We start from the raw sequence: 107,430 nt of genomic DNA, 5'->3' as shown, positions 1-107,430 counted from the left end.
ACAGTCTCTGGTGGGCCTTTTTATGATAGAGATGGTGTTATCCTCCCACTTCAGAGAGGAGGAGATGGTGGTACCGAGAAACTTAAAGTTGCACACCTGCTCCTCCACCTGACCGTCGATGACCAGAGGCGAAAGCTCCATCGCGTCCCTCCTGAAGTCCACAACCATCTCTGGTTTTTTGTGATGGACAGCTGTAGATTGTTGTTGTAACACCAGTTGACCATGATGGAAATTTCGGCTGATTTTCGGTTGGCTGATTGATCACCAGAGGAGATGAGGCCCACAACTGTCGTGTCATCTGCGAACTTGAACATTCTGACAGAGTCCTGGAGATGCAGTCATCTGTATACATAGAGTACAGGAGAGGAGACAGCACACATCCTTGAGGTGCTCCTGTGCTAATACTTTGGGGTTTAGAGCATCTGTTATTCATTTTAACCACCTGAGTTCTAGTCTGCAAGAACTCAAGGACCCAAAGGGCCAAAGATTGATTAACATCTAGAGTAGGCAGTCGAACAATCTAGAAGGCACAATACAGTTGAAAGCAGAGCTCGAATCAACAAACAGAACACGTGCAGAGGTAGCAGGAGCCTCAAGGTGTTGTTTGATGTTATGTAGGCAAAGGGAGACAGCATCATCAAGACCAACCAGCTCTGTATGCGACCTGGTAGGGGTCCAATACAACATTAGACAGGTGGTTACATATCAGCCGCTCAAATACCTTCATAATGGCAGAGGTCAGTGCAACAGGCCTATAATCATTGAAACAGCACACCTTGGATTTCTTAGGTACAGGGATTAGCACTGCAGATTTGAAACATCCAGGAACCTTACAGAGCCTCAGAGACCAGTTACAGTACATTACAGGTCAAAGAGTACAGGTCAAAGAGACCAGTTACAGTACATTACAGGTCAAAGAGTACAGGTCAAAGAGACCAGTTACAGTACATTACAGGTCAAAGAGTACAGGTCAAAGAGACCAGTTACAGTACATTACAGGTCAAAGAGTATAGGTCAAAGAGACCAGTTACAGTACATTATAGACCAAAGAGTATAGGTCAAAGAGACCAGTTACAGTACATTACAGGTCAAAGAGTACAGGTCAAAGAGACCAGTTACAGTACATTACAGGTCAAAGAGACCAGTTACAGTACATTACAGGTCAAAGAGACCAGTTACAGTACATTATAGACCAAAGAGACCAGTTACAGTACATTACAGGTCAAAGAGACCAGTTACAGTACATTACAGGTCAAAGAGTACAGGTCAAAGAGACCAGTTACAGTACATTACAGGTCAAAGAGTACAGGTCAAAGAGACCAGTTACAGTACATTACAGGTCAAAGAGTACAGGTCAAAGAGACCAGTTACAGTACATTACAGGTCAAAGAGACCAGTTACAGTACATTACAGGTCAAAGAGACCAGTTACAGTACATTACAGGTCAAAGAGTACAGGTCAAAGAGACCAGTTACAGTACATTACAGGTCAAAGAGACCAGTTACAGTACATTACAGGTCAAAGAGTACAGGTCAAAGAGACCAGTTACAGTACATTACAGGTCAAAGAGTACAGGTCAAAGAGACCAGTTACAGTACATTACAGGTCAAAGAGTACAGGTCAAAGAGACCAGTTACAGTACATTATAGATCAAAGAGTACAGGTCAAAGAGACCAGTTACAGTACATTATAGACCAAAGAGTACAGGTCAAAGAGACCAGTTACAGTACATTATAGACCAAATAGACCAGTTACAGTACATTACAGGTCAAAGAGACCAGTTACAGTACATTACAGGTCAAAGAGACCAGTTACAGTACATTATAGACCAAAGAGACCAGTTACAGTACATTACAGGTCAAAGAGACCAGTTACAGTACATTATAGACCAAAGAGTACAGGTCAAAGAGACCAGTTACAGTACATTATAGACCAAAGAGACCAGTTACAGTACATTACAGGTCAAAGAGTACAGGTCAAAGAGACCAGTTACAGTACATTACAGGTCAAAGAGTACAGGTCAAAGAGACCAGTTACAGTACATTATAGACCAAAGAGACCAGTTACAGTACATTACAGGTCAAATAGACCAGTTACAGTGCATTATAGACCAAAGAGTACAGGTCAAAGAGACCAGTTATAGTACATTACAGGTCAAAGAGACCAGTTACAGTACATTATAGCCCAAAGAGTACAGGTCAAAGAGACCAGTTACAGTACATTATAGACCAAAGAGTACAGGTCAAAGAGACCAGTTACAGTACATTATAGACCAAAGAGTACAGGTCAAAGAGACCAGTTACAGTACATTATAGCCCAAAGAGACCAGTTGCAGTACATTATAGACCAAAGAGTACAGGTTAAAGAGACCAGTTACAGTACATTATAGCCCAAAGAGACCAGTTACAGTACATTATAGACCAAAGAGTACAGGTCAAAGAGACCAGTTACAGTACATTATAGCCCAAAGAGACCAGTTACAGTACATTATAGACCAAAGAGTACAGGTCAAAGAGACCAGTTACAGTACATTATAGCCCAAAGAGACCAGTTACAGTACATTATAGACCAAAGAGTACAGGTCAAAGAGACCAGTTACAGTAGTTATAATCCTGTTCATTAATTTAATTAATTTCCCCACATATGTCAATTAAATATTAAAAATATAAATAAATATATATATACTGTGCAGTGTACACTGTACAGGGTGCTTCAAAAAAATGTTAACACTTCTGAGATATATTGTCCCATATAATGATGTGTTAACATTTTTTTGAAGCACCCACCCTGTATGTATATCTGTATATATATATATTGTTACGGGTCGCGGACAAGATGTTACTTTGGGCCGAGCGGATGGTCAACCGCGACCGTTACAGGATCCCCGATTGGCCCGACTCCCCCAAACGTTGACCAAATCGCACCACAGGTATTCAATTTGGAAACCTCTAAAGCGACCGAAAGAGAAGGAAGAGAGAAGAAGACAGAGTACGGAGGAATAACAGGATTTATTATACACACAAGCAAAAAGAAGGAGCGATCAAGTTATTTACAAGCAATGGATGGAAGGAGCAGTCACACAGTGAATCGTTAGCTTATCTATGCAGTTTACTTATAAACCCCAGGACAACATTCAAGACAGACGACGTTCACACTTACACGGGGAAAATTGCAGGCAGGTATGGCTTGAGGATGGATGGTTGTTTTGGGAGGCAATGGAGGGTCCAGCGTGGATTGCTGCCTGGCGCGCCCCTTTTCGTGGCCTGCGTCCCCTTAGCTGCAGCGCAGCTGGTCGCACGATGGCTCGCAGGCTCGGTCACACCTGCTCGTTCAGGCGTCTTCCTTCTCCCCAGCAACAACGAGCGACAGCAAGCAAGAGGACGGGGTAAGAGCAAGAGGACGGGGTCAGAGCAAGAGCACGGGGTCAGAGCAAGAGGACGGAGTGCGTCCCGCGGCGGTTTATATTGGTTTCTCACCGAACCTTCGCGCACTTTCTCGGGGGTTCCCGCTCCGCCCTCTCTTAGCCAAACCCCTTGTTCTGGGTTGGATGAGCGGGGCCGACGTACTCCTCCCCCCTATGACGAGGGGGGCGACCCGTCTTCTCTAGCCACTCCCCTTGTTCGTAATGGCCGCAAATGTCGAAAACCGGTCAGCAGCTGCAGGTAATGCGCCGTCACGTTGCACAGCAGTTCAGTACTGCAATAAACGGTTGCTGTCAAAGCTCAAGTGGGGGAATCCCTGGCACTTGAGCTGCCATGGATCATCGGAGGGGCCTACGCTTATTTCGTTTGATGCAATGCAGAGTCAATCTAGTGGGAAACACATATTTAGCCTACATAGAATAAGGAAATAAGCTATTTAAAAAATATATATCGTGGCCTGTCTGTAGGTTCATGGAATTAACTAGGGGGACGTCTTTCGATCTTATTTACTCTACGAGGGCCAGTTAAAACACAGCAAACCAGTTCTCACATTCTTTACACTTTCCAAATTCGTTACAATATACAGACTTGGCATTTAATATGGAATATTTTTTTTGTGGGGGTGAACTTACTTTTCAAGATGACTTAGAACCAAAAGTTCATTGGAATTATGTTGAAATTATTCTAGATTTTGTTAATGTGACCTTTAAAAGAAACAAAAACCACATTTGACATTTGTCAACTGATATCGAACTCAATTCATGGACAGTACTGTGTTAAACTTCTGTACGTTTTCCAGAAGTATCTCTTTATTTTGCACATTAGCCAAAAATTTTTTTAACAAAAACAAAAGTTAAATTATGACTGGGATTACGGACAGTAAAATTACAGTTCAGTACTTCGTGTAACCCCCACGAGCATTCAGGAGAGCACGTACACGTCGAGGCATGCTGTTCATGAGATTTGCCAACGTTTGGACAGGAATCGCTTGCCATGCAGTGACAATGGCCTGCTGCAATTCACGCACAGTGGTCGGCTGCTGGTCCAAGTGGTCGATTTGACGCGTTAATTCTGCCCACAAGTTCTCTATCGGATTCATATCCGGGGACATGGCAGGCCACTCCATATGCTCTACACCACGGTCAGCAAGAAAGTGTTGGATCATGCGAGCATGATGAGGCCATGCATTGTCATCTTGGAAGACAAAGTTTCCTCGAAAGGCTGCACGAGCAAATGGAAGCAATGTTTCTTCCAGAATGGCCCTGTGCTTGAACTGGTTCAGGTTTCCATTCAGAACAACCAGATCAGTTTTGCCGCCTGCATGAAAAGCAGCCCAAACGGTCACCCCACCACCTCCAGCTTTGACTCTTGGCACTATACAATCTTTGTTGTAGGCTTCATGCACTTGTCTGCGCACTCGGACGCGGCCATCTTGACGATAGGCCAGAAATCTAGGCTCGTCACTGAAGATCACGTGATTCCAGTGTCTTGGCTGCCATTGACGGTGCTCTCTGGCCCACTGCAATCGGTGCTGGTGGTGTTGTCTGATCAGGCGTGGGTTTCTCAGGGGACGCCTGGCACGATAGCCTGCTTGAACCAGTCGTTGGTTGAATAGCCTTCTGGATACAGGCACATTTGCCAGTTGCTGCCACTCAGCCCCAAGCCGATTAGCTGACTTGGTACGGCCATTGCGGACTAACCGGTGCAGCTGGCGATCATCCCTCTTTGTGGTTCTGCGGGAACGTCCTGGCCTCGGTATTGGAGTAGGGACACCCCTCTGAGCATTTCGTTTCATGATCTTTGACACCTGACCTTGAGTGATGCCATACTGCCGAGCAATAGCATGCTGTTTCATGCCGTAATTTCGTAAAGCCACCACTCCATGACAAACAGCATTGTCGAGTTGACGGACCATCTCCAGAGGAAGCGGCGATAACCTTTGGAGACGTGCAGCAGTTGTTTTCCACTAATACAGAACGCAACAACCCTTGTATACCCGACTGTGAAGCCAATCATCAAATGCACCTGTCCGTACATTTTGCCACGCCACCTGTGATATAATCCTGTTGTTGACTTCTTGCTGCGACAGACAATCAGTGACATGGTTCTTTTAACAAATAAATCACCAAAGTGTAAAAGAAACTCACTAGATTGATAAAACTGAGTTAAGAAAGTAAACCCAAGTCAAGAAAAAAAAAAATTCCATATTAAATGCCAAGTCTGTATATTGTTACGGTTCGCGGTTAAGGATGTCGGTTTGCCGAGCGGAGGCACCGCGACCTAACAGTTTCCCCGATTCACCCAAACGTTGGCCGTATCGCGCCACAGATATTCAATGTGGAAAACTCTAAAGCAACCGAATGTAATGAGGAAGAAGAAGAAGACGTACTGAGGAATAACAGGTTTTATTAATTATTTCTACAAGCCAAAGCAAAGAGAGCAGTTGGTTATATACAGAAAATGGAAGGAGCAGACATACAGTGAAATCATTAGCTTACCTATACAAGCTTAATTAATAAACCCCAGGACAACGTTAAAGACAGACGGACGATCACACTTACATGGGGAAATGCAGGCAGGAAGGAATGGCTTGGGGATGGGTGGCTTTGAGAGGCAAGGAAGGTTCAGCGGGTACTGGGCACGGTCGGGCCAGAAGGCACCGCCGTCAAGAAGCCGAGCTTTGGTCCCAAACTGCGCGGACGAAGTTCCTTTCTCCGTACTGCTGCCTCGTGCGCTCCTTGCGTTGCCCCGGTCCACTTTTCCTGCAGCGCGGCACGTCTCACGGTGGCTCGGTCACACCTGCTTGTCTCCAGCGCATCTCCTGGACCCAGAACTCATCCCTCCTCTCAGCTCATCTCCTTTTGGGAGCGTCCCGCGGCGGGTTATATAGGCCCCGCCCTTCACCCTTTTCGAACCTTCCCCAAACGTTCTCTCTCCGCCCTCTCAAGCCAAACCCCTCGTTCTGTGTTGGATGAGCGGGGCCGCCTTACTCCTCCCCTCTATGACGAGGTGGAGACCCGCCTTTCTTCTTCGGCGTTACCTCGTGCGTAATGGAGTCAAATGCAGCAAAGTGGACGGCAGCTGAAAATGCAGCAAAGTGCCTAAAGAGCCAATTGCAGCAAAGTGCAAACCTGGCACTTGGGAGCTGCCATGGGGTGTCGGAGGGCCTACTCTTATTTAATTCGGTGCAATGAAGAGTCAAACTAGTGGGAAACACATCCTTAGCCTACACAGAGAATAAGGGACTAACTATTTAAAAGGATATATCGTGTCCTGTGTGAAGGTTTATGGAATTAACTAAGAGGAAGAGCTGCGACCATTCTTTACATTACGAGGGTCAGTTACACACAACAAAACCATACTTTTCACATTCGTTACACTTTCTCAAAATTGTTACACTTCTCAAATCCGTTACACTTCTCAAATCCGTTACAATATATATATATATATATATATATATATATGTGGGGGTTCAGACCCCCCCCCCCCCCCCCCCACCCTTGTGTTCTATTATCGTTTGACCTATTACCAAGTATAAACAAGAAAATGTTCTGTTTTTGATTGATTTCTGTATACTCATAATACTTTCATGTTCTTTGGAAACCTGTTATCCCAGTATTAGGCTAAAGATGTTGCTCAATTACCAAAAATAAATAATTTGTATGTGTTGCTTTGTAAACCTTATCCATTATATTTCCTGTTAAAGAATTAAGTTACTGTGATGGCACGTTCTCTTACTGTCGAAATATTCCTTTGGAAACTTGTTATAAAAGGTTATATGCTTTGTAAATCCAGACCCTGATGATATAATCCCTCTGTGAAGACCAACCTATCTTTCCCAGTCCCCCTTAAAGGACTGCGTTATATCACTTTCATGTTTGACATTTTTACGACTTGCTGAACTCCCCCAAAAATCAGGTTTCTAGAAAGTAGTCAACATGTTGTTTGACCCTTTAATGACCTTGGAGACCACTCTGTCTTTCCTTTGTCTCGAGAGCTAAAACACACCCCAATATTCCCTTTATAAAATGAAAGGCTTGACCGAATTATTTTAGAGCATCATGTTGGAATCCTGGTCCTTGTGGGCCTCAGTTTTAAGCATTTTGCTTTCCACAAGCTTGTGTGTTTGATGAATCAAATAAATATCTCAGTTGTTCCTTCTCTCAATCATGAGTCTTGAGTCCTAAGTCACGGATCCATCAAATGGCGAGCCAGGCAGGAGTCAGCTCGGACAGAGTCGGGACGCGGCTCCAGGCGCGAGTGAGTGGGAAAAAACACCAGCTGGTTTGATCGGTCTGGGTGAGGTGAGCCTTGGGTTTATTTTGTTATAGACTGGGATGTTAGGCTAAATTGGAACTCACTCTGTCGCTCGATGCCGTTTCCCGTTCCCTGCTTCGAGCCTGATCCTCAAACAAAATTTAAGAACGAGCCGTTTTTGGGCTCCAGAACAACTGAGCTGTTTATAGGATTCGTCGGGTAACGTTACGGGACGGGAGTAAGGTGCCCCAGCAGGGGGCACGAGATAAGGAATAAATTGGTTTCGAAAGTAAGGTTAGAAGCGTCATAAGGACGCCGGCAAAAGTAAGGTACGGTTAGCATATATGCGGGAGAGATCTCTGATTAGGCAGCTATATGTAGGAGAGATCTCTCGGGAATAAGGAGTAAGGTTGCATGATTACCTGGCGGTTACCTGGACAGGTAAGATACGGTTAGCACACAGAAAGTTGTGAGGCGGGCGAACCTCTAGGAGTTAGACTAGAAAGCTAGGAGTTAGGGTAGAAAGTTGTGCAGGCGGATGAGCCTCTCGGAAAGTGCAGGCGGTCAAGCCTCTCGATGGCCTGAGGAAGCAGGCAAACTAATTGCAGGTGCAGGATAAGGCGGGAATAAGGAGTAAGGAATAAGATAGATACGCGAGCCAACGCGCGACTAATGCCGCTCGTTGAAGATCAAGACCCGTGGAGGGGTTAGGTATATCAAACCCCTACCCCCCAAGCCCTAAGCTCTGTCCCAGGGCTTCAGGCAACACCCCCTGCGCAGCGAGCCCCCCCTGCCCCCCTTCCCCTGCTTCGCCCTTCTCACCCCTTTCCTCCCCTTGTCCCAAAAATCCCCTTTTCCTCTGAATGAAATGAGACGTATACGAATGAATGGGAATTGCTGCACAAGATGCTCTGAAATTAATGGGTGTGCATGAATCCACGTGTGCTGTAATGTACGCGGTTAGTGTCAAGTTGGTCGGATATAAGGAAACGCATGAAATGCGAGCCGGTTTGACAGTCACGTGGTATGAGGAACATGAACGATTGTGGATTTTGATGACCACTTGATGTGCAACACCACTGTGTGGGCTTCGAATCATTGTGATTGGCCGCTTGCGGTGCGGGAATCCAGACCGGGATTGCCGATTTTGGCATCCATCCGAGGGTCCTGGTGATGTTCGGTAATTGACGTGTGTATTTTTATTTGTTTGGGACGAGAGGCGAACGGATGGTCTGGTGGTTCTTTTATGGTGTGCGAGCGGGCACATTGAAGTGTGTGAGGGGAGATTCAGTCGGCTTGGGGTTGGTGTAGACCTGGGTGTTCGTGAGAGGCCGCTGGTAAGGTGTGCGACAGGTACAGGGTGTGACAGGAGAAGATGCAATCAACGATTACATTGTGTATTAGCGACTCGTGTATTGGTATATCCCTGAGGCAGCTCACCTTTAGGATGATGTTATGTCACGTTTTGATGATGATGATGATGATGTCATGTGCATTTTGGGTCAGAGAGGTCAAGGGTCAGAGATCCTGTTTTTTGCGATGATTACGAGCTAGGGATGAGTTAATGACCAGCTGATTGACAGCTAACTATGTTGACAGCTCAATGTTTTGACAGCGGACTGTTATGACAGCTGTCAAACTCGTTTGAAAAGACTCACATCCCGACGCGAGGTAAACCCCGCCGTGAACGCGAATAGAGCGGCATGCAGGCTGGTTGCCGCGGCAACGGCCCTCGCAGGAAACCGCGAGGCGGGAGTTGGGATTTGTGTGGAAGCACACATTGGGATTTGTGTGGAAGCACGAAAGTGCGCACGAACGAAAAAAACAAACAAACAACAAAAAAAAAACGTCATGACGTCACTGCGTTGAAATTGGTTGCGCCAGGTCGATCGGCGACCTCATAATTGAATTTAAATCGGATTTTTGTCATGTGCATTTGACGTGTGCATTGTCGATTTTAGCGTCTATTCGAGGGTACGAGCCTGTGGGTTTCTGCCGTGCGGCTCCGTGGAGGTGCATGGAAGCTTGGGCATAGAGTCATTGTGCATGGAGACTGGAGCCGAGCGAGCTGCGAGTCACGTGTGCGCTGTATGGGGGGCTCTCGGTTTTGGGCAGTTGTTGTTGTAGTTGTTGTTGGATTGGATGGGAAATAAGAGTAGGGGTTTTGAGTTTGTTGAATTGGGTTCAGAGCATGGGATATGCTCAGAGAGCCTGCGATAACTTGCCTACTCCCAAGAGGAGTGTCGGTGAGCCAGGGAGACGTTCGTGTCAATCTATTGGGTGTTAGTTCAACGAATTGTTATATAAGTTAAATCGGAAAAAGGAACAATATATTGTTGGTTAAAACTGAAATTGTGGACGTAATTTGTGGATAGAAGAATATCGATTTCTGAAATTTGTTATAGTTGTGGTTGACGTTTTAATAGGTGATTCAGGGGACTCGGGAAATAAACAGATTTCCGGTTTTGTGCGGTGTGCTGGACGCCATGTCAGAATGGTGGGCGCCTGCGACATACATGCCATGCAATGTCACAGGAGGAATACGTTATTTAAGATGGATTTATATAAGGGGAATGCTAAATAAACGATGATAGTACGCGAAGTATATAAAATGAGGTGATTGTCGTGGTCGAATGAAGGATTTCAAGACAGAGTAATTAATTTCCGGTGCCAACAGGAAGTCTTGTCCATACAATGAATGATGTATAGGGTGGATGAGGTCTCTCTGAATGAGGTGAATGAGGTTGTCTAGAGCGGATGAAATAGAGAATGGCAGTTGCAAGACCGAGGTACGGATGTGATGCGGAGTGGCGGCTGGAAGATGCATCGATGCATTTGTGTTGATCGATGCGCCGGACATTGGCTTTGCTGGCGAGCGATGCTGGTAAGGTTAAGTTATCAAAATGCATATGGGTCTGGGGGCAGATAATGTGGGACAAGCTGCCTCACGGGCGCTGCAGGGAGAGTATTGGAAATTCAACAAGATTCTGTGTTCAATAATTTGAGCAGAAATGTCGCGTTTTCAACCGAACGCTCATTCGAGGAAGGAGAAATGCGAGGTTTCAACTATCGGTTTGATGTGGTCAGAGTGAATCTGAAGGTCAGAGTGAAGTGACCTGAAGGTCAGGTCTGAGGTCAGAGTGAATTCGCTAGCCTTGAAAGGGCGACAGGCTGAGTCAATCTATTGGGTGTTAGTTCAACGAATTGTTATAGAAGTTAAATCGGAAAAAGGAACAATATATTGTTGGTTAAAACTGAAATTGTGGACGTAATTTGGATAGAAGAATATCGATTTCTGAAATTTGTTATAGTTGTGGTTGACGTTTTAATAGGTGATTCAGGGAACTCGGGAAATAAACAGATTTCCTGTGCCGACCGGAAGCGTCAGTTACAGTATGCTTTGAATGTAATTCAATCGTGCTGTGAGTACAGTGATGAGTTTGATCGAGCTCTGGGGTTATTCACGTTACATGGAGGACATTTGAGAGGGTGCGAGGAGATGCAAGTAGCATGGTCCAAGTCGTGGTATCAAAAGGGTTGGTACCTTCTTGAAGAGGGTGGGTGCCCAAGTGCATTGTGGGTTATCATAACTTGCCGATTTTGGGGCGCGCACCAAATACAATAGAGATCGGGCTGCATGGTGAAGCATGGCACCCCGTGTGGTTCGTGTTCGTCACGTGTGCGTGAGGCTGCAGTTGCGTGGAATGCAGTGAACCTGTCCGATTTTTTGCCTTGTGAGGCTCCAAATATAGGTTGGCATATAAATGCTGTGAATAGGTGATGTCCTTTGTTGGGGCTTGTGATACGCCTCTGTTATCTGTCTGTCTGTCTGTGAGTTACAGTGTGTCTGGAGAGGAGGTCAGTCAGGTAGGATGGGGCCAAGTTATGGAGGGCTTTGTAGGTCAAGAGGAGGATTTTGTACTGGATTCTCTGGGGAATGGGGAGCCAGTGAAAATTATAATGACGGGGGTGATGTGGTCACGGGCCCGGGAATGGGTGAGTAGACGGGCAGCGGAGTTCTGACCGTATTGGATTATTGAGGGTTGGTGATTATTGATGATCATCGAGGGTGAACCATAGAGAAGGCTGTCTTTGTGATCTGTTTGGTGTATTTGTCGAAGGAGAGGGTTTGGTCAAAGATGGTGCCAAGATTCCGGTTGTGAGTGGAGGTGGATACTGGGAAACCGTCGATGTTGGGGGCAAAGTTATGGGTGGAGATGAAAAGCTGGATGTCATCGGTGAAGCAGTGGAATTGGAGACCATGGTGCATTGGTCATGGTGCACAACGGATTAAGTGACCGAGGGGGGATAGGTACAGGATGAAGAGGAGGGGGGCCAAGAACTGAACCTTGAGGGGGAGCGAATTGTGGTGATTAAGCTGTTGTAGATGTTGTCAATTTTGCTTTGGAAGAATGAAAGGAAGGAGATGCAGTTTTCTACTGTGAATGACTGGGTGGTGGTATTCAGGGGGTTGAGGAGTTTGTTCGTAGTTGTATTTGAGGTTGTTTGTTCACGTTGTAGAGTTTGTTTATTTATTTTTTGTTTATTTAGTTTGTTTATTGTAGAGAAGAGTGCTTTTGGGATTCCGGAGCCAGAGTGGATAATTTGAGAGTAGCAGGCGGCGCGGAAGGGGGCATCTTTGTAGTGCTGTAGGTGGTCCTTGTAGGCTTGGGAGTGAACTGATTTGGGTTTTTTATAGGCGCAAGCTGGTCAAGGATGGTGTGATCGATGGTGTCAAAGGCGGCACTGAGGTCGAGGAGGAGGAGGATGAGAATGTTGAGGTTGCCGGTGTCAGAGGAGAGAGAAGGTCATTGGTGATTTTGAGGAGAGCAGTTTCAGTGCTGTGGTTGAGGCGGAATTCGGGTTGGAATGTTTCATACAGGTTATTGGCAGAGAGGTGATGTTTGAGTTGTGGCCACAGAGCGTTCCAAAACTTTTGACAGAAAGGGTAGGTTGGAGATGGGTCTGAAGTTATTTAGGGTGTCAGGATTGAGTCCAGGGTTTTTTCCAGAATGGGGGTGAAGTTTCACGAGGTTTTTGGGAAATCGGTATGTGAAGCTGGATTAAGTTTGAGTGGTTATTACATATGCTCTGGGTCCACGTGGTTAATGTGATGTGACTTAAAAAAAAAAATGAATGGGACTCGCTGTAAACAGTGTAGATGGAAAAAAAAAAGAGATAGACAGGGACAATGGGCTGCTTGGTGAGCCATGGAGATGGATTGGATGTTTTGTTGTTGGTTGTCTGGGAGTTTGGTTGTTGCATTGCCAAAGGTTTCTGTGTGGTGGACACACTTGTTGTCTGTTGTCTTGTGTGACGTGGGTGGAGATGTATGTGGCTGTGTGTGGCTGCCTGGAGTCGGGAAGGCGGCTACAGTGGTTGATATTGGTTGTGGGTTGTCCGGGGTGCTTCGATTTGCATAGGGGGTGAAGATTGGGATATTACATTATTTTGAGTAAATATTGGTATGAGTATTAGTTATGAGTCAGTGATTATTTTAGTAAAGTTACATGTTTCGCTTTGTGGATCTGGGGACAAGCTAGTTTGATGGGACCCTGGAGTCCTCTGTGTGTCTATGTGTTTGTCTGGCTGTTACACTAGACTCTGGGATGTGTTTTCATGAGACGAATTTCAGAATTGATGAAAATTCAGTGAGTATGGTGGACAACGTGAAGTGGCTGGTGTGAAGGAAGTGGTTGGGAAAGATGGACCCCCTTCACGAATACCCGGTAGGGTAGCTTAAAGGTAGGACATATGAGAACTATTTTTATTTTCAATAAATAGACCAGGTTATTTTATTACTTGTTTATTTACAAAAATAAATAAATAACAGGGAGAGGTTAATGGTGGTGTGTTGGTGGAAAAAGTCGTTGTCATCGAAAGTCGAGTTGAAACAATTTGTATGGGATTTATATTGGGATATTGGGATCCATTGCAGACATGCCTTTGTAGACATTGTAGACATGCCATGGACAGCCATTGGGCCAGAGGCTGAAACAACCTTGTAGGGAATTCTTGTAGGGAATTTGGAAAATGCGAGGTGTCCTCACATTCGCAGGTTCGGTGATAAAGAATTTGGAAGAATTTGGAGAGATAAATAAATAAAGAGATAAAGAATTTGGAGGCCACCAAAGGGCGGACACTGACGTTGCTTGAGGCAACGCAAGGGCGGACAGGAAGGGCCGCCAACCAAAGGATAGGACGCACAGTTTGCCAAAATTAGGGCAGGAATAGGGAGATGGGTGAGAATGCCGGCGATAACTCACCAATGTGTGTCCCTGTGTCTGTCTGGTCGCCTAGCAGGCCATGGAGTTATATTTCTGAAGCATGGATTTCAAAGAGGCAGGTGTGTGCCCTGAGAAAAATTTTGATGGGTCTGATGGATTTTTGGATGGATGGGTTTGATGGATTTTGATGGAGTGGGCACTTTTGATGGGTCTTTCTGTGTAGATGTTGTCGCGTGACAGGGCTGCTGTCGTGTGGACTGGGGAACGAGGGCGGCGTAGGTGACGTGAGGGGAATGCCACGCACTGCAACCGTCTTCCCCCCAAGACCGAGGTTGTCGGGGACATGAGTGGGATGTCGATTGCAGTAATGTGGGATGTCGATCACAACCTGACAGTGTTGTTCGTGGTGGAGGTCTTGTGTTACAGTTGGGACGCGTTGCTGGGGATCTGGGTGGCTGGCACCCCGTGTGGTTGGGGGTTGCAGGTTCACAGAAGGAGGTTGGAATCCAGTGTTATGTTCGGAGCACGCAAGGCTGAGCAGGATGGATTGCCATTGGGACGTGTTCTCAAATGATTTTATCAAAATGATGGCTCCTGAGTAAGGGGAGGGAGCAGGGAAAAATATTCACTGTAACAGGTGTTGTTAAACTGTTTGTCTGCATGAGGATGGCAGAGTTGGCCTTCGAGACTCATGTGAGTTGTGTCTGGAGGCAAGGTTCGGGAGGGAGTGTGAAGAAGGAAGGACAAAGGGTTGTAAAAAGTTGATGGTAAGGCAGGGTATAAGGGAAAGTGGTTGTGAAATGCTGTCTTAGTGATAAGGAAGTGTTGGTGGTTGGCCTGCACTGGGAAGAGTGTGACAATGAATGGAAAGTTGTGGCTTTTATTTGACAAAATGGTGCTAGGTTGCCACAACACAGGTTGGGGCTGGTGCAGATGGGATCACGGCTCTGCAGACCAGGTGAGCAGAACTCCACCAGGTACGCTGGAATCACATCAGTTGAATTATTGCTCGGAAAGGAAGGTATTTTCGGAAATTGGTGAAAGTAAAAATAACATTTGAATTTCCAGACATGACGCAGGAAATGCAGCTATAAATAGAGATGAGGTAACTAAATGCCAATTGGTGGGCAGGGGGGCTAGGAATACTAATCAAGGATTTAGTCCTTGCATGTGTGAGCAAATGTTCCACAGGATGAACCCAAATGAACCTCCGGCTGTCGACGTGACTGCGGACCCTGGAACGATGACCCGAACGAGTCACTGAGCAGCAATGATGAGATCTCCGCGTCTGAAGAATGTTCTTCCATTTTATTTTGAAAATGATTTTGATTATACTGAAAAATTGAATTTGGATCCTGATGTGGACTTGCTTTTCACGGACCCAGTCTAGTAATTCTCTTGTCACTTATGTCTCACGAGCTCACAGCAGTTCAACCCTTGCTGTCCCAGCCCTGGATTTTGACTCGGCTCCGGACCCAGATGCATCGCTGGGCCCGCCTGCCAGGAAACCGATTATCCTGGATCCCAACATGTCGCATGCAGACGCAAACGACTACTTAAAGGAAGTTTCTCTCTTTTTCATGGAATGTAAGGCTCTGACTGCTGGTCTTCCAGGCTGCAGGTCTAAGCCACTTGATACTAATGTTGATATGTACTCCCCGGCAGAACGACGGCACATTAACGGCCTCATGAACATGAATATCGACTGAGCGCCAAGATCGACAAGGACTGCGCCTGCAGAAGCTTGGGCGAGCTCCAGCTAGGGAGGGGTCTCGGTTGCACCTTCGAGGCCAAAGGGTGAGCCGGGAGATCCTCTCGGGTGTGGACCCCTGTGGAAGCAGACGATTTCGTTGCGGATCCAACGAGCTATTGGATATTCATATCTCTGTGGCCAGCACACTTAACACACGCACCCACACACACGCGAATCGTCCTGCTGGGTGCTATGCGAGGTGCTTTGGGTGCGGGGCATGCCCACTGGGCCGCATTCGCGTGGTATTTTCATTGACTATCTCCCTACCTTGATTTAATAAAGGCCCTTTTTTTGGCTCGTAGATAGCGTTGTATCTTTGATCCAAGAGGACGGTATGTTTGGGTTCAGACCCCCCCCCCCCCCCACCTCCCCCCTTGTGTTCTATTATCGTTTGACCTATTACCAAGTATAAACAAGAAAATGTTCTGTTTTTGATTGATTTCTGTATACTCATAATACTTTCATGTTCTTTGGAAACCTGTTATCCCAGTATTAGGCTAAAGATGTTGCTCAATTACCAAAAATAACTAATTTGTATGTGTTGCTTTGTAAACCTTATCCATTATATTTCCTGTTAAAGAATTAAGTTACTGTGATGGCATGTTCTCTTACTGTCGAAATATTCCTTTGGAAACTTGTTATAAAAAGTTATATGCTTTGTAAATCCAGACCCTGATGATATAATCCCTCTGTGAAGACCAACCTATCTTTCCCAGTCCCCCTTAAAGGACTGCGTTATATCACTTTCATGTTTGACATTTTTACGACTTGCTGAACTCCCCCAAAAATCAGGTTTCTAGAAAGTAGTCAACATGTTGTTTGACCCTTTAATGACCTTGGAGACCACTCTGTCTTTCCTTTGTCTCGAGAGCTAAAACCACACCCCAATATTCCCTTTATAAAATGAAAGGCTTGACCGAATTATTTTAGAGCATCATGTTGGAATCCTGGTCCTTGTGGGCCTCAGTTTTAAGCATTTTGCTTTCCACAAGCTTGTGTGTTTGATGAATCAAATAAATATCTCAGTTGTTCCTTCTCTCAATCATGAGTCTTGAGTCCTAAGTCACGGATCCATCATATATATATATATATATATATTGAAGTGTGGTGCTGCGCACACACAACCTGCTTGCCAAAGAGGTAGGCTACAACGCGTTTGTTAAAACAAAAGTCTTTATTTCGAAAGCTCGAACTGCAGCACTCTGAATGCGAACGGAAGTGGTACAGCTTTTATAAAGCCAAAACCCTCTTCGGAGGGCGTGGCTCCACAACCGCGCGTGCGTCACTTCCACACAACCAAAAGCCCCACAGGCCCGTGCACGTGGATTATGACCAAACATAAGGTAACCGTCACATGCGAATAAGTTAACCGCGACATGCGAATAAGTTAACCGTGACATGCGAATAAGGTAACCGCTACATGCGCCCCCCCAGAATGCACTCCCACGGTCATGTACATAGTTCGCAGGCGCGCTCGGCAGTGCCGAGAAGGCTCGAGCAGTGCTCGGCCTCGGTACGCTCGAAAAAACGCCGCCGTGGGGTTGAGCCAACCGAGGCGCTGGTCAAGGCCTCGGGGGAGGCTGCCGAGGTTCCTCGCGGGCCTCCCAAGGCTTCAGAGTAGGAGTAGTAGTTGCGCGAGTTGCGAGCAGTAGTGCGCGCGAAGGTAACGAAGCAGCCGTGCCGCCAACGTCAGTGCGCGCGAAGGTAACGAAGCAGCCGTGCCGCCAACGTCAGTGTGCGCGAAGGTAACGAAGCAGCCGTGCCGCCAACGTCAGTGCGCGCGAAGGTAACGAAGCAGCCGTGCTGCCAACTTCAGTGCGCGCGAAGGTAACGAAGCAGCCGTGCCGCCAACGTCAGTGCGCGCGCAAGAGATGAGCAGCAGTGCCACCCACATCTTGTAACTGCGTTCTTTCGGAGGGTCCTGGAGCAGGCTCGCCCCTCTGGTCGTAGAGGAGGAGCCGAGCGCGGTGCGCGAACCACATGGCCGCTCGTCGTTTCCGAAACTCCGGCAGTTCGATCAAAACTGCGTTCGAAACCGCGCCCGCATCCGTTCGGGAGAAGCCGGGGTCACCAGTTCAGGTGGCTTCCCTGGCCAGGGCGCGCTTGCCGTGTTCGTTTGCAGCCCCCGAATCCGTTCGGGGGCATCCGGGGTCACCAGTTTAGGAGTTGCGGAAGGCGAGAAGACGAGGCCATTTCGTAGGGTTCGAAGCTCATTTATTCGTACAGAAATCTCCAGCACACTTCTGGCGAACGGAAGTGGTACAGCTTTTATAAAGCCAAAACCCTCTTCGGAGGGCGTGGCTCCACAACCGCGCGCGCGTCACTTCCACACAACCAAATGCCCCACAGGCCCGTGCACGTGGATTATGACCAAACATAAGGTAACCGTCACATGCAAATAAGTTAACCGCGACATGCGAATAAGTTAACCGCGACATGCGAATAAGGTAACCGCTACAATATCCATTATAATAGAGCAAACGTATATGGTTATGTATCTTTATTTGTTTGTATGTATGTTTATATGCGACCAAAACGTCTTCTTCTTTTTTTTTTTTTTTTTTTTTTTGTATACAAGATCGAGGCTCGTGTAAGAGCTAAAATAAATTAACACCCTCTTAATTACGTTTAGACTGCTGAGGCCCTCAGACCTTTGACGACCCTTTATATTAAGTCCCACAAGACCTTTAAGACCACCAATACCCCTGAAGACCCAAAATACCCTTAAAGACCCAAAATACCCCGAAGACCCAAAATACCCTGAAGACCCAAAACACCCTGAAGACCACAAAGATCCTTAAAGACCTGAAGACCCAAAACATCCTGAAGACCCAAAATACCCCAAAGACCGAAAAGACCCAAAAGACCCAAAAGACCCCGAAGACCCAAAACACCCCAAAGACCCAAAACACCCCGAAGACCCAAACCACCCCAAAGACCCAAAACACCCCAAACCTCCAAAAGACCCAGATGACCCAAAAGACCCCGAAGACCCAAAACACCCTGAAGACTCAAAACACCCTGAAGACCCAAAAGACCCCAAAGACCCAAAACACCCCAAAGACCCAAAACACCCCAAAGACCCAAAACACCCCAAAGACCCAAAACACCCCAAACCCCAAAATGACCCCGAAGAGCCAAAAGACCCCGAAGAGCCAAAACACCCCGAAGACCCAAAACACCCCAAACACCCCAAAGTCCCAAAACACCCCAAAGACCCAAAACACCCAAAACACCAAAAACACCCCAAAGACCCAAAACACCCCAAACCCCAAAAAGACCCCGATGACCCAAAACACCCCAAATACCCAAAACACCCCAAACCCCCAAAACACCCCAAATCCCCAAAACACCCCGAAGACCCAAAACACCCCGAAGACCCAAAACACCCCAAAGACCCAAAACACCCTCGTATATATTGTTGCGAATATGGAATTTGGCCTCCATATCCGCTTGTAAATATTCCCCTATTTTCTCCAATACTCCCCAACTTTCCCCAATCCCCCATTCCCTAGTCCCATTGCATGTAAATAACAATCAGTAGAGCCGACCTTCCCCTTATTCCCCCATTAAATGTCGTGCCCAGGTCCACCGCACCACACGTAGACAACTTTCGGACATCTTCCTAGTTATTCTTATTCTATGTCAGTTAAGGCCTCGTCTCCATTAATTATGACTCTTCGTTGCACCAGAATGTGATTATATGGCATCAGTAGTGAGTTTAGGACCTTTCCCATACCTCCTTCCATCTTCTTCCCCAACAATTACAACAACAACAGAGGAGATGGCGGCGGAGCGGGGGAGGATGCGTCCTCACACCGGCTCGATTAGCTCCAGACCATGCGCTCCACGGGGTTACCACGAAGGGGCTCCTTGTCAGCTCCTCGTCAAGGGCGGAGCCTGGTAAACCCCCCGCACGCACCCAATGAGAAGCAACGTGCCGATTCCACGAGGCGGAGCTAACGAGCCGAGGGCGTGTCACTCCCCGCCGGATATACGCGGCCACGCGCCGGATGTGACGAGAGATGCGCACCCAGCTTGGAGAAGGAAAGCCACCTGCGAGCGCTGAGTCAGATGCGCCCCCAGCTTGAGCAGACAAGACGCCATCCGAGCGCTGCGACCTCCCCGCATCTCTGGACCGGACCGAGTCGATTCTGACCTTTGAGCCCAGGTGCACCTGGAGCCATCGCTACCCGCCTGTCCTTTCCATCAATCCCCGTGTGAGTCAGCTTTGTCCCGTTTATCTGTCGTCTGTTGGGAATAATATAAGATTGTGTCTAAGTGCTTGTCTTTCTATGCTGTCCCTCTTGTAGTTGTAATCTAACCTTCCGCCTTAATATAACCTCCTCCGGAGGTCTTGAGAACTGAACCCCTGGTGTCGTATTGTGTTATTGTAATCCAGCCGGGTGTCTTCTTTTTCTTATTGAGCCAGCATCGCGCGACTTCGTCAACGTCGAGCATAGTCGGGTAATTTGTGCGGACACGACGGCCATTCCGCTCGGCCCACTTTAACATCAAAGTCGTGTCTGTAACAATTGGTTGTCAGGAGTTGGATTCGAACCTGGGACTAAATTTATTTAGCCCAAATTTTGGACACCAATTGTGTTAGTACGGTAACAATTGGTGTCGAGGAGTGAGATTCGGACCCGGGACTAAATTAGTTAGGCCCAAATTTTGGGAGGGAAAATCGGTTCGGAGCGCGTACTGCGCTCGACAAAATCGAGCCGGAGCGCGGTCCCGTGGTTACTGCGCTCGCCGAAATTATAACGAAAAAAAAAAAAATTTGGATTTGTTTTACGAAACTCGAATTTTGCAAGTCGCGCTATGGCGGATCAAGACGGCTGGGGTCCGGTAGCGGAGAGTGAAGCAGGGTCGGTCCAGGACCAAAATGAGGGACATGAGGGACATGAGGAGAGCGAAACAGCGGGGGTAGCAGGCACGCAAAATGGCGCCTCGCAAGAGCGCGCGGTAGCCGAGCCCGCTGTATCAACGGGCTTTAACATGCAGCCGATTGACATACAGGCCCTCATTGCGCAGCTACAGGCAGCTGTACAGATGAGTATGGGGAGCCAAATTGAGCGATTGGGTGAGCGATTGGAGGGCCAACTGGGGGTAATGAGGGACGAAGCGAGGGCTCAGAGTGAGCAAATGGGGGTAATGAGGGACGAAGCGAGGGGTACCAGTGAGGGGTTAGACAATAATTTTGAGGAGTTAGACAAGAAATTTGGGAAGATAGACAATAATTTTGAGGGGTTAGACAACGGGATAAAAGAAGTGAAAAATGGGTTAATGGGGGTAGAAAATAGAATGGCTGCCCAGGAGAATCAGATAGAGGGAGTGAAAAATGGGTTAGAGGGGTTAGAAAACAGTATGGAAGGCAAATTGAGGGACATGAGGGACCAAGCGGAAAGGGAAGTTAAACAAATGGAGCAGCAGATAGAGGGGGTCAGAATGGGGGTAGAAACCAAACTGGATGCTCACAGGGAGGAAATGGAGCAGATGAGGGTGGCATCTGGGCAGGAGATGCAAGTGATGGGAGAGGAGATCAGAAGAGGAGTGAGTGAGGAGGTCGGAGGAGTGCGCGAGGAGGTGAGGCACTGTGAGGAGCACATGGAAAAGGAGGTGAGAAAGGGGACTGTAAAGTTACAAGGGGGCATAGAGGACCTGACGCAGGAGGTGGAGCAGCTGACGGTGGGACAGACGGAGTTAGTGGAGCAGGTTCAAAGGAACACTGCGGTATTAGGAGGTTTAAAGGCGACACAGAAAGAACTAAAAGATGACTTGGTAGCGACGAAGAGGGAATGTCAGATGGTACGTGAGGGACTGACAACGAGGTTGGACGAGGTGATAGAGGTAATGGAGACGAAGGACCGGCAGGTGAGGACGCACATGGAAACGGTCAAGGTAGCCTTGGAGGACGAGCTTGAGGAGACGTACCGGGGAATAAAAGAGGTGAGGCACAAATTAGAAGAAGTGGAAGAAGGGGTGAGCGAAATTAAGAAGCGACGGAGAGGGGATAACAAAGAGATAAAAGAGGAGATAAAAGAATTGGTCCAAAGTCTGTGTTTGGATCGTGATGTGCTCGTTAACCGGATGAGGGATTCGCAGGTGATGGAGGAGAAGCGAAGAGGAAGAGGACCCGGTGTAAGTGGTGACCAATATGGTCGTGCGTATGATGCGCCAGGTGATTTAAGAGGCTTGGGGGTCGAGATAGACCCGGGTGTTCGTGAGAGGCCGTTGGTGAAGTGTGCGACAGGTCTGGTGTGCGAAAATGGAGGTGTGCAAGAAAGTCCGACTCTGGGGTGTGTGAGGAAAAAGTGCGTGCCAAGGAGTGAGTGTGCTGGCGAGAGTGAGTCGGTCGTAGCGTGTGTGCGAGGGAGCACGTGGAAGCGCGGTGTGGTGAGTGTTGCAGAGGGTGTGACGGGAGAGTGTGCGCAGGAGTGTGCGCGAGAAAGGTGTGTGACGGACAGGTGCATGAGGAAAGAGTGCGCTGTCAGAAGTAAGGAAGAGTGTCCACCTGTGGTGAGTGTTACAGAGGGTGTAACGGGAGAGTGTGCGCGAGAAAGGTGTGTGACGGACAGGTGCATGAGGAAAGAGTGCGCTGTCAGAAGTAAGGAAGAGTGTCCACCTGTGGTGAGTGTTACAGAGGGTGTAACGGGAGAGTGTGCGCGAGAAAGGTGTGTGACGGACAGGTGCATGAGGAAAGAGTGCGCTGTCAGAAGTAAGGAAGAGTGTCCACCTGTGGTGAGTGTTACAGAGGGTGTAACGGGAGAGTGTGCGCGAGAAAGGTGTGTGACGGACAGGTGCATGGGGAAAGAGTGTGCTGTCAAGAGTAAGGGTGAGTGCGTTGCCAAGAATGGAGGTGAGAGTAGTGAGAGTGACATGGAGCGTGAGTTAGTTGTGACAGGTGAGAGAGGATGTACACCTGGGATGGAAGGATGCACACCTGGAATGGTAGAGCGTGAGTGGGAATGCACGCTGGAGTTGGTGGTGAGGCACGTGGTTGGGTGTGTGAATGAGGGCACACCTGTGATTGTCACAGAGGAGGTGACCGAGGAGGGGGCGCGAAGAGGTGTTTTGGTGAGGTGTGCGACCAACGAATGTGTGCCAAAGTGTTCGGTGGTCAGGTGTGTGACCAAGGCTGTGAGTGGAATGGGTGTACCGAGGTGTGTAAGGAAAGGTACGAGGGGCATGGAAACGGCTGGATGTGTGAGCAAGGAACGGGCTGCGGGGTGTAAGCGTCCAGGTGAAGCATCGACGTTAGATGGGGTAGAGTTGAGAACGACTTATAGCCGAATCGGGCCCTCGGTGCGTGCTGGGCCTCGCTTTGAACGGCCGCGTCCGTGCTCCACTAGGGGGAGCGGGCAGCCCGATAGGAAGGGTCGTTATGGCGACCACGTTTTGTTGAGACGTGCCGGCAGGTCGAGATCGGGACATTGGATGGCTCCGCGCCGAGGTGATGCGTGGGATCTCGGCCCGGGTAAGCCCCCGTCCCTGCACCGAGTGCCGGACGCATTCAGCCGCTGGCACAAAACAACCAGCATCCATTGCTTGGCTTTACGAAGCCGGGCTTTGGACAGGGATTGGCGCACCGAGAGGTATTAGTGAGTCGACTGGGTGATGAGGTTAGTGTTTTGGACCCAAAATTAGAGAAAAACAAAATTTGATGATTGGCAAGGGATTGGCAGTAGTGATTGGCAGATGATGGGCAGTGATTGGCAAATTTTTAATTTGTTGAAATTTGATGTGCAAAATTGGTAGTGAGAGACCCCCGATGTGGTGGGATGGCATCCCTGCCACCCTTCCCATGGGGGGGCAAAGGAGCAATAGTTTATGGGGTGTATGGCAGTGAAAACTAGCCCGGGTGGGTTAGGTTATATTGATAGGGCCCTAGAAGATGACATTAGGTGACGTTAAGATTAGTTAGTGACTGATACCTGTAGTGGGGACGCAGGTAGATTAGTATGGATGATAATGACGAGGGAGCGCAATAGTTTAAAGGGACGACTGGGAAGCGCAAGTTTCAGAAGGGAGTAGTTAGCTGAGATGATGCCGTGTTTGTGAGAATTGAACAGGTGTGATTGCACAGGTGTGCAACTGGACAGGTGTGTGGAGCAGTGTATGAGTAGTGAGTGTTGTGGATCAGCGCGAATGCGCTTGGGGAGAGAAGGGTGCAGGTGGCACCAGGTGGGAGAGCACAGGTGTGCAAGTACAGGTGTGTGGAGAGAGTTGGAGTAAGTGGTACGGAGTGGTGTGCATGGTGCGAAGGTGTGGATGGGGGAAGAGTGGACCCCTTTCACGAGTACCCGGGGCGGGTAGTGTAAGTGTTAGGTAGAGGGTACAGGTAAATTGTGGTTGGATATTGGCATCTGTGGTGCGGTTGCAGAATGGTGTTGTGGATGGGTGCATTAGTGTTGTGGAAATGGCTGGGCGTGTAGCCTGTTAGTGTGTGTAGTTGGTTGAGCACTCCACCACTGTGAGGATGTCGGCCAGGTGAGGCCGCAGGTGGGCTCTGGGAGCCGGTAGAGTTGTGGATGGGGCCCGAGGATCCGGAGGATGGACCCGGGTAGCCCAGTGCCAGAGAGGGCACCGAGTGGGGAGAGAGCCAGAGGGCCTTCCCCAGGTAGTTAGGTTAGGGTAAGGAGCAGGTAAGCTCGGAGGCAACTGCAGTGGTGGAGGTGTGCAGGTGGGTAGACCCACTGGGAGAGGTACACGCCGCAGCCCAGAAATTGTGCGAGGGCACCGGGAGATGAATCGGGGGAGTGAGACCCCAAATTGAAAAGCACCACAGTTTGGCCAATGGGAATTGGTTTTTAGAACCCATAGTGTAAGAGGGCCAATGGTTTGGCCGGAGAAAGACCCCGGGTAGTGTAAAGTTGTTAAAGTCATTTAGGAAATAGTTAGGATTGATGAACCTGTCGCACCATACGCAGCCACTTACCTGTGGTGATGATGATGACTCCACACCTGTGTTTTCTTTGTTTGTGCAGGAAATGAGATTGCTGTGGATTTGTGAGACGCATCACGACGTGGATGAGACATTGGGGTGGTTCCATCTCTCCCTCCCTAGGAGGGACTGATGATGAATTGGTAATGGCAAATTTTGATGTTGAGTTGAAAATGGCAAATTTTGATGAGAGTTGAAAATGGCAAATTTGATTGGTTAGGAGGGAGAGAAGACGAATTTGGTATATGGGAGGAACGGGGAAGACAGTAGGGATGTTTGTGATTTGTAAAGTAGATGTTTATGGGTAGTGTTGTGTTTTGTGGATACAGTAAGGGGTAAGGGAGGGGCCATGTAGGTTACCTGGTGGGGGGGGGGGCGTACGATAGGAACGTACCTGTCTCACCTGGTTCCCATGTGCCCCCAGTGTGCATTACCTTATATTGCGTGCACTTTTGCGCCCTTACCACCTTACTCACTTGGTTCTTCTTTTGTCTCCCACCTCCGAGGATCTGGCTTTGGGGTAGAGAGAGAGGAGAGAGAGGTGCTGGCTGCGCAGTTGTGGGCCTGCACTTTCGCTGTTTGCTGCCGGGATCGATACACCATATGGACCGCAATGTTTGTGGCCATCCACAATGGACCGCAGTTCGTTTGCGGCCAAGCACCACCCGGGGATGGACCTATGGATCAACGTGGCACCTATGCCATACAGGTGAACCACTAATAGTTAACACCACCAAGTGCACCACAAGAAGAGCAAGAGACACCTGCAGGGTTAGGGGTTGTCGAATTTATTTTTATTCCAATGAACAATGGTGACTGCACCGATTGGTGGTGGGGTGGTGCTTTTGATGCTCGGGAAGGGTGCTCTGCACATTATTAAAGGCCGTCGGCCACAGAGCACTCGTGGGTTGGTGTATCGATGTTGGCAAGCGCGCTCTCTCTATGCATAACATCTGCATGTGTTCCTCCAAAAACAGGTCCTGGATCGTAGTGTAAATAGCAGCGTAGTCTTGTAAATAATGCTCCCTACCGGCTGTATGTTTAGTTTGCGAATTCTTTCCGGATTCGGTTATCCTGTGGGTGTGTTTCTGTGAGGAGAAGGGTGCAACGTCGCAGGGGGACATATTTACTCATTTGTGAATATCTGTAAAACTGTCGCACTCAGGGTAGAGTTAATAGTAGAGGGAACTACATTGCGTGCCACACTAAAGTAGGTAAAAATTTATCGGGTCGGGACGCCCCGAGGGTAGAGAAGGGTGCAATGTTGCGAATATGGAATTTGGCCTCCATATCCGCTTGTAAATATTCCCCTATTTTCTCCAATACTCCCCAACTTTCCCCAATCCCCCATTCCCTAGTCCCATTGCATGTAAATAACAATCAGTAGAGCCGACCTTCCCCTTATTCCCCCATTAAATGTCGTGCCCAGGTCCACCGCACCACACGTAGACAACTTTCGGACATCTTCCTAGTTATTCTTATTCTATGTCAGTTAAGGCCTCGTCTCCATTAATTATGACTCTTCGTTGCACCAGAATGTGATTATATGGCATCAGTAGTGAGTTTAGGACCTTTCCCATACCTCCTTCCATCTTCTTCCCCAACAATTACAACAACAACAGAGGAGATGGCGGCGGAGCGGGGGAGGATGCGTCCTCACACCGGCTCGATTAGCTCCAGACCATGCGCTCCACGGGGTTACCACGAAGGGGCTCCTTGTCAGCTCCTCGTCAAGGGCGGAGCCTGGTAAACCCCCCGCACGCACCCAATGAGAAGCAACGTGCCGATTCCACGAGGCGGAGCTAACGAGCCGAGGGCGTGTCACTCCCCGCCGGATATACGCGGCCACGCGCCGGATGTGACGAGAGATGCGCACCCAGCTTGGAGAAGGAAAGCCACCTGCGAGCGCTGAGTCAGATGCGCCCCCAGCTTGAGCAGACAAGACGCCATCCGAGCGCTGCGACCTCCCCGCATCTCTGGACCGGACCGAGTCGATTCTGACCTTTGAGCCCAGGTGCACCTGGAGCCATCGCTACCCGCCTGTCCTTTCCATCAATCCCCGTGTGAGTCAGCTTTGTCCCGTTTATCTGTCGTCTGTTGGGAATAATATAAGATTGTGTCTAAGTGCTTGTCTTTCTATGCTGTCCCTCTTGTAGTTGTAATCTAACCTTCCGCCTTAATATAACCTCCTCCGGAGGTCTTGAGAACTGAACCCCTGGTGTCGTATTGTGTTATTGTAATCCAGCCGGGTGTCTTCTTTTTCTTATTGAGCCAGCATCGCGCGACTTCGTCAACGTCGAGCATAGTCGGGTAATTTGTGCGGACACGACGGCCATTCCGCTCGGCCCACTTTAACATCAAAGTCGTGTCTGTAACAATATAAAAAAATATATAAATATTTATAGTATATTATAAGAAATAGAATGATTTTGGAATTTCACAATGCTCTCTGTATACCAGGGGTCGGCAAGTAAGTTTGGCCTCGGGCCAATTTTTTTCTAAGCCACTAGGTGGCGGGCCAGAACATAATTAATGGCTAATTTAAGAAATTGATTGATAAAAAAATTTAACTGGAACCTGCAGTTACAGACCGCCTTATAAGACACGCATGTGTGGGTGATGCAAAGATTGGATTTCCATATTGTAAATAATAAATGTGTATCATTTTAATTTTGAGGACTGACTGCTTCTCTGTTACGCACGACACATCATCACCTGGACTGACCATTTAGCGGAGCCAGCTTATTCTAATAATTGTTTGGCATACTTTTACCCTCAGTATTATTCACTGTAAAATGTGAGTGTTAGGGTTCATTTGTTCACTCTCAGAATTAAATTAACACTCGGATTTTACTGTGTTCATTGGCCTCAGTGACCCCGCTCCTCCCACACGTACAATGCAGCATTATTATTGTTTTGATTGTTTGTGCGCTGATGGTACGCTATTACGTTGTCTGCAGCCAACTTGAGTGTGAAGTTAGTTAAACATTTAACCTGGTAGCTAGCAAAATAAAAATGTGTCACGACTTCTGTCTGATCGCTTTTATATGTGTTCGTTGTTCTGTCTGGTGAGGTGTGTGTGTGAGTGTGGTGTGACCACGTGTGTTTGTTTATGTTTCTGTCACCATGTGCGTCTTGGCTCCGCCTAACTCTGTTTCTCCTGTCATTGCAGGTTGGCTACTCCCACATTCCTTTCAATCTCCCCCGTGCAATTCCTTTCAATCTTCCTCGTGCATTCCATGTCCAATCACAGGTCTGTCTCTCATTACCTTCGCAAAAGCGGAAGGTTATGTTTTGATCGCTGTGTATTTATTTGTATGTCTGTGTGTGTGTGTGTGTGTATGTTATTCGCATAACTCAAAAAGTATTCAACCGAATTGCATGAAATTTGGTGGGATGATTGGTTATTATACGGGACACATTTGATTAGATTTTGGGAGCAATCGGGTCAAAGGTCAAGGTCAAGGTCACGAAAAGGTCAAAATCGTATTTTTACCATAGCGCGGTCAATTTTTATCCAATTGGCATGCAACTAATGCCAAAATGTTCAGAATTCAATGCCCGATCTTGTGATATACGACATGACCCAGTGAAGACATTACCCTTGTTAGCGGTTGGGGGTCAAAGGTCAGGGGGGTCACGACCTTGCAAAATGTGCGTTTTTTGTCATAACTCGGTCAATTCTTATCCGATTTGCATGAAATCAGCACCAAACTGTTCACTGTTCTGTTCCCTACACTCCCATGCCAAGTACAGAACAGTAGCTGCGGCGAAGGTATGCGCTCTACCGAGTGCCCGTTCTAGTTTGTTAATTGTTTGGTCTCAGCTATTTATGCGCCCTCATTCTGTCTGTTCCTTGCCAGATCGTGCCTGTGTTTCTACCGAGCCGTTCCAGCGTTTTTCCCCGTATTGATTCTCCTGTTGATAACCCGTACCTGTTTTCCGACTACGTTTCTGCTTGCTCTGCTACATTACCTGTGCCCGTGTTTGACCCTGTTTGTCCCTGGATTACGTTTTCTTGCCGCCTGGATTTCCGAACTCTGCCTGTCTCTGGATTAATCTATTGCCTACTGATTTGGACCCCGTTTGCTGGCGATAGAACTTTTACTGTGCCCCGGCTCTGAGTTTTGGATTACGGATTTACATTTACTGCTGTGATTTTCTGTTTGTTTATTGATTTATTGACTTCCTTGAATTTTTCCTGACAAAATGTCGTTATCCAAAAGTCTAAAGAGGAAAGTTGACAGTGAAAACAGGACATTCAAAGAAGAATGGAAAGAGAGCTATGCGTTCATCCTACCTAGTTTCGTCAACGCTAAGCCGTTGTGTCTTATCTGCAACGAAGTTGTCGCTGCTTGCTCGGAATATAACATTAAACGGCACCACGAGACGAAGCATGGCACCTTCAAAGTGGCTTTTCCGCTCCAATCAGAGGCACGAAAGCGCAAAATTGATGCACTGACAGCAAGCTATGCGCACAGCAGCAGGATACTAGTGCGAGGCCTCACATCCCAACAGAAAGTGACAAGGGCGTCTTGGGTGCTCGCACGGCACAACAGGCCGTTCACTGATGCAGAGGTTTTCAAGGAGGTTATGGTGACAGTTTTGGAGGAACTGACAACCGACAAGTCGATGGATGGTATCATTGCCTCAGTGAAACAAGTGCCCCTCTCTGCGAGGTCCGCTACCCGCCGCATAGAGGCACTGTCGGATGCTGTGCAGGGAGTTATTACCGAGGGTCTCAGTCAGGCCAATTACTTTTCCCGAGCCATTGACGAGAGCACTGACAACACAGATGTAGCCCAGTTGTGCGTCTATGTTAGATATTTTGATGGAAAAGTGTTCAGGGAAGAGCTGCTGTCTCTTATCCCATTAGAAGGGCACACCACTGGGGACATTATATTTACTAAGCTGGAAGAGTTGTTTAGGCTTCATTCATTGTCATTTGAGAAGATTAACCTAATAATGACAGATGGGGCTCCTGCTATGGTGGGAAAGCGCAGAGGTCTGGTGAGCAGGTTGAAGGAGCTCGCCCCCCAAATGCATGGGCTGCATTGCCTCATCCACCAGTGTCCTTTGTGCCAGACTCAGTGGTGAGCTAAAGGAAGTTATGGATAAAGTGATGCATGTCATTAATTTTGTCAGGGGTACATCAAGCACCCAGCATCGCCTTTTCCGACAACTTGTGGCTGAGTCAGAAGAGCCACCCACGATGACCTGCTGCTACATAATTACGTGCACTGGTTGAGCGAAGTTAAAGCGTTGGACCGCTTCTGTGCGCTACTGGATGAGGTCAAGGCGTTCCTTAGATTGAGCAAGATTAGGGCAGCTGTAAAGTATCTCGACAAACTGCGATCAATTGTCGTACGCGTTTATTCACTCTGCCAATCAAGGCCCGATTCACAGCAGCGCCATCCGAGCTCTGGCGTAGGGATACAACCCGGTCCCGGTGTAGGGATACAACGGTGAACATTTGCACTGCATACATGACATCCTCCCCTTTAAGTCCAAAATTACCAAGAGCAATATACGTGCTAGATTTCCAGAATTGACATTTCAAAAGCAACATTTCCAAAACATGTGAAAATATGTGTGCAAACGGTTATGAGAATAATGAAAATACGTGAAAATAGAACATGTGTCAACGTGAAAAAAAAACATCTTCAAAGATTCAACCGGTCGGGTGCTTTTCTCTCACGCATTGAGCGTCGCGGTGTACCAGTGGATACAGAGTCCGAGGTGATTCCTTTGGGTCGCGGTGTACCAGTGGATACAGAGTCCGAGGTGATTCCTTTGGTCTCCACGAAGGGTGTAGCGTTTGCAGAGGTTTTCGGGGCATCCGAGCTGGCTGGAGCGGCCACGACGATCTCCGGCAGTGGCGGGTCGAACTGTTGTCCTGACTGTGACGATGCTACAGGCTCCATCGACTCACAGTGACGGTAGGTTATGTGGTCCTGATGTCGACGAATTTTGCGGCCGTCCTGCAGGCGAATCACACTGGACAGTGGACCTGGCTTCTCGATGATGTCTCCCGGTAGCCACGTCGCACCTGCACCAAAATTTCGGGCAAACACTGGATCTCCAATGTTGATACATCGACTGTTGGACGTCTTATCGTGCACCAACTTTTGATTAAGCTGGCTCTGATAAACATTTGATGATATGTCTGGTTTGAGATTGTCAAGTGTCGATCTCAAGTGTCGTTTCATCAATAACTCAGACGGAGCTGCTCCGGTTGTTGATTGTGGCGTGATGCGGTATTTGAACAGGAGACGAGACAGCTTTGTTTCCAGGGTTCCCTCCTGAAGTTTCTGCAATCCGGATTTGATGATTCCCACGGATCGTTCGGCCAAGCCATTTGAAGCCTGGTGATGTGGGCTGACAAACTTATGTTTGATGCCGTTCCGACGTGTGAACTTGGCAAACTCGGTACTGGAAAAACACGAACCGTTATCACTCACGATCATCCTGGGCAGACCATGAGTGGCGAAACAGCGTCTGAGTCTTTCGATGACAATGGCTGACGTAGTACCACGCGTCACATAGGCATCAATCCATTTTGTGTGCGCGTCCGTAATTATTAGAATCATGCTGCCGTTAATAGGCCCGGCATAATCGAGATGTAGGCGATGCCACGGTTCGCTGGGCCATTCCCAGGGATGCAGTGGCGCTTTCGCAGGTGTATTCCGGGTGCTCTGGCAGGGGTAACAATGTCGAACATGATGTTCGATATCAGCATCAAGATTCGGCCACCACACATAGTTTCTGGCGAGTGACTTCATCTTCACAATCCCGGGGTGACAGTCATGGATTTCATCCATGACCCTGGAACGCAGATTTTTCGGGATCACGACACGACATCCCCAGAGTAGGCAACCATTTTCCACGCTGAGTTCGTTTTTACGTGCTTTAAAAGCCGCAAAATCTGGGTCACCCTCAGGTAGCAAATGCCATCCAAGCTGTACAGCCTGGACAGTTCTGGACAGAACGGGGTCTCGTCGAGTATGAGTGCGGATCTGGCCAGAATCGACAGCACAATCTTCCAGATGATCCATCAGTGCGATAATGGATCCTGGTGTAGGGGAATCATCAACGGATTCTGGAAGGGGTAACCGACTCATGGCATCTGCATTTGTGATAGACGAACCGGGCTTATAACATATGGTGTAGTCATAAGCAGCGAGAAACAGGGACCAGCGGATGATCCTGGGTGGTAGTGTGTCAGATGTCGCCTTAGTTGGACCAAACAGACTGATCAGCGGCTTGTGATCAGTGCGAATCGTGAAATGATGTCCAAGAAGGTACTGGCGAAATTTGCCAACGCCGAAAACGATTCCCAATCCTTCCTTGTCAAGTTGGGAATAGTTTTTCTCTGCCGGGGTCAACGTTCTGGATGCAAATGCAACCGGTCTTTCTGTACCATCAGGCATCACGTGCGATAATACACTCCCCACTCCATACCGACAGGCATCGCATGTCAGCACAAGATCCTTCTCTGGATCAAAATGAACGAGAACATTGGACGATTTGAGCAGATCCTTAGAGGTCTGGAATGCTGATTGTTCACTAGACCCCCAGCTCCAGGAGACTCCTTTCCTCAAAAGCCGATAAAGGGGGCCCAAAACGTCGGTCACATTCGGGATGTAACGACCATAGAACTGAAGCAAACCGAGGTATGACTTCAATTCGGTCACATCTCGTGGAGAAGGAGCATCCTTGATAGCTCGGACTTTCTCATCTGTCGGGTGTAGACCCTCGGCATCAATCGTATGACCCAGGTACGTGACTGATGGCACCATAAACTTGCACTTGTCTCGACGCAAACGTAGGCCGGAGTCCGAAATCTTCTTCAGAACTCTCTCCAGGTTCTGTAGATGTTCCGCGTCCGTACGACCAGTAACCAGAATATCATCCTGGTAACAAACGACGTTGCATTCGGCGGCAAACAAACTGTCCATGACACGCTGATAAATTCCAGGTGCAGATTTCACTCCAAAACTAAGTCGGTGGTACCTATACAACCCACGATGCGTGTTGATGGTAAGATACTGTTTCGAATTCTCGTCCAAGCAGAGCTGTAGATAGGCGGATTTGAGATCGAGTTTCGTAAAAGTCTTGCCTCCCGTGAGACGAGCATAGAGGTCTTCGATCCTCGGGATTGGATATTTATCCAATGAAGAACACCTGTTCACGGTCATTTTATAATCTCCACATATGCGGATGGACTGGTCCGATTTTATGACTGGAACGATGGGCGCCGCCCATTCGGCATACTGGATTTGCTCGATGATCCCCAGATTTTCAAGATGATCCAGTTCCTTGTCAATCCGCTCACGCAGGGCGAAAGGGACTGGGCGAGCCCTGCAAAATATAGGATTGGCATCCCGGTCAACCCTGAGTTTAGCCGTATGTCCTTTCAAGGTTCCAAGCTCATCCTTGAAGACATCCGGGTACGTATCCAGCACATTTTTGAGTGTGTATGCTGCGGTAGGAGAAACATTGGCTGCCCGGAGTTGATGAATGCTTTCCCACTTCAGTCGAATTATGCTCAACCAGTTCCTGCCGAGTAAGGAAGGGCCCTTTCCAGGAATGACGATCAGGGGTAGGTGAAACTCACGGTTATCGTAGCCCACCGTGACATCACATGTACCGCAGGGAACAATCTTCTCACCTGTATAGGTGGAGAGTCCATAGGTAGTAGGTTTCAGATGGGGTCGGTCAGCATCACTCCACAGGTTTGTGAAAACAGCATGGCTGATGAGCGAGACGGCCGCACCAGTGTCGACCTCCATTTGCAATGGTCGATTGTTGACGACAACATTGGCAAGAAGAGGGTCCCGCCTATGGTGAGAATCAATATGAAGCAGGTCATACGATTCTGAGTTGTCGGAAACAGAGCTCACCTGGTCAAGCTCGGGTTCCTCCGAACCGATAAACTGATGAATCTTGTCAGCAGCTTTTCCTTTTCCCGATTTGCGAGTGATGCAAGCTGGAGCAATATGGCCAGTTTTCGAACAGAAATGGCAGGTGGCATCTTTGAACCGACACGTCTCCGGAGGGTGCTTTCCGTTGCACCGAAAACAGTTGTTGTGGGTTTGAGACTGCACTGGCTTCTGACGAGGAGCCTTGTTCCAACGTTGTGGCTGAACATGATCCAACCGATTCACAGCAGGGCTGGTACCAGATGAGCGAGTGGCACCGATGCTTGTAGCGTTGCGTTCAGCACTTTCCATGGAAATTGCGGTGTCTCTGGCATTTTGGAACGTCAGTCTTCTCTCAGCAAGCAGGCGTCTACGAGTGCGGTCATCGGACATGCCAACCACCAGCAAATCACGAAGCATGTCATCAATCGTGTCCCCAAACTCACACAGATGTGACAGTTTTTTGAGGTGTGCAATGAAGTCTGCGATCGACTGACCTTGCTGCTGTCTGCACATGTAAAAATTAAACCGACACAGGATGACTGAAGGAGATGGGTTGCAATGTTCCTTCAAAGCGGCCTTGAGCTCTGCATACGTGAGCTCCTGGATTGTCCGAGGCCGAATCAGGTTTTTAACGAGTGTGAACGTCTCACCTCCGCAAACGGACAGGAAGACGGCCTTCATCAGGCCTTCGGTCGCGATGCCGTTCGCCTCGAAGTAGAAAGACAACCGCTCAGAATACGTGTCAAAATCCCCCTCATGAGGGTCGAATTCATCGATATGGCCGAAAGATGTCATGGTCTAGATGTTTACCTTCGTCGCCATGTAAAGTATCTCGACAAACTGCGATCAATTGTCGTACGCGTTTATTCACTCTGCCAATCAAGGCCCGATTCACAGCAGCGCCATCCGAGCTCTGGCGTAGGGATACAACCCGGTCCCGGTGTAGGGATACAACGGTGAACATTTGCACTGCATACATGACTTGTTGTCGCTGTGCCCGTGACATTGACATTACCTGTGCATTACCTGTGCAAATGCATGACATTACCTGTGCCCGTGTTTGACCCTGTTTGTCCCTGGATTACGTTTTCTTGCCGCCTGGATTTCCGAACTCTGCCTGTCTCTGGATTAATCTATTGCCTACTGATTTGGACCCCGTTTGCTGGCGATAGAACTTTTACTGTGCCCCGGCTCTGAGTTTTGGATTACGGATTTACATTTACTGCTGTGATTTTCTGTTTGTTTATTGATTTATTGACTTCCTTGAATTTTTCCTGACAAAATGTCGTTATCCAAAAGTCTAAAGAGGAAAGTTGACAGTGAAAACAGGACATTCAAAGAAGAATGGAAAGAGAGCTATGCGTTCATCCTACCTAGTTTCGTCAACGCTAAGCCGTTGTGTCTTATCTGCAACGAAGTTGTCGCTGCTTGCTCGGCATATAACATTAAACGGCACCACGAGACGAAGCATGGCACCTTCAAAGTGGCTTTTCCGCTCCAGTCAGAGGCACGAAAGCGCAAAATTGATGCACTGACAGCAAGCTATGCGCACAGCAGCAGGATACTAGTGCGAGGCCTCACATCCCAACAGAAAGTGACAAGGGCGTCTTGGGTGCTCGCACGGCACAACAGGCCGTTCACTGATGCAGAGGTTTTCAAGGAGGTTATGGTGACAGTTTTGGAGGAACTGACAACCGACAAGTCGATGGATGGTATCATTGCCTCAGTGAAACAAGTGCCCCTCTCTGCGAGGTCCGCTACCCGCTGCATAGAGGCACTGTCGGATGCTGTGCAGGGAGTTATTACCGAGGGTCTCAGTCAGGCCAATTACTTTTCCCGAGCCATTGACGAGAGCACTGACAACACAGATGTAGCCCAGTTGTGCGTCTATGTTAGATATTTTGATGGAAAAGTGTTCAGGGAAGAGCTGCTGTCTCTTATCCCATTAGAAGGGCACACCACTGGGGACATTATATTTACTAAGCTGGAAGAGTTGTTTAGGCTTCATTCATTGTCATTTGAGAAGATTAACCTAATCATGACAGATGGGGCTCCTGCTATGGTGGGAAAGCGCAGAGGTCTGGTGAGCAGGTTGAAGGAGCTCGCCCCCCAAATGCATGGGCTGCATTGCCTCATCCACCAGTGTCCTTTGTGCCAGACTCAGTGGTGAGCTAAAGGAAGTTATGGATAAAGTGATGCATGTCATTAATTTTGTCAGGGGTACATCAAGCACCCAGCATCGCCTTTTCCGACAACTTGTGGCTGAGTCAGAAGAGCCACCCACGATGACCTGCTGCTACATAATTACGTGCACTGGTTGAGCGAAGTTAAAGCGTTGGACCGCTTCTGTGCGCTACTGGATGAGGTCAAGGCGTTCCTTAGATTGAGCAAGATTAGGGCAGCAGCTGACCACCTTGCCCTTTTGGGAGACGAAATGTTCATGTCCAATGTTGCCTTTTTAGCGGATATATTTGGCCACCTAAACAAGCTTAACCTACAGCTACAGGGGAGAGGCAAAACCATAGTCGACATGGTTGAAAAGCTCGAATCATTCATGAGGAAGCTGGAGTTGTTAGAGTCAGACATATCAACTGGCAGGCTCCTACATTTCAGTACACTAAAAACACAGGCACCTGGACAAGTAGCAGAGTTGATGGTGGACTTCATCAAGCAGCTACAGGTCAACTTCACTTTGAGGTTTGAGGACTACTCTTTCCCAAAGGACATCATTGCCTTTGTACGTGACCCTCTCACAGTCCGACCAAGTGGAGACTTCTCCCTGGCGAAAAAAATTATACCTTCTTTGGATGAGGCTGCATTACAAATGGAGTTAATTGTTTTCCAAACAACCTCCCTGGTCAGCGATGCGCTCAGAAGTGCGGAGTCGGTGAGTGCCTTTTGGGTGGCATGCTCAGAGGAGTACAGCATGATCAAGAGACTCGCATTTTATGTGCTCACAATGTTCCCTTCCACCTATACATGCGAGTCGTCCTTTTGATCAATGAATGCGATAAAGACGCACGAAAGGAATCGATTGACGAATAAAAACCTGGAGAACTGCCTGCGGATCAAAGTGACGTCCATATCACCAGACATCCAAAAAATCGTGACCGATGGAAGATGCCAGTTTTCACATTAAGTGAGTTGTTGTTCGGTTGTGTATTTAATAACCAAGTTGTATTTTCAATTTAGTTAATGAATCGCTCATTCTAATTCGTATCCCTAATGTTTGAATTTTATATCCTAGTATTTTTTCGTATAAAATTCGTATCCTAAAAATAAAGTTTGAATGATTAACTGAACTGGTGTTATTTTTTTCATACCACACACCGCATGTCGGCTATTTCAGCACCAAGCGCTGTCCACATCCTACTTAATGACTCCATTATGAGGGGTTCAGCGTCACAGTGCGGCCCGCTGCCTGTTTCGTGATTGTCTGTGCCTGTCATTCGTATAATAAGCATTTTTCAGGTGGGGGTAGAATCTCTATTTGGACATATATAGCCTATATATGGGACTGTCCAATATTGTAAAAAAAAAATATATATATTGTTGCGGAAATGAGGATTGTGTTTTTTTGATTGTGTTGTATTGTATTGTAAATTGTTATGAATTATTGTTTAGTCTGAGCCCTCCTTGCTCCAGTGTGTATAAAGGTCAAAGGGCGTTCCGGTAGTTAATTCCATAAAGCATACATTGAAGGACACTATAATACCCTTGTTCAGTAGTTTATTTCCTTATTCTGTGTATTAGGTTAAGGCTTTGTCTTCCATTAAAATGACACTCCATTGCACCAAGTGAAATAGATAGATTCCTTTCATTCCCCATTCCCACTCCCAAAACTTCCATTGCCAAGCCTCAATTTCCAGCTACATCCCCTCCAAGTCTCCATTGCCAACTGCACTGGGCATTGCCAGTTTGTTACAGCTGTGGGTTGTTTTCGCTCCAAAACCACCATTGAACATGTGCTCGGGTCGGGGAAGAAAGGCGTGCCCGCCCGTCGTCATCAAGGGCGGAGCCAGAGGGTCGCGCGACCAACCAGGGCCGAGGTGAGCACACCGATGGGCGTGTCCTGAAGGCCGGCGGCTTAATCGCCGGAGGCGCTATAAAGGCGCGCGCGCGCAAGAAGTTGGAGAGAGCTGAGTTGTGTGGTTTTGGTCAGAGCGGGGGTTGGTCGTCAGTGGTGGTCAGTGGTTGCGTTGAGTTGTCGGTGGTGAGGAGTGATTGGACTAAGCAAGAGAGAAAGAGTCCTGGAGTTAGTGAGAGAGGGAGAGAGAACCCGTCACGCCAGACCCCCCACCAGCAGCGTTGGCTTGGCTCCACCAAGCAGCTCCGACCCGTTACCCCGCGCACACGACAGGATCGGTGGCATCGGCGGCCGTCGAGGTCCAGCCCGACGTCCCGTGCAGGATCAAGCTCCAGCCAGCTCCGGACCTTCCTCTCCCTCCAGCCATCCACCTCCCGCCAGTCCTGCCTTTCCATCCTTTTGGTGTACGTGAGTTTGTTCTGTTTGTTTTGTCCCTGGGTAATTAATTAAGACTGCATAGACAAGCTAGCGATTTTCACTGTGTCCTTCTGGTCCATCCCTCTGTCTATATTATTTTCTTATCTTTCCTTCTCCTTGGTTTTTTTGAGCCTGTAAATAGTAATAAATAATAATCGTATTTCAAACCTTTTTGCCTTCGTCTTCCTCTTCTTCACATCCATGTCGTCTTTGTCTTTTCCCTCATTGAATAGCTGTGGCGCGATCCGGCCAACGTTCGGGAATCGGGTTTAGTTGGGGAAAAACTGTTCGGCCGCGGTGCCTCCGCTCGGCAAACAACATCTTATCCGCGGACCGTAACAATATATATATTTTCAGATTATCAAAATAATCTGCTGGGCCAGATATGATTGCTGGCGGGCCAGTTCTGGCCCGCGGGCCGCCTGTTGCCGACCTATGCTCTATACTGTATATTCAATCGGCTAAATCTGTATATTCTGTCCATTTCTTTCAATCAGCACAATAATAAGAAGATTCTGTGGCGGTTACCTTATGTGCAGGTAACCGCATGTGGTGATTACCTTATTTGGGCATAATACACGTGCACGGGCCTGTTGGACTTGTGGTTGTGCGGACGTGACGCATGCACGGTTGCCGGAGCCACGCCCTCTGAAGAGGGCTTTTGGCTTTATATAAGCGTGCCGACTTCCATTCGAGTTTAGTGTGCTGGATCTTGCTGTTACAATAAACCATCTTCGAACCCTACGAATGGCCTCGTTCTCTCGCCTTCCGCGACCCCTAAACTGGTGACCTCCGACTGCCCCCGAACGGATTCGGGGGCTGCGAACGAACACGGCAAGCGCGCCCTAGCCAGGGAAGCCACCTAAGCTGGTGACGCCGGCTTCTCCCGCACGGCTTCGGGCGCAGTTTCGAACGCGGTTTCGAAATGCCGGAGTTTCGGAAACGACGACGGCCATGACTATGAGGTTCGCGCACCGCGCTCGGCTCCTCCTCTACGACCGGAGGGGCGAACCTATTCCAAGACCCTCCGAAGGCACGGCTGTTTCGTCACCTTCGCGCGCACTGACGTTGGCGGAACGGCTGCTTCGTCACCTTCGCGCGCGCTGACGTTAGCGGCACGGCCGCTTCGTCACCCTCGCGCAACTACAACTACAACCGCAACTACTTCTCCGACCCTGCATCCTCGGGAGGCCCGCAAGGAACCTCGGCAGCCTCCCCCGAGGCCTTGACCAGCCCCTCGGTTGGCTCACCCGCTTTTCGCGTGCACTGCTCGAGCCTTCTCGGCACTGCACCCGCGACCTGCAACCTCGGGAGGCCCGCGAGGAACCTCGGCAGCCTCCCCCGAGGACTTGCCCGGCCCCTCGGTCGCCTCGGCCTACGCATAGGCCCGTGGAGTGCATTCTGGGGGGACGTATGTGGCGGTTACCTTATGTGCAGGTAACCGCATGTGGTGATTACCTTATTTGGGCATAATACACGTGCACGGGCCTGTTGGACTTGTGGTTGTGCGGACGTGACGCACGCGCGGTTGCCGGAGCCACGCCCTCCGAAGAGGGCTTTTGGCTTTATATAAGCATGCCGACTTCCGTTCGAGTTTAGTGTGCTGGATCTTGCTGTTACAATAAACCATCTTCGAACCCTACGAATGGCCTCGTTCTCTCGCCTTCCGCGACCCCTAAAATTCCTTATATTTTTCTATCGTGGTATTTTACCACAGGATTCCAGTTCGTATTACTTAATGCTTTATTTTAGTTCTTCCAACGCTTCAAAATAAGCATAATATATTATAAAATCAAACAGGTTTGATTTAACCTTCGAACACGAAGCAGAAACCCCAGCAAAATGAACCAGAACTGACATGAGCGCTCTCGCCTCTCCCACCTCAAACCAGAGTGTCCAGGTCGCCCACATTGTGTGGTGGTAAAATTTCCACAAAGTGTTCCTTTCTTATGGAACACACTGTACACTCGAAAAAAAATTGGGATATGCTGTAGCCATATTTGGACTTGCTGGGCAACACTGCAGGGTTTTTGTGATGTAAAACGCCAAGTGATCCATTTTGAACTCACATGTATGTCGCCTATACTGTGGCGGACACGAAAGCCCACTGGCACCCACCGACGCACGTCGCCCCGGAGCTTCACACGGCGGAGTACGTCTTCGTCCGCCACGATGCCCACCGGACACCACTGCGGCCCCCGTATGACGGGCCTTTCCGCGTGGTGGAGACCGGGGCGAAGCACTTCACCCTGGACATCGGCGGTACTCCTGACCGCGTTTCTGTAGACCGCCTCAAGCCGGCCCACCTCGACGTGGACCATCCACCGCCAGTGGCCCGACCCCCGCGTCGGGGCCGCCCCCCTGCGGGCGGACCCCGGCACCGCCCAGCCACGCCGCCCCCCGGTCCTGCACCCATCCCAGGGGCAGCCAGGGGCATCCCACCTGGCATCCCTGCACCCCGGACGCCGCCGATCGCCAGGGAGCGCTTCGGCCGGGTCATCCGTTTGCCCCGCAAACTGGCCCTCCAGGTGCGCGGGAATTCTGGGGGGGCGCGTGTGGCGGACACGAAAGCCCACTGGCGTGGTGACATCATTCCGCGCACCAAGTGGGCGGCGGCCACGCCCGAGGGGTAGGCGTGGCCTGAGGATATACACGGGGCGCGCAGCCCGGAGCGGGCTAGTGTTACAGTGAGCTCCTCAAATAAAGACGCTTATAAGTTACCGCTTGTCCGCTTCCTCCTTGCTCGCAAGCAGCGCGCGTAACGCCGCGCTTTAATACCATACATATACAATGAAGACAGGTAGGTTCTTGACTACCGAATCAGTTTCTAGAGAAGGATAATTTTTGACTTTAATTATGTGTGATAATATATTTATTATTCGCGTATTTAGCATTTTCTTTCTTAAACGTGAGATTTGCTGAAAGTAAAATGAGGTGTATATGAACAATGTTTATAAGCGCGGCTGTGATACCATAATCTGAAATAGTTGGAGTTTTAATTCCTCAGAGTAAAATTGTATAAAACGAGTATAATATCTTGTTTAATGAAATGGAAACGCGGAGGAAATTGATAATTACATTCGACATTGTGTTCGAGTTCGAGTTTGACTTTGTGCTTCCGGCGGCGGTCGGAGGTGTAAGGTGTTTGGCGGCTTTGCTTGGTCTGTGGACTGTGGTTCATTTCATTTGGGTGTTCGTGAGACACGGTGAACATGAGCGAAGAAGTTGAAACCGACGTGAGGCCCTTGGAATGCGTGGATTGATGAATGTTTGGGTTGTTTATCTGTAAGGATAAGTGGGTTGTCGTGAACACCACGTGACTGGTCACCACGTGTGAGGAACGAGACGTTATGATGTGAAACAGAGGGAGACGTGACAAACCATTCGATCCGCGGTGTCTGACGTTTGAATCGGTACAGGTGGTGTCAGGTGGACCTGTGCTGCCTGTAAATGTAATCACACCGGGTATTCGTTATCCTGCTTGGTTTTATTATTATTAAACTGAATCGTTTTGCCAGTTTTCACAAATGAGCGAAATGGGTCGACTGGTGGACCATCCGTCTCCCTCCACCTTTATCATTCTCCTCCTCGTCCCCCTCCACCTTTATCATCCTTCTCCTCCTCCTCCCCCTCCACCTTTATCATCCTCCTCTTCCTTGTCCCCCTCCACCTTTATCATCCTCCTCTTCCTTGTCCCCCTCCACCTTTATCATCCTCCTCTTCCTTGTCCCCCTCCACCTTTATTCTCCTCCTCTTCCTTGTCCCCCTCCACCTTTATCATCCTCCTCTTCCTTGTCCCCCTCCACCTTTATCATCGTCCCCCTCCACCTTTGTCATCGTGCTCCTCCTCGTCCCCCTCCACTTTTATCATCCTCCTCCTCCTCGTCCCCCTCCACCTTTATCATCCTCTTCCTCCTCCACCTTTATCATCCTCCTCCTCGTCCCCCTCCACCTTTATCATCCTCCTCGTCCCCATCCACCTTTGTCATCCTCCTCCCCCTGTCATCTTCCATTTCACTCCCACTCTTATTTAAGGTTGTCCAATCATCCCTCCATATGTACGTCATTTGTACTCACTACCTGCATCGTGTCTGCGGAACTACTTTTGTGTACATTTGGACATGTACCTTCTCAGTTATCTTCTCTGCCGGTCCTAAAAATGGGTCATTCTCTATGTTGCCGTCCAATTCATTCTCTGCATTTGGACCTTGTGTTTAACACATTGGACATGGTCATCTCCGTTCGTACACAGCACAAGGCTGTGGGGTAGCATCATTGGCCGAAGGCGACGTTGTGCCGCTGATGCAGTGCCTTCTCTGCCGGTTTGGGCAGGAATTTGGAATTTGGTAATGGTGCCAGTGATAGATCGTCTACTCTTCGTGAAGGACACCATGGTATCTTTATCGTCCACCAACGAATGCTGGCAGACGGGACGCCCGTTTAACGTCCATCCGATGGACGGCACACGCATTAATGAATCGCCCTACTGGTGAAACGCCAGGATGACAGTTAATATCTGGGTCGGGACTCAAACCCTGGCTGGACAGCTCAGTGGACAAGAGTGCGCACCTCTAGACATTATTAAAATGTCTGAGGCTCATGTAAGGTTGTCTGGGCATTGGAGTACAGGTTGTCCACCTTGTACAAGGTGAGCATTCGGACTAGTGTGTCACTTAATGATGACACTTGCATTGTTACTGGAATACCATCTTGCTCTTTTTGGTGCATTTTCCTTTTTAAGGAAAGTATACTGTTGTTCCAATTCCACAAGGATAGATTTTGTGTTTTTTGAAGTCCTGTTTCCCATTCTATTTGCCCTTTGTTTCAGTTTGACCAAGGGGGGAACTTCATGTACGAGTATGATGGGCATACAGGTAAGATGTTTTGGATTTTTATGGGGGAAGGTTGTTGTTAATATGAGAAGTGTTGGTTACCAAGGTTGCTTCAAGTCTGACCTGTACTTGTGGTTTTTACCTGTAATTAAGCCTGTGTAAATATTACAAAAAGGACAATTCAGTTACTTCACCTTTAGGTGTTCTCCAGCTTCCACCACACCTATCCCATTGCAGTGGAAGCTTTTATTCACCTTTACCTGGAGACTTCTTTGGGACGCGTCTGTAGCCAATATGTCCGACGGGACGGTGCAGAGGGAGCACGCTCGTCTTTGAACCGCCGAGTACGGCTTCGATCCCCTGCTCGACCACAACCTGTTGGATTCGTGGTTCGCATTCATTCAGAGATTTTCATCGATGGGTTAGCCCTCCCTCAGATGGGACGTCGAACCGGCCTTCTCGGCTGGCCTTAATTGATGGACGCTGAGCATCCCACGTTAGTTGGTGGTCTCTTGTCGAACATTGAGAGAGCCTCTGGAGCTCTGGAGCCGAAAAAATGCAATTACGGACACTTGAAAAAAATGAAACTTTGGATATGCATTCAACGGTGGGGGGCACGTGACAAATATAACGTCTTTTGGATTTGACTCCGGCTCATTCCAAAGGTTTGGGAACTTGTGGTCACGGGGTCAAAATGGGAGAAAATTTTAAATCAAAATCGGATATCGAGTCATTCTCAGTGGAACATTTTGCCATTTTCCAACTTTGCTTTAGGTGGGAAACGTGGGGAGTTGCGATAATGCGCCATTGACTTCGCTCTAGTTAATGTTAATATGGACGTGCTTCATCATCACTCTACTATGCTGACAATCTTACAAATTTCAATAGGTCTAGTACACCCGTTCACTACAGGAGCGGCAGGGGGTCATGTTAATATCCTTATTATTATTGCTAACACTTATGTTAGATCGTAGATCAGGTCATTGAAAAGATCAGACCGTGCCTCACCATTCCGAATTGCCAGTAATGAAATTGACTTCTGTAAGGGGGGGGTGGGGGGGGGGGGCCGCCATTTTGGGAAAAAACTTTGCACCTCTATATCTCCAAAACCGCTCCATGGAAAAAACTGAAACATGTTAAAAATGAACCAGCCAACCAACAACTAACAATAAATAAATTTTAAAAGGTGAGGGAAAGGGGGAATTTTTTGACAATAACCTGGAAAAATGGAATGTTTGGGAATTACGTTGTTCAGGATAGAAGACATGACAATGGATGGCGGATGACCTGAGGTAGTGATGAGCAGCTGTTTTGAAGCCCTGCAGGGAAGAATGGGACTGATCAGAATGGGAAAGTTGGTTCCACAGACGAGAGAAAATAGGCCAAGTGAGTGGAGATGAGCAGTGAGCCTGGATTGTAGGAGTTTAAGAAGAAGAAGAAGGTTACTGGCAGACCATGTGCACCCTTCAGAAACCTGGGAGGGACGGAGCCAAGAGATGGCAGAAGATGTTAGAACAAAAAGGAGGCGGTAGAATACAGAGGCCACCAACCTGCCTGCGATGCAAGAGTAACAGATCTAAACACTCGGCTTCACCGTGGGAGATCCCAAAGATTTTGATTGAGGCCCTTTGTGCAATGACACTAAACAGTTTATCGCATCATGATACTCTGACTTGGTACGATGGCTTTATGGTTGCAGTCTCACTTATTGAGTTGCTTCCCTACCCCTTCCCTCTTTTTTATTTTATTTAAAAGTGCACTGGAATTATTCATCCCTGGCAGGTGATCCACGGCAGGACATGGATTACGGATGTGGCGAATCCGGCCCGCCTGCCTACATCGTGCCTGACGTAATCAAAGAATTTGTGCAATTTTTCCATTGCACGATGCGCGAGCTGATGGAGCAGAAGGTGAACGAGATCCAGGATGGAAAGGTCACTGCTGACGTCATCGAGCAGAAGCGTTACGACATTCAGAACCTCTACGAAAACAAGTGAGGCCTGCTCAGGACGCTCGGTTGAACAGCGGCACCTGTTTGCTCTTCTCTTAAAGTGCATAATTAACTTTTGTGTCATCCTCAGCTGGAACAAACTAACGGAACGCTTCTTCCGCAACTCGTCTTGGCCGGACGCGGAGGTCATTGCACAGCTGGTCCAAAACGGTGAGGTGTGGTCTGGGCAGTTGATTTTGATCATTATATATTATTCGTTGAAGCCTGGTGTTGGCTTAGCGGTTAGGGTGCGGCTTGGGATCCTAGGATTCTGAGTTTGAATCCCGGTCGATCGCTGAATTAACGCCAGGGGGGTTGACTCGGCCTGTCATCCTTCCGATGTCGGCAAATTGAGTACCAGCTTGCTGGGATGAATGATCCCGGTGTGTATCCCGATTTAGAATAGGTACACCGAGGTGACTAAGGGTTGGCGACAGGAAGGGCATCCGGCCATAAAAACATTGACTCAAACGGAACCATGATTGTCATGGGTCCCGCAAGGCTAACCCCCGCTCTAGCGGGGAAAATGGCCTTAAAACGATCATTCATTCATTCATTCATTCATATATTATTCGAATATTCGTTGATTTTCTATCGTTCAGGCTGAAATTGCTAAGAATAGGTGTTTGTTTGGTAAAATGTGGATACCGTTTAGCAATTCTTCCACCAAGTCTGAGATTTTCTGACTCGGACGTTTCCTCCTTTACCTTCTCAATTTCAGATCCAGTATTTTTGATCCTGTACAAGGAGCTTTACTACCGGCACATTTACGCGAAGGTTTCTGTAAGTTGCACTTGTTCTCGGATGGGTTTGGCCTCGCGTCGAGCATCGCGTGTCACATACTGTTGCGATTCTTCAGGCCGTTTTCGCTTTCGCATCATCAGAAGTGACACTAAGCGGTACAGATACTTAACGTCCTTACCCATCACACTCTCTGTACCTTTGACTCCCTTTGCTGCGATAAAGGTCTGGTTCATTTTCTTGGTGGTTACATCGGGAGGGTGTTCAACTTTCCATCGGTTCACGTTGAGGTTCCAGCAACGGAAATGGACTCGCCCTGTTGTTGTCAAGTCTCTGCCACTGAGCAAAGACTTTGAAAAATTTAATCCAATTAATTTGCATTGTGTGCTCGTCTTGCTCAGTCCGACTCTTGATGATCGGATTTACCCACCGCCCTCGCCCGGGTTCTGTCTGCAGGGAGGACCATCATTGGAACAACGCTTCGAGTCGTATTACAACTACTGCAACCTGTTCAACTACATCCTGAGTATGTGTGGCACTGCTTTGTTTGATGCTGGAGGTCATGTGGTGGAATGTCGATGGACTCTTGTTAATGGCAGTGATGGTGACGTGAATATCTAGTCGTGACCATTTATGCATTTTCTTCTCATAGATGCTGATGGACCCGTACCTCTTGAGCTGCCAAATCAGTGGCTCTGGGATATAATCGATGAATTTATTTATCAGGTGGCTGCATGTACACAACTAAAATGGCAGCATTTCTGACCCCTCCACCCCCCCAGCTGCTACATACGTTCCTCGCTTCTACAAATATCCTGTCTTCTTCTTCTTTCTTTTTTCTTCCGAGACTTTCCTACCCTACCTTTCCCTCTTCTCGGTATAATTTTCCAAGTATCTAGTCGGCCGGTCACTTGCTGCCCGTAAGCGCTCGTGCTTTCCCTGTGTGCCGCAGTTCCAATCGTTCAGCCAGTACCGCTGCAAGCTCGCTCAAAAGACCGATGACGAGATCAATTTCCTGCGGACAAACCCCAAGATCTGGAACGTGCACAGTGTCCTCAACGTGCTGCATTCACTCGTCGAGAAGTCGAACATAAACCGGCAGCTCGAAGTGTACACGAGCGGGGGTACGGGCTGCACGTTATCACCGTCATGGTTTCTTACTTTGCCTTGGTTGCGCCGGTGTCGTCGGGACGGTGTGATTGCGTTTTCACGGCGGTTGGTTGCGCGTGCAAACAGGTGACACCGAGGAAGTGGCGGGTGAATACGGACGGCACTCGCTCTACAAGATGCTGGGATATTTCAGCCTCGTGGGTCTGCTGCGTCTCCATTCGCTGCTCGGCGATTATTTCCAGGCGATAAAGGTTTTGGAGAACATAGAACTGAATAAGAAGGTTTGTGCTTCTCAGTGTATCCCCAGCCACCCGCCAAAATGTTTGAGTCCCGCGTCTTCATCGTACACTTGGTCGGTTTCGCCACCAGAGCATGCACTCTCGTGTTCCCGAATGCCACATCACGACGTACTACTACGTGGGTTTTGCCTACCTCATGATGCGGCGCTACCAAGATGCCATCCGGATCTTTGCCAACGTGCTCTTGTACATACAGCGGGCACGCGGACTATTCCAGCGCTCAAGTTACAAGTTCGAGATGGTGAGATCACTCTGCGATGACTTTATCGTCGCTCCTTCCTCTTATCCTCCAGTAAGCATCGTCGACCATCTTTTTTTTCCCCTTCCCCAGGTAAACAAGCAGAATGAGCAGGTGTTTGGCCTTTTGGCACTCTCACTTGCACTCTATCCCATGCGAGTCGACGAAAGCATTCACACACAGCTGCGCGAAAAGCTCGGAGACAAGTTGCTGCGTCTACAGAAGGGGTGGGAATACTGCGGATGGGATAAGTCTTTGTATTTTGTAGATTGCTTGCTTTGTCGCCAATTGGGAATTAAATAAACTTTCACGCGTGCTCCTGTGTACGTTAGAATTAGGGGTCGACCTTGTTGTCGTTATTGATCAGCCCCAGTAGGTTCTCCTCGAGCAGGCCTGTAGCATAGAGATAGCCGAGTTCCACTCAATTATTGATGATGTTTCCTGCATTACAAGCCGGCGACGGATCGTACGGATCCTTCACATCCACCTTTCCCTCTTCACCACAGGGACCTGCCGCTCTTCGAGGAGATGTTCACTTACGCCTGCCCAAAGTTTCTTTCGCCTGTCGTCCCCAACTACGAACAGATAAGCGGAACGTACCACAGGGAGCCATTTCTGCAGCAGCTCAAGGTCTTCTTGGACGAGGTCCGGCAGCAGAACATGCTTTCGACGATCCGCAGGTAAGCATTTTAAATTGTTGCGTCTCGGTACTTGTGGACCAATTCATTTTGAAAGTTCCACTCCATCTACCTCAGCTACTTGAAGCTGTACACGACTATGCCCGTGTCAAAGCTTGCTGGATTTTTGGACATGTCGGAACCAGAGTTTTGGATCCAGTTGCTCATCTTCAAACACAAGATGAAAAACCTGGTCTGGACGAGTGGGATTTCCGCGCTTGAGGGTGAATTCCAAACGTCTTCCGAGGTGGATTTTTACATTGACCAGGTGAGATCTGCCTGTTTTTCAACCTGTTAACCAGATGCTTAACGTGGTCTTGAATGTTCCAGAATATGTCATGTGAGGCCAAAATGATAGGAGTTAGGATTTGGCCTCAATCACGATCAGATGTGGGATCCCGTGAGCTCAGATTGTCGGGCCCTCTCCTCTGTGTTCACAGAACATGATTCACATTGCCGACACGAAGGTTGCGCGGAGATATGGAGATTTCTTCATCCGGCAGATCCACAAGTTCCAGGAGGTGAGTTTCAGGCTCCATTACCAATGATCCAATCAATCCAACATGCTCGAGATGTTTGAATTATGACACAAAGGAAAAACTCAAATTGCAAAAACTGGGAATTACTGGATCTGAGGATGAAATGTTAAATTTTTACATTTGTCACACATGGGTCTCGGGCTCTCGGTTCATGGAAGAGCTAAATGAAAACGGGTATTTGAGGTGGAGGACGGACGGGGATGGCCATTGGGGTGCTAAATGGTGAAGGTTATCGGGGAGCTATTTAGTACCGGGTATGGTCTTTCTCGCATCTGGATTGTGATCTACACCAAAATCTAATCCATTCGTCCTTGTCACATACCCCAACCTGTCTACCAAGTTTCATCCGACTTCCACAGGTTTATCAGACATGGTGCTCATAGACACACGGATGAATATATGATCTCTGTCCACCTTCGGTGGCGGAGTTATAATAATCAGATCTGGTAATCCCCAGTTTTTGAAACTCGAGTTCTCTTTTTCTCTTTATATATATATATAAATAGCTTCGGATAAATGGAGTGTTAAAATGCTGTGACACCAAACTTGTTTTATCCTCAACAAAAGGAAGCTGGCTCACATTTGCAGGAGCACGGTGTGGTGATCTGATTGGAGCTCGTTCTCATTTTACAGTTGAACAAGGTTCTGAAGAAGCTCGGCACCGACAAGCCGAGCAGGTTTTGATCTGCACCGTCGAGTACTTTTCCCAAATTCCACGGAGCAAGTGGAGGGGTGAATATTTGAAATAATAAAATGAATCGCCATATTTGGTGTTGTCATCATCTTTAATGGCGGAAGGAGGCGCCCGTCCGTGTAATGGCCGTGTAAGGTTTACTGCACGGGCCGAGGGAACGGTCGCCAGGCGTGGAAACAGCGTCTGAAAGCTGGAGCTTCATTTCCTCGTCTCACGAGCCGTAACCGACGGGGGGAAGGTGGGGTTTGATTCGCCAGGTGACGAATGTACACCTGCGTAGATTGGGAGAGGGCGTGAAGACCTTGGTGTGTAAGACCCTTGAAATTTTCAAAAAAGATGCAGCTAAAGGTGTGTAAAGGTAAATTTAACGCACAAGCATTGAAGTGATGAAACCTATGAACGAAGTGCAACTGCACAGGGATTGAAGGGTGAAGCAATACCAGTGGGTGCATTACGTCGTTGCCTAGTATCCAGCACATTAATAAATAAATAAAATGAGTGTGTCTATACACGTGAGAATAGTTTCAATAATGAGGTACAAAATAATGAGGACAGTTTCAAAGTGTTGAATGATGCACATTGAACAAGCCATAATGGAAGCAAGTGGTGCGGAGAACACACCTGAGCTGCCTTGAGCCCGAGCTTGATTTCCACCTGACTGCTCTCAGCACCAACCCACATGTACACCTGGAGGGGTGGAGATCAGGAAGCGTCATGTGTATAGCTGGGAAAAACGAGGTGTGGCGGACGTTTTGAGCGTCAGCCCCTCATGTGAGCTGAGGTACCCACCATTGGTTGCTGTGCACTGCCCCTCTTTTTGTTTCCTTTCACGAAAGGCCGACGCTTAAAATGTCCCGCAACTCGTTTCCCATGGTGGTAAATGTACTCACCTCCTCATTGATTAAAATCGATCATTTACCTCGTCCGCAACCACAAACCAGCACTCCCCTTCATTGGGACTAATTCTTCCTTCTTTTAACAGCCACAATTATTCCCACGTTTTTGTGGGGATGAACAGAGGAAGTCTTTCACAAACTAGTTGTCCAAGCCTGACATTGGACTAAGCAGTTAGGGCAGGACTGTACAATTTGTTCAGGGTGCAGGAGATAGCTCGCCTACTTTTTGCGAAGGCCGTGGGGTGTTTAACGCCAACCAACGAATGCCAATACATGGAATGCCCAGTTTAACGTCCATCTCAGGTACGGCTAACATTGGTGAATCACCTTGCCTGTGAAACACCAGGATGGCAGTTTATACCTGGGTCAATATTTCAACTGAGGCGAGACAGATTAGTGGAGAGTGTGCGTACCTCGAGGACATCCTGCCAGCCCTCACAGGGACTGGTTCTCCATTGTAATATTTAATTTCTCTGTGCAGTGCAGCAACAGCAGAGTTGTAGATGGTGCAGCTTCCAGATAAACATACCTCGGTCCTATTATCTAGAATCATGACGTCATCATTGGCGAGGTCCTCCTGACAAAAGTCGGAGCATTTCTCCGACACGGTGAAGGACCCACGCTCATTGGAGCACCTGCAACACCACCCCAATTGTAGGCATCAGAATGGCATACTATGACTCCGACGGAAGAAAGCAAAATGCATTGGAAAGTGACGACAAATAAATAAAACATTGGCAGATCCCTCTCTACCTGAACAGTCTCACGTGACGCATGAAATCTGAGTCTCTGTCGTATGGCTTTTTGCCTCCAAGACTGGACCAGAACAGATCGGGTTCCTCTTCCTCCTTTACCACCTGTAAGTGCAAAGTACATGTGAGCAAAATTAACGAGAAACTTTTGGGAACGAATGAGAAATAGATTTTGCAGGCCATTGTGGGCATTGGCGTCTGTGTTCGGTTGCAAAACCTCAAATAGACAATCAGTACAGGATTGTTTTGAAGAGTCCCGAGTCGACACGGCAAAACAAAACAATAAAAACTAGAGCGGCACTCAGTAGAGAGCATACCTCCACCTGGTTGGCCATATCACTCAATGGTGAAGAATCACTTCAAAATTCGACTGGCTCGATCCATATTCAGATCTTCACCAAAATAGAATCGTTTCTTCCTTGTCACACACATAACCGGTCCAACAAGTTTCGTCCAAATCCATCCATAACTTTTTGAGATATTCTGCTATGTATTGGATTTAGCCCAATTATTCAATGGTGAAGAATCACTTAAAAAATTAAATAATGATCATATCCGAATCTATATTCAGATCTTGACCAAAATCAAATCGAACCATCCTTGTCACACATCCAACATGTCCACCAAGTTTCGTCCAAATCCGTCCATACCTTTTTGAGATATCCTGCTATGTATCGTTTTTGTCAATTTCTCCCAATGGTGAAGAATCACTCAGAAAATTAAATAATTCTCATATGCGAATCCATATTCAGATCTTCACCAAAATCGAATAGAATAGTCCTTGTCGGACACCTAACACCACCAAGTTTCGTCCAAATCCGTCCATACCTTTTTGAGATATCCTGCTATGTATCGTTTTTGGTCCGATCTCCCAATGGTGAAGAATCACTTATAAAATTAAATAATGCTCATATCCGGATCCATATTCAGATATTCACCAAAATCGAATCTTAGTCCTTGTCAGATACCCAACAGGTCCACCAGTTTCGTCCAAATCCGTCCACAACTTTTTGAGATATCCCGCGATGTATCGTTTTTGTCAATTTCTCCCAATGGTGAAGAATCACTTAAACAATGAAATAATTCTCATATCCGAATCCATATTCAGATATTCACCAAAATCGAATCGAATAGTCCTTGTCAGACACCCAAACGGTCCACCAAGTTTCGTCCGAATCCGTCCACAACCTTTTGAGATATCCTGTTATGTATCGTTTTTGGTCCTATCTCCCAATGGTGAAGAATCACTTAAAAAATTAAATAATTCTCATATCCGAATCCATATTCAGATCTTCACCAAAATCGAATAGAATAGTCCTTGTCAGATACCCAACAGGTTCACCAAGGTTCGTCCAAATCCGTCCACAACTTTTTGAGATATCCTGCTATGTATCGTTTTTGGTCCGATCTCCCAAAGGTGAAGAATCACTTAAAAAATGAAATAATTCTCATATCCGAATCCATATTCAGATATTCACCAAAATCGAATCTTAGTCCTTGTCAGATACCCAACAGGTCCACCAGTTTCGTCCAAATCCGTCCACAACTTTTTGAGATATCCCGCGATGTATCGTTTTTGTCAATTTCTCCCAATGGTGAAGAATCACTTAAACAATGAAATAATTCTCATATCCGAATCCATATTCAGATATTCACCAAAATCGAATCGAATAGTCCTTGTCAGACACCCAAACGGTCCACCAAGTTTCGTCCGAATCCGTCCACAACCTTTTGAGATATCCTGTTATGTATCGTTTTTGGTCCTATCTCCCAATGGTGAAGAATCACTTAAAAAATTAAATAATTCTCATATCCGAATCCATATTCAGATCTTCACCAAAATCGAATAGAATAGTCCTTGTCAGATACCCAACAGGTTCACCAAGTTTCGTCCAAATCCGTCCACAACTTTTTGAGATATCCTGCTATGTATCGTTTTTGGTCCGATCTCCCAAAGGTGAAGAATCACTTAAAAAATGAAATAATTCTCATATCTGAATCCATATTCAGATATTCACCAAAATCGAATCTTAGTCCTTGTCAGATACCCAACAGGTCCACCAGTTTCGTCCAAATCCGTCCACAACTTTTTGAGATATCCCGCGATGTATCGTTTTTGTCAATTTCTCCCAATGGTGAAGAATCACTTAAACAATGAAATAATTCTCATATCCGAATCCATATTCAGATATTCACCAAAATCGAATCTTAGTCCTTGTCAGATACCCAACAGGTCCACCAGTTTCGTCCAAATCCGTCCACAACTTTTTGAGATATCCTGCTATGTATCGTTTTTGGTCCGATCTCCCAAAGGTGAAGAATCACTTAAACAATGAAATAATTCTCATATCCGAATCCATATTCAGATATTCACCAAAATCGAATCTTAGTCCTTGTCAGATACCCAACAGGTCCACCAGTTTCGTCCAAATCCGTCCACAACTTTTTGAGATATCCCGCGATGTATCGTTTTTGTCAATTTCTCCCAATGGTGAAGAATCACTTAAACAATGAAATAATTCTCATATCCGAATCCATATTCAGATATTCACCAAAATCGAATCGAATAGTCCTTGTCACACACCCAAACGGTCCACCAAGTTTCGTCCGAATCCGTCCACAACCTTTTGAGATATCCTGTTATGTATCGTTTTTGGTCCTATCTCCCAATGGTGAAGAATCACTTAAAAAATTAAATAATTCTCATATCCGAATCCATATTCAGATCTTCACCAAAATCGAATAGAATAGTCCTTGTCAGATACCCAACAGGTTCACCAAGTTTCGTCCAAATCCGTCCACAACTTTTTGAGATATCCTGCTATGTATAGTTTTTGGCCCCATCTCCCAATGGTGAAGAATCACTTAAACAATGAAATAATTCTCATATCCGAATCCATATTCAGATATTCACCAAAATCGAATCGAATAGTCCTTGTCACACACCTAACACCACCACGTTTCGTCCAAATCCGTCCATACCTTTTTGAGATACCCTGCTATGTATCGTTTTTGGTCCGATCTCCCAATGGTGAAGAATCACTTAAAAAATTAAATATATTCTCATATCCAAATCCATATTCAGATATTCACCAAAATCGAATCGAATAGTCCTTGTCAGATACCCAACAGGTCCACCATGTTTCGTCCAAATCCGTCCACAACTTTTTGAGATATCCCGCTGTGTATCGTTTTTGTCAATTTCTCCCAATGGTGAAGAATCACTTAAAAATGAAATAATTTTCATATCCGAATCCATATTCAGATATTCACCAAAATGGAATCGAATAGTCCTTGTCAGATACCCAACACCACCAAGTTTCGTCCAAATCTGCCCATACCTTTTTGAGATATCCTGCTATGTATCGATTTTTGGCCCGATCTCCCAATGGTGAAGAATCACTTAAAAAATTAAATAATTTTCATATCCGAATCCATTTTCAGATCTTCACCAAAATGGAATAGAATAGTCCTTGTCAGATACCCAACACCACCAAGTTTCGTCCAAATCTGCCTATACCTTTTTGAGATATCCTGCTATGTATTGATTTTTGGCCCGATCTCCCAATGGTGAAGAATCACTTAAAAATTCTAGTAGCCGGATCCGAATCCGGATCTTCACCAAAATCGAATCATTTCATCCTTGTCACATACGATACATCTCTGCCAAATTTCGTCCGAATCCGTCCACAACCTTTTTGAGATATTTTGTTCACAAACGGACAGAAGGGGGTTTTTTTTTTGTTTTTTTTGTATACAAGATCGAGGCTCGTGAAAGAGCGAACATTAATCACACAGAAAGACAAACAGACACACAAAACAAATAACATCGGGAGCGGTAGACAAGATGGGGAGAGGGGGAAGGACACAAACACAACATTTGAGAGCAGGGACCGAGAGACATGGAGACATCGAGAGAACTGTGGGAGGGAGAGGGCTTTGGGGGCGGAGGCATGGGAAGGGGGGGGGGGGGGGGTGGGAGAGGTATAAAACATATGGACACTGCCAAGACTTCCAGGAAAGAAGTTGGAATTTCAAACAAGGTGGATCTGGGGTGAATTAGTGGGGGTAGAAAAGATCAAGGTTTTGGATGGGGGAAGATAAGAGATGGTGGTGAACAGCTGTTTTGAAGACCTGGAGGGAGGAGTGTGATTGAAGTGAGTGTGGGAGTTTGTTCCAGAGGCGGGAGAAAAGAGGAATGAAAGAGTGAAGGTGAGCAGAGAGCCGAGATTTCGGCAGTTTAACCATCAGAGGGTGGCTGGCAGATCTTGTGCGACCTGTAGGAATATTTGGGGGACAGAGCACAGAGAGAGCTGGGGGAGCAAGGCCGGAGAGGAGTCGGTAGAAGACAGAAAGACCACCTACCTGCCTGCGGTGAGTGAGTGAAAGGCCCTCAAAGATAGCTTCATCGCGGGAGATTCCAATGATTCTGAAAGCTTTGGATTCAACAGCGTGAAGCCGAGCCAGGTGTGAGGCAGGAGCACCAGCCCATGGAGGAGAACAGTATTCCATTGAGCTGCGGATGAAAGCCTTGTATGTGGTGAGGAGCTCAGGTGTGCCTAGGAAGGACTTCGCACGACGGAGGATGCCCAGTCGGCGACTGGCTTTGGAGGCCAGCTTGGAAATGTGGTTTTCCCAAGAAAGATCATGGCAGATGGTGAGACCCAAAAGCTTGAGCGACAGAACTTCTTGGAGAGGATTGTTGAGAAAGTAGATGGGAGGGTTGTCCAGTCGATCTTTTCGGAGAGACATAGTAAGAGAGTGAGATTTGTCAGGATTGAAAGACATGTTCCACATGTTTGACCAGTCTGATTTTGTCCAGGTCTTCAGAGAGTGAGGAGGCTGCAGACTGCCGATCTGAGGGAAGAGGGATGGAGCGGCAGAGAGTGGAGTCATCAGCAAAGAGATACAGAGGATTTTCCAGAGAGTCGGAGAGATCATTGATAAAGACCAGAAAAAGCACAGGGCCCAGCACACTGCCTTGGGGAACTCCAGCCTGAACGGGGAGGGGAGATGAGAGAAATCCATTCAGGGCCACACGTTGACTACGACCAGAGAGGAAGTCCGCAAGCCATGCATGGAGATTTCCATGGATACCATAGGAGGAGAGTTTGGTGAGCAGAGCTGGGTGCCAGACCGTATCGAAGGCACGTGATATGTCAAGGGAGACAGCTCTGATTTCCTGTTTGGCATTGAGGACCTCCATCCATTGTTGAGACAGCAGAAGCAGCATGTCCAGAGTAGAGTGACCTGGTCTGAAACCAAATTGATGATCCGAGATCAAGCCATTGGAGAAGGAAAGATTTCATATCCGAAGCAATGATGGATTCCATGACTTTGCTGATAATTGGGAGCAGGCTGATTGGTCTGTAGTTGCAAGGATCTGTTTTTGCACCTTTTTTGTGTAAAGCGGTAATGTTTGCTGATTTCCAGGATGCTGGCAGATGACCTTGAGCAAAAGATAGGGTGAAAAGAACAGAGAGAGGGTGAGATAGAGCGGCAGAGCAGGATTTTAGGACCCGTGGGCTGATGCCATCTGGTCCAGTTGCAGAATCAGAGTCGAGGTTTGACAAAAACTCCTCCACCTTGTCAGGAGAGAAGGTCACAGAGTCCAGGAGCAGTTTGGTTCGACTGGGAAAGGTGGGAACAGAGAGAGATGGGTTTGGGACTAAGGATTTTGAGGCAAACACAGAGTTGAGGCATTCGGCTTTGTCACGTGCGATGTCAACTGTGTGGCCATTTGAGGTAAGGGAGGGGATGGAGGGGGAACAAACACCAGAAACGGATTTGACCAGACGCCACCAGGATTTGGAGGAAGGAGACAGGTTTGAGAGTTCATTCTTGAGTGAGGAGAGATAGTGCTTCCTGGCACTCCTGAGGGTAGACACACACTTGTTCCGAGCTTGATGGAAGGAACTGAGATTTCCTTCAGTTGGATTAGCCTTCCAAGAGGCAAAGGCAAGTTGTTTCAGGGCAACTGCCTCACCACAAGATTCAGTGTACCATGGACGGGAGGAAGGGTAAGACAACTGAAGGCGAGATGGGATAAATCTGTGCATGAGAGAGATCAGTTTGCTTTGGAAGAATTCCCAGGAAGAATTGATGTCAGAGGCAGTGGAGATGGGAGACCAATCCAGACGATTGATGGCTGCTTGAAGACCGTCCCAGTCGGCCTGAGTGAAATGCCAGACTCGTCGACGCTGAGGAGGCTCTCTGAGAATGGCCAGAGAGATGTCCACTTTGACAAGCACATGATCAGAAGAACCGATTGGAGCAGAAGAAGAGCAGCAGACATTAGCAGGGAAGTTAGTCATAACCAAGTCTAGAAGAGAAGATACTCCATTGGCTGAGATCCGGGTCGGGAAATTGACAGATTGTGTCAATCCCAGTGAGTCACAGAAGTCCTTTGCTGAGGTGCCATGACTGGTGAGAGAGGAACCCACACCCAACCAGGTGGCATGATGACAATTGAAGTCACCACATATGAGGAAGAGAGAGTTGGGATGAGTGGATAGAAGTTGGTCCATGTTGTCAGACAGTGAAATGTAGATGGAGTCATCACTGTTTGGGGGACGGTACAGAACACATATGAACAAAAGGTGGGAGCGGAGAGGAAGCCGTAGCCAGAGGTACTCCTGGGGGTGAGGAGGAGAGAGGGCAGTGCAAGGAGAGTGAGGAAGAGAGTTTTTGATAAAGATAGCCACCCCACCACCAGGCCGAGGCTCAGGTCTATCATACCGGAGGAGGGAGTAACCAGGCAGAGATATTAAGGAATCGGAGACATCTTGAAGGAGGAAAGTCTCTGTTAAGCAGATCAAGTCTGGATTGTCAGAAGCAACCTGTATGGAGAGATCAGTCAGGTTTGAGCGAAGGCCCCGGATGTTTGAGGTCCATACCGTTAATGAAGAGAGAGGGGGAGCATCGGGTACAGGACAGGGGAGGGGAGGAGTAGGGTAAGATGAAGGATGAGAGGGGGAGGTAGGGAGAGCAGTTGTTAGTGTGTCAGCGATTGCAGAAGAGTTCCAAGAAAGGGAAGGATGAGGAGGATGAAAGGTTTGAAGGTGAAGGGATGAGGCACAGTGAGGGGTTGTTTGAGGGGGGGCAGAGGAAAGAAGAAGGTTGGGGGGGGTGGAGGTATGAGATAGAAGGGAGACGAAGTGGGGAGGAGGCAGCTTTGAGGAGGAGGGGGGAGGAGGGAGAATTGGAGAGGAATGGTATGGGGGGAGATTTGAATGGGAGGGGTTGGGGGGGAGTTTTGAAGGGGAGGAGTGAGGGGGGAGTTTAGGAGGGGAAGGGCAAGGGGGGAGTTCAGGAGTGGAAGGGCAAGGGGGGAGTTCAGTAGTGGAGGGGCAGGGGGGGGAGTTTAAGAGTGGCGGGGCAAGGGGGGACTTTAGGAGTGTAGGTGCAAGGGGAGGGATTTGGATGGGAGGGGCAAGAGTGGAGTTTAGAAAGTGGATGATTAATGAAAGACGAACATTGAAAACAAATTGGGTTTGTTGTGATTTTCAAGTTAGCAAACATAACCTCCATCCACCTTTGGTGACAGAGGTAATGATGCAGATCCGGCCTATCGGTGGGATACAAAACGTAAACTGTTCCATCTCGCGGAGGTATGCGCTCGACCGAGTGCCTTTCTAGTTATTCCCATATAGTTCTACTTGTTTGTTGCTGCTGTCCTCGGACATGAAGACGGCGATGTCCTCGGCGAGTTTGGCTTCGTCACGTGATGCACAAGAACCGATCCAAGCGTACACCGGAGCACCCTCCTCCACATTTGCTAATGGAACCTGCACCACGGAGAAGAAGCAGTGAAGGTGGAGACCAATGGACCGAGCAGTTCGTCAAATAGGAGTGCTCGGACCAAATGCTGTCGGAGCCCCGCATACAGAAATGGAACCGTTGGGATCAACGGGGAAACAACCACCATCGCCATGGCACAAACCGATGAGCAGGAGTCAAACTTCCACGTAGACCATCATCCTGCGGATGTTTCCACATTTGCATGCACTTTCAAATGTCCGCAAGTCAGCGTGGACTGGTAATTTTGGAGCCACGTTCAAGAAGAAAGGAAAAGCATATCGGACGAGGAAGAGGGCGAAGCCGAGCATACTTGACACAAACGTACCGTGCTGAGCTTAGGGCACACTCAGTTGGGAATAAGGAAAGTGCAGGAGGTGTTAGTCGCTCGAAGCAGGTAATGCAATAGAGCTAGAGGTACCTTCAAGATGTAACAGAAGCCAGAGTTGAGCAAGCTGGAATCAGCGTTAATCTGGATACACCTGCAGAGTGCAGGCGAAGGGGAGGAAGAAGAGATGGGCAGACAGAGGGGGACAGGAAAGTAGAGCAAACAGAGTGAAAAAGGCCCGGGTCCATGGTCTCGGCTGGTGGACTAGGAGACGGTGTGCGGCCGGCCGCAAGCAACGATCTAGTGGAATATCAAACAGAGGAAAGGTCCACGTCAAGGCTTCAAGGTTGGGAATGGGAACACCGCCACGTTGAGCTCGTTACCGTGTGTAGATGGCGCTGTTGTTGCTCCGGATATGGTAGAGAGCAGCGGCTGACCCGGACGTGGTCCCTGGTGCCAAACGCTTGCCCTGATGGATCAGGAAGCGTCGTCGAAAGTGGGACAGGAAGCGAGGGGGCTCCTGTTGTTGCTGCATCTTCACCACCTGCAGCATATGGAAAGACAGGTGTATATGTGCAGTGGAGAGGATGTACTCCATGTGCAGGTTTAAAACTAAAAGAAGAAAATTTAAAGTGCCATAACAATGCTGGATAAACATGTGCGACGTACCTCCAATCTGCCAGGAAACAAGCTCTCAAACTTCTTCTGTAGACTAAAGGTGAAGGTAAGCCAACCCATCCTGGGAGCACCTGCACCCTGCCAAAAGTAGACTATACATTGTACGTCTTCCAAGCCCTCGTCGCCATCTGCAACCTCCTCTCCTGCTCCGTCGCCCCCGGCCTCGCCCGCTGGAGATTCCACGGGAACCCAGTACCTTGAGGTGTGATCAAGTCAGGTCCCTCAAAGGTGCTGACCGAGTGCACACCGCCATATTTACACACCAAACCGTCCTTGGAGACTTACCGGCAGAGGAATACGTAACACTCGTGCGAGTAGAAATGTCCAAACTCGGTTTCTGGCAAGCGGGTGAAACGCTTCCCCTCCAGCACAAAGCCCTCCATTCCATCCAGGTCCTCATTCCAATCCTCAATCGCCTGTTGGGCCTACCGGGCAGGTTTCAAGATGAAGGCGTTTAGCCATGATGGATTTGACGACATTCAAGATTGAGGCCTTCACACGAGTTTGAATATAAAAAAATGCTTCGGTGCACAAACCTCGGACAGCGGTATGACGTCCTGGCGTGGCATGAAGAGCGCAGTCAGGTCGGCCTTCATCTGCGGGCCGGGCCGCTTTGGCCGATCGCCCGCACACTGCTGGGTTTCTCGTTCTTGGGTCAAAGCTTCGGCGGTACGCGTGTAGTCGACACGTAACACGTCGTCCCAATGATGGAACTTCGACTTGAATACCTGGAAGAGCCAGAGCGCAAATGCAGCAAAGCCATGATGGAGCGAGTTCGCTCGAGGACGTTGGGACCGAACGTTGTTTTGCGCCATGCGCCATGCCGGCCTGTCGGTGGATACCGTTACGTTTGACGTCGATTCCAGGTCACGTGACAAGAGCGCGAGAGAGAAATCGGACAAGTAGAAGAGAGACAACATCGGATGCTCCTAACTTCTTACACGAGGGTGCAGCCGGTACTCCCCTCGATGACACACCTGTGATTCCGTGCCTTGCATGAAACGAGCGATGGTGGTGTGGGACGGGCGCGGTGACAGCTGGCACAGCTCCTGCGCCAATTTGAGTGAGGCTGCGCGTGCCAGCCGGGCCGACTTGCGCCCGGACCAAACGAAGAGTTCGCTCCAGCAGTCCAGCACGTACACGTGCGCGGGGTCCAGCAACGACTGGGTCTACGGTGATGGTAATCGAGAAGAACGTGCACGGATGCATTTCCAGTTTCTGGCCTCAGGAATATTTCGATATGGCACAGGGATGGTAGTACTCGGATGCATGAATTTGACCCGGATGGGAATTGGACCCAAGACCTAAGCGCAAGAGGGTCAGTGAGATATTCTGCAAAGCAATGGATGAGGAAGTGATGTAACAAAACCAGAAACATATTTTGACGTTCAAAAAGGTCAGGATAGATGGATTCTAGGAGGCGGTGGAGTGAAGTCGAAGCATCCACACAAATGTATTCTTACCAGGCGATGCTTTGGATCTATCTCTGCAACAGCAGCTTTGGCTGGGTGCTCCACTCGCAGGCGGTAATTCACCTGCGGCAGCTCCAGGTATCCCTGGCCGAGACAGGCCTGCGGTAGGCCAGAGAAGGTTGCCTTGGAATGGTGTGTAATCAATTTATTGTTACGAATGCTTGGAAATGTTGAGATGTACGATCAACTGCAAGCAGAAAGAGGAGTCGAGTGTACCTTGTAGAGGTGTGGTGGTGTTGGTTGAAAGTCCGCTGAAACGTGGCAGGAAATCTCGGCAGGTTGCCCGCCTAACAACTCCCAGAACTCAGGGACTTCCTGCTCCTGAGCCAGGACCACAATCTCTGTGCGACATTTCCGTTCCAGCCGTCCAAGCTTTTCTGCGAAGAGCCTGAGAGGGTAGGAATAACAGAGGGGGGGGGAAGAGAGTCCGTCTCTATTAACCTTTGATAGCAAGTAATCCCCACGACCGAACTACCTTGTCTTCACCATTTGATTTTAAGGATTGAGAAACTGGGGTTACCGTGCTTTGTTCCTCATCGCAAGGTGAGCGAGGGCTCCCTTCCACAAGTAAATCACCAGGCCCTTGTCGAGTAGAAACACGAAGCTGGAAGCAGGACAACACACGGGCCGTACTGTTTCATTGCCTTACACAGATGTCGGTGACGATCTTCTTTCCCAAATGTGAAATGAAGTGCGACGTCACACCTTAGCTACACAAGTGGGTGTTTATACAGGAGAGTGAGACAGAGACAGAGAGCTAAACGATTAGTGCCACTTGCTGAGTGCCTGATTCATGGAGCAACCAAGATCATCAGCTGGGCACCGTCGATTCTCACACACACACACACACACACACACACAATTACATTTTAAAAATTTAACTTCAACAAACAACGCTGACAACTCCTCAACTTCCCCAAAAAAAGCCTCAACCTTCCCATCCCAACTCTGCCCCATCTCCGCTTCCCCCCCACCCTTACTCCCACGTCCTCACCCTTCCCTTCTCGACCCTAAGGCATCAGTCACCCCAGCTTCAAGGCTTCAGACCCCTTACCACCCCAGCTCCTCAACAACCCCTCCCCCCACCACCAAAAGTCCCCAACCCCTCCCCCCCACCCCAACAACCTTCTCCCCCCCCCACCCCAAAGCCTTAACCTCAACCTTCCAAATCTGTCATCTTTACTTGACCCCCCCACCCCCACCCCCCTTCCCTCATCCCCCTCCGAGCACCATAAAAGCAAACTGACATTCCCACATCGAAACAGCGCAATATTTAACGCTTTTCGCGCCCCCCACCCCCTTTATCATGCTATCAAATGATTCACAGAAACCCATCACAATCGCCTGTTTAAAATAGTCGGATCTATCAGAAAATAGTCGGAAATAATTGGAAGGACAAGCAGTAAAATCGCTGCTTGAGAGAATGCCACATAGTTATTTGGGCAGTGTATAAACAGATTGCGGGCTCAAGCTTCAGCCACGCTGGCTCATGCTTAGCACACCAACGAAGGGAAGAGATTCGTCGAAAGCGACGACGCACACCATCATCATCGTCATAATCTGAAGGGAAAACTCAAATCTGTGAATCTCAAAATTGTGAATTTGACAGCTTCGAAGATGAAGAGCACCAAAATGGCGGCCGTAGTACATTAATTGGCGGTGGAGTCAAGGGAACTGTCCAATAAATGGGTGGAACCTGGACACACGGACGCAAGCACAGACGGACGCACTCACAGCTCCTTTTATAGCCGGCGAAGCCGGTGTTGTCAATAAACGCGTACGTATTATGTTGAAAACCAGATTTTGCTGGATCCCTTGGCTTGAGAATTCCGAAGCTGTGACGCACCAAATCGCTCGATGGAGGCCGCCATCTTGCGGATGCGGAAGTATGCATAACAAAAACAAATTGAAAAACGTTCAAGAGGAGTTTGTTTCACCCGTCTTTGTTCGATTCACAATTGTATGCACCTCTAATTTGTAATTAAAATACTTTTAAGACCAACCTCGGCCCGCACGGGCCTGGTTATCTTCAACGAAAATCGTCACCAAACACCGGAACCAATGAGATTCGAGCATTTGAAAAAATATTTCTAAAACCAAATCACTCAATGGAGGCCGCCATCGACCGGATGCGGAAGTATGCATAAAAAAATTGAGAAAACGTTCAATAGGAGTTTGTTTCACCCGTCTTTGTTTGATTCACAATCTGATGCACCTCTAATGTGTAATTAAAATACTTTAAAACCAACCTCGTTATCTTCAACGAAAATCTTCACCAAACACCAGAACCAATGAGATTCGAGAATTTGAAAAAATATTTTTTTAAAGCTTATTACGCGTTTCGGATGGTGAAAACGGCGTCAAATATTCTAACATTGACGAAGAATTATATTTTTAGAAATCTCGCGGCCGTCGGGGATAGTTTTTCACGGCCGGAAATATCCGAAGTTGAGACGGAATTCACCGAATTAATCAAGAAGTAACGATGTTACAATCCCGCAAGGTCAGCGGTGGTGTACATCTGCCTCTGTACCTGCGTGCATGTCTACGAGAGGCTGTGGGGATCTCCCAGAAATACAGGTTTTTCATTGGCTGTCGGAGGGTATTTCCGCCACGTCATAGCCGATGGCGTAGTGGAATGCTCGTGCTTCTAACGTCGTTTTCGAATTTTTATGTCATTAAATTGACTGTCCTCGATCACAGCTTTTGTTTTAAGTTAATGGCAAAACAATCGGAAAGAAGATGCTAATTTCCGAGTATAAAATGACCATAACTTCTTTAATACTGAAGATATGAAAGTGAATTAGGTATCAAATTAAAGGTCTTTCCATGCTTTATCTGATGCTATAAATTACAGGCTTGATTTTTAACATCTCAAAATTTTGTAACATTCCTACAAGGAAGTAAATTTTATCAATTTTAATCTCATCCAGAATGCAAATGGTGTCATTTTATGTCTGAATTTGCGAAATTTTGTGAGCTGACCAATCAGCGATCAGCTTAGGTCAGCCAATCAGTGCCATCGACACGATTTGATTAACGACAGTCACAGATTGCCGTTGAAACGGCGCTATCGTCTGACCTGTCGGCACTGATCTTACTGCAAGCTAACTTCTTCTGGTGGAGGAAGCCGCAGTGCCCGGAGAGAACCAGTCCTGACAGCGATTGAAGTTAGAAGACTACACACATACTGTGAAAACGTATTGTTACGGACACGACTTAGATGTTATGATGGGCCGAGCGGAATGGCCGCCGTGTTCGCACAAGTTACCCGATTATACTCGAACGTTGGCCGAGTCGCGCTACGCTAGATCAATGAAGGAAAGGACACAACGGCTAGGTTAAATGACACGACACCAGGGGTACAGTTCTCAAGGCCTCCGGAGAGGTTATAATATTGCGGAAGGTTAGATTACAGGGATGAGAGAGACAGCATAGGAAGATAGGCACTTAGACACACTTATCTTATTCCCGACAGACCACAGATAAACGGGACAAAACTGACTCACACGGGGATTGATGGCAAGGAGGGGCAGGTATTCGATGGCTCAAGGTGCACCTTGGCTCAGGGGCAAAATCGACCCGGTCCGGTCCAAAGATGCGGGGAGGTCGCTCAGCGCTCGGAGGTCGCGACTTGTCTTTCCAAGCTGGGGGCGCATCTGACCTCACGTCCGGTAAGTGGCTGCGTATATCCGGCGGGGAGTGACACGCCCTCGGCTCGTTAGCTCCGCCCCAGATGGAATCGGCCCGTTGCTTCTCATTGGGTGCGGGGGGGTTACCGGGCTCCGCCCCTGACGAGGAGCTGACAGCCAGCCCCTTCGTGGTAACCCCGTGGAGCGCATGGGCAATGGCGGCTAACCAAGCCGGAGTGAGGACGCACACTCCCCGCGCCGCGCCGCCCCCCTCTGTTGTTGTAGTTGTTGTTGTAGTTGTTGTTGTTATTGTTTCATGGGGAAGATGGAAGGAGGTATGGGGAGGTCCTAAACTCACTACTGGTGCCATACAATCACATTCTGGTGCAACGAAGAGTCAGAATTAATGGAAACGAGTCCTTAACTGACATAGACTAAGAATAACTAGCAAGATGTCCGAAAGTTGTCTACGTGAGATGCGGTGGACCTGGGCACGACATTTAATGGGGGAAGAAGGGGAAGGTCGGTTCTACAGAGTGTTGTTTACAGACAATGGGACTAGGGAATGGGGGATTGGGGATAGTTGGGGAGTATTGGGGAAATAGGGGAATATTTACAAGCGGATATGGAGGCCAAATCCCATATCCGCAACAGTATATTAAGCCCAGTTAAAATTTCTTAAAATAGGCCTTAAGCTAGCACATCGTATAGTTACTTCCTTAAGCTTCTTGTGACATTTATTGTATGTAGGTATTGGGGAGGACTGTCTGCTCTTCTCTTTTACCAAGTCTTACCAGGTACGGTACCTACTACACCTACTTACTACCAACTACCTAACCTACTGATGCCATCGTGATGGGTAAAATAGTAGCAAGAGGCTTTGGCTTCGCCGGCTCATTGCGGCTTTGCAGTCGGTACTAGTAGTACAGTATAGATAAATGGAGATATGTATATGGATAGATAGAGATAAATATAAATAGATATGGAGAGAAAAGAGGAACGACATAAAAAAGAAGGAAAGAAAATAAACAAAAATTAAGAAATGATCAAAGTGGCCTTTTTAAAGGGGAAAGTGAGCGACACGCGACGATGTACGCTGGAGATTATTAACTGCCCTACCGGTCCATGGAGTAATGGCAGAAGCGACTGTGTTGTTGTTGTTGTGAAGGTAATATTTATTTTTCCAAAGCGACCATGTTGTTGTTGTTATTGTTGTGAAGGTAATATTTATTTTTCCAAAGCGACTGTGTTGTTGTTGTTGTTGTGAAGGTAATATTTATTTTTCCGAAGTGACCATGTTGTTATTGTTGTGAAGGTAATATTTATTTTTCCAAAGCGACCATGTTGTTGTTGTTATTGTTGTGAAGGTAATATTTATTTTTCCGAAGTGACCATGTTGTTGTTATTGTTGTGAAGGTAATATTTATTTTTCCAAAGCGACCATGTTGTTGTTATTGTTGTGAAGGTAATATTTATTTTTCCGAAGTGACCATGTTGTTGTTATTGTTGTGAAGGTAATATTTATTTTTCCAAAGCGACCATGTTGTTGTTGTTATTGTTGTGAAGGTAATATTTATTTTTCCAAAGCGACCATGTTGTTGTTGTTGTGAAGGTAATATTAATTTTTCCAAAGCGACTGTGTTGTTATTGTTGTTGTGAAGGTAATATTAATTTTTCCAAAGCGACCATGTTGTTGTTGTTGTTGTTGTGAAGGTAATATTTATTTTTCCAAAGCGACCATGTTGTTGTTGTTGTGAAGGTAATATTTATTTTTCCAAAGCGACCATGTTGTTGTTGTTGTTGTGAAGGTAATATTTATTTTTCCAAAGCGACTGTGTTGTTATTGTTGTTGTTGTGAAGGTAATATTTATTTTTCCAAAGCGACCATGTTGTTGTTGTTGTTGTGAAGGTAATATTTATTTTTCCAAAGCGACCATGTTGTTGTTGTTGTGAAGGTAATATTAATTTTTCCGAAGCGACCATGTTGTTGTTGTTGTTAAGGTAATATTTATTTTTCCAAAGCGACTGTTGTTGTTGTTGTGAAGGTAATATTTATTTTTCCAAAGCGACCATGTTGTTGTTGTTGTTGTTGTGAAGGTAATATTTATTTTTCCAAAGCGACCATGTTGTTGTTGTTGTTATTATGAAGGTAATATTTATTTTTCCAAAGCGACCATGTTGTTGTTGTTGTTGTTGTGAAGGTAATATTTATTTTTCCAAAGCGACCATATTGTTGTTGTTATTATGAAGGTAATATTTATTTTTCCAAAGCGACCATGTTGTTGTTGTTGTGAAGGTAATATTTATTTTTCCAAAGCGACTGTGTTGTTGTTGTTGTTGTGAAGGTAATATATATTTTTCCAAAGTGACTTGTTGTTGTTGTGAAGGTAATATTTATTTTTCCAAAGCGACCATGTTGTTGTTGTTGTTGTGAAGGTAATATTTATTTTTCCAAAGCGACCATGTTGTTGTTGTTGTGAAGGTAATATTTATTTTTCCAAAGCGACCATGTTGTTGTTGTTGTTGTTGTGAAGGTAATATTTATTTTTCCAAAGCGACTGTGTTGTTGTTGTTGTTGTGAAGGTAATATTAATTTTTCCAAAGCGACCATGTTGTTGTTGTTGTTGTGAAGGTAATATTTATTTTTCCAAAGCGACTGTGTTGTTATTGTTGTTGTTGTGAAGGTAATATTAATTTTTCGGAAGCGACTGTGTTGTTGTTGTTGTTGTGAAGGTAATATTTATTTTTCCAAAGCGACTGTGTTGTTGTTGTTGTGAAGGTAATATTCATTTTTCCAAAGCGACCATGTTGTTGTTGTTGTGAAGGTAATATTTATTTTTCCAAAGCGACCATGTTGTTGTTGTTGTGAAGGTAATATTTATTTTTCCGAAGCGACTGTGTTGTTGTTGTTGTTGTGAAGGTAATATTTATTTTTCCAAAGCGACTGTGTTGTTGTTGTTGTGAAGGTAATATTTATTTTTCCGAAGCGACTGTGTTGTTGTTGTTGTTGTGAAGGTAATATTTATTTTTCCAAAGCGACTGTGTTGTTGTTGTTGTGAAGGTAATATTTATTTTTCCAAAGCGACCATGTTGTTGTTGTTGTTGTTGTGAAGGTAATATTTATTTTTCCAAAGCGACCATGTTGTTGTTGTTGTTGTAGTTGTGAAGGTAATATTAATTTTTCCAAAGCGACCATGTTGTTGTTGTTGTTGTGAAGGTAATATTTATTTTTCCAAAGCGACCATGTTGTTGTTGTTGTGAAGGTAATATTTATTTTTCTGAAGCAACTGTTTTTTTTTGTATACTGAATCGAGGCTCGTGAAACAGCTAACATTTATTTCACAAACAAATCAACCAGACAAACAAAATATATAAAAAGAGGGAGCGGAAGACAAGATGGGGAGAGAAGGGGAAGCACACAAACACAACATTTGAGAGCAGGGAGATGTGTGGAAGGGAGAGGGCTTGGGGGGAGGAGGCGTGGGAAGGGGGTGGGGAGGGAGGAGGCGTGGGAAGGGGGTGGGGGGGGGGGAGGGAGAAGTATAAAACACAAGGACACCAAGGACTTCCAGGACAGAAGTTGGTATTTCAAAAAAGTGGATTTGGGGTGAAATTAGCGGGGGTAGAAAAGATCAAGGTTTTGGATGGGGGAAGATAAGAGATGGTGGTGAACAGCTGTTTTAAAGACCTGGAGGGTGGAGTGGGATTGAAGAGAGCGATGGAGTTTGTTCCAGAGGCGGGAGAAAAGAGGAATGAAGGAGTGAAGGTGAGCAGAGAGTCTTGATTTTGGCAGTTTAAACATAAGAGGGTTGCAGGCAGATCTTGTGTGACCTGTAGGAATATTTGGGGGACAGAGCACAGACAGGGCTGGGGGGGCTAGGCCAGAGAGTGAAGGTAATATTGTTGTTGTTGTTGTGAAGGTAATATTTATTTTTCCAAAGCGACTGTTGTTGTTGTTGTTGTGAAGGTAATATTTATTTTTCCAAAGCGACCATGTTGTTGTTGTTGTGAAGGTAATGTTTATTTTTCCAAAGCGACCATGTTGTTGTTGTTGTGAAGGTAATATTTATTTTTCCAAAGCGACCATGTTGTTGTTGTTGTTGTTGTGAAGGTAATATTAATTTTTCCAAAGCGACCATGTTGTTGTTGTTGTTGATGTGAAGGTAATATTTATTTTGCCAAAGCGACCATGTTGTTGTTGTTGTTGTTGTGAAGGTAATAGTATTTTTTCCAAAGTGACCATGTTGTTGTTGTTGTTGTTGTTGTGAAGGTAATATTAATTTTTCTGAAGCGACTGTGTTGTTGTTGTTGTGAAGGTAATATTTATTTTTCCAAAGCGACTGTGTTGTTGTTGTGAAGGTAATATTTATTTTTCTAAAGCGACCATGTTGTTCTTGTGAAGGTGATACTTATTTCTCCAAAGCGACCATGTTGTTGTTGTTGTGAAGGTAATATTAATTTTTTCCGAAGCGACTGTTGTTGTTGTTGTTGTGAAGGTAATATTTATTTTTCCAAAGCGACCATGTTGTTGTTGTTGTGAAGGTAATATTTATTTTTCCAAAGCGACCATGTTGTTGTTGTGAAGGTAATATTTATTTTTCCAAAGCGACCATGTTGTTGTTGTTGTTGTGAAGGTAATATTTATTTTTCCAAAGCGACCATGTTGTTGTTGTTGTTGTTGTTGTGAAGGTAATATTAATTTTTCCAAAGCGACCATGTTGTTGTTGTGAAGGTAATATTAATTTTTCCAAAGCGACCATGTTGTTGTTGTTGTTGTAAAGGTAATATTAATTTTTCTGAAGCGACTGTGTTGTTGTTGTTGTTGTTGTGAAGGTAATATTAATTTTTCCAAAGTGACCATGTTGTTGTTGTTGTTGTTGTGAAGGTAATATTTATTTTTCCAAAGCGACCATGTTGTTGTTGTTGTTGAGGTAATATTTATTTTTCCAAAGTGGTAACGATTCTATTTATTGCACGGAACTGTGCACAAAATGCTCTCCACCTCAAATCCTCCCCGTCTGTTGCGCGAAGTTCTGCGGGCTCAACTAGGTATAATATTGTTGCGGTTTTGAGTTTTGGTAATAGTCAGTATAATAAAGGCTAAATTTTCCCCTCATAGTTAGTCACACAAGCAACATGTAGCCTCGCGATAGTGTAGTTATCTCTTAGTATTTGTGAGCTTGGTCCTTTTCCTATGTTAGTTCTGCGTTGAGTAGAGTAAGGAGAATAGGTCCTACTTCTACTGACTATCCCGCCTCCCTAGCCTCATGCCTCTTTGTGCTGACTTTGGTTCATTTTGGCGCGAATTAACACGAGGCAGGCCTCGGAGGGTCGGGGCGGGGCCAAATGAGGGCGGCAGAGGAGCTGACGGTAAGCGCGAGCCGCCAATCAGGGCTCAGAGGGTGTGGCGGCAGCACTGCGTCACAGGGCGTGGTTGGAAGGTTCGAGAAGGTTCGGGGCGTATCAATATAAGCCGTTGCGCGAAGCCACCAAGAGTTGAGTTGGAAGAGGACTCGCAGCAGTAAGAGCGAGAAGGACTGATGAGGACTGAGCGTCAAGGGACTCGTTGAGAGAGGACTGAGCACCAGCGGTTGAGAGTTGAGTTCCAGTAGCGCGGTGAGCCGAAGAGGACTTTGAGAGATATGCGAGTGGAGAAAGACGCGTATTGAACCAGGATACGCGCTAATATAAAGCAACGCTCGGTTGAGCTTGAAACCGATCCGCGTACAGTGCATTGAGTTACGCGAGTGATAACGCATAACTCACTTCCGTGGCGGCGCAGGGATTTAGGTACGAGCGAGACTTGGCCCCGAAACCCTACCTTGCGTTTAGCCCGTAAGAGGCGTTTCAAGTCTCTCGGTTCCGCCAAGCCCAGAAAGAACAAGGGGATTATTCCCCCCTTGGCAAGGGGAAGAAGGGCGGCGGAGAACCGTAACAATATATTCCTTGACATGATGTCGTTCATGATGCATTCAGTACTCATAAATAACCAAAATATTACTGTAAAAAGTTAATAGAGATAGATGTATGACGTGCTGAACTATAGACAGTAGAGAACGTTGATTACGTGGTACCCAATTGGCGGTCCACGATCATTTATCGTGACCTTTGTCGGTCCCTGGTGAGGAAAAGGTTAAGAATCGCTGAATTATTGCACGCCATGCGAGACGTGTTGCTCATTCACCGTGGGTCGAGGGACGATGCAATCGGAGAAGCTGGCTCCAGCTGCAGGTTCTTCTTGCCGTAACAACGGTACAGCCTGAGCGTAAAAGCATGGCACAGAAACCGTTAGCAGGAACGTCCGACTCACCAAATATCATTTAATAATTTGGACACCGGACAGATGACAAGTTCAAGCGTGGGTAACACGAAGCCTCATGCAAAACACCACCTACCTTGTTGGGTACACCACCTCTTCTACAGTGTAGAACCCGCTGGGTGTACCGCCCTCCACATAAACGATATCTCCATTAAACAGCTAGGCCACCACCAAAATCAGATAGGAGTGGGAGCGCATAATAGGATTATGAATATCGAAAATTGCACCTTGAGGGAATTTCATTACGACGCACCCCGGGGTTATTTTCACCATGGTGTGCTGATTGAGCCGACCTGGAGAGCCGAGCCGGTCAAAAGGCCAGAACAGAAAACCGTGGTGCTTTTCCCGATTTCTAACCGGGCGAAAGAGCTCAGGCCATCCCGGTCGGCCCAATCAGCGTGCTCCAGTGAAAAATGTCCCCCTTGCAAATTTGAATCCCATATATGTTAATGTAGATGCAACAAAGAACAAAAATGTAATCACTTCGTGTGTGGTACAAAGCTCACCGCACAAAAATCCTCACTCTCTTCCCCCATCTCCTCACGCAACGTCCGGCAACGAGCACTCAGGAAATTGCGGAGGTGGACAGCATGGATGGCGGCGCAGGCTTTTTTGTCCAGGCTTGCTTCGACACCGATCCAGTAGTAAATCCGCCAAGCGGTGCCTCCACCGTCTCCAGGCCCATAAGTCTGCAAGCCGGTCATACAATTTCGAGAAGATAACTAATGCCCTAGTCACATATGATGCTGCCGCCGCACGGTTCTGCGGTCTGCGGTTTGTAGATGGGATTTTTACAAATCGTACGGCATTGCGGGCTGCGGCAGCAGTGTTCACAAATGTTACGGGGTCCGCACGGCAATCGTAAGTCATGAAATCAAAATGCGTGAGGAGACCGCAAGGCGAACCGCGAGGCGCCCTCACGGCGACCGCAAGGCGCCCGCACGGTTGTTGCGGGCGCCGTGAGGCCGCCGCAAGGTGGCGGCAACCGTACAGTGACCTTGCGATACTACATGCGGTGGGGTTGCGGCCTACGGCCGAGCGATTTCCGAAAAAAAGTTTCATGTCAAATTTAAAAAATCGTAAACCCCTGCAACGAGCAAAAAACCTTGAGATCGCCTCACGGCTACCGTATCTACCGTGCGGCCACCGCACGGTTATGGCAATTTTGGGGACTTACGGCCGCCACCAACATGCCGCAGGCCATTTGTGACCGAGGCATTAGAACAAAATCTGTAACAGTTCAGATAAATGGGACTGGCAGGACAGCCTAGGCCCGAGAGGTACGCACGCACGCACACGCCTCTGAGCTATCTATTTGGGATTTGAATCCCGACCCGGCTATAAACTGTCATCCTGGTGTTTCACGGATAGGGAGATTCATCAATGTGTGCGCTACGCGTCACGTCTGCCGGCATTAGTTGTGGACCTTAAAGATCCCATGTTGTCCTTCGCGAAGAGTAGGTGAGCTATCGCCGGCACGCTCAACAATATTTACCCTAACCCTGAAAAAATTCCAAATTTCTGCTCCAACTACAAGGGGCACTGTATCAGCAGCACAGGTGCACTCCCAGCACCCATGTGCTGTGTCCACAAGAGGAAGTTCATAAAAACAATTGTTGTCAAAAGATAACAGAATAAAAAATGGCAAAGGGAACGACATGAACCCCGTTGAAAGACGTGCCTTGAGCACGATGTAACAGTCGGCCTCGTAGAAACGTCCAACCTCCTTTTGTGGGATGGGCACCGGGTAGAAATTTTCCATCAGCCAAGCCGAGACTCCGGGCTGGCTCCCGACGTCGGCAGTGAATAAGTCGGAGTAATCGAGAGATGGTTTTTCCAAGCCTTCGTCCCAGCGACGGGCCTTCACTGTGGAGTACACCAGATCACCCACTTCCTGTAACATAGATAAACGAACACAAGATGAAATCACCCACTTCCTGTATATGAAAGAGATATTCAACAAATCCGTCAGACGACCGAAGCACGATTGACAATCCAACCATTGCTCAGTAAATCGATAAAAGCGAAGATCAAGAACTTTAAGGGCGAATGAATGATCTCCAAGTCTGAAGCAACGACACCACGTGCGTCAAAAGCAATACGGACGTGAAGACCAAAACCACGAACCTCCATCTTACGACTCTTCTCCAGTGCCACGTCCGCCATTCCCTGCAGTACTTGCCGTGCCTGGTCATCGCCAGCGGAATCGGTACGTCTACGCAGACGCAACTTCCTGGCGACGGCGTCCCGTGAACCCGGTACCGAAGGTGCTGCGTACATCACGAGAATGTCACATTATTGGAGTGACGAGTATTCCGAGGGCTCGAAGCACGATTTACATCGCAGGATTTACATCGCAGGATTTACATCGCAGGATTTACATCGCAGGATTTATCGCAGGATTTACATCGCCCTCAAATTTCTCCGTATGTACAACAACCCGTCGACCGCCATCCATCCTTATCCTACCGGCAGCGATAACGGCGGGAGAGGCCCCGGCTTGTCGTAGCTGCTCCTGCAGAGAAAAGTCGATGTGGTACCATTCTGCTGATGGATCTGAAGGCCTTGGAGGCATCACCAGGTCAGGGTTACCTTGCACTTCCAGGACCTGTGGACCGAGGATAAAAACTTGCTTTCTCACCCGGAATTACTTCAAAATCAATTCATTCAATCATTCAATCAGACACACACACACACACACACACACACACACACACACACACACACACACACACACACACACACACACACACACACACACACACACACACACTAATAATGCATTTATTTTATATAGCGCTTTTCAGGGAGCCCAAAGACGCTTTGACAGAGTGCAAAACATAATGCATAGAAAAACATAAAAACAATTGCAAAAAACAAGAATCAATAGGGAAATATTCAAAGCAAAAAGGAGGGAGAAGGAGAAGAGATAGTCAGGGGTTAAATGCTGTGGGTTAAATGTTGAATGCAGTGTTGAACAGGTGGGTCTTGAGTGATGTTTTGAATGTGGTGAGTGAGGAGGAGTCTCTGATGGTGTGAGGTAGTGAGTTCCAGAGGGTGGGAGCAGCGATGGAGAAGGCCCTGTCCCCCCAGGATCTGAATTTGGTCCGGATGGGGGGGGGAGGGGGGGGGTCAGGAGGTTGGTACCAGCAGAGTGGAGGTTGCGGTTGGGAGTGTGTCTGGAGAGGAGGTCAGCCAGGTAGGATGGGGCCAGGTTATGGAGGGCTTTGTAGGTCAAGAGGAGGATTTTGTACTGGATTCTCTGGGAGATGGGGAGCCAGTGAAGCTTGTAAAGGACGGGGGTGATGTGGTCACGGGTCCGGGAATGGGTGAGTAGACGGGCAGCGGAGTTCTGAATGTATTGGAGTTTATTGGCGATTGTTGAGGGTGAACCATAGAGGAGGCTATTGCAGTAGTCCAGACGGGAGGTGATGAAGGCGTGGATGAGGGTTTCTGCAGCCATGGAGGAGAGGGATGGACGGAGACGGGCGATGTTTTTCAGGTGAAAGAAGGCTGTCTTTGTGATCTGTTTAGTGTATTTGTCGAAGGAGAGGGTTTGGTCAAAGATGATGCCAAGATTCCGGATGTGAGGGGAGGTGGATACTGGGATACCGTCGATGTTGAGGGCAAAGTTATTGGTGGATTTTATGAGCGTTTTTGGGCCAATGATGATTATTTCAGATTTATCATAGTTAAGTTTGAGGAAGTTAATTTGAAGCCAGGATTTTATTTCAGTGATGCAGTTTGTCAGGATAGAGTGGGTGGCGGTGGAGATGGACTTGGTGGAGATGAAAAGCTGGATGTCATCGGCGAAGCAGTGGAATTGGAGACCATGACGGCGGATTAAGTGACCGAGGGGGGGACAGGTAAAGGATGAAGAGGAGGGGGCCAAGAACTGAACCTTGGGGGACACCTTGGGGGAGGGGAGCAGTGGGGGATTTGCAGTTATTGATGGAGATGAACTGGCGTCTGTCAGAGAGGTATGATTTAATCCAAGAGAGGGCAGTGCCGGTAATGTTGAAGGTGGTTTCAAGTCGGGTGAGGAGGATGGTGTGATCGATGGTGTCAAAGGCGGCGCTGAGGTCGAGGAGGATGAGAATGTTGAGGTTGCCAGCGTCAGAGGAGAGGAGAAGGTCGTTGGTGATTTTGAGGAGAGCAGTTTCAGTACTGTGGTTGGAGCGGAATCCGGATTGGAATGTTTCATACAGGTTATTAGCAGAGAGGTGATGTTTGAGCTGAGCGGCTACAGCGCGTTCCAAAACTTTCGACAGAAAGGGTAGGTTGGAGATGGGTCTGAAGTTGTTTAGGGTGTCAGGGTTTAGTCCAGGTTTTTTCAGAATGGGGGTAACAGCAGCAATTTTGAGGGATGGTGGGACGATGCCTGTAGACAGGGAGGAGTTTATTGTTGCAATGATAAGTGGAGAGAGAGCAGGAAGGGAGGCCTTGACAAAGCTGGAGGGGATGGGGTCAAGAGTGCAGGTGGCAGTTTTCATTCCTATGAGGAGTTCAGAGAGGTCAGTCGGGGAGATTGGGGAGAATTGAGACAGGGGTTGGCAGGATAAGGGGGGGGGGGGGGGGCAGGTGGTTTGAGGGGGAGCGGGTGCGGCGGTGGTCAAGCTGTTGTAGATGTTTTCAACTTTGCGTTGGAAGAATGAAAGGAAGGAGATGCAGTTGTCTACTGTGAATGACTGGGTGGTGGTGTTCAGGGGGCTGAGGAGTTTGTTTATTGTAGAGAAGAGTGCTTTTGGGTTTCCAGAGCCAGAGTGGATAATTTGAGAGTAGTAGGCAGAGCGGGCGTGGGAGAGGGCATCATTGTAGTGCTGTAGGTGGTCCTTGTAGGCTTGGGAGTGAATTGTGAGACCTGTTTTATTGCGGAGTCTTTCAAGTTGGCGAGCACGAGTTTTCATCAGGCGGAGTTCAGGGGTAAACCAGGGAGCAGAATGGGTGAAAGAAACTGTTTTGGTTTTTATAGGCACAAGTTGGTCAAGGCAGGAGGAGAGAGTGTGGTTGTAGTAGTCAGTGAGATCAGAAGGGTTGTGGAGGTCAACGAAGGGAGAAGTGGACATTTTTTCAGAGAGTGTGGATGAGAATGAGGTAGGTGAAAGAGCGTTTAGCTTACGGAAGTTGATAGTGCGATAATGCCTTGGTGTTGGGGCGGGGATGTTGATGGTCATAGTGATGGCTAAGTGGTCAGAGAGGGTGAGGTCGGAGCCAGAGAGATGGTGCAAGATTAATCCAGTAGAGCAGACAAGGTCCAAAATGTGACCACGGTTATGGGTAGGAAAGTTGACATGTTGAGTGAGGTTAAAGCAGGTGAGTAAATCAGTGAAGTCAGTGGTTATCATGGAGTCAGTGGAGTCCATGTGGATATTGAAATCACCAAGGAGGAGGATTGAGGGGGAGAGGGAACATAGCTGGGTCAGAAAGTAGGAGAAGTCAGACAGGAATGATGGGTGTGGTTTGGGAAGGCGGTAGACAACAGCCATGACTGACTGTGTGTGACCAGAGAGTTTAAAAGCCAGGTGTTCAAATGATGGAGCAGATGCGATGGAGATGAGGCTGGTCCTGATGTCTTGTCGGTGAATAACGGCAATTCCACCACCTCGGCCCTCCGAGCGTGGTTTATTGATGTAGGAATATCCATTGGGTGTGGTGAGGTTGAGTGCGAAGTAGTCCAGAGGTTGTTGCCAGGTTTCAGTGAGACAGAAAAAGTCCAGTTTATTTTCCAGGATGTAGTCGTTGAGGATGAGGGATTTGTTGTTGAGGGACCGGGTATTGAACAGGGTGAGCTTGATGTTGTTTTGTACGGCGGGGATGAACTCAGGTGATTTGGCCAGGGTTCGCAGACAGGATGTGCGATTGTGTGCGTTGCTGTGACCAGGTGCACTGGGACGATGAGTGGGAGTGCGCTGAGCCGACCAGAGGACGGGGATGGAGTGACCTGATTGTAAATGAACAAACTTACGACCGGAGCCACGGTGAATGTACCTGGGTCGTCGCAGGAGTCCATTGGATTTGATTGCAGAGATGCATGATGGGGTGGAGTGGGTATTAAGCAGAAGAAGCCTTGCGGCGGAGTACCGCAGAGCCATGCCAGGCAGGAGCGAAGAGATGAGCACGAGGCCAAGGTTGAGGAGGCGAAACAATGGCCACACCCCACGGGAGCGGGCCCGAGGAAACAGCGAAGGAGCCGGGCAGGTGAAGCCAGGAGCAGAGCCGGGACCGAGCAGAGGGTAGACAGGAGCGAAGAGACGAGCACGAGGCCAAGGTTGAGGAGGCAAAGCGGCAAATGCAGCGGCAAACGACCGCCGCCGCTAATCAAGATCACGGCGGCAAACCGCCACCACCACCGCTGCAAACAATGGCCACAACCCACGGGAGCGGGCCCGAGGAAACAGCGAAGGAGCCGGGCAGGCGAAGCTAGGAGCAGAGACGGGACCATGCAGAGGGCAGACTCAATGGCCAAAAATCCGCCACGACCACCAGAGAAGCAAGCTAAAGATAATGGCCCAGTCGGAGAAGCGGCGAGCAAGCGACGCCAGCGTCCTCTCCGGACCGGACCGGAAGCGTATCCACATATATATATAAATTATTTTTTTATTATCAAAGTTTAACAAACACTCCACTTAAGCACACACGAACCTCTAATTCCGGGAGGAGATACACACTCTCTGGTAGGGATACAAGGCGATTCTTCCTGAGCACGAGCTTCTTCAGCTTGCCACACCTGCAGAAAAAAATGGGTTAAATTTCTTCTTCACTAAATCGGTTTTCAACAAAAAGCTTCTACGAAAAGTCGAACTTATCAGCTACAGTAAGAACAGGTGGAGATTGGATGCAGTTAGATATGTATGCAGGAAAGGACAACGTCATACAAAAGGTTCATCGACGCACCGTGCACCGTCTACTACTTCCTCTACGATGTCCCATCACTTGGCGTTGATTGGTGGAGAGTTAATTGGCTCGTGTCCCTCCCACCTCTCGTTTTCCTGTTCCAGTCCCCTGATTGAGTCCAACTGTGGTCTCACTGCCCTACTGTCAGTTTGTAGCATTTTTACCCTCTCAATGTGTTGTACCAGTTTCCTCATACCTGGGAATCTTCTTCCTCAGTCTGTTAAATCTCACTCTTCCCTCCAGGACTTCAGGTTACCACCATCCCCACCTTTTCCATCCTCATTCATCGTCCCCATCTATATAGAGGTTGATACCTTTCCTTCTCTCTCCATACGGTCCGTTAATCCCCTTGTCGCGTCCACATGTTGTCCAACGACCCCAGTGCAAGTGCATTGCCTTCTACCCTCCGTCACCTCGCTCTTCCATTAGTCTCGACTTTGTAAACAAAATAAATAAATCCCCACCGGCAGCTACAATAAATTTTCCACGTTGAAAACGGAAACCTTGACAAAACCATTACCGGCAGAGGCCCTCCGGGATGAGCTGTAACCGATTGTCCGAACAGATGAACTGCTCGAGAGCGCCGAGTTTCCCCATTCCAGCAGGCAGCCCATCAAACTCCAGGAGATTGGAGCTCACAAAGAGCTTGCGCAGCCGGCTTAGCTTGCTTATCGCAGTCTGCAGGGAAAAGAGGCCTTCCAGTGGTCAACCCACTTGCTAAAGGCAATAAACAAGGAAGTAAAAACACCTGAGAAAGTAATTTAAGCATCTGGGCAGCATGATCGGAGGGCACAAAATGAAGAAGCGCATCCTGGCGTTCGAGGCAGGCAAACCGAGGCCGCTCACTGGGAGGGCGGTGAGGCGGTTGCGAGAGAGGTTGAGGGTTTCGATACGTGTCCAGTGGTCCACACATTGCGAGAGCTCGGTGATGAGGTTATCGCTGAGGTTGAGTCGTTTTAGAGTACACAAGGTGTACAGACACTCCGGGACGCGTACAAGCTCATTGTTGGAGAGGTCCACATCTGGATAAAGGGCCAACACAACGACACGATCTAATAAACGCGGCCATTGCGGAGAACCATAACGGTTTCAAATTTGACTTGCAATCCCGACCATCGAACCTGCTAGTTGCTGCAACGACTCAAGAGAGGCAGGTAAGTTGTTCGTAGTTCGTTGAGTGTTTCTCAGGTGTAGTACCTGGAGGTTCGGCATGGCCTGCAGCTGCCTGGAATGATGGCACGGTCGGACAGGGGGACATGTTAAGCACGAAGGTCAAATTCCCCATAGTATAGCCAGAACCAACGGCCCTCGCCATGACTTGCCACATCATGCAGATTGTCAGAACAACATTTTTGCTCAATCTTCATTCCTCCGGACAATTTTTACCTTCATCCGCTACCAAAACTGGTACTAACTGTGCCGGATCCAACACAACACCTCGGTGTAACCTACTCTTCCAAGCAGTAAATTACCCCCTCTCTGCCCCCGTCTTGTGGAACACACTTCCTGGTTTAACACTGCCTGCACATTATTCAAATGATAATGAATGAATGAATGAAGGATACATCCTTATTGAAGGAGATAGCAAAGGGATCGAAGTCTAAGTGCATCACATTGGGACAAAGACGTCGGTCAATATCAGCGCATGAAGAATAAGTAAATGTGCAGGAATTATTTAAATGAATCACAAGGAATGAAACATTTTGAAGAATCAATGGCACGACTGCAAGGGCGTGGATGAACGGAAAATAAGAAAAAATGAGCGACGCAACGAGTCGACACGAACAACCGTGAATTAAATAAATAAAGGGACTGGAATAATTATATGATTCGAACGAATGATGGAATGAATAAATAAATGTGTGCACTTATGAAAGATGCAACACGTATGACCTGAGCTGTGCGTGCAGCAGCGGGTTGTCGTTGAGGACGAGTGTTTGCAGGTGAGACAGCCGACGCATCTGCGGTGGCAGGATATCCAGGCGGTTGTGGCTGAGGTCGAGGAAGAGGAGGTCGGTGAGGTTGACGAAGAGTCGGCTGTGCAGCGTCGTGATGTTGTTCTGGCTGAGATTGAGCACGAGGAGGTTGCGTGCGTTGTCGAGCTCGCGGGGAACCTCTGTTAGGTTATTGCAGCTCAAATCCTACGACGGGACGACGAGATGTTTGAAAATAATTTTTACGGCGTAGCCCATCGGGCAAAGCCGTCTAGAACTGTGTTTGTCCGTCCGTATGCATGTATGTCCCCTCAAACGTATACCAATCAGAGCTGAGAATCTGGTCACATGACAGGGTGATATGATTACGTCTGATGTCATTATAGCGGTGCTGCAGCTGACTCTCCGCACTCCGCCATTTTGATTTATATGCCGTTCATGCCGAACATATCGTCGAACCTGTCATATATCACAATCGCCATGCTCTACCTTTACATTTTTCATTGAGTGAGAAACACAAACAAACCGATTGCTAAAATGACCATCAAATATCGAAAGCATCGGCGTTACGTCTCTTCCAACAATACGGTATGTACAGGCCTTAGGCTTTATGCCTCATCTTCGGATAAATTAAGCCCAGGTTTCTTAATACAGTAGTGTGTCGTTTCAGTTGTATCGTTTTCGTAATAATAATAATATAGTAAATATAACCATAACACTTTAACCCCAATGTCGTGAATGGAAGGTTAATGGATTGAAGCGGTGTATGGTTCATGATCAATGATTAGCGTTGTTCGGCAGTAATATTAATAACCGAGGAAGTAAGGAATTAGCCGTTAGCGGTTTTTTGATAGTAATATCATTTTCGAAATAATGATAACGTAACGTTAATATTATAGTAGATCTAATCGTAACACTAATCCCTTCGTAGTGACTGCAAATGTACTGCAAGTTAAAATATATCATCTTCTACATGTTAAAGTAGCGGCAGTTTTGTGTCCGTTATGTCGGACATTACGTCTATGATGTCATTATGATGGCTGACTCCACCGACCGACATTTTAATTTACTAGTAGTTTATTACTAGTTTATTTTTAAAAAAAAGAAAAAAAGCATTGCCTCAAAAAGGGAACCATGATTGTCATGGGGCCCGCAAGGCTAACCCCCGCTCTAGCGGGGAAAAATGGCCTTAAAACGATCATTCAGTAGGCCTGCTGACTACGGGAGTGGGCAGGAAGGGTCATTGTACCTGTATATATTGTTACGGTTTTTAGAACCTTCACTTTGTAAATTTTGGTAAATGTTCCCTTAGAAATGATCCCCTATAAATATCCCCATTATTTGGCTGATATTAAAGATCGCACCCTAGTTAGTCCATGTACAACACATAGATCACCATAGGACCTCTCTGTAGTTATCTCATTATTATGTGTTTTAGTTAAGGATCTGTTCCCAATAGTTGAATCTACGTTGCATTAATCAAATAAGATAGGCCCCTTCAATTTCCCCAATCATCTCCTGCTCTTCAAAGTGCAGTAGCGGTACGGCAGCGTTCGCTGCCGTTTGTCTTGGTTTGTTTGCTGGCACCAAGCCGCCATTACGCACGCGGTAATCTGGAGGGAAAAGGGGGAGGAGTAAGTTGGGCGCCAAGAACAAGGCGTGGCCCTGTCAACGTCTCGTCAAGGGGCGGACCGGTGAGCTCTGAAAGCCAACCAGGGCCGAGGCAAGCTCACCATTGGGCGTGTCCTGGGAGCCGGCGGCTTGATCTGAAAACGCCCCATAAAAGCGGCCGAGAGGGACTGCTTCAAGAGATGAGTGCGAAAGAGATGAGTGCGAAGGTCCGAAGTACAAGGTACCAGATGAGAACACGACGAATCGTAAGGCAGGAGAGTGGGTCCGTTGACGACGACAATACCGCAGTATATACGCATTGTCCGACCGAGTGAAACCATACGTGCAGCTGCCGCCGGGTTTCGCCTCAAGCCCGGAGCGTGGACCGGAGCGTGGACTGGAGCGGACCTCGACGCTGTGCATCTGCCCGGACCTTCCTGCCCTGCCATCTGCTTGGACCTTCTCCCCCTTCCAGCCATTCCTTCTTGCCATTCCCTGTTCGTGTAAGTCTGTTTGTTTGTCCGGGGTTGTAAGTAAGACTATAGTTAAGCTTGCCCTGTGTCCTTTTGCTCTGTATATTGCTTTCATTTCCTCTTCTTTTGGGTTTTTGTATATAATTAATAAACCCACTCTTTGTTCTTCCCTTACTCTGGTTTCCTCTCATTCGATCGCCTCTGTCTTTTCTTCCAATTGAGTACCTGTGGCACGATTCGGCCAACCACTATAATCGGGTTTATTCTCTTGTTAACGGCCCGAGTCGCAGCTCGCTACGCTCGGCGCATCCATTCACGCTGCGGCCCGGGTGGGAGTATCCCCTCGCTTACGGCCGGTGGTGGTAATTAGGTAGTAGGGCTTACAACCTTACTCACCACTGACCGGAAGTGAAGTCATACCCCCAGGACCGGTGGACGGCCAGCTTAACAGGACAAGGGGATTAACCCCCCCTTGCTAACGGGAGTGCCGTCACCCGGATCCGTAACAATATATATACCCTCTTTGGGTTATATAGATTACAGTCGATCTATGGTCGGGTATCAAGAACATTGGGTGTGTGTTCATTTACCAAGGTTCTTGTGGAGAGATCGCCAAGTGGTTTAAGCATTCGAGCAAGCACTCCATTCAAAACCGTTAAGGAACGGCTGGCTTGGCAAGCGCTAGCTAGCTGCTTGGTAAATGAGCACACCTCCAACCCTTGTGGAGTACATAGATTACAGTAGATCTTCGCTCAGCTCTAAGTAAAACTTACCTCACGGATGTCGGGATTCCTCCGAATTTCTTTGTTTAATGTTATAGACAGCATTAACGACTGTTTGAAAAAGCTAATCATGTGTGTTTGTGGTTTATAATATTTTACAAGCCCAGCTACGGCGCTGTTAGACTTTTGGTCTTGTTTTTATAAACAACCATCTCAGGCTCGGTGAGGTTGGATATAAAAATTCAGATCGTGGACATATAAAAGACATTAATGTACAACACGCCGGTGGTACAACACGCTGGTGGTACAACACGCCGGTGGTACAACACAACTGCCTTTGAGATTTTACCACTAACAACTACTACCACGACTTCTTTAATAGCCCCAATTATTCCCACCTCCTTGTAGAGTTGGCCGGGAATGTTTTTGGCACAAGTCTTTCATGAGATGATTGACCAGGCCTCACGTTCGCCAAGGCAATTTGGGCAGGAATTTGTCATTTGTTCAATATACGAGCGATAACTCTCCTCCACTTCACCAGGGAGAATGTGGGACCTGTAATGTCCAAGTCATGCAAGCAGACAAGACACCCGGCTTAACATCCATCCTATGGATGGCGCGCACATTGACGCCTCCACCTGCCTGCAGGGCAACAGATAGAGGAGCGGATAATCCCAAAATTGTTCAAAATAAGGTTTTGCTGTATGACTGTTTGCGCAGGTGAACGCTATCTACTAATTGGCAGTGCACCGTTTCATGGCGATCCCGTCAAGGTGAGGCCTTGTCCCGTCCTCACCAACACGGAAAGTTCGGCGAGGTGGAAGATGTCCTTCGGAATGCTCGTGCTCTTCAGGTTGTTGTCTCGCGCTACGACTGCCTGAAACGAACACGAGACGTCAAAGCTGAGCAGGTGCAAGGACAACTCCGATGATGCAATTGCATGAACAAAACTCGATCCTTTGATTATATAATTTACACCGAGAGTAAATTTAACTCGCGCTCATAAGCGGACATTTCAGACAGGGCGGAGAGAGTAATGTACTCGTAGGCATGGCAGGCTGCCCAGGTCGCCGTGCAGGTTACTCAGGTTGTTGTGGCTTAAAGAAAGGTATTCCTGGAGAACACACACACACACAATCAGAAACATGTGCTCCCCACCCACCCCCAAAAACCATGAGCCTGGCCCCCTTTCTCATCTTACTATAATTCACCAAACGTCCGTCCGTCTGTTCCCAGGTACCGCAAAAACGGCTGAACCGATCGCAACGAAATTTTGGGTGGGTAATCCTGGGACCCCCTGGAGTAAAATAGGCCATATTGTTTTTCCAATTTTTTCCCAATTTTTTTCCCAATTTCCCAGTTTTTCCAAACACGATGGAATAATATTTTACCGATATGAACAGTGATGCGGCTTTTATTGAAATTCTACACATACTGTTTAGATTTTGATGATTTGCGTGTGATATGATTTAACGGATGTTCATATAAATCATTTAAAATAAAAAGCCTTCAATTTCTGATATTTTGCCTTTTCATTTGGGCCTCCCAATTGAAGCCCTGCCCCCAATTGAAGCCCCGCCCCCAATTGAAGCCCCGCCCCCAATTTAAGCCCCGCCCATAGGGTGGGTACCGTTGCCGGTTTGTCTAATGCGGAACGACGCTGGCCTACACGAACAGCGATGCTGCATTAATCATAGGCGATGTCAAGGACGAGCCGTTAACGTGTGACGATGACGGTCATACCAGTCTGTGAAGCGAAGCCAGCTCCTCAGGCAGGTAACACAGGCCCGTGTGGTTCAGCTTCAGCCATCGTAGGCCGTTCATGTTACCAATCGCTTCCGGGAAGGAGTCGCCCTGGGTGCAGACACGTCCGTCACGGAACCCATCGATGATGGAGTCAAAATACGGGAATCAAAGCAAAAATGGCAATAGTTTGGAAGATATTGCACTAAAGATGTATTTTCAAATGCGACGTTTGCCGTGTACGTGTACTTTGTACTTGTACATGTTCATGTACTACAAGTACAAGGACATGAAGAGACGATGAAAAAACACATCGAGTCCTGTATTTAGGATTCAAACCCGGGTTCCTGCATCCTGAGCCAGGTGTTCAGGTGTGGAAAGACTAACAGGTGACAAGTGAAGGTATTTGATGAAAAGGTTGATAAAACCCACTCATTACGATGCCCACATGTCACCCACACACACCAACATGACACACGCACATACGTACACACACAAACACACGGCACACACACGCGCACACAGACACACACACGTACACACAAGCACATCGCTGTAACTACAACACAACGTTTTTCTATATTTCCACATTATTACGTGTTGACACTCACAAATCAACACCATCTCCATTCCATTCCAACCCTCCATATTACTCTTCCCACAACCACCACCCCCTCCCTCCCTCTATTTATACTAAAACTTTACCAACCATCTCATCCCATTCACCTCCACTCACTCCCTCTTCCCAAAATGAACCTCCACCCTCCATGTTAACTCTTCATTCTCCCAACCTGCACCACACCATGAAAAATGTCCTCCCCAAATGTAAACTCGTCCATTAGCAAGGTGAACCCACTTATGGAGAGTCTCTCGTAATCGCTCCACATCAACGGACTTATTATTGGTCAGTGTCCTCCTGGTTAGTACTCCCTTAGTCAGTGTCCTCCTGGTTAGTACTCTCCTGGTTATTCCTCTCCTGGTTATTCCTCTCCTGGTTATTACTCTCCTGGTTATTACTCTCCTGGTTATTCCTCTCCTGGTTATTACTCCTGGTTATTACTCTCCTGGTTAGTTATTTCTCTCCTAGTTATTTCTCTCCTGGTTATTCCTCTCCTGGTTATTCCTCTCCTGGTTATTACTCCTGGTTATTACTCTCCTAGTTATTTCTCTCCTGGTTATTCCTCTCCTGGTTATTCCTCTCCTGGTTATTACTCTCCTGGTTATTACTCTCCTGGTTATTCCTCTCCTGGTTATTACTCTCCTGGTTATTACTCTCCTGGTTATTCCTCTCCTGGTTATTACTCTCCTGGTTATTCCTCTCCTGGTTATTACTCCTGGTTATTAATCTCCTGGTTAGTTATTTCTCTCCTAGTTATTTCTCTCCTGGTTATTTCTCTCCTGGTTATTACTCTCCTGGTTATTTCTCTCCTGGTTATTTCTCTCCTAGTTATTTCTCTCCTGGTTATTTCTCTCCTGGTTATTACTCTCCTGGTTATTACTTTCTTGGTTATTCCTCTCCTGGATTGTTATTCCTCTCCTGGTTATTACTCTCTTGGTTATTTCTCTCCTGGTTATTTCTCTCCTGGTTATTCCTCTCCTGGTTATTACTCTCCTGGTTATTACTCTCCTGGTTATTCCTCTCCTGGTTATTACTCTCCTGGTTATTCCTCTCCTGGTTATTACTCCTGGTTATTAATCTCCTGGTTAGTTATTTCTCTCCTAGTTATTTCTCTCCTGGTTATTTCTCTCCTGGTTATTACTCTCCTGGTTATTTCTCTCCTGGTTATTTCTCTCCTAGTTATTTCTCTCCTGGTTATTTCTCTCCTGGTTATTACTCTCCTGGTTATTACTTTCTTGGTTATTCCTCTCCTGGATTGTTATTCCTCTCCTGGTTATTACTCTCCTGGTTATTACTTTCTTGGTTATTTCTCTCCTGGTTATTTCTCTCCTGGTTATTCCTCTCCTGGTTATTAATCTCCTGGTTATTAATCTCCTGGTTAGTTATTTCTCTCCTAGTTATTTCTCCTGGTTATTTCTCTCCTGGTTATTGCTCTCCTGGTTATTACTTTCTTGGTTATTTCTCTCCTGGTTATTCCTCTCCTGGTTATTAATCTCCGGGTTAGTTATTTCTCTCCTGGTTAGTTATTTCTCTACGAGTTATTTCTCCTGTTTATTTCTCTCCTGGTTATTACTTTCTTGGTTATTTCTCTCCTGGATTGTTATTCCTCTCCTGGTTATTCTTCTCCTGGTTATTTCTCTCCTGGTTATTTCTCTCCTGGTTAGTTATTTCTCTCCTGGTTAGTTATTCCTCTCCTGGTTATTACTCTCCTGGTTAGTTATTACTTTCCTGGTTAGTTATTTCTCTCCTGGTTATTACTCTCTTGGTTATTACTCTCTTGGTTATTACTCTCCTGGTTATTACTCTCCTAGTTATTACTCTCCTAGTTATTACTCTCCTGGTTATTCCTCTCCTGGTTAGTTATTCCTCTCCTGGTTAGTTATTCCTCTCCTGGTTATTACTCTCCTGGTTAGTTATTACTTTCCTGGTTAGTTATTTCTCTCCTAGTTATTACTCTCCTGGTTATTACCCTCCTGGTTATTAGTATTACTCTCCTGGTCAATACTCCCCTAGTTAATGTCCTCCTGGTTATTACCCTCCTGGTTATTACTCTCCTGGTCAGTACTCCCCTAGTTAATGTCCTCCTGGTTATTACTCTCCTTAATATTGCCCTGGTTAGTGCTCACGGTCCTGGTGAGTAAGAGAACTCTCTCGCTAAGGTTAGAAAAACAAAAGTCCTTTACACATCCGAAACAACATGGTGAAGGAGACATTAAACGGACATCTCATTCCCGAAGATTATGATGTTGTGTGGTTGTCGAACCTGGAAGTCATTGCCGCTAAAATCAGCGCCTCGCACAAACGGCAACACACCAGTCCCCGCCATGTCTCCCCCGACCGACAACAACCTTCGGCTCCATGAGCTGCCCTCAGGGCGACTAATAGGGTGGCATCGGGCACGCTCCACAAATAGCCACACAGAATAAATGCCCTCAAGGCATCTTGCGAATCAAATACTATGAAACCTTCTTGCGTTTCCACAATGACAGCTGATGTTGGAAATAATTTAATTAGTCATATCAGAGATGGCGAGGGCTATGAACGAGAAATTGGAGCGGGTGTGGGGGAACCCATAACATGTGCATCCAAAATGAGTTTTTCCTGAATATTTGACGAAATAAAAAAGGAAAAGGTAACTTGGCCCATCACGCATTCACCACACTTCGTCCCGTAATCGCTCGAAGCCCGTCGTACTGCGGATCGATTCCGCCATTGTTTAGTAGTGAGGTGTAGTGTTGGTTAAAATACTATGTTATGAACAAAATCCTTAGGTTCAGTGATGGACAGATTCGTTCCTGTTGGCTTTATTCCTCAGAAATTGTCCTGTAATCTTGATCTTTATACAGTGGATGTCGACCATGGCGTTATAGTTAGTGTCAGTGAATGAAACTATTTTGTTCGCAAAACAATAAAACATTGCATTTAACGTGTGCATTTGGATTATAGAACATTTATCATTATATAATGTTTGATCTACATATGTCATTTTGTATCTCCAACTTTTCTTTTTGGATTAATGAGTTTTAAAGAAAAACATACAACATGGCGGTGCGCATTTAACCCACGAAATTTCCGGTGTTGCTGTTTGATAGCAACAGCTTTCTCGTTATTTCATTCATGTAATTGTAAAATACTTGTAAATTGCCGGATTTTCTAAACGGAAGGCTTGTGCAAGCAAACGCGCTGGCTGCGAGACCTGAGGTTGTACGTAAGGCGCACGCACTGACGTTGTAGCGCACGTAATGACGTAGTGATGACAGCAACATGGTACCTTTGCGCGCTCTTGCTCTTCGAGCCGGAGTTCGTATTCACCGCCAACTGGGGTCACCAAGGGTCTCGCAGCCCAGACGCTTTGTCTGGGAAGGGGACGCCAACCGTCTGAGGGCCCTCTATGTCCGAACTGCTCTGGGGGTTTCCGTTCGTCCCCCGCCGGATCTTCACTCCTCGGACGCAAAGCACACGGTCAGAGTTCGGCTCGTCCGGTCAGCACTTAGACACGTGGTGGAAACGTGTCCGCAGGGGTTGCGGCTTTGTGTCCGCATGGACTCGGATGGCGCCGATGGAAGCGGGACATGTACATCTGTAGGAGGTCCATCGGACAAATCTGGCGTTCACATCAACTGGCCTGGAAAGTTTGGTAATGAATACCTGATTGAACACACCTGGGCAATCTGAATGTACGGAGGACAAACTCATTCCCGAGATTCCAACATTGCGGAGAAACAAAAATAGGAAATGAGAAGTAAACTTGTGTAAAAGGAACAATGTGATTGTATTTATTATTATCCCCGTTGTACAGATGTTGACATTGCAACTACTGGCCCTGGTAGCGTCGATGTCGAGGAGGTAGACAGCCACGACATCCGTGTGCAGACACAAGAGGGTCAAATTCACTTGGTGCATGTGAAGGTATGTACAGTTTGTGGTTGTGTGTACAGTTTGTGGTTGTGTGTACAGTTTGTGGTTGTGTGTACAGTTTGTGGTTGTGTGTACAGTTTGTGGTTGTGTGTGCAGTTTGTGGTTGTGTGTACAGTTTGTGGTTGTGTGTACAGTTTGTGGTTGTGTGTGCAGTTTGGTTGTGTGTACAGTTTGTGGTTGTGTGTGCAGTTTGGTTGTGTGTACAGTTTATGGTTGTGTGCAGTTTGTGGTTGTGTGTACAGTTTGTAGTTGTGTGTACAGTTTGTGGTTGTGTGTACAGTTTGTGGTTGTGTGTGCAGTTTGTGGTTGTGTGTGCAGTTTGTGGTTGTGTGTGCAGTTTGTGGTTGTGTGTAGTTTGTGGTTGTGTGTACAGTTTATGGTTGTGTGCAGTTTGTGGTTGTGTGTACAGTTTGTGGTTGTGTTACATATTTATGTGAATGTATGTGAATTACCATGCAGGTCTTTGCTTCCGTGTGTAGTATATTAAGTTGTTGTGTAGTTGTTGTGGTTGGAGGGTCAGGAGCCCTTCGGAAAGAGTGGCAGGAAACGGAAGTGGCCGGAAGCGGAAGTGACGGGAAACGGAGGAGAAAGACACGAGGGAAAGGAAGGTTTCTTCTTCCTCGCCCCGCTCCGACAAAAGGTGGAAGCGACCTTGCGCTGCGTGGAAAACGCGCCGTTTCGAAACGTCTGGCGAGAGGAGTTACCTGGGCGGTAAATACCTTTTGACACGTCCAGTCACCGTGAGTTCGTGCACGAAACCAAGCGTCCGGGACAGTTTGCCCCATCTACAAAGACGCGTACGGGTCCGCACGTTGGGCCTCGCTCGCGTCGGAAGCCGCGCTGGGTTTTTGCCCATCTACAAGGACGCGTAAGGGTCGCACTTGGGGCCTCGCGCCCGTTGGACGCCGCGCTGGGTTTGCCCCGTGGCTTGGCAAGGAGGTGCGCTGCAGCCGCGGCCCCAGTACGAGACTGCACGTTGGGAGCACGTCCGCCCGGGGTTCGTTCAACCGCCCGTGTGCGGAGAGGAGAGACATTGACCACGGAGGGAGTCAGGAGTGGGGCTCACGTGAGGAATGTATTAGTATAAGATGGCCATCTTAGAGTTTGTGTAGATGAGTTCACATGGTTGTAATATTGATTGTGCCTGGTTGTGTATTGTTGATTGCTCGGGGAAAATCTCCGTGGTTGTGTCTTTGAAAGTGTTTGGTATCATTACCATTGGAAATATATACTTGCACATCAGTTGTCTCCTGGGTGAAATTCCTATGGATGGCGTGGCGAATGCGCCTATATAATACTATTTGCTGGCGAAGGTCCTCTCACGGTCCGGGGGTCACCGAGACCTGGTATGCACTGAGGGGACCACGTAACAGAATTGGGGGCTCGTCCAAATTACGATTTGCGGTTTCGCAATTGGGTCTACGTCCGGGATCTAAAAGTGTATAAAATAATAAAATAATAATATTTTTGGTAATTAAAATTTATTAATTAATTATTAATTGGTAATATTTTTTTTTGAGAAATTGGGGAAAGTCTTGGGGTGAAGGTTAACAGGTGTTAACGATAGGCACCATGGCGTTTGTGGCACAGAACTTTGGGGTAACCCCGAGTGAGGCACAGTTCCGAGCGTTGCTAAAGTCGGATCTCTTGAAATTGGCCAAACATTTTAACTTGGAGGTCCGAACTAATTTGAGGAAGGCAGAGTTGCAGGCCACGGTGATACAATCTATGGTGGGATTAGGAACATGGGACGAGTTAGCCTGGGAGTGGCTACCCGAAGAACCAGAAGACGTGGAGCTCCGGAAACTGGAGTTGCAATTACGGAGCCAGGAACGGATCAAAGAAGAAGAAAGGAAAGCAGAAGAGAGGAGAGAAGAGAAACAAGCAGAGGAAAGGAGAGTGGAACGAGAACTCCAGGAAAGGTTAGCAGAAGAAGAAAGGAAAGCAGAAAAGGAAAGAGCAGAAGAAGAAAGGAAAGCAGAAAAGGAAAGAGCAGAAGAAGAAAGGAAAGCAGAAAAGGAAAGAGCAGAAGAAGAAAGGAAAGCAGAAAAGGAAAGAGCAGAAGAAGAAAGGAAAGCAGAGGAGAGGAGAGAAGAGAAACAAGCAGAAGAAAGGATGAAAACAAGGGAACTCGAAGCAGAGGAGAGAAAAGCGGAAAGGGAATTAAAGGAACGTGACATGGAGCTTCAGCGGGAAATCAAGTTCAAGGAGCTGGAGTTAATGAGAGAACGGGGAGAGGCACCACCCTTGCTGACGGGGTCGACACCTCACCAGAAAACCTGGGATGTGGGCAGACATGTGAGGCTGGTTCCACCGTTCAGTGAAAAGGAAGTCGCGAAATTCTTCCCACACTTTGAGAAAGTGGCTCGACAATTAAACTGGCCGGAGGAGGCCTGGACCATACTCGTACAAAGTGTGCTGGTGGGGAAAGCTCAGGAAATTTATTCGGCGCTACCAATGGACCAATGTGCAGATTATGAGGTACTGAAGAAGCACATCCTCAAGGCCTATGAGTTGGTTCCGGAAGCTTACAGGCAAAAATTCAGGAATGCCAGGAAGAGGGAGAGTGAGACCCATGTGGAGTTTGCCAGAGTGAAAGAAAACATGTTTGATCGGTGGTGTGAGTCAAAAGGAGTCGGGAAAGACTTCGAGACATTGCGGGACTTGATCCTGGTGGAGGAATTCCAGCAGTGTGTCCACGAGGACATCAAAGTGTACCTGCAGGAAAAGAAGGTACCAAAGTTGTGGGACGCAGCCACCATGGCAGACGATTATGCCTTAACCCACCGAATAGGGGTCCACGAACCTAACTCCTCGCCTAGATCTCCGCAGGGGAGGTGGGGAACAGCAGGTGCGGAGAACGACCATACATGGCGGCGGCCTCGAGATGATTATGGGGACAACTATGATACCCCACCGGTTCGAAATCAGAGGGATGCGGGCCCAAGACAAACTTATAGTTCGGGGGGCCCGAGGCAGACCCCGAGTTTTTCCTCCGGGCCTACTTGCGCGTTTTGCAAAAAACCTGGACACTTGATGTCCAGTTGTTACCTCATGAAAAGGGACAACCCAGAGCGGAGTCCGACTATTACAACTCCGAATGCGATGGCTAGCGTAAGAAATCGCCATCAAGAGGGTTACCAACCATTTATTTCCGAGGGGTTTGTGTCACTGGATGGAGCCTCGACTAACCGGAGACCGGTTAGGATATTGAGAGACACAGGGGCCCATCAATCTTTAATGCTTGAAGGCATGTTGCCATGGTCCGAGGAGACGGCAACGGGGGATAGTGTTCGTTTACAGGGGATCGGGGGCGGTGTTAGTGCTCCCCTTCAGGTCATCCAGTTGGAGTCCGATTTGGTGTCAGGACCGGTCACCGTCGGTTTACAAGCCACGTTTCCTGTAGAGGGTGTATCTGTGGTTCTCGGGAATGATTTGGCCGGGGGTCAAGTTTATGGTAACCTGAGGGTTGATAAAGAGCCCAGCAGGGAAAATAACACCACACCAGCTCGGGATGGTGACAAAAGTGCCAAGTTATTTGTAGGGGGACTGAACTTCAAAACAGAGGAAGAAGTTCTGACCTCTGTCTTCAACAGATATGGGCCGCTGGTGGAAGTGCGGTTGGTAAGAGACTGGGAAACGCAACAGTCAAGAGGGTTCGGCTTTGTCACGTTTGCCAGCACAAAAGACGCCAGAGAGGCAGAGAAGAATTGGAATGGCAAGGATTTGGAGGGTCGGACCATAACAGTAGGGAAGGCATTTCGTAGGCGTCGAGAGGTCTACAGGAGAGGACAACTGGGCGGTAGTTTTGGTGGTGGCCGCAGTCAATATTATTATGGAGGCTCCCTGAGTTACGGCCGCTCCCGAAGGAAGAATTGGCAAAGTAGTGGCCGAGAAGAAGACCGGTATTCAGGGGACTACAGGGACCAGTGGTCCCACCCTAATTATTAGGGACGTTCTGAGAAGTTGAAGCACTGAAGGCGGCGGAGCCGCCGAGCCAAGATTCCTACACGAATTAACCGTGAACGCCGTTCCTAAAGGCGTCCATGTAGTGAACTTTCCTGCACGGACTAACCGTGAACTCCACGTTCCTCAAGGCGCCCATGTAGAGAACTTTCCTGCACGGACTAACCGTGAACTCCGCGTTCCTAAAGGCATCCATGTAGTGAATACTCGGCTTGGCCTCCCGGAAAAGTGCTATCGAGTGGCTTAACTGGCTTTATTTTTAAGTGATAACTGTGCCCGGGGGGGAACTGATAATGTGGGGGGGTTGAGTTATCTGGTTTGTTTCTCCAAATTGGCCGGCAAAGAAAGTTTTCGCTGGGTTCAAACTTTCTTTCTTGAAGGGGGGGAGTGTTACATATTTATGTGAATGTATGTGAATTACCATGCAGGTCTTTGCTTCCGTGTGTAGTATATTAAGTTGTTGTGTAGTTGTTGTGGTTGGAGGGTCAGGAGCCCTTCTGAAAGAGTGGCAGGAAACGGAAGTGGCCGGAAGCGGAAGTGACGGGAAACGGAGGAGAAAGACACGAGGGAAAGGAAGGTTTCTTCTTCCTCGCCCCGCTCCGACAAAAGGTGGAAGCGACCTTGCGCTGCGTGGAAAACGCGCCGTTTCGAAACGTCTGGCGAGAGGAGTTACCTGGGCGGTAAATACCTTTTGACACGTCCAGTCACCGTGAGTTCGTGCACGAAACCAAGCGTCCGGGACAGTTTGCCCCATCTACAAAGACGCGTACGGGTCCGCACGTTGGGCCTCGCTCGCGTCGGAAGCCGCGCTGGGTTTTTGCCCATCTACAAGGACGCGTAAGGGTCGCACTTGGGGCCTCGCGCCCGTTGGACGCCGCGCTGGGTTTGCCCCGTGGCTTGGCAAGGAGGTGCGCTGCAGCCGCGGCCCCAGTACGAGACTGCACGTTGGGAGCACGTCCGCCCGGGGTTCGTTCAACCGCCCGTGTGCGGAGAGGAGAGACATTGACCACGGAGGGAGTCAGGAGTGGGGCTCACGTGAGGAATGTATTAGTATAAGATGGCCATCTTAGAGTTTGTGTAGATGAGTTCACATGGTTGTAATATTGATTGTGCCTGGTTGTGTATTGTTGATTGCTCGGGGAAAATCTCCGTGGTTGTGTCTTTGAAAGTGTTTGGTATCATTACCATTGGAAATATATACTTGCACATCAGTTGTCTCCTGGGTGAAATTCCTATGGATGGCGTGGCGAATGCGCCTATATAATACTATTTGCTGGCGAAGGTCCTCTCACGGTCCGGGGGTCACCGAGACCTGGTATGCACTGAGGGGACCACGTAACAGTTGTGTACAGTTTGTGGTTGTGTACAGTTTGTGGTTGTGTGTGCAGTTTGTGGTTATGTGTGCAATTTGTGGTTGTGTGTGCAGTTTGTGGTTGTGTGTGCAATTTGTGGATGTGTGTACAGTTTGTGGATGTGTGTACAGTTTGTGGTTGTGTGTACAGTTTGTGGTTGTGTGTACAGTTTGTGGTTGGGTGTACAATTTGTGGGTACAGTTTGTGGTTGTGTGTACAGTTTGTGGATATTTGTACAGTTTGTGGTTGTGTGTACAGTTTGTGGTTGTGTGTACAGTTTGTGGTTGTGTGTACAGTTTGTGGTTGTGTGTACAATTTGTGTGTGCAGTTTGAGGTTGTGTGTACAGTTTGTGGCTCTGTGTACAGTTTGTGGTTGTGTTTGCTATTTGGAAGGTGTGAATTGGTCTGTGTGTTGTGATGTTAATCCGAGGATGAGGTTTGATCTGGTATCTTGGGTACTGATTGAGACTATTCCAATGTTGGTAGGGAGGTGGCGACCATGACAATGTTTGGATGGGTGGTAGATGGTGACGATGGTTTTGTGGTATGTGGGGACGATGGTTTTATGGTAGGTGGTGAGGATCGTTTTTTGGGTAGGTGGTGACGATGGTTTTGTGTTGGACGGTGACGATGGTTTTGTGGTATGTGGGGACGATGGTTTTGTGTTGGACGGTGACGATGGTTTTGTGTTGGGCGGTGACGATGGTTTTGTGGTAGGTGGTGATGATGATGGTTTTATGGTAGGTGGTGATGATGGTTTTGTGTTGGACAGTGACGATGGTTTTGTGTTGGACAGTGACGATGGTTTTGTGTTGGACGGTGACGATGGTTTTGTGTTGGACAGTGACGATGGTTTTGTGTTGGACGGTGACGATGGTTTTGTGTTGGACGGTGACGATGGTTTTGTGTTGGACAGTGACGATGGTTTTGTGTTGGACAGTGACGATGGTTTTGTGTTGGACGGTGACGATGGTTTTGTGTTGGACGGTGACGATGGTTTTGTGTTGGACAGTGACGATGGTTTTGTGTTGGACAGTGACGATGGTTTTGTGTTGGACGGTGACGATGGTTTTGTGTTGGACAGTGACGATGGTTTTGTGTTGGACGGTGACGATGGTTTTGTGTTGGACGGTGACGATGGTTTTGTGTTGGACAGTGACGATGGTTTTGTATTGGACAGTGACGATGGTTTTGTGTTGGACAGTGACGATGGTTTTGTGTTGGACGGTGACGATGGTTTTGTGTTGGACGGTGACGATGGTTTTGTGTTGGACGGTGACGATGGTTTTGTGTTGGACAGTGACGATGGTTTTGTGTTGGACGGTGACGATGGTTTTGTGTTGGACGGTGACGATGGTTTTGTGTTGGACGGTGACGATGGTTTTGTGTTGGACGGTGACGATGGTTTTGTGTTGGACAGTGACGATGGTTTTGTGTTGGACAGTGACGATGGTTTTGTGTTGGACAGTGACGATGGTTTTGTGTTGGACAGTGACGATGGTTTTGTGTTGGACGGTGACGATGGTTTTGTGTTGGACGGTGACGATGGTTTTGTGTTGGACGGTGACGATGGTTTTGTGTTGGACGGTGACGATGGTTTTGTGTTGGACAGTGACGATGGTTTTGTGTTGGACAGTGACGATGGTTTTGTGTTGGACAGTGACGATGGTTTTGTGTTGGACAGTGACGATGGTTTTGTGTTGGACGGTGACGATGGTTTTGTGTTGGACGGTGACGATGGTTTTGTGTTGGACGGTGACGATGGTTTTGTGTTGGACGGTGACGATGGTTTTGTGTTGGACGGTGACGATGGTTTTGTGTTGGACGGTGACGATGGTTTTGTGTTGGACGGTGACGATGGTTTTGTGTTGGACGGTGACGATGGTTTTGTGTTGGACGGTGACGATGGTTTTGTGTTGGACGGTGACGATGGTTTTGTGTTGGACGGTGACGATGGTTTTGTGTTGGACGGTGACGATGGTTTTGTGTTGGACGGTGACGATGGTTTTGTGTTGGGCGGTGACGATGGTTTTGTGTTGGACGGTGACGATGGTTTTGTGTTGGACGGTGACGATGGTTTTGTGTTGGACGGTGACGATGGTTTTGTGTTGGACGGTGACGATGGTTTTGTGTTGGACGGTGACGATGGTTTTGTGTTGGACGGTGACGATGGTTTTGTGTTGGACGGTGACGATGGTTTTGTGTTGGACGGTGACGATGGTTTTGTGTTGGACGGTGACGATGGTTTTGTGTTGGACGGTGACGATGGTTTTGTGTTGGGCGGTGACGATGGTTTTGTGTTGGACGGTGACGATGGTTTTGTGTTGGACGGTGACGATGGTTTTGTGTTGGACGGTGACGATGGTTTTGTGTTGGACGGTGACGATGGTTTTGTGTTGGACGGTGACGATGGTTTTGTGTTGGACGGTGACGATGGTTTTGTGTTGGACGGTGACGATGGTTTTGTGTTGGACGGTGACGATGGTTTTGTGGTAGGTGGTGACGATGGTTTTGTGGTAGGTGGTGACGATGGTTTTGTGGTAGGTAGTGAGGATCGTTTTTGTGGCAGGTGGTGATGATCGTTTTTGTGGCAGGTGGTGATGATCGTTTTTGTGGTAGGTGGTGACGATGGTCTTGTGGTAGGTAGTGAGGATCGTTTTTGTGGCAGGTAGTGAGGATCGTTTTTGTGGCAGGTGGTGATGATCGTTTTTGTGGTAGGTGGTGACGATGGTCTTGTGGTAGGTAGTGAGGATCGTTTTTGTGGCAGGTGGTGATGATCGTTTTAGTGGTAGGTGATGATGATGGTTTTGTGGTAGGTGGTGATGATGGTCTTGTGATAGGTGGTGACGATGGTCTTGTGGTAGGTGGTGACGATGGTCTTGTGGTAGGTGGTGACAATGGTCTTGTGGTAGGTGGTGACATTGGTTTTGTGGTCGGTGGTGACGGTTTTGTGGTATGTGGTGATGATGATGGTTTTATGGTAGGTGGTGAGGATCGTTTTTTGGGTAGGTGGTGACGATGGTTTTGTGTTGGACGGTGACGATGGTTTTGTGTTGGACGGTGACGATGGTTTTGTGTTGGACGGTGACGATGGTTTTGTGGTAGGTGGTGAGGATCGTTTTTGTGGTAGGTGGTGAGGATCGTTTTTGTGGCAGGTGGTGATGATGGTTTTGTGGTAGGTGGTGACGATGGTTTTGTGGTAGGTGGTGACAATGGTTTTGTGGTATGTGGTGACGATGGTTTTGTGGTAGGTGGTGACGATGGTTTTGTGGTAGGTGGTGAGGATCGTTTTTGTGGCAGGTGGTGATGATCGTTTTTGTGATAGGTGATGACGATGGTCTTGTGGTAGGTGGTGACATTGGTTTTGTGGTCGGTGGTGACCAGACCTATGTTGATGTGTGCTGCTTGCAGGGAGCTGAGATTTTGCTGCGCAGTTCTAGTGGAAGCATCCGAGGCGAGAAAGCAATCATTGGAAGTTCGACCATTCAAACGGACCACCAGGGGGTAAGTAAGACCTCAGCCCATCGCTGTATAATTGTTACTAACATGTGGATTAATTTTCATTAAAAAAAACCTGAGCTCATGTTATACTTATTGGGAACACTGGATTCATTTACAGACTCACTGAAAAAGTTATATAAGAACATCTACGTCGCATTGCTAATGCTGGTGATGATTACAATGATTAATTGTTTGAGAGACATCGTTGACATTTGGTCTTCCACACTTCTTTTTTTTTTTGGATACATAATCGAGGCTCGTGAAAGAGCTAACATTTATCACACAAACAAATTAAACAGACAAACAACCAAAGTATATAAAAAGGGGAGCAGTAGACAAGATGGGGAGAGAAGGGGAAGCACATAAACACAACATTTGTGAGGGACATCGGGAATGTGTGGGAGGGAGAGGGCTTGGGGGGAGGCGGCGTGGGAAGGGGGGCGGGGGGGGGGGGGTGGGAGAAGTATAAACACAAGGACACCAAAGACTTCCAGGACAGAAGTCGGTATTTCAAAAAAGAGGATTTGGGGTGAAATTAGCGGGGGTAGAAAAGATCAAGGTTTTGGATAAAAAAAAAAAAAATAATAACCACCTTTAGAGGCCATTTTTCCCCGCAAAGCGGGGGTTGGCCTTTTTCAGGAACCGTGGTTGTTGTTGTTTTTTGGTCCCCTTTTTGAAGCAATGTTTTACGGCCGGATGCCCTTCCTGACGCCAACCCTTTTTGCCGCCTTTAACGACAAACAGGGAATTACCAGTGAACTGGTACTCGATTAGCCGACCTCGGAAGGATGACAGGCTGAGTCAACCCCCCTGGCGTTAATTCAGCGATCGACTGGGATTCGAACCCAGGATCCTAGGATCCTAAGCCGGCACCCTAGCCGCTAGCCCAACACCAGGGTAACACCAGGTTTTGGATGGGGGAAGATAAGAGATGGTGGTGAACAGCTGTTTTGAAGACCTGGAGGGAGGAGTGGGATTGAAGGGAGTGGGGGAGTTTGTTCCAGAGGCGGGAGAAAAGAGGAATGAAAGAGTGAAGGTGAGCAGTCTTCCTGGACATTTGGGCTTCCTGGTCCATCTGACCAAACTCGGATCATACAATCATCCGACTCAACCCTCAACATCCTGCTTAGGTTTCCTGTTTTTTTAAAATTTTTATAGTTTCTGAAGCTCATGGAATTGCCATCGCACACAAAAACACGTAGAGTGCCATCAGAAAGTATTCACACCCTTTGACTTTTTATCAAATGTTTTGACGTCAAAGTGGAATTTTTATTTTTAGAAGTGTTTACAAAAAAATTAAAAATTAAATACAGAAATATCTAATTTACCTCCACCACCGAGATGGAGATTATGTTTTTACCCGGTTTGTTTGTCTGTGAACAGGATATCTCAAAGATGTGGACGGATTCGGACAAAATTTGGTGGAGAGGTTGGGTATGTGACAAGACCGAAATGATTAGATTTTGGCGAAGATCCGTATCCTAATCTGGATCCGAGAATTTTTGAAAGTGATTCTTCGCCATTGAGTGATAGAGCTAAAAACGACATGCAGCGTGATATTTCAAAAAGTTATGGATGACTTGTGACAAAACTCGGGGGATGATTTGGACAGGTGACAAGAACAAGCCGATTAGATCTGGGATTAGGTCCGGATCCAGATCCGGCCTATCGGTGGGATACAAAACGTAAACTGTTCAGCCTGGTGGAGGTATGCGCTCTACCAAATGCCGTTGTAGTTCCTTTTGTTTCTGCCCTCAGGATGTGGAGGTAGATAAACTGCAAGGTGAACGCCTACAGGTGGCGTCTGGGTCGGGCCGTGTTTCCATTCGCAGCTTGTACTGTGGAACGGCGAACCTCAGCGCACGTGCTGGAGATATCCGCCTGGGGAGCATACACGGTTAGTGCAAACCCCTAAAAGTATCTATTTCCTGCCGTGCACATTATAACAACGTCCCGGAAAAATAGGATCAGGATCGGCATGACCGTGCAGTCCACTCTGTCAGCCAATGAGCTGAGCTGGCAGTATGGCCTAGGCCCTAGAGGTACGCACACCCACCTCTAACCTGTCTAGCCTGGGTTTGAACATCGGCCCAGCTATAAACTGTCATCCTGGTGTTTCACAGGCATGGTGGTTCATCGGTGTGTGTGCCGTCCCTCGGATAAGCGTTAAACTGGGCGTCCCGTCTCCCGGCATTAGTTGGTGGACGATAAAGATCCCATGGTGTCCGTTGTGAATACTGAGCAAATTAACCCACATTCGCCGACACCCTGAATGCCGGCATCAACTACAGAGAGCATTGCGTCAGCGGCAGTCACACCCTCAGCCAGTGATGCTGCACCACAGCCTTTTGCTGCACACGAAAGAAGAAGAAGAAGCTGACGAGTTCCAATAAGCTCGATCCAGCCAACACATCCTCAAGTCAGCATTTTATTTATGCTTCTGCCGACGAAGTCACCGGGGCCATTATGTTTTCAGATTGTATGTCCGTCCATCCGTCCGTGATAGGTTTTCGTTACCACGATAACGTGAGAACGGCTAAAGGGATCTCGGTCAAACTTGGGGCAGGTATGTATAATGAGGTAAAGATGAACTGATTTGTTTTGCAGTCAAGAGGTCATAGGTCAAAGTCTGTAATGAGTTTATAACTGGAGAACGTTGAAGGGATCCAAGTCAAACTTGGTATAGATATGTACAGGTATGTATAATGATGTAAATATGAACTGATTATATTTTGGGCTAACAAGGTCAATGGTCAGAGGTCATGTTCGGTATAAAAATCCTGTTACTGCGACAACCTGTGAACCATTGATGGGATTTTCACCACACTTGGTATAACATATTATGATGAAAAGGTGAACTGATTCGATTTCTGCATCAAAGGTCAAAGGTCAGGTGTAAATGTGATACTTGAGAACAGCTGAAGGGATTTAAATCAAACTTGGTACAAGTATGTATAATCATGTAATAATGTGGGCGGAGGCATGTCCGTGGACGTTGCGACGTCAAAGAGTGCCGTTCTAGTTTCTTCCTGAATTTGAGCTTTTGAGCATTCTGAGCAGTCATTCACATGTGCGATTAAGTACGTATATAAATGATGCAAGTTTCACGTGAAGATGAGATGTTCCCGTAAAATCTCACAGCCAGGGTATGAAAGCGGACGGTGAAGCGTTCAGCATTTGCTTTTCCAACAGTTGGGATTTGTTCTTCTTTCTCTCTTCTTTCAGGTTCTGTATCGATCCGGAGTGAAGGAGGAAATGTTTCCATCGGTATGGCTACAGAGTAGTGTTGATTTTATTGTCATTATTTTTGTTGTTTGTCACAATGTGGTATATTTGCTTTGTGTGGATTGCATTATACGAGGGTGGTTTTAGTGCAAGTTGTACTTGTACACTGAATGAATGAACGAATGATCGTTTTAAGGCCATTTTCCCCGCTAGAGCGGGGGTTAGCCTTGCGGTCCCCATGACAATCATGGTTCCCTGTTTGAGGCAATGTTTTTATGGCCGGATGCCCTTCCCGACGCCAACCCCCAGTCGCCTCCCACGATGCGCAGGGATACGGTGTACCTATTCTAAATCGGGGTATACACCGGGATCGGGACTTGTACACTAATGACAGAAACTCTGCTGGAGTGTTATTATTATCCTCCCAATATGAATGGATGGTTATTTGGCAAGAATGGTCATTCGTACGTCACTCTGCATCCTCAACGAGCCTACAGCGGTGTTTATCCATGGTTTGTGTGGGTTTGAAGCTACCAGGATGCTTGTGACCACCCATGGAGCCATGACGCAGTTTGGACTCTTCATCGGGTGTGCACCGTTCCCTGCGTCGGAGGAACCTGTCGCTGAATCTTGCTCCGAGCCTCCGACGCATTTTTGGAAATTTAGCTCCCTCTTTTAGAGTCCAAAACCATTTCTGGCGCATCGTCGCCATCAAATTTCTACCGTTGTCGCGACGTGTACTTCATCCAAGTATGTGTCGCTTCAACTGTAGCCAGTCTGGCGCGGCACTTTCCCGGCAGACATTGCGCCTTGTGGCGAAGTGGCATCGTCAGTAGATTGAAAAGGTAAAACGACTGCATCTAAGGTTGATACCACCTGTTCGATTTTCTTTGGTTGTTACAAATGTCTCTTTGTGAATTTGGGAAGCATCGTGATGATGTCAGATTACCGTAATGATGAAGTTTATTACAACGTTGAACCCTGATGATCTCATCACCTGCAAATACGACCTTTCAATGGACATTTATTTGTTGGCTTGGACGAAGGGTGGGATGATCAGAATCAAATTGTATAATTTAAAAATAATTGTATTCACCTAGAAGTTTGTACAATTTTTTTGGGGTGGAAATTTAGGTCGTGCTCAATGATGACATCATTAAGACTCAAGCAATGCTTTCCTGTACTTGTGTTAATGGGAATTTGTGAAATCCCATGTGATGGCTTCACACCGGCCTCTTCTTGGTGGTGGTCCATGGTAATGCCTGTAGAGATCTTGTTCCGGTCACTTTCCATGATGACTCGTCTCTCCAACTTTCCGCTTTGAAGGCAGCGTGGATGGAGATGTGCAAGTCCTGTGTGCTGCCGGAAACATTGCTGTGCACCTCTCCCGACCCACCTCCGTGAATCTGACGAGTTCCGAAGGTGGGGAACGGAGTTTGATGGGATCAGCCGCATTCGTTTAATTTTTGAATTACGAGACTTTGTGAAAACCTGCACCTCGTTAATCGGCGTCGGTCATGGGATTTCCTCTGGACAGTTGCTTTCTTCCAGCTCGTTTACTGTCGACCTTTAAATGTATAATCTGCTGGGTTGTCTTTGTAGGTGACGTCACCATTGGGTTTCCCGAGTCCCTCGGTCTGGACGTTCGACTGTCGATGTCCCATCTGGATTTGGGAGTGGACGTCAGCCTCCAGGATCAGAGTATAACGTCCAAAGACGGCAAACAGCACGTAACAGGTCGGTGTTTTAGACAGATTACACTGTGCACAATACAATATTACAATGCACGTCTGTCTTCATTTCTGACTACGTGCTCTTTACGGACGATTCTCGCTCCTCCTGTGCCCCCTTGTTGGTATTCCCCTCCTCGTCCTCGCTGCAGGCCGAGTGAACGGAGGTGGAGTGGGTTTATGGGCCAAGGCTGGCGGGATCCTACGTTTGCACAAGCAGAGCTGGTTCCAGTCGCTGTCCACTCAACATTGAGTGCTGCAGGCCTTCCCTGCTTGAACCACCTCCATTAGCTGCGTCGTTGCTCGGTTAATCTCCAGGTTCAGAATACATAGGCAGAGATGCCCGATTCTGATGTACCCTGCTCTGTTGCAGAGTGTCGGTGCTGTCGAAGCAGTTTTTTTGGCAAGGGTTATCGAGGGTCATTTGCCATGACGTCAGCCCGATAAGATATGTAATTGCGCGTATTCCATGGGACAAATGTGTGTTTACATTATATTCTGTGTATGATTGCTTTGCCCATCATTGGTCGGTGTTAAAGATCCCGTCGGGGTTTCGTCATGAGAGCGGTTTGGAATACCGTCCTTGAGTGAAGCGTCCATGGGCAGGCTTGCCTCTGGTTCACCCTCCCACGAGACCGATTGGCATGAGGCCTGCTTTAACAGATTTGGGATTCGACATGTCTGTGATCATTGAAGATAACCTTCCAACGACTGCTCCTACCACAAGGTAGTAGGAGCAGTCGTTGAGTATTTAGCTCAATACTGAGGATCGCATGCAACGTCGTTTGTACACTAAAGTGAATAAAGGGACATCCAAGGACAACTTGCTTCATTGTGAGGAAGGTTACTTAGATCCGTCATGTCTTTCCCCACCAAGTTATGTTTGGAATTTTTACAAAGGTCATTGGCATCAAATTGTTTTGACTTTAAAAGGCTTTCCGATCCAACAACAGCAAATGACTTGTTCGGATAATGTGCCGTCCCTTGGTGGCACGTTGGACAGACTGTGTTGGAATCGTTTTCACGAACCTTGGAAAGTCCACATGCGGTGGAAAGAACTGGGAAGTGGCCGTGTGCTGTGTGCAGGAAGGGTGTCGGAGTGAATTCCATTCAATGTACAATGTGCGCTGAGTGGGTTCATCAAAAATGTAGTGGTCTGAGAGGGTCATTAACCAGTGTGGCAGCTACATTCAAGTGTAAGGTGTGCACAGAGGGAGCTGCAGATGGAGGAAATGTTGAGTTGGATCTTGGAGACGGCGTGAAGCTGGAAGGTGTGAAAACATTTTGTTACCTCGGAGACATGCTGAATGGAGAAGGTGGATCAGACTCGGCAATGGTTGCTAGAGTGAGATGTGCATGGAAGAAGTTTCGGGAACTGAGTGGCGTGCTGACGAGGAGGGGAGTGTCGTTGAAGCTGAAGGGAAAGGTGTATGCTGCATGTGTGAGAAGTGTTAGGATTTATGGGAGCGAGACATGGGTAATGAACGTAGAGCAGCAACAAAGGCTGGAAAGGGTGGAAATGCGAATGGTTCGGTGGATGTGTGGAGTATCGTTGAGAGAGAGGAAGACAAATGATGAATTGCGAAAGATGATGGGAATAGAGCCTGTGATGGATGCTGTGAAGAGAAACAGTTTGAGATGGTTTGGTCATGTGTTGAGGAAGGATGAAAGTGACTGGTTGAGAAGAGTGATGGAAATCTATGTAGAAGGAAGTAGAGGACGGGGAAGACCGAGAAAGACTTGGCTAAAGATGGTGGAAGAAGAAATGCGGGCAAGGGGGGTTAACAAGGAGAGATGCAGAAAATAGGGCGAGATGGAGAACATTGTCATGGGGACCGCAAGGCTAACCCCCGCTCTAGCAGGGAAAATGGCCTTCAAATGCCTGTTGTGTTGTTGAACCTTGGAAAGTCAATAAAAGTATTGATGGAATGCCGTCTAAACCACGGACCTCTTTAATGCTGTCCACTGCAGCTCTCCGTTGCTTCCTTCCCGGTTCAACAGCTCTTTGGAATATCCTTCCCACACCCTCACTGCTGCCTCCCTCTCTGTCACCAGCTTCCTATCGCCATCTTTACTCACCGCCCCACCTATCCCCCTTATGTCCTTGCTATCCCCATCCCTGTCATGAGTCAATTTATAAATCCTCCTCTTCCCACCATCCTCCTCCAACTTGTCATCCACCGTCTTCTTCCATATCATTCCTTGCCATATCCACAGCTCTTCTCGCTGCTTTCTCATTTTGCCGACACTCGTGCATCAACCCTACATCTGGTTGTCCTCCTCGATCCTTCATCTTCTCTATCCTAACCCGAACCCTTATTCTCATCGACTACCTTCGCTTCTTCCTACGTTGAACATACATGGTTTATTTTCCTTGATGATGTACACTTTCCTGATTTTCTTACACACAAATCTACTACAATTCTCCTAAACGCCTCTCTGTACTTCTACTCCTCCATACCTTTGGTTTCTTCACCAAGTTCCTCATACTTTGCCATCACCCTCTCCTTCTACTCTACAGTGACGTTGTTCCTGCACTTCCCCACGTTATCAACTTCCAACCCCGGCTCTTAACTTTCACCTTTTCTACATGCGTACAACAAACACCACAGGCTTGTGCTGGGTGGTCACATGCTCCTGCTACTGCCTTAGTCCTTGATCCCCCACAACGATTGCTTCCTAACTACCAACAGATCCAGTTCCACTTAGTGACGTCCACTCCAGTAAGTCGTGTGGCTGTCCCACTTCTGGAAGAATAAACCAGCTATTGCTGAACAATTTCTTGCCACCATCTTCACCAGCTGTGGACCCTCAATATTCCTAGTTACCAAACTTCATCCGGCTCCACTATTCCTACATGCGTGTTGAAGACCCCCGCCACACACAGCATCACCCCCAGCTCAACAATTCCCATCATGCTCTGCACTCTACAGTGCATCCTTGAACTCCTGCTTCTTTGCCGCAGTCCTTTCCATCTGGCTCCTCCACGAGCCTCGACTTTGTATGCAAAACGAATAGGGTAGACTGACGTTTCGGGCGTTAACCCAATGTCGGAGCAAAAGAACACTTTGGACGTTAACCATTCTCTCCAACCAAGGGTTAACACCCAAAATGCCAGCTTCTTCCTTCCCACGGCGGTTAGCCTACCTTGATAAACATTCTGTTGATTTCATCCCTTTTTCTACCTGTCTAAGCAGATCGACACCAGCCTGCACTATCAAGACTAGTTCTTAATTGGACAAAACATGTTGGGACAATGACATTTTCATAGAGTACATAATTATTGTGTTCCTTTAGTCCGAGTCAAGATTGCGTGTCCCCCCTCTATAATTATTGTGTTCCTTCAGTCCAAGTCAAGATTGCGTGTCCCCCCTCTATAATTATTGTGTTCCTTTAGTCTGAGTCAAGATCACGTGTCCCCCCTCTATAATTATTGTGTTCCTTTAGTCCAAGTCAAGATTGCGTGTCCCCCCTCTATAATTATTGTGTTCCTTCAGTCCAAGTCAAGATTGCGTGTCCCCCCTCTATAATTATTGTGTTCCTTTAGTCTGAGTCAAGATTGCGTGTCCCCCCTCTATAATTATTGTGTTCCTTCAGTCCAAGTCAAGATTGCGTGTCCCCCCTCTATAATTATTGTGTTCCTTTAGTCTGAGTCAAGATCACGTGTCCCCCCCCCCCCTCTATAATTATTGTGTTCCTTTAGTCTGCGTCAAGATCACGTGTCCCCCCCTGTATAATGATTGTGTTCCTTTAGTATGAGTCGAGATCACGTGTCTCCCCCCCTCTATAATTATTGTGTTCTTTTAGTCCGGGTCCGGTTTCCGGGTTCGGTTGCGAGAGGACGCTGGCGTTGCATATTCGCCGCTTCTCCGACTGGATGGATGTACAGGGTCTGCTTCTACCTTTCTGACCTGACATCTCACATCTGTCCTGCCTTTTCACACCCGCACGTGCCGCGTGTTCTCCGGCTGGATAACGGAATCTGCTTTTGATGGTACGGAATACGGAATTCGAAAGGCCCGCTCCCGTTGATTGTGGCCGTGGCCTTGTTTGCCGGTGGCCTTGTGGCCTTGTTTGCCGCTGTGGTCTTGATTAGCGGCTGCAGTCGTTTGCCGCTGCGTTTGCCGCTGCGTTTGCCGCTGCGTTTGCCGCTTTGCCTCCTCGACCTTGGCCTCGTACTCGTCCCTTCGCTCCTGCCTGGCATGGCTCTGAAGTACTCCGCCGCAAGGCTTCTTCTGCTCAATACCCGCTCCACCCCATCATGCATCTCTGCCATCAAATCAAATGGACTCCTCCGACGACCCAGGTACATTCACCGTGGCTCCGGTCGCAAGTTTGTTTATTTGCAATCAGGTCACTCCATCCCCGTCCTCTGGTCGGCTCAGCGCACTCTCACTCTTCGTCCCAGCGCACCTGGTCACAGCAACCCACACGATCGCACCTCTTGCCTACGAACCCTGGCTAAATCACCTGAATTCATCCCTGCTGTTCAAAACAACATCAAGCTCACCCTGTTCAACACCCGGTCCCTCAACAATAAATGCCTCATCCTGAACGAATACATCCTGGATAACAAACTGGACTTTCTCTGTCTCACCGAAACCTGGCAACAACCTCTGGACTACTACACACTCAACCTCACCACACCCAATGGATATTCCTACGTCAATAAACCACGCTCGGAGGGCCGAGGTGGTGGAATTGCCGTTATCCA

General features: G+C 47.6%; 3 protein-coding genes across 6 annotated transcripts; 2 read left to right on the top strand and 1 right to left on the bottom strand.

The window, feature by feature from the left end:
- Nucleotides 1-41,110: 41,110 nt before the first annotated feature.
- On the top strand, nt 41,111-49,226 carry EIF3L (eukaryotic translation initiation factor 3 subunit L). The gene is made up of 15 exons (XM_078777644.1): nt 41,111-41,270; nt 42,863-42,908; nt 44,649-44,859; nt 44,948-45,027; nt 45,578-45,639; nt 46,054-46,123; nt 46,250-46,323; nt 46,550-46,721; nt 46,834-46,988; nt 47,077-47,247; nt 47,338-47,471; nt 47,751-47,924; nt 48,000-48,189; nt 48,362-48,442; nt 49,094-49,226. The coding sequence occupies exons 1-15, from the start codon at nt 41,247-41,249 to the stop codon at nt 49,142-49,144; spliced, it is 1,695 nt and encodes a 564-aa protein (XP_078633770.1). The 5' UTR covers nt 41,111-41,246; the 3' UTR covers nt 49,145-49,226.
- On the bottom strand, nt 49,227-87,383 carry LOC137427905 (protein flightless-1 homolog). Of its 2 annotated transcripts, XM_068117715.2 has the most exons (29): nt 87,288-87,383; nt 84,406-84,516; nt 83,705-83,776; nt 83,459-83,539; nt 79,816-80,063; nt 79,044-79,147; nt 78,769-78,944; nt 78,443-78,600; nt 77,671-77,755; nt 73,498-73,636; nt 73,156-73,298; nt 72,710-72,922; nt 71,535-71,717; nt 71,105-71,187; nt 70,894-70,968; nt 61,598-61,681; nt 61,294-61,465; nt 61,069-61,176; nt 60,583-60,774; nt 60,142-60,333; nt 59,891-60,030; nt 59,597-59,801; nt 59,311-59,471; nt 59,021-59,081; nt 58,461-58,589; nt 50,804-50,907; nt 50,580-50,685; nt 49,776-49,841; nt 49,227-49,426 (listed from the first exon to the last, which is right to left on the bottom strand). In XM_068117715.2, exons 1-29 carry the CDS (start codon nt 87,348-87,350, stop codon nt 49,292-49,294), a joined length of 3,789 nt encoding a protein of 1,262 aa, XP_067973816.2. In that variant the 5' UTR covers nt 87,351-87,383; the 3' UTR covers nt 49,227-49,291. The 2 variants fall into 2 exon arrangements, 1 of the variants encoding a protein (XP_067973816.2); XR_013623407.1 differs by lacking the exon at nt 59,021-59,081 and having other exon boundaries at nt 87,288-87,378.
- An 832-nt stretch (nt 87,384-88,215) lies between these two features.
- FAM185A (family with sequence similarity 185 member A) lies at nt 88,216-103,539 on the top strand. 3 transcript variants are annotated; one of them, XM_068117717.2, is made up of 9 exons: nt 88,251-88,661; nt 88,824-88,933; nt 97,672-97,764; nt 99,145-99,195; nt 99,520-99,658; nt 100,987-101,028; nt 102,313-102,408; nt 102,589-102,723; nt 102,869-103,539. In XM_068117717.2, exons 1-9 carry the CDS (start codon nt 88,289-88,291, stop codon nt 102,967-102,969), a joined length of 1,140 nt encoding a protein of 379 aa, XP_067973818.2. In that variant the 5' UTR covers nt 88,251-88,288; the 3' UTR covers nt 102,970-103,539. The 3 variants fall into 3 exon arrangements, with proteins under 3 accessions (XP_067973819.2, XP_067973818.2, XP_078633771.1); XM_068117718.2 differs by lacking the exon at nt 99,145-99,195 and having other exon boundaries at nt 88,216-88,661; XM_078777645.1 differs by lacking the exons at nt 99,145-99,195; nt 102,313-102,408.
- The last annotated feature ends 3,891 nt before the right edge of the window (nt 103,540-107,430 follow it).

The sequence above is a fragment of the Myxine glutinosa genome, chromosome 5 (assembly GCF_964187855.1).
Source record: "Myxine glutinosa chromosome 5, kmMyxGlut1.1, whole genome shotgun sequence".
Lineage (NCBI taxonomy): Eukaryota > Metazoa > Chordata > Myxini > Myxiniformes > Myxinidae > Myxine > Myxine glutinosa.
The sequence above is the reverse complement of the archived record's forward strand: the minus strand, read 5'-3'. Positions and strand labels throughout refer to the sequence as shown.

Excerpts from the sequence above, each read along its gene's own strand:
- EIF3L (XM_078777644.1), top strand. The coding sequence starts at position 41,247 with ATGAGCGAAGAAGTTGAAACCGAC. Across the intron at positions 45,028-45,577 it reads TGCACAGCTGGTCCAAAACG|ATCCAGTATTTTTGATCCTG; the intron begins GTGAGGTGTGGT and ends TCTCAATTTCAG. Across the intron at positions 48,443-49,093 it reads AGATCCACAAGTTCCAGGAG|TTGAACAAGGTTCTGAAGAA; the intron begins GTGAGTTTCAGG and ends CTCATTTTACAG.
- LOC137427905 (XM_068117715.2), bottom strand. The coding sequence starts at position 87,350 with ATGGCGGGGACTGGTGTGTTGCCGTTTGTGCGAGGCGCTGATTTTAGC. Across the intron at positions 83,777-84,405 it reads TGGCTTCGCTTCACAGACTG|GAATACCTTTCTTTAAGCCA; the intron begins GTATGACCGTCA and ends TGTGTTCTCCAG. Across the intron at positions 80,064-83,458 it reads TCGCCGAACTTTCCGTGTTG|GATTTGAGCTGCAATAACCT; the intron begins GTGAGGACGGGA and ends GTCCCGTCGTAG.
- FAM185A (XM_068117717.2), top strand. The coding sequence starts at position 88,289 with ATGGTACCTTTGCGCGCTCTTGCTCTTCGAGCCGGAGTTCGTATTCAC. Across the intron at positions 102,409-102,588 it reads GAATCTGACGAGTTCCGAAG|GTGACGTCACCATTGGGTTT; the intron begins GTGGGGAACGGA and ends TTGTCTTTGTAG. Across the intron at positions 102,724-102,868 it reads CGGCAAACAGCACGTAACAG|GCCGAGTGAACGGAGGTGGA; the intron begins GTCGGTGTTTTA and ends TCCTCGCTGCAG.